Consider the following 144,179-nt stretch of genomic DNA (forward strand, 5'->3'; position numbering starts at 1 on the left):
AAATTTGCCACTTGTGATTAAAACATCAGACACGACACGAGCGGAAGCATCACACGCCCGTGTTGTATCAAATTTCCTCCTTCTGATGCAAGGTATGGGTGTAAGAAGGAAAGGCCAGTTGAGAAGTAATAGGAACCGGTAGATGACAGCGATATAACAATTGGGGAAGTTACAGAAATGAAAAGCCCGCGCTAAAATACTAAAGACAAAAATACAAGTTTGTAACTTCCAGAAAAAGGGCCAAAGCACGAAATTTCTTTAGGCTGAAAAGCGGACAAAAACGTCGATTGCAAAAAAACATACAAGGAAGAATAAAGAAAAAAGAAAAACTTCGGACGAGCTAAAGTTTAGGCTACGTCATAACATTGCTTCATAGCGGTTCACCTGTAAACAGTCGTTTGCTTGAGCTCCACGAGTGAACATAGTAGTCTCTGTCTTTACGTTTTGTGTGGATTATTACCTTAGCGCTAGGTAAAGCAGTCTTGAAAACGTACGGCGCGCTGCATGGATATAGCACAGAGCAAACAAAACAGCCCAGCACACAAAACATGGCACACAGTGCGCGCACTGAATGTGGATATAAAACAATATGTGACATATGTCAAGTTACAATTACTTTAAGAATTTAAGAAGATTCGTAATTTCGTAGAAGATTCGTAAGATAATAATATTCGTAACAGTCGTAATAAGAATACCCGTAGATTTCGTAATTGTTCCCCGCCGTGGTCGGCGCGTGCTCCGTAGCGCTCGCGATGATGTAGTGGGCTCGGCGGTTTCTGACTGTGTCAGCCGCGGTTAAGCGGGGAAAGCGTATTTACCACACCTCAAGACCTAGGCTTTGCCGTCTAGGCACTTCTGCCACGCCAACCAGCACGCAGTTGTAGGCATGAGTGAGGCATCACCCTGTTCTACCTTGAGCAGAACAGAGTGATCAATTTCTAAAATTCAGTGGGCGCATTCAGTGTACAATTATTTATTGTTACTCTTGGCGTACCACTCCGCAAATTTCATTCCGCTTGCATCTCCTCTTGCAAAGACGCGTCATGTGCATTGGTTCTCGCAATAGGTCGATTTTATGCAACATTTCTTTTTATCTGAGGTTTATATTAAGTAGACCGGATAAGCCCTACGCTTCGCATGCAATATAGGGCGGGATTCGGCGCATCTGCTGCCTCATGCCGAGAGTTTTGCCGCTCGTAACCGCTTTGCAAATGTATTATGCGAGTTCAGTGGGAAAGTGGGAGCAGAATATCTTGACACACTGGCTTGCTACGAGGATTTCCCAAAATGAAGTGGTTGAGAGCGGCAGTTACATCTTAGCTCCTGGTATAAACATATACGTGAACTGCAGTCATCACAATGATTATTAATTGATTTCATTGAATTAGGATATTGGCGACGACGATTATCCTGTGACTTCATGACTACCTCAGTGCATAGTCTATGCTCAAAAGCGGCTTTCATGTACTTATGTTGTATGTTTCATGTACTGTGTATGTTGGTGAGAACTCCTGAAACTTTAATTTTTAATAACCTATACATAAGGCCGCGCGCCTCCTCTGTTTTTCCGCAGAGCTATCTCCAAAGATTTTGATCAACTATAGGCTATTTCAAGAGCGAAATGCCCAACAGAGTCTGAGGACTGAACAAATCAAACCAGAGTAACATGTAGATACTCAGAAAAAAGCCAGATATGCAGCTTGAAAATGGCTTTGTTTCCTTGCCTGCACTTCTCTTTGTGTCTTTCGCAGTGTTTCTTTATTTGATCAAGGGAATTAGAGACGTTTGCGAGATTAATTGGGCTAGATTGTACTCGCTACCAAAATTCATGATTGCCGCTGCACTGAAACTAACAGAATATGATAAAAAAAACGTTAACACTTGTCCTCTCTCCTTTGACAACATTCGCATCTCTTCAATGAACAGGTAGAAATGCGTTTGCCAGAACACACGCTGTTTAGATTTTCTCGTTGCAGCACCTGTTTTAGAAAAAGCAGCACACACTGACTTGGTATTTTACAGGACACAATTTTTTTCATCAACATCACCGCGGAAACTGCAGTCGTCTGTTTCGAAAAATGCCGTTACAAGCGGCAGCAGCAAGCGCACATGAGGAGAAAATCTCCATACAGGACTACAACGAGGAGAGATGAAGTTCATAGTTCAGGGAGCGTCATCAAAAGTTAATGGCCTCTTGCAGCGCCTCTCCCCCCTCCCCCCCCATATTTTTTTTCTTGAGCTGTACGCAGAGTTCACAAAAATGCCAAAAGCGTGTGCGTCTCTGCCTACTTCCGTGCAATGGAGGCACCACGGTCCACCTTTCACATCGGATTCGATCTTTTCACTCCCGGCTACTCTGCGCTTCCCGTCACCTCATCGAATAAAAGCATTAAAGCCCTTCACACTGCACCAAGCAGTGGCAGCACATTCTGACGCACACACAAAAAAATGGATGCGACACACAAGGTCCTCCTTAACTGTATGATGCGATAGCGACCATGCATGCTGCTGAAGCATGTGTGAGTATGTGTGCGTGCATGTGTGTGTGTGTGAGTGTGTGCTTGTGAGTGTGTGCGTGCGCTCGCGCGTGTGTGGTATGTGTGTGCGTGCGCGCGTGTGATCGTGTGTGCGTGCGTGCGTGCGTGCGTGCGTGCGTGCGTGTGCGCGCTCGCGCGCGCGCGTGCGTGTGTTCTCTGCGCAGTTCGAAAATCAACCTTATATTAACACCTGGTGTTCTCAGGTGGCGCTGAAGTGTCTTCGAAGACGTTGAAGTGTCTCGCGCTGGCTGGCTGGCTGGCTGGCTGGCTGCTACATTCTGCTGGTTAGCGACCTGTCGCCCTGTTTTCCGTTACATATTTTGGTGGAGGCGCTGGGTAAGATCCCTGTATATGTCTAATACTCCTCCGCATACCCTGGGCTCCAGTCCTTTGCTGGTGGACACCGTTGTGCACCGTGCTAGCCGGAGAAACCAAGGCCTACCTCACGAACACGGGCTTTTGGAGTCTGCAAGAGCACCCACCCATCGACCTGTTATGCCAGCTGCAGCCTACTATACCTTGCAGAATCCGCGACTGCCCAAACCATTCCATGGCAGTCAGCTCGAAGACGTCGAAGACTGGCTGGTCGAGTTTGAACGCGTGGCCTCGTTCAACCAGTGGGACGACGCAGCCAAGCTTCGAAACGTCTTCTTTAGCCTGGAGAATGGTGCACGTACGTGGTACGAGAACCGAGAAGATGCGCTAACATCATGGCACGAGTTCCGCCGACGCCTGCTGGAGACCTACACCAGCACGGATCGCCCAGAACGGCCTGAACGGGCTTTGCAGTCTCGCATTCAAATGCCGAATGAGACTGTAGCCATGTACGTGGAGGATATGACTCGGCTCTTCCGGCGAGCTGACCCGGCCATGCCCGAAGAGAAAAAGGTGCGCCAACTCATGCGCGGCGTTAAGGAGCAACTTTTCGCTGGCCTCGTTCGCAGTCCACCTGGGACTGTTGCTGAGTTTCTCACGGAAGCGGTAACGATGGAGAAGATGCTCCTGCGGCGGTCTACCACCTACAACCGGCCGGTACTCGCCGCTTCACTTACAGAGCCGCTTCCTGCCTTCGGGGCTAACCCTGGTCTTCTCCGCGACCTGATCCGCTCCGTTGTGCGCGAAGAGCTCCAGGCGCTTTTCGGTGCTCCCCTGCCGACGGCCGGCTCTCTCGCTAGCCTCGTCCGCGAAGAGGTTCAAGCCTTGCGACCTTCGTTCCCGTCCGTTGACCCGCCGGCTTTGCCCACGGAGTGCCGTCGTACAACGTATGCTGAAGCCTTGCAACGTCCTGCGCCCTCTTCGGCGCAGTTTCCTCCGTCCAGTCAAGGCTCGCTGTTTTCCGCACACCCCGACATGTACTACATCGACAATCGATGATCACCCCAGCGGAAGACGGACCTGTGGCGTGCTCCAGATCGGCGGCGTCTCTGCTTTCACTGCGGGGAACCCGGTCATCTGTATCGCCAGTGCCCGTATCGGCAGCTTGGGCTGCGGGGGTCCCCTATCGACATGCCACGTCCGCCAAGAGGTCAACGACCCCGGGAGATCGAGGACTACGTAGCCCAGCAGCGCATGGCGACAATTCCCCAGCGGCAGTCTCGGTCTCCATCACCACGCCTACCTTCGCCACAGCCCCAAAGCTCCTCCTGGATGGCGCAGAGACGGTCGCCAAGTCCCCGCCGGGAAAACTAAAGAGAGCGACCTCAGGGGGCGAGGCCGCTGGCAATCGATGCGAACAAGACCCCCCGACAACGCGAACAGCGACCGACCGCGATTTAAAGGCAACGACTGCAGTACCTGAACTCGGAGATCGATTCTCGTTGGATATACCCGTGCTTCTCGATGGCTATCAGGTTAGTGCTTTGGTGGACACTGGCGCTGATTTCTCGATTTTAAGCGGAAAGCTAGCGGCGCTTCTTAAAAAAGTAATGACGCCATGGCCCGGCACGCAGATTCGCACGGCTGGCGGACATGTCGTAACTCCGCTTGGCCTATGCACAGCAAGAGTCCAAATTCGCAGCTCCGCATTTGTTGTCAGCTGCCTAGTTCTACCTGACTGCTCCCGTGACTGCATCCTTGGCGTTGATTTTCTCCGGGAGTATGGAGCTATTATTGACCTCCGAAAGCGCACTGCCACATTTTCTACCGAGAAAGCTGATGTTTACTCCGAGGACTGTCAACGCCGCGCCGCCCTTCGAATATCCGCCGAGAGCGTTTGGATCGCCTCGTTCTCCTTCGGTGAGATACGGTACGGCTGCTGATGGATAGGGCGGGTATCGTCGGGCGTAATGATGCCGTGCTTGAGAAGAGCCGTTTGCCGGACTTTCGACGAAGAAGCGAAACAGGTAGCGTATTCGAGTAGGAGGGCACGTAGTTCTCGCTGTTGAGTCGCCGTAAGGTCCGGGTTGATGTCAAGGGATGGGCGCACAGGTCTAACAGCTTCGAACGCGAAACATTCAGAAACCTCCGCTAAGGGGTCGGCGAATGCGATGGCAGTAGCATGAAAAAGGTGCCGGGGCTCGTTAGAGAAGTTAGTCACCAGGAGCTCAGAGCAGCCGTCGCGGAGATGGATGAGACTTCGCGCTGAGCAGATGCCGTGGGTGAGCAGAAGGGTCAGGTTGCCTTCTGCGACCGCTGTCCCTTCACGTAGTCCGTCGCAGTGAACACTCACAAAAACACTGGCGCGTGGCGGAATATGTAGAAACCCGTTGTGTACTTTACATTCACAGATTCCTTCGGAGTACTCATACCTCTCCTGGCGCAGTGGTGCACAGCGTTACGCGATGCGCCACTGCACTGCGATAACAGGCGCTTCCAGCGGCGGGCCTTGTGTGGCCAAGGGTTGCTCTTCCCGAGCGGTCAGTCATTAATCTAAGTGCCACCTGCCACGGTGGGCATGTTGCGATGACGCTACAAGGTCATGTGACGTGGCGCACCTGCCGGAGCCATGCCCGTGATTTTGTAGCGAGTGCTACACTGGCCGTGTTCTCCCTCATTTATCAAGAATCGACAACAGCGAACGACAGTTTAGTGCATTGTGCGTAGGCGGATGTGCTCTTATTGCTGTTTTCAGGAAGAGATTGATTTGGTTTCGTTTATTCCGGTTTAACGTCCCAAAGTGACTCAGGCTATGAGCGACGCCGTAGTGAAGGGCTCCGGAAATCTCGACCACCCGGGGTTCTTTAACGTGCACTGACATCGCACAGCACACGGGCCTCTAGAATTTCGCCTTCACCGAAATTCGGACGCCGCGGCCGCGATCGAACCCGCGTCTTTCGGGTCAGCAGCCGAGCGTCGTAACCACTGAGCCACCGCGGCGGGGCTTTCAGCGAGAGACATCGCACAGTGAGCGAAAGAAGCGATTTTATTTTTTAACTTACTTTCACATCGAGCCCAGGCAGTTCAGCGTTCGTAGGCGTCAGTGGTAGTTAAACTCACTAACAGCTGGGGAAAACCGCCTTGTGCACAACTTGCATCTCTAGTGCGGTTACAAGAACTTTGAGTGGTAGGCAGGTAATAATCATGAAATAATAGAAGATGGCAGGAAAACAACTGAGACTTGTGACCATCCGTTCGTTACCGTCCGGCTGCGTCTCAGCAATTCTCCATGAGTAATGTGCAGTGTTGTAGGCGTTACCGAAAAAAAGTAACTAAATACGTTACTCGTTACGCTAAGAAAAAAAGAACGCGTTGCCGCCCTACGTTACCTACAAAAAAAGGTAACGCGTTACCGTTACCGTTACCGTTACCGAAAAAAAGTATCGCACGTTACTTTGCCGTTACTCCATGGCCATAAATTTTAATCGGTGCGTCTTCGCTGTAACTGTAACCTATAACTCGTCTTCTCTGCAAGGCTTGTTTTCCAACCAAAAAATCTAAAACCCTGACGACGCGCTCCTATTCTTCAAGCGAATGGAAACTCCGGATGGTCGCACTGTGCTTGCAACAGAGTCTAGGCAGGAAAAGGAGGGAGGCCGTCCTCAGTCACAGTGCTGTGGGGAGTGCGTTGTTCCTTGTTCTCGCTAGGGGAGAACGGGGGGTATGGCTGTGACGGTTGAAAGTTGGAGCGACAGTGTTGTTGAGCAGAAAATTTTTAGAAAGTTTAGTGTGAGGTAGCTCACTACCGCCGGCACAGGAATTAACAAAAGCCCATTTCCTTTTTTCCTCTACTTCGGTGCTAAAGCCAGTTGACTGCAATCCCCTTTTCTGTGCTGTACCATCGTACTCTTTCGACGGCTCTCTTGGGGCTATCTTGAAGTAAAGTGGCGACATTCCTGAGTTTACCCAGAAGAGAGAACTGCTTCCACAAAGAATGCGAGAGTGTCGCCTGGGAACGAGACCTTTTGGTTGGAAAACAAGCTTACGCAGAAATTGACTTACAGATTTCTGCAAATGGCCCATTGGTGGCTCGGCATGCATCCGCTCTTTAGAGAGTTGTGTGTGTGAGTGGTTTGCGGGTGAAGACAAGTGTGTGAATGCGTGTTCGTGATTTTTTTTTAGTTTAGTGCGTCGTCAAGGGCAGGTGTTATTTGGCATGCGTGCGAGCCGCAACAAGGGTCGTCGAGAACACCGATAGATTTGTAGATTTTGTTCATTTGCGACATCATTTACGGCGTTTTTTTTTTCGGAAATAGAGGCAGACGGGGACAATTGAAATAAAAAGTAACTAGTAACGTGGCACCTCACGATACCGAAAAATGTTAACGCAAGTACGTTACCCGTTACAGTTCTGAAATGGTAACGAGTACGTTACTAAGTTACCGGAAAAAGTGACGCGTTACCGGTAACGCCGTTACTTGTAACGCGTTACCGACAACACTGGTAATCTGCGAAAGCAAATTTTACATACCCAAAAGTTGTGACGGGTGATCCGTATGTAACCCTCCCGAGTGCATTTTGCGGCGACCTAGTCGTTTCGAGAGCAACCTGAAGTAATTTGTAGTGATCTAGCGAGACACAAGCGGAAGCGGCAAGAATATTTCGTACTCCTGGATTTGCAAACGGGAATAGATTTGGCCGCTGCTTGCACTGCGGCTGACGTATTTTCGTTTGTGGTTACTTCTTGGTGTCCTGGTCAATTCGACAGGGGCTTATCACTGCTTTCTCTTTTTTTGTGTCCGTGCTGATCTCGTTCCTTGCGCTGTGCAAGCAGGGACTAGACAATGCCTAAAGCGTTGTTCCTTGTTATGCATTGGCGATTAAATGTAGCCGTTTCTGAGGGAGTGCTTTAATGGACATAGCTTATGGTGACCAATTACCTTGAGCTCGCTTCTTAAAGCTATGGGTCCTTTTCGAAAAAAAAAATGGCTGAGGCTTAACTTGGTTAAGCCTGGAGAATGCGAAGCATCATCGTGTCGCGTAATTTGGAGGCGCACAACCACAGCGACGGCGCGAGGTGGGCCCCCGTTTCTCCACTGTCGTGACGTCATCGTGTCACTTGGTGTGACGTCATGTATCACGTGATTTGGAGGCGCATAACCACTGTGAAGGGCTGAAGTGGTAGCTAAAGTAGTATGCTTCGCATAAAAGAAAACAAACAAACAAACCCATCAGTGGGCTGTAATTTACAGAGGCGGAATGCGACCACCGTGGGACTCAGAACGCACGTTTATTCTCCGATAGGCAGCACCTTGTGACACGCTTCCTCCAGAGCATACCAGCGTTTTGCACCATGCGTTTAAACAAAGATTTATCAAGCGCAATGCCACTGAGACGTGATCGGTTTTCGAACGGTACTTTCCCACTGGCGTCGGAATAGCGCTGTACGAGAAACCCATGAACCAACCGTGGCCAGACGCAGTTGCAAGGCGCCCTTGTACTGTGCGATGTCCGTGCACGTTAAAGATACCAAGGTGGTCGAAATTATTCCGGAGACCTCCACTACGGCAGCTCTTTCTCCCTTCACTCATACCTTCCTCCCTTCCCTTACGGCGCGGTTCAGGTGTCCACCGAGATATGTGAGAGAGATACTGCTCCGTTTCCTTTTCAAAAAAAAAAAACATTTCCTAAAGTGGTGACGCCACGTGTACCCGCTTTTGAAGTGCTTTTACGCAAAGTTCTGGCTTTCTCCGTGGTCTGTTTACGATAAAAATTGAACAGTTGCTGCCAAGCGACCTTAGCGTATCAATGTACTTTGTTTCCCATTCAAGCATCCCTTTAGGCTTGAAACATAATCGGACAAGTTGTGCACTGTGCACAACAGTGGCCAGAAAAGATTGTGTGCTTTTCCTCCAACTCTTCCCTAAATCGAGAATGCGAATCTTCCGTTGTATTGCAGATTATGCGTAGGCCCATGCCACTGCGTTATTTTTCTCCCGACGAAAGTGCGCTTATATTAAATTTTTCTCGCAAACAATGGTGCTAAAGAAAAATGACATGTGGCGTGTTCTTCTTGTGGAGCTAGGCGTAATGCGAAGAAAATTAAATTAATTCGTTTTTTTTAAAAGGCACTTGTGATGAAAGGTAAAGCACTCAAACATTCGGAGTGCTTCTTGTTTTTACTAGATTTTGCTATATAATTAAAGAGGGAATCTTGCCGGAGCTTTATTTCATAGATGAATCTGGCCGCCTTACGCGCAACAAATTCGTGATTGATGGTAATTTTTTTTTTAGTGTAAAGGTCGCATATTATAGTGGGGTATTCTAATTTCGACCCGATGCAATTGCTGTAAGCCTAGTTAGGTGCTTAGGCCCTGATGCTAGTTTTCCTTATAAGAATATTAACTTCCCTAAGGGGGCATGCAAGCATAAGAAATGTGATCAGACAACGACAGGTTACTGCTAAGGGTTCCATAAATACTGTTACATCTCTGAACATCTCAAAATAGTTGTTTTTTGTGGTAGATAGGAAAAAGTCTATAAATCCTTTTTCTTCTTCCTATGAATATGCAGCTTTTTTCTTAAGCCGTGTCATACCCACGACACAAACAAAATGATAACTGACAGAAGAGATTTGTGCAAAAATTGGTTGCCTTTCGCTTAACCTGAAGGATTTTGTTGCATTTATTATTCTGATTTTACAGTACAATTTATGCTGGCATCTGTTTTTAAGAAAACAATTGGGTTTACATAACTTGATTTGTTATTGCAAATGGTTTTTCGCTTTATCTAGAGAAGAGGCACGATGTGTTTAGCGCCATCAGAATTTATTATTGCGTATCCAAGTTTGGCGAATGAACCTCGAAACATAGCCAGCAATGAATTTAATCAGAATGAGCTGGTCCACTTAGCGCGCAACTTGAATAAAGCACGCCAGACACGTAGAATCTGGAGCATTAGCAGTAGTCCGAGAGCAGTTAAAAATTAAAAAAATAAAACCATCGTCTAAAGCTGAAAACGAGCCCCTGTAAAGAGCAGAAGAAAAGGCCCCTTAAGCTTCAGAACGGCGTGAATGCGTACCTGAACTACTACAAACTGTGAGCGCACAAAAGATGTCACACTGACCGATCTTTGACATGAGCATTTTTTAAAAGGGGAACGAGCCCATTCTTTCGCCTCCAGGCCACGTCGTTGACACTCAGCCACAAACAGATTCGAGGAACGCAGCTGTCTGCAATACGTTCGCGGCGTCTGGCGGTTGGCTCTCATTGTGTTGCTCTCAGTGCAGCTACGACGCGGCATCGGTTGGAGTTCTGCATCGGTTTTCTCATTGTTTTTTTCAAGACCGAGGTCGAGTCTAGGATCCGTCTGCGGCTGCCGTTAGCGACGCTACCACGCGGGGTTTTCACTATACGCAACAGCGACTTCTCCGCGTCTGTCGCTGCCCACGGCAATTGCAGCGACCTTGACCTTTGCTGCCTGAAGACACCGCGGCTTGCGAGCGAGAGCAACACTTTAATCTCTCGTCGTTTTCTTTTTGTAATCTCGAGATGACGTTTCTCCATGTGGTGTTTCCCACACCCTGACGTCTCCGCTGAAGAGAATTGAGCAGTGGCAAGAACTGACGCCACTCTCGGAGGCCTGACGCACCACCGGCCCTTACAGTGCTCGTTATCGTGTTCTGAGGCAACCGAAGCCTTATAAGGGAGGCAGCAGACAGGAGCGTTCCCGCGCGTCAAAACGTGCGCTGCAAGGCTCTGGAGGACGTCCGGCTGAGGCCCCGGCTGCGCAGCGAAATGATGAATTTGGAAACGAAGCCCGTGTTCATCATCTTCCTTCTGGCTTGTACGTGTGGCACCGGCGGCTCAGGTGAGAGATGGGCTTCAGCTTGCTTATTCACCGGCGGCACCATTTCTGCAGGAAAACTAATATGTACAGCCTTTGTCAAAAGTTTGGAGCCTCGGGGGTTTTGTTTTGAGCCACACTGTGTCGTTCTTAATGGATCTCTAGCGCTCCAAATTTCCTGCACATGAGAATATTTCTGTTACTGCCTCCTGCAATAGGTAGGACTTCCATGAATGCTCCTGGAGTCCCAGTATAAAGCTTAGAAGTGAACCCCCTGGGCTCTAAACTTTTGACAAAGACTGTACGTATACTAAGGAGCACAGTGGAGACCCTCCCCGAGTCAAAATTCATATATGATGCATGGGGCTAACGCATATAATAGCTAACCCGCTTATAACGCTGCGTTACATTTTTCTCTATAATTTAAGCCGAGTTGTGCCGATTGTTTTCTTCAAAACATGATGAGATGGCAACGGATGGTAGCTGATGAGCACATAGAACCTGCAGAAACTGAGATGTCAAAAGATATGAGATCAGAATTGAATTATTACGACGTCTAAGACTGGTTCTGAGCGTTGTGAGCTGTTGGCGCGGCACCTGAAAAGTTGTCCTGTTCGCCTAGTAAACATTTTTTAAACCCAAAATAATACGAAACACCTAGGATTTTGCAAACCGTTAGGTCATGCTATAAAGAGAACAAGATTAGGCTACCCCTAGAAAACTGCCAAGTCTAGAGACAGCAGCGTCTACCTTTAAAGCGTGTTAAATCGTCTGCAGCATCTGTTGGCCTCCCAAAAGGTTGATGCAAATATAACGCTGCAAGGTGCGAAAAGGAGCATGAGTTTATTTAGAAGAAATACGTAAATGTCACGAAAATTATTTTGCAAGCATTTCGACCCCCTCCTTCTTTGATTTTCTCGACGAGGGAGCGTTATTATTTCGTTAATTTTTGATTGAGAGCGGATGTAGCAGTGATTGATGTTATTTTAAATAGAGTTTAGAGTGTGATCATATTTTTCTGCACTCCGTGAAGACGTATGGTTTAGAACGTCAGTCTGGGCTAGACGGTGCATTATTTGAGACTGAAATGGCAATAGCGCTACAGGAAACCGTACATCTTGTGTACGTCTTGCTGTAGCGCTATTGCCATTTCAGTCCGTGAATACCATCTCGCCACGGGATTTATGTTCGGAAGCCAATAAAGAACTATCGGTATTTGCTGACAGTTCTCAGGCTCTTTGGGTACATTACATGAACAGTGGGCTAGGCTAACACATCATTTAATTAATTCTCTGATGAATGACTTGAAGGACTGAGGAGCAGAATGGATAACGACTTCGGTAGGCAGGTTGTTCCCGTCTCTTCAAGTCTGCGTGAAGAATACTTCGGGATGCACAGGAGTGGTGGCTGATGGGGTGGTAACGGAATGACTTAGAGAATAATGATAAAACTTGTGAAAAAGGAAAAGTCTGTTTATTCTCTGACAGGACTCCCTGCTGCTGAGGTTATGTTTTCTTTTCGATGCTGTAACTCTTCCAGTACAACACGTTCTGGGGAAAGTTGGTGCATAGCTCAAGTAGACGAAGCGCACAAAAGACAGCACACAAAGAATAACACGAGACCGGGCTTTATTCTTTGTCTTTGTGCTCTCTTTTGTGCGCTTCATCTACTCAAGCTGTAGCGCTTATATGACACGAGTAATTATATATACATATATCACCGGCCAAATTTTTAGAGTTTAAGGTGGTCTAGAGTTAGGTAGGGGGACAGGTTTAGAATAAGCAGCCAGTCAAAGCTTCCGTTTCAAACAGCCTAGAAAACAGTTAGCTCCATTGGTTAATTTCATAACATGGATGGTCCAAGAGAGATCATCTGTTAGGCTGATTGCAAGATATCGATACCGGGTGATTTTTTTAATGTTGAGGGCCTGGCCTTCAAGGGAACGGGGACCGCGAGCCATGGTCTTGCCAGACGAGTGACACACTCTTAGTCAGCATAAAAGACACCGCTTTATTCCGGACTAAACCATCTGTTTCAAAGGGCGCAAGACGGAACGTTGCGTCGGAGCAGAGCATGCGGTCTGGGCTCTCGAGAGCGCAATGAGCGGACTACAACAAAACGGGCGCAAATAACTGGGCGCAGCAAAACAAACTCACTGGGACGAAGCAGCACAGATAGAAGGGGGCTCGAAGCGGTACAAGAAACCCGCCTGTTCGCGTAGCGGCCACGCACATCAAACAGTTATTCCCTCCTCGTGGACGCCGCTTCTATCTTCTCTCTTCCTCCTGTGCTGCCCCGTCGTCCGTGTAGCACATCCCGACGCCGCTGATAGCAGCACCGCCCCCGAGCACTGCTTCCGCCGGATTCCCCGCGCGCCGGTTTCGCCGCCCTGATCAAGCCCTAATCACCCCAGCCGCATCTTGCGAGCAGCTGGTCGGTGATGCGCAGTTGCGCTGAACCCATGGAACTGACAGGAACACTGCGCGCGCAGTTTAAATGGATAAAAGGTTCCTAGAGCCGCACAATGTTTACAGAATGCTTACAGATAATTATTCTCCAAGATATTTATTCTTTCTTAATCTAGTTCCTCGTCTTTTGTGCTGTGGTCACCATGAATATTTACCAACTAGCCCCGTTGAACGTCTTGCTAAACTATACTCTGCAAGAGATACTTCGTTGCAGTCTGTGCCGGTGGACTGTAAAGCTAGGCGAGCATTATCTGCTTAAGTGAACTCGATATTTAGACAACGACTTAATAGAAATTAACTAATCAAAATTTTATTTTATACTTTAGGGGGCGAGGGTATACTGTGAACTTGAAGACCGTAAGCATCGAAGGGAAGCGCATGTTTTTAAATTATCTTAATCTGCAATGAGATTCAAAATATCGAACGTCAAAACATGCATTTGAATGCCCGTTAGGTATGCTCTTCCGGACTGCATACTTCATAATAGCACCGGAGAGCATGGTATTGTCACCGTAATCATGGCAACTTTTTCTAGATTATTAAGTACACGAAGGAAGTCCGTATTCGATGCATAATAAATGCTAGCGAAGCCTATTTATGAATAAGCAAAGCGGGAAAGTCAACTGAACCAGCATTGAAATGCGTAGTTTTGAATGTTCGATATTTCGAACTCCATTCCGCATAAACAAATTTTAAAAACAGGGCACACCTTCGATGTAAATGGCCCACAGTTTTGCAATATAGCCTTGCCCTCTAAAACATGAAAACAAACTTCATCACTTTAATTAATAATTAATTATTCACATCATTGCTAAGCCCCATCACGTACATAATGTCAGTAAGCATGTTGACGGGGGTTTTGCATCTGTCCGCAACAAATGCACGATAGCCTAAGAAATCAGACTGGACGCCTTTTGGCTGTTGGCTTCCACTCGGTAGTGTTGACTGCTGTCGCTGAAACCCTCCTCCAAAAAACAAAACGCTGCATCAGTCCAAAGAATCTTGAAGAAAGGGGCCCTGCGGCAAAACATGAAGTCACGCCTTATGTGCACAAAGTGTCACATAATTTGAAGAAGGTGGCTAACAGGCACAAGGTACCGCTCGTTTTTTCAGCCCCGAACAAGTTGTGCAAACTTATACCCCGGATTTGTGGCCCTGAGCGCCCTGGGTGCAGCATAAAACATCAGCGCACCTTCATACGCTGCATGGAAGGAGTGGTGTATGAGATACCCCTGACCTGTGGAATGTCCTACATTGGGCAAACAGGGAGGTAGGTACATTAACAGCCGCCGCGGTGGCTCAGCGGTTATGGTGCTCGGCTGCTGACCCAAAAGACGCGGGTTCCATCCCGGCCGCGGCGGCTAGAATTTCTTTGGAGGAGAAATTCTAGAGGCCCGTGTACTGTGCGATGTCAGTGCACGTTAAAGAACCCCAGGTGGTCGAAATTTCCGGAGCCCTCCACTACGGCGTCTCTCATAGCCTTAGTCGCTTTGGGACGTTAAACCCCATAAACCAACCAATTAGGTACATTAACAAACGCCTTGGGGAGCATGGCAAAAAGATAGAGAATAAATTGATCAAGCAGGCGAGGCTTTTATTGGAAGCATTTCACATAAAGAAAAAGGCAGCCTTGTGCGTGAGTGACACGTCAGTTAAGCTGTATGCGGCGGAGTACAATTTTTCTGTGCAATAATGTTTGTGCTAGGCGATAAGTCACGGGTGCGATAAGGCACGTGGTGCGAAAGTGTGGGCGTTGCCTGAGGCTATAAAGGTATGGGTTTTTCTAGCAATAAACAGTTGCAAGTTGGCGCCTGTCCGTTGTCTCCTCGTGTTTTTGTCCTTGTGAAATTATTTGTGCCTAAGTGGTTTTTTTCCGAGTTTCAAGGTATATAATGTCAGCTTTGTCGTGTAATGTTCCTGCACAGAACGCACCATCGTATCTCTGAGTTTCGAATTGAAAAGAAAAATTTGTAAACGCTAAAAAAATGTTACCTTGTGTATAGATGCGTCTGATAGTACTTATATGCTGTGGTTTGGCCCCGCCGCGGTGGCTCAGTGGTTACGACTCCCGGCTGCTGACCAGAAAGACGCGGGATCAATCCCAGCCACGGCTGCCGAATTTCGATGGAGGCGAAATTATACAGGCCCGTGTGCTGTGCGATGTCAGTGCACGTTAAAGAACCCCAGGTTGTAGAATTTTCCGGAGCCCTCCACTACGGCCTCCACTACGGCGTCCCTCATAGCCTTAGTCGCTTTGAGACGTTAAACTGCAATAACCCAATAAAGCAAACTATATGCTGTAGTTTAGTGTAGGATGTGGCTCGCTCACGGTAATGAAATTAGGTTAGAGTAGTTTTATTAACCTTTAAAGGTATTAGCCAGTTGGGGCTTCAGTTTTTTAGAAGTTTTATGTCACACTGCAGATATTAAGAGACACCAAAGGTTGATGACCTTCCAGTGTTTTCCTATTGCATTTGTCAAATACCGCACATCCCAACAGCATTACTGAAGGAAGTGATAAAATGTGGAGCAAATTAAACAAAAACAACAAACGCTGCAGAAAAACAAAATGCATGTTGTTGGAACCTGATTGTATGTCAAGGGAGAAAGCCAGCCAAAAAAGACGAAAAACACAATGTGTGCTGGATGTACTCACCAAGAACAAAAAAAGGGCTCCTACCCTTTGACTCTAACCACCCTAAACTAGTCAAGCGAGGTATTGCCAAGGCTTGCTTCCATAACGCCGTGAAAAAAAGTTGTTGCCACACCGTGTCAACCAGTGTCACAACGCAAGCCCAATGTCTGTCTGATGCAGGCTTCCCAGTAGAAATGTTGAGAGCGGTCGCTGAATCCGTTTTAAAGGCGATGAACGGCATGGCCAAGAAGGGAAACAATGATGCAACTGACAAAAGGAAAAAAGTCCAAGTCATGCCTTATTTGCACAAAGTGGCGCACAATGTTAAGAAAGTCGCCGAGCGCCAAGGGGTCAATTTGGTTTTTTCTGCGCCAGTTAAGCTTTCAGGTCTTTGTGCACGAATTATGCCTGGCGGAAATAAGAAGCGTTGCATGACCAAACCTAGAACTGTGTACACAAAGTGCCGGACCGAAGTGATCTACAAGATGCCGCTGACCTGTGGAAGTTTTTACATAGGTCAGACGGGGGACTGTGTGAATGAAAGGTTGCGCAAGCACAGAACAAAAGGCGGCGCTGGTGAAGATGGTAATCTTGCTCTGCATTACAGTAGATGTCCCGGCAAATGTTGTTACCCGCGTTTCGCCGATGTCACCATTCGGGGCTGTGGAAAAACAGCGAAGGCTCGTGAAATGTTTACGGCCTTCCAGATTGCCAAACATAGTGATGCTTGGTCAAATGTTTAGGAGAATCCCCCAAGGTGGAGTAAATTTGTAATAAGGGAGTAATTACTCATTGGCATCCTCCCAAGCGCAGCCATACGGCAACAAAGGAAAGCTATAGAGCTTTCTCAGAAACTTCGTAGTTAAAGAAAAATTCGTCCTTGTCCGGGGTTCGAACCCGGGACCACCGCTTCATCGGAGCAGTCGCTCTACCAACTGAGCTAACAGGGACGGCAAGCTTATGGCAGGGCGAGAGCGAATTGATCAATAACTCGAAGTGGGAATAGTGTTGGTCAAATGTTTAGGAGAATCCCCCAAGGTGGAGTAAATTTGTAATAAGGGAGTGATTACTCATTGGCATCCACCCAAGCGCAGCCATACGGCAACAAAGGAAAGCTATACAGCTTGATCATGCCTGAGTGTTTGCCTTGGCGCATGCGTGGTGATTACCTGGCGGTCTGTACTCAATGAAAAATTCAGTTGTTAGTCCAGCCGTTGTCCTGTGTCGTTCTCTTCTTGTGTTTTTCGTCTTTTTTGGCTGGTTTTCTCCCTTGACATGCCATACCAACAGGCCCACCATTCTGCCTTGCTCCTGATTGCATGATGTTAGGAGGCACATTTTTTAAAACTTTATTGTCTTCAACGGCAGATATCGTCTGGGAAGGTTGTTCCAATCCACGAGATGTGTGGAATAAAACTTTGGAAACTGCAATCAGAAAGACAAGCAATAGTTCAGACTTCGTGGGAGTGGTCAATGCGGGCAGAACGATAGGACGGATTAGAGATTAATTCACTGCACAGGCAGCTCTTACGGAAGTATACCTTGTGAAATAGGCAGAGGCGAGAGAAATAATGGTGAAAAGAAAGGAACGGTAGACAGAGGGTTTGTTTCACTAGAGATACTAGCAGCCCGGTGAAGATTGATCGCAGCGGTGGCCCAGTGGTATGAGCATTCTCCTCGTGCGCGGGAGAGGTTGAGGTTCGATCTCCGGAGCTGCGGGGTATCCACTGGTGATACAATGGGTACATGCTTTCCTCTGATCTTGCGCTGGGCCAATCAAGGATGAAATTCTGAAAAATGGGCCTATGGAGCCAGGCGACACGAAAGAACTGCACTCGTCAAAAGGCATAAGTCAAAACTGCGCACAAAAATAGCAGTGCGAAAAAACAGCACCGCGGAAAAGCAGCACGCCGGACAAACAGAAGAAAGAAAAATCGCAGGCGTGAAAAAACGCCGGAAAAAACAGCAAGGCGACAAAACAGCAGAGGGAAAATACAGCACGTGTCAAAACAACACGCCGGAAAAAATAGCACAGCGAAAAAAACGGTACAGCAGCAATACAGCCCAGCTACAAAAGAGCACAGGGAAAAGAAAGCATGCATCAAAACAACGCGCTTGCCAAAACAGCACAGCGACTAAGCAGCATGGAAAAACAGCTCGCGTCAAAACAACACGCTGTAGAGAATAGCACAGCGACAAAACAGCGAAGGGAAAAAACAGCATGCGTCAAAACAACGAGCCGGAAAACACAGCACAGCGCCAAACAGCACAGGGAAAAAAACAATATAAGCCAAAGCAACACGCCGAAAAAAAACAGCACAGGGAAAAAACAGCATAAGCCAAAGCAACACGCCGGACAAAACAACACAACAATAAAGCAGAACAGGGAAAAAACAGCACGAGTCCAAACAACACGCCGGACAAAATAGCACAGCGACAAAGCAGCACAGCGGCAAAATGAGACAGCGACCAAACAGCACAGAGAAAAAAAACAGCATGCCTCAAAACAGGACAGCTAAACCCAAAACGCGTCTAAGCAACACGCCGGTCAAAACAGCGGAAGGAAAAAACACGAACACAACAAAACAGCGCCGCACAATACTGTGCAGCGCTGATAAAGGGATGAACTATCAGAGCCATAACAGCAGAATGGAGTTCATGATGGCTCATTTCGCTGATTCATTTAGAAGCAGGACAGTCTGATTCACTGAGGAGCAGTATTGCTTTAAAGGTGCATATGGCATAAATAGTGGTTATGTAATCCTTGCTTGCTTGACCTCAATGACCCAGTTTTTTTTCTTTCTGAATTATGTCGGCAGAATCTGGGAAACTGGGTGATGAAATGGTCCGGGCATGCACACTGCGGTCCAATGCCCCGGGTTGTTTTGTGTTGTGTTATTTGCTAGCTATGTTCGGTTTCCTCGGCTACTTCTGATGCATTACGTGCCGCCGCACGCAGCCGCATCCTTTCTCAAGTGCTAGGCAGCATGCATGGCGTCTCTCGCTTGATTTCGCTTTTTGACGTGCCATGCCCCGATATATATAAACGCCGATATAAGAGTAAACAGGGATAAGCCGTCATATAGCGCACTAACTTTTATAAAAGAGAGCATTCACCCCTCCCGCAGCGCTATTTTCTCGTCATGCTCTATTTCGCTTTGCTCTTCTGTCGTCGTGCTGTTTTTTCGCTGTGCTGTTTTTTGCTTGTACTCCTTTGTCATTGTGACGTTTTCTCCTTTGAGCCTACCATGTGAAGGACGAAAATTGTACCGCGGCGCTTTTTGGCCAAGGTTCCTCGAGCCATAAACATCAAGCACCAGCTGTTATGGATGAATCAAGTGGAATTGTTCTGGACATGTTCGAGTTAGAATGGCAGACATTGGGTCCCATACACAGGAGGCCTACTCAAGTTTAGTGCGGACGAATCTTTTGGAAATCAATTTTAATGATGCGGGCGCAGAAGAAAAATTGCATCGTAGGTATCCGAGCAGTCGATTGACGTTGTTTATTAGTTGGTTAACATGAAGGGACCATGTGAGCTCGACGTGATGCGTTAAGAAGTTACTGACTCAAGGTTAGCGTTATTAGGTTGGTAGATTGTTGGACGTGACTCATCACGGGATGCAGGTAAAAGTTTGCATTTCTTTGTTGTTGTCATAGGCCAGTCCATTCAATAGAGAATAGCGTTAAGGTGAGGCTGTCATGAGTTAACATCCTGATCGTTGATAGAGTGATTTGCGGTAATTTTGCGGTAATCCACCGCCATAGTTCAAGAAAATTCATATATGGCTTTCGTAAAGGCAACAGACATTTTTGCCTTAGTTGCTTTGGGACGTTAAACCCCACAAACCAAACCAAACAGACATTTTCAAGAGATTTTTTAAATCTACTAGTCAGTGGCCTAATATGAAAATGTATGTAATATGTCACAGAATAAAGCTTTAAATTATTATTAATAATAATTTAAAACAAATTAAGTGTTTATTTCATTATTCTCAGGGCACAAAGGTATTACGAAGGTTGTGGGGTTAATAATAAATAGAATTTAAGCAGTAAATAAACGACTATGAATGCAAAGTGAGAGGCAAGCACTCACAAAAAAAATCATTACTACTGCCTCTGTGAAATGCACTTTGTCCGGGATTTCCACGATGCCAGGTTGATGGTGATTCCAACTGACACACGTTCATGGTAGGAACGAATCGTGCAAACGTTTTGCGTAACAAGACTGGATTCTGACTTTGTGACGGGTATTAAATTGTGCTCAATATTCGATGGTCTTGTTGGAAGTTTTTCCATTCAGATTGGGCTAGTGATCAGTTTTGTGAAATACGCGCTACGAAGGCACTGGCCTGTGAAGAGAAAGAAGCGGTAGGAATAAGCTTATTTTAATTAAAATATTTTATTTTCTATTATCGCTTTCTGTCTGTGCCCGATTTGTGGTAGAATCCACCGGTGTTGCTCTCCCGCGTGCTTTTCTTTTACCTTTATTCTGTACAGGTTCTGCCTCGCAATTCTTGGCCGATCCTTCAGTGCGAGTATGCGCCTTCTTTTGAAAGGCTTACAACAACAACAGCAACAACGACAGTCACGCTCCTGATACGATGACAGTTTGTTCATTGTTCGAAACTATGAAACGCCATGCAAGGTTCTCAGCCGCTTCCAAATTGGGAAGAAATGATTTGATACTGGGGTTTTTGACCGCGGGGCATAACACCAGCACAGATGGGCTTCTTCGATGAATAGTCGTAGATCAAGGAACTGAAGCTGATTCCCCATTGGTAATTCTTTTGTCAGTTCAAGGACAGGAAGACTTTTACAGAAGATCTTGAAGGTCAGAGGTAGCAGGTCAAAAAAAAAGGCCTGCTACCATATTGTCACGTTTTAGTGACGGCAGTCCAGCGGTCAGGAAGACACCAGAAATACTTGCAAACGAAGCTCTTTATTAGGGCTGACTTGCGCCCGCAAAAGAACTAAATCACTCGGTGGCGGCGTAAGCAACAAGCGTGCTCGTCAATCGTCGATCTACGAATGTCCGCTGCTCGCGGCATCGCTCAATTTAAAGCCGGCAAGGAAACTTCCAGATAGCAGGACAAGATCATCTACAGTAATCTGGAAAACCTAGATGCAGCCTTTCATGGCTGCGATCAATCGAGATTAGACTGGTCGCTTCTCGCGTCAAGAACAAAAATGATAACAGCCCTTTCCTGCAGCCTTGAGCGTGAGCGAACAAACACTACAATGATACGTGGCAATATTCATCGGCGCACTCGAAACTGGTAAAAAGAACTGTGGCCAGAGGCGCATTGAGGAGTGCCGTGAATAGATCCTGCATTCACCGTCAGCAGCAAAGCGTCCAGACACAGCTGACACGGTTACGAAGCTGGTTTCCCGGACGACCTCATCTGCAGCCTTGGCTTCAAGTTACTGAAAGACTTCCGGCGACCGAACACCAAGAAGCCCCAAAAAGTAGAGCGGAAGTTAGCCGTCATGCCATATGTCCACGGTGTCAGCCACGCACTAAAGAAAGTGGTGGGGCGAGCTGGTGTGGACTTAGTGTTCAATGCGCCCAGCAAATTATCCAAGTTGTGCAAAATGGTCAACCAAGGCGCTGAAAAAACAGCACGTTGTAAAACAAAGCACAAAGACAAATTCACCGAATGCGACAGTGATATAGTTTATCACTGTCGGAAAGAAAAGGTAATGTTAACTTATGATAAAGTTCGCATAGCTGGCCGCCTTTTTGCATGGGACGCAGAAAGCGACGACATGGTTGAGGTAAAGCCAAAAAACGACAAAGTATCCAGCCCGGATCGCAGAATCACGCGATCTCAGCTAAAGTAACCGTTCTGAACTTAAACGCGCGAAGTCTTATCAACAAAGTGGAATGCCTGGAAGCTTTGTTGATGGCACTGAGCCCGGACGTGGTCACTATATTCGAAACGTGGCTTCACTCAAACGTCTCAGATAATGAAGTTTTTCCACCAGGCTATGCTATTCTGCGCAAAGATAGAGCATCGAGAGGCGGGGGTGTGGCCATTATCTTGAGGGATGATATATCTTTCATGCCTATGCCTGATGTACCGAACGTAGAAAGTATTTGGTGCAAACTAAACATAGAAGGATACGTCCTGCACGTTGGCGCTGTCTATAGGCCACCAAACGCTGATCCCGAGTACCTGGTTCCTTTACTTGACTATATGCACCGGCACATATCAGGTGACAAAATTATTTTGGCTGGGGACTTTAATATTTCAGAACCGGACTGGAGCTCTCAAATACCGAAATCACTTTATAGTAATGCTCTCTCGGACATTATATTCGCATTTAACTTGATCCAACTTGTCCACACACCTACTCGCATTCAAGGGTCGTCCAGCTCGATACTCGATCTGGTTTTCGTTAGCGATTATTTTCCATCAACTGAAATAGACACCGAAATACTAGAAGGCTTGTCAGACCATAAGCTTGTGTTTTGCACTCTGCCTTTCCCTGTTCCTCTGGCTGTCAAAAAAGATAGATCGCCGATTTTAGCATTTGGAAAGGCAAATGACGCAGCCATTATGACATATCTCGTTCATGAATATGCCAATTTCCTTGAACTGTGTATGGATGGTTCGTCAACCATTGATCAGGTCTGGGCATGTTTTAAGGTTCACGTCAGGCATTGCATTGACAATTTCATTCCCACTGTAACTAAATGCACAAAGAAAAAGAATCCATGGATGACACGCGATGCTATCCACCTCAAGCGTAAAATCAAACGACTGAGAAAATCAAACAAAATACGCCCGATTCCAAACTACCTTACTCGCCTTCACTCTCTAACTAACTTATTAAACAGCAAAATAAAGTCTGCTAAACTGACTTATTGTAAAACCACACTTAATGGATTCATTAAAACAGCACCCAGCAAATTCTGGAGATATCTAAGTTCCCAACGCACAAGCAGCAAGGCAAAATCTACCGAAGGACTTGACGCTGACACCTTTAACATTCACTTTCAGTCAGTGTTCACACATGATAACAACTCCTCTGACCTTACCCCTGCATTCGAATGTAAGACCACGCTGTCAGGCACTCCTTCAATATCCGAGGCGGGAGTGGTTATGATGTTGTTAAACATGGATGATAAGAAATGTGATGGACCAGATGGAATCCCGAACAAATTTCTCAAGCGATATGCCGAGCCTATAAGTAAATACCTCTGCCTGATATATCAAAAATCAATTGGCGAGTGTAGCCTTCCTGCAGAGTGGAAAGTAGCGAAAGTAATTCCGGTACATAAATCTGGCAATATTTCATCTGCTGCTAATTACCGATCCATATAACTGACATGTACATGCTGTAAATTAGTGGAGCACATTATTTTGAAATTTCTGACAAATTTTGTTGAAGTCAATAACATACTCCACAGAAACCAACATGGATTTCGTAGTGGCTTGTCAACGACTACGCAACTAGTAGAAATTATGCATGATTTTGCGCAGTGCCTCAACAATCAGTCACAAATCGATGCCCTTTTCCTGGATCTGTCGAAGGCTTTTCACCGAGTCTCTCATGCTAAACTCCATTTTAAACTTAGAATTACATTTGGTGATGGACCACTCGTGCGATGGATTTATAGTTACCTCTCTGACCGTTATCAATTTGTACAACACGACCATCATGCCTCCAAGTTAGTACCTATTCTTTCAGGAGTACCTCAGGGTACAGTTTTAGCCCCGCTGTTGTTTCTACTTTTTATTAACGACATATCAAATGAAACCAAAGTAAAAATGCGACTATTCGCGGATGACTGCGTGCTGTACCAAGAAATAAAAGACTCTAATGACCAGGAAAAACTTAACAATGCTCTAGGAAAAATTGCAGAGTGGTGTAATAAATGGCAGATGATAATTAATTTCGAAAAAACGGTCTGTATGTCTATTACAAAGAAAAAGTGTAAATTAGATTATGTGTATTCTTGGAATAACATGAATATCCGTAGTGTGACCGAATATCGATGCTTGGGTGTAGTCATCACTTCTGACTTAAACTGGACTACGCATGTTCAAACCATAGCCAGCAAAGCATTGAACAAGTTATTTTTCCTTAAAAGGGCCCTTCGTCATTCTACATCCGATACAAAACTTCTTGCTTACGTCACTTTTATCCGTCCGGTCTTAGAATACGCCAACATAGCTTGGTTCCCCCACACTAAAAACAACATTAATACTCTCGAGATGGTGCAAAGGAAAGCCGTGCGCTTTATCTTCAACTGCTATGGCCGCATGCATTCAGCCACAGATCTTTTACGCACGGCAGGCCTTCACACGCTGACCAGCCGTGCCAAATTACACCGTTTAAAGTTTTTGTATCTACTTCTTAATAATGCATTAAAGATGTCTCCCACAGACTTTGTTCGTATAAACACTACACGAGGAACACGTCACAAGCATGCACTCACCCTTGAAGAATATTTCTGTCGCAATAATACTTTCCAACATTCTTTTTTTCCACAAGCTGTTCGAGATTGGAATCAATTGCATCCATCAGTCACAGCCCAGCGCACCATAGACAAATTTATTATCCTCGCTGAGAGTTCTGTACTTTCATTCCTCTCATCATAACCTTGCTCGTATTCTTGTATTTCAGCACTCTTCTTAGTGTATTTATTGTAATCAAGTGACATTATCAGTTTGATGACACGATTGCTTTATTTATTATTGCCATTTGTATTGCATGTTTTGCCTTTATTTTCTACCCTTAAAAAAATAGCACTGAACCTGTATTTGTATGTTTTGCCCTCTCCTGTAAAAATCCCAAGATGGGATTGACAGTATTCCGAAATAAATAAATAAATAAGATCCCCTTGTCATGCGGGGCGTCATATGTTGGGCAGTCAGGACGCTCCGTCAACATAGGTACGTCTCATGGAACACGTCGGCAACATCGAAAAAGGATATGGCAGCAAGCTAGCGGGACACGTGTCGGACTGTGAATGCATTCCACACTTTCGACGCTGCAAGATTGTGAGAAGATACCCCCGAAAGCTCATGCGAGAGATATACGAAGCGTTCATCATTCAGAAGAATCGTTCCACCTGCGTGAGCACACCATCACTACCGTTGACGAAAAAAAGAAATGAGTTATCTGGACAAGCAATGACGACAGAAGTGACAAAATGACTATTCCATGGCTTTCTTTGTATTTTTAGACGATACTTTATGTATTTATTGCAAGCAAAGCAGTAAATTCCTCAGTTGTCAGTCAGTGCTGTGTCTGTGTATTTCTCGACTTTGTCCTGTCCTTGCCCACTGTCTAAGTAGAAAAATGAACCAACTGGCCCCGCTACTTCCCACGACTCTTTCCGTTTTACTATATTTTTACTCTTTATGACTAGGGTTCAAGGCTATCGCGGGGCACTCCCTCCTCAGTTTTTTTTCCTCCGTGCGGGCTAGTATGCGTGTGCGAAAACGGAAGGCGCTGCGGTAAGCGCGCGCGCAACTAGCAGACGACGCGAGGAACTGGCTACCCCCACCCTTCGCCCGTCAGTCAGAACGACGCACCAATGGAGTGCCTTTAGTGAAAGTTTTAACCCGAAGGCTCGGGATCCAGAGCACAGGATGAGGACGTTTGCTTCTGGAAGGAACGAACGAACGGGCCTTGATTTCAATTTTTACAGCTTTTCGGGGTGCGCATGGCTTTCGCATTTTTAGTAACACTTGTTGTTGGGCTAGTTGGTAGGACATGCTTCTGAACGAACCAGCGCAAAAAACACAACGGACAAGAAAAAGGAGGAACACGACGGACAGGAGCGCTGATTGCAGAGGTTATCTTTTGCAGAGGTTATCTTCGATGACTCATCTATGCGGTGCCCTTGTTTTTGAAAAATGTCAAGGCCCTGGTCAGTTGCCGTTTAAGTTCTTCGCGAAGTTTTTAAAGATATTTCTCTTTTTTCAAGTGTGTTTTGCACATTGTTCTCTGGCATTCAAAACAGAGCTTTGGGTCGTGTACTGAAGCTGACACCCGTTTTCCGGTAGAACTATGTCAAATGGTATCGTTTCAATGGTCACGGTCTTCAGATTTAATGAAACGGAATTTACTGGGAGAACAATCTAGGAAGTCGTTTGGTGCACAGTTGTGCCGGACAATTAGCGCAGAACGTTAGGGACAACAGAAAGGACGATTACGTCGTCCGCCTATTGAATTAAGCTGCCTGAATCAGGTCCTTGTGGTGCCTTAGGCAACTGATTTCTTTTTCTTCAACCGTGTTGAAGTCTGTTTGACACAGACGCTATCATATTGATTAATTTCCATGGCTTCACTTAACTACCTTGCAAGTTGCACGCTACGTATACTGAAAAATATGCTTTCAAGCGCAGGACTGCTGTTACGGCATTCCAGGATGTGTTCAGTCGTATTGCTGCCCGCCATCCTCTCCACGTGCTTGATGTGCTTACTTAGTCTCCTTCCTGTATGGCCTGCGTACCGTTAACTGGAAGCCAGCGATGTAGAATAAATACCTCTCTTGGGTTCATCCCACGAAGCACTGGTGGTGACGCTTTGAGCAAGCCATGATCGTAGTATCAATGTTCACACTACAGCAAATTCTGGACCTTTCGACAGGCCCAGAAAAAAACCCTTCAATACCAGTCTTTTTTCTCGCCTCCGTCAAGTTGTGCGAGGTATCATGAGAATGCGGAACAACCGCTTCTTTAGGCCTCTTTTTCTTTGTGCATTTCACTTGGCTTACTCGCTGGTCAATCTATCCCTTTTATCAGGCTTTCGACATTTGACGTCAACACTGAGGGCTGGGATCCTGTGCTTGAAAGGCATTACACCTGACTGGCAAAGCTTGTAGGTGATGACGGGGACGAGGCGACATAGATTTAAAATGTTGATAAATGAGCTCGTAAGATATATATTTGCATTCGCGCGCGTTCCTTTATTCTACACATTAAACTCTTGTAGCCATCTCCCCGTCGTCACCTTGACGTCCTGCAAGTCTACGGATCTGGGATTTCGTATCCGGAAGAAGGTGCTCCCTGCCGCAGTCTCACCTCGGTTTATTTAACGCAGAGCATCGCCCTGAGTGTAAACTTCAGTGGTCAGAATTCCGACGACAGTGCCTGTTGTACAAGAATCTGCTTTGGCTCCGGATACTCGTAGAACCGTCCAGTGCGTTGGCGCAGTAGTGCCAATTGTGCGCGATCAACCCTTCACCCCCCGAGTTTCTACGTTAGCGCGTGCTTTCAGTTCTCCAGCAATATGTACCGGATAAATCCGATGCCCTAGCAACAAGCGCCCACACGTTGGGGGCCCTAACGATTGTGAAGGATCTTCAAAGGGTGATCAACTTCGGTGCAATGCTTGTCGTCACAAAACCACAAAAATCGCCTGCTGAATTCTTCAACTCATCATCATCATCAACCTGACTACGCACACTGCAGGGCAAAGGCCTCTCCCATGTCCCTCCAATTAACTCTGTCCTTTGCCAGTTGCGGCTACCGTATGTATCCCCGCAAACTTCTTAATCTCATCCGCCCACCTAACACTCTGCCGCCCCCTGCTACGCTTGCCTTCTCTTGGAATCCACTCCGTTACCCGTAATTAGGACCAGCCGTTATCCTGCCTTCGCATTACATGCCCTTCCCAAGCCCACTTCTTCCTCTTGATTTCGACTAGGATGTCATAAACCCGTGTTTGTTCTCTCACCCACTCCGGCCGCTACCGGTCTCTTAACGTTACACCCATCATTTTTCTTTCCATAGCTCGCTGCGTTGTCCTTAACTTAAGCTGAACCCTCTCTGTTAGCCTGCACGTTTCTGCCCCACAGGTGAGTACCGGTAAGATACCGCTGTTGTATACTTTTCTCCTGAGGGATATTTGTAAGACTGCCATTCATGATCTGAGAGAACCTGCCATATGCGCTCAACTATGACCAGGCAAGTTTCACGACGTTCGGCGACTGATGCTGAAAGGTGCACCTCCGAAGCTGCTGGCGTCCTCTCACGGCACAGCTCAACACGTTGCTCGATACCTGCGGAAAGACTGTTGGTTACTCGAAAGAAAACAGTGAGGCCGTTGCACCGGCCGATAAAGATCGATATTAAAGCGGAAGCCTTTAATGCCTCATCGTTGTAAGCAGGAGCTGTCGACAAGAAATGTCACGCTTTTCAGTTGGTCGAAACGGTCGTAACGTCACAGTGCGCGAATTTCAAACGGGGCGAATTGTACTTTGGTTACTAACCACGCAACCAATTAAAGGGATCGTATAGTGATGCTCCAAGTAAGTTTGAGTTTAGTTAATTGCTTACTTCACCAATTAGTCCAATTAACCTTTCTAGTCAGACCAGATAAATAAATAAAACCGAGTAAGAAATTGGCCGAGCTTGGGAATCGAACCCCGGTCTCCGGAGTGCGAGTCGAGTACGCTACCACACCGCCATGCCAGCTCGATGGTTTGGAATGAACAAAGGCGCGTCTAGTGAATACGGTGTCTTCGTTCACTCCCATCTTCCTCCCTTCCCTTTACGGCGAGGTTGAGGTGTGCACCGAGATATGCGAGACAGATACATTTCCTTTCCTCAAAAACCAATTTACTGACGAGCAAGGCGTATTTGTCCGCGTTTCAGATTGGTCCAAATTGTCGTGATGTCACCACGCGCGAATTTTGACGGGTGTCCACCGAAATATGTGAGACAGTTACTGCGCAACTTTCTTTCGTCAAATACTATCTTCGACTAGTGTCTACTGAGATATGCGAGACAGTTAATGCGTAATTTCCTTTCCTCAAATACAATTTTCATTTTCTTCATTACGGCCCCTCTTTCTTCTTTCACTCACACTTCCTCCGTTCCTGTATCGTGCAGCTCAGGTGTCACCGAGACGACAGAGAATTACTGCGCCATTTACTTTCCTTAAAAAGCGTTGCGTTCAAAGGGCAAGGCGTCGCGCCGAACGGGTGGTGGCGTTCAATGGACTCAGTGGCAGCGCTACAACACGCTGTCGCGTTCCACTCTTAAAGGCGAAGCTTAAGCGTCATTAATTGGCAGTTAATTAATGCACCAACAAAATGTGAAGTGAACAATCGCGTAGCAGAATGCAGCACTCAGGCTTTCGCCTTTCAGCACTTTAGCCGCTAAAGTTCCTCGTAATTTTTTCCTTCGGCATGGCCAGAGAATGCCTCGTCAGAAAGCATCATCTAAAGGCCTCGGAAGCGGTGCACGTAGATTTTGAAGAGCGTAGCGAATTGTCTTTGCAGAAAGTGAGCACCAAAGCCAAAAAAGTTGAACGAGATGCTTTACCTGGAGGTGCTATTTCTCTCTGGTGACAAAAAGGCAAAGCTTCTTCTGGAAATATTTTTAAGCGCGAAACATTCATGAATATTCTTTCGGAACGGGGGTTTTGGGGTCATGCAGTAGCGATGTTTCTACAGTAAAGTTGAAGGTGCCAGAGATCGAAGGCCCATAGGGTGAAAAATTCGAATGACGCTACTGGTTTTCAGAATGCAGTAGCGCTCGAATATGCTAGCTCTGTCAGTTGGTATAAAGGAATTACACTATCCTAGACCCTAAGAAAGTCGACTTATGATCGTCCAGGATTGCGTTGACAGGCATGGTGCAGCAGCGTTTCAAAACAGCTTTTTGATATCTAAGGATACGTTCTTTGAGTTACTTTCCATGTATCTGATGTCTGCACATGCACAGGCGGATTAACAAGGCCATCATTTAAAAAGAAAGAATCTGCATGGGTTTTCGTATAGCACTATTTCACAGTGATATTTCAATATCAGCACGTACCAAAACACTTTTCCACTGTTTTCAAGGTACTGGCGCTCTAAAAGATTTTTTTGCTGATTTTATTGCTTTGTATGACTATGGCAACCAATGCTTCTCTGTAAGTGTAAGCAAGCATCTTGTGACGTTTTCGAAGTGCCTTAAGCCTTCAGAACTGACGCTTGAAGTAACGAAAAATTGATTTCAAGAGGATTTTACATCAAGGGTGAAATTTTTTAACACAACACGAATATTAGGCCTTCGAGCCCAGATCCAGAAAACCATTGCTCTCTTTCCACTCTGTGCACTCCGAGCTCATCATGAGAGGAATTATAAAGTGGTGCGTTACCAACGCTCTCAATAAATTCTGCCCACACATGGTAGGATTCAACTTTGTTAATTAGGCGGAGCGACATTCTAGCGCAGGGTAACAGTCTTCCCAGTCGGCGTCAGTTGCTGAAAGCTGCTAAAAGGAATTAACCGACCAGTGAATAAGCCAAGTGAATTGACATAGACCGAAAGTGCAGGATGTACTGTATTTTGATCGCATCTCGCACAACTTGAACAAAGTGGCTAACAGGGTGCGTATGGCAATACTTTTTTCTGCACGTGGAAAACTTTCCAAATTCTTCGGAGGAGTAATCCATCGATGGCTCAAAGAGACACCAACAGCGCTCCGTGGATTCCACCCAAGATGAGATTGTACATCGCCGGCTTGTCAACACAAGATGCCTTCTTACTCATCGGAGAAAAAGTACACACCAACATTCCAAGAGCCGGGGAACATGTAATCATGGCTATCGACTTGAAGGGAGCCGTAACCAACGTGTCCCACGAAGCCATCCTCAAAGAGGTAGCCAACATAAATTGTGGCAGCCGCATTTTCCAACAAGTGAATCGCTTCTTGTCCAATCGCACGGCAACAACTGGAATGGACGAGGCGAGACGGGATCGTATAGACAAGCCAAACAAAGGCATGCCCCAAGGATTGATCCTCTCCCCACTCCTATTCAACATCGCCGTGATAAGAGTCACTCGAGCTCTACAGGAAATCCCTGACATCGGATTCACACTTTATACCGATGATATAGTTGTTTGGAGAAGCAAATGTTCTCTGACGGAGACAGAACTGCGAATGGCGGCAACCTGCGTCTAGGAAGCAGCCAGGAGGTACGGGCTCAAGTGCGCTCCGGAGAAATCGGACATCATCCATATAAAGGATTACAACTACAGGACTACTGACCCCATTAACATTATACTTAAAGGAGAGCAAGTACAGGAAGTACGGCTCTTCATAATTCTAGATCTGTGGTTGCAAAGCGACAGGAAAGCCACGCACGCATCATACTACTTGGTAGCGGCGGCGGCGACAGAGGCTGTTGGCTCATACGCATCTTCTGCTATTCACAGGAATCGTCGATCACTGCTGTGCACGTTATCACCTGTCCCACCGACCGACCGACTGCTTTGGCATCGCTGAAGAAACTGCCATGCGCAATACCGACGCTTCCAAGCTTCACCGCCAGGCCCCAGAAAAGATATAAAAGCCCCGGAACAAGCCCCAGCCAGCACTTGGTAGCGGCGGCGGCGACAGAGGCTGTTGGCTCATACGCATCTTCTGCTATTCACAGGTCTGATTTATTGCTGTTTATTAGCCCCAATAATCTTGCTTGTTGCTGTTGCCGCTGCCAAGTGCGTTTGAGTCAAGTGTGTTTGAAAATATGCCGCGGGAACTTGAAAAGTTGCGGGATGAACTGAGAGATGAATTTCAGAAGGGCATTGCTGCATTGCGAAGCGCAATCGAAAGAGATTTCCGCAAAGACCATCGAGAACTGACTACAAGCGTCGAATATTGTAGCTCCCAGTTTGATGATCTGAAGGCTGAATACTCTGCTCTAAAAGAGGAGAACAAGGCGCTGAAAGCTGAAAATGCAGCACTGTCCACTGAGCAGGTTTCTTTGAAAAAACTGCTAACTAGCTATGAACAGCGCCTAACTGAGCTTGAACAATATTCAAGGCAAAAAAATGTGGAAATCAAGGGTCTTCCTTTTGATCAGAACGAACATCTGCCTGAGATACTTCTGAAAGTTGGCGAAGCTATCAAGGAACCGATAACAATGCAGGATATAGAAGTTTGTCATCGTGTCCCGACAAAGAATAACCCATGCCCAAACATTATCGTACAATTCCGAAATCGGTCAAAGCGTGATGCTGTACTTGATAAAGCCCGACAATCAAAGATTACCACTGACAGTCTTCACCTTGAAACAGTTGCACAGGCAAGCGTTGCCGATGGCAATTCTAACTCCGAAGGTGATTCAAACGGCAGCCTGTCTCGGACTCGTGCAGCAATTTATGTTAACGAGCACCTTTGCCCCACATTGAAAAAACTGCTGGGAATGACTGTCACTCGAAAAAAGGAGAAAAAATGGAAATTCGTCTGGACGAGAAATGGACGCATTTTCGCGAGAAAGGATGAATCGTCCGATGCGATCCGCATTGCCTGTGTAGGTGACCTAGATAAAATAGTTTAAGGAAAGTACGTTTCCCTTTGATTTTGTTTCACTTCATCATGGCCACGCAGCTCTTCTTGCCCGCTGATGTTTCTAATTTACATTCGAAAAACAAAAATGTCACTTCTTTCTTTCATTTGAATGCTCAGTCATTACGCAACAAAGAAGATGAGGTCTTTACTTTTCTCAAGTCGCTAAAATTCTCATTTGACGTAATTATGATAACAGAAACTTGGTATCGAGATGATGAAGAAGTTCTAACCCTCGACGATCACAATACATTTTCCCAGCATCGAGTTAATAAGAAAGGAGGTGGTGTGATGTTAATGTTAAACAAATCTTTTAATGACAGTGTTATTTCTCGCTTCTCCATGGTAGTGGACGACTATGAAATACTTTCTTATAGCTGTGGCTCAAATGTGTTTTCAGTGGTTTATCGTCCTCCCGGTGGAAATGTGTCTTCTTTTCTTTTGTTTCTTGACGATTTTTTGTCCTGGATAACTGACAATGGGCTGAACCTGATATTAGGTGGCGACATCAATATAGATTCTTTAACTTTATCTCATGAACAGCGTGAATTAAATATGGTTTTGGATTGTAACGGTTTTCGAAACGTCATCTTGGAGCCAACAAGAATGCATGCAGGCTCATCTATCGATGTTTTTATCACCAATGTTCAGTGTACATTCACACAATCTGGTGTAATCTGTGCTCAACTGAGTGATCACTTACCAATTTTTCTCTTTGCTGATCGTGTGAACAAGCGTCAACGAAAGAAGCAAATAGTTCAAACATACCAAACGATAAACCCAGATACCTTAGAACTATTCAGAGCCAAACTTAAGGAAGTGTCCTGGAAGTGCGTGTACGAAATTAATGATCCAGATCTAGCGTACGATAGTTTCGTAAAGATAATTACAAGCATATATTTAGAGTGTTTTCCTGAAAGAACTTGCAAAAAGCCAAGGAAAGCTCGTAAACCGTGGATCAACAGAGACTGCCTCGAAATGATAACAAAGAAAAACAAACTCTACAGCCGTTTCCTTTCTTCAAGAGCTCCCGATGACCTTAAAGCTTTTAAAAATTTTAGAAACCAGGTAACATCATTTCTTCGCCAAGCAAAGAAAGACTACATGAATAAGCTATTCAACTCCAATACAGTAAGACGAAGCGATCTTGTTTGGAAGGAAATTAACAATATCTTAAACCCTCAAAGAGACCCCCAAACTTGTACATCGATCACAATAGGCGACTGTGCGTTATCCGGAAGGCAGCTGGCCAATCGCTTCAACGATCACTTTGTTTCACTTGTCAGGAGTGCTCATGATCAACGCTCTGCAGAATATCTAAAATTCCGTACCCCTGAAACTGCCTTTCTGTCCCCGACAGATAAGCATGAGATTCAAAGTCACTTCGCAACCCTTCGTAATAGCAGGTCTCGTGATATAGATGGCTTCCAGGTGCAACCCTTTAAATATGTCATTGATATTATCAGCCAAGTATTAGAGTACATATTCAATATCTGCCTAGAAAAAGGAGTATTTCCAAAGCGGATGCAAATGGCTAGGGTTTCTGTTATCTATAAAAGCGGTGACAGAAACGACCTCTCTAACTATCGTCCAATATCGATACTTCCCGTCTTCTCAAAATGTCTAGAAAAGGTGATGTTTAAACGTATTGCTAGCTTTAGTAAAAAACACAACCTAATAACTACATGTCAGCATGGTTTCAGAGAAGGCAGGTCGACAGAGAGCGCCCTTCTTGTGCAGAAAGAATTAATACTGGAATCATTTGAAAAGAGGGAGCTTGTTCTGGGCATTTTCGTTGATTTTTCAAAAGCGTTCGACCGGATCAACTATGAGACTTTAATAGCCAAGCTAGACATATACGGTTTTCGGGGCGTCTTTCTTCAGTTAATCCGATCTTACTTAACCTTCCGTTGTCAGCAGGTCAAGATTGACAATCAGCTTTCCGATATACAGCCTCTACGAGCTGGTGTTCCTCAAGGCAGCATATTGGGTCCACTGCTATTTAATCTTTACATAAATGATGTTACTAGTCTAGATAACCAATGCACATTTATAATGTATGCTGATGACACCAGCCTATTTTTTAAATCAACTAATGTATATGATCTCTTTGGGCAGGCGAATCAGTGTTTGCTTTCCCTCCATGAATGGACAGCCATTAACTCCTTGGAAATGAATACCAAAAAAACAAAAGCAATGCTTTTCCGTCCCAGAAATAGGATCATTGATTTCCTGGGATATTCGCTGTGGCTAGGTTCGGTAAAAATTGAGCTTGTCTCGGAATTTAAAAGTCTTGGAGTGTATTTCAATGAACATTTATCATGGAATAAACATATAGATACTACGATTAACAAAATAGCTAAGGTAGTGGGTATTCTTTCCAGGCTTCGGTATTGTTTACCGCAATGTGTAAAAAAAATTATCTTTCAGTCCCTATTTTCTTCTGTTATAGGATACTGCTTTTTGGTTTGGGGGACCACCACCTTTTCGAATGTTAGCAAGCTTCACAGATTACAAAAACGAGCCCTTAGAATCATCGTCAACGTTTCTCGAGACGCACCAACAGAAGCGATTTTTCGTAAAATGAATATAATTCCTATCCCGCAGCAATATAAACAAACCTTATTAAGGCGCTACAGGACTACAGCCAAAAACACAGCTATCTTCTTCAAGGAACTCTACAGACTTGAACGCAAGTCTCACAATTACAGCACTCGTACAAAAAATCATTTCGTCATTCCACAAACCCGAACAAATTACGGACGGCAGAGCATTAGTTACACCTTGCCTCTTCTTCTAAACACAATCCAATAGTTATAGTGTGCAGATAACACTATTATTATTTTTATTACCTCACTGAAAGTGTGCATTTCTGTAATTATGTTTTCCACACTGCGTGTATGTTTTTTCTTCTTTGCCGCAATCCTATGTCACCTTTTCTACAGTCTTTAGTTAAACATTATGTGAAAGTGCCATTTCGCCCTGTTGTTTGTGTTAAAAATATTTTTCATTGCATAGTCCACTCTTACGCCGAAGTTACCAAGTTTTTGTACGGGGCGCAGCCCCTCGTCAAGCCTTTAATAGGCTTTTTGGCTGCGCCCCTAGCATCCTTGTGATGTTGAAAATAAAGATGACTTGACTACTGAACACGTCGAGCACTCAAGTCACAAGAATGTCTAAGAGCACTTGCTGCTTGGCTAGTTGGTTTTGGTTTATAATTAAATAGTTTTAAGGCGCAAAAAACAGACAAGGCACATACGTAGGTGACAGGACAAAGCGCCAACTTCCAACTGATTTTACTGCATGTACGAAACGTACTTGTATAGCTTGTCGTCACATGCGCAGGTGGGTCACCTAAAGCTCAGGAACGACATGATAAGGCGTGCCCCAGGAATTTCTTTTCACTCTTATACAATACAACTGATGTGTCGCTCACGCACAAGTTGCCTTTCTTTTTGATAAAAAACGCTTCTATCACCTTCCTAGCATTAGTATCATTGCTTTTGCACAGAATGCGCACATAAGTGAAGCATACCTCACAATTGCGGGACGGGCACTTATTAATGTGCTTAGTTAGATGTGTGCCTTCCTTTTTCTGCTCTACGTTTCTCTCATGTTCCCTCGTTCGCTTATTCAGGCACCTGCCCGTCTTACTTATGTAGGAGCGCCCGCAAGACAGGGGATTTCGTAGACAACCACAAGAATGATACGCAGAGTGGCAAGGACACGAAAAAGAATGAGAGAGGAAGAAAAGATCAGACTAGTGCAGGCACTGGTCATAAGCAGAGTGTCATACGGCCTACTGTTCGTCCCTCACCTCAAGGAAGAACTAAGCAAACTCACCGCAATGATCAGTACAGCATACAAGAACGCCCTGGGTCTATCACCCTACACAGAAAACGACAGACATTAGGCATTCGCAACATCTTGGAATAGGTACACGAAGCCGTCCTGCTATCTTAGAGAGCGCCTTCTCAGAGCAGAGACAGGCAGGCACATATTCACTGAAGTAGGTTATCCTGCAGACCTGCAGCTTACTCAGTGCACAATGAATCTATCACCAGAATACAGGGAGTGGGTGCACGTAACTCCAATACCGAAGAATATGTGAGCCTACACAAGCGAAGCTAGAAGAAAATCCCGGATAGACTACATTCACCAAACAGTGGGACGGTGCGCTACGGCAGTATACGTAGACGCAGCTATGTACCCATACAAGTCAAGACTTACAGCAGTGGCGGCCGTAGTGAATGCTAATCACCAAGAAATCACGAGTATTACAGTCATAGAACTTGCAGACACGGAGGCAGAAACCGCAGCGATTGCACGAGCCATTCATCATGGGGATGCCACGAACCGAGAACAACACAGAATCACAGACTCGCAGGCGTCATTCAGGCTCCTCTTAGAAGGACGAGTGCATAAGAGGCTGCACAAATAAGTGAACTGGAGTAGCTCCTCTGACCCATCGCACAAACCAAATCACCTGAATACCAGCGCACTGGGGACTCGAGGGCAACGAAGTCGTGGATAGCATAGCTCGAGGACATACAAACCAAGCTCGCTACACACCGAATCACGCCTCCCAACTGGACATCACACCAATACCTTACAGCGTACAACACAAGCTTAGAATAATTTCGGTCAATTCGTCAACTCCTCCCACCACCATACAAGAGGCCGAAAGCAAAGGAGGCTGGGAACTGGACGCAACTCCAAACCAACAATTTCTAAGTTTAGATAAATATCGCATAATATTCCCTGAACACTAAACATGCCCGTGGTGAGACGAGGGACCCACAGCACACCACATCACGTGGGGCTGCATGGGCGAAAAACCAGACAATCTGCAAACGCACTACACGAAGGAACAGTGGGAGGCCCCTCTATCCAGCTCTGATCTGACGATCCAGCGTGACCTGTTATGGAAGGCAAGAGAGGCAGCCAAGACCACTGCAGCCCTTTAATACGGCCGCCATCTGCAGCAGACCTCGTCATTATTTAATTATCAATAAATGCTTTCTACTTCTACTATGGTAAACGGCACATAGGCCAGAGAGGGATGTGCCTAATGAGAGGTTAACGGACCATGCCAAAGATATGTAAAGGATGGGAGGTAGCAATGTGATTGAGCGCGTTTGGAAATACCGTAGCAGGCATCCAGCGCTTTAAAAACGTGCTGGTTTGAGCAATGTATTATCAACTTTGAAGGGAAATAATCGATGGCATTGAAACTGAAAATGCTGGTAGCAGTTATGTGAGGAAGGGGTAAATATCGCTCACAAAAAAGGAAGCAATTATCTTAGACACCACTAGGACCAGATTTTTGAAACTCCCTGTGGACAGAGGATTTATAATGCTCTTTGTAATGCTTTAATAATGTATTTCCTTTATATTTCAAATAACGATTTCTGTATGCATGCAGGTGGTCTATCAATAATATCTGAAGGTTTATTAGAGCTGTGTTCTGTCACCTTCAGTTCTGCTGCTCCCTTCATTCTCCGCTAAAAGTCAGACATTTCTTGTCAACGCTTTATGCTTTGCTTTGCTTTGGACATTTCGAGAGTGTGTTTGCTCAAATGATATTGTTAGGTGTACGCTACGTAAGTTTGATCGGGCGCACTAGTTTATGTGCTTTGTATGGCCAGCTTTCTTTTAGGCATGCCATGACTAGTCAGACACTGCTATGCGATTTCGACAGCACCCTAGAGATGTGTAAAATTGGTCGCCAAATAAGGATTTTAATTTCAACTTTATCAACTGAGCCGTGTCTAATTTTTCTGCCCCTGCTGTGGTAAAGATACTAACCTAGCAGATAGGTGGGCCTCAAACATGAAAGCCAATATCCTGCAATGATACTCGCTATATCACATGCACTTTCCTCCTTTTCGCAGGAAGTGCCACAAACGGGCCAAAGGGCGACACATTCACAAAACTGCTCCGGTACGGCGCTGCTTCATTCGAACTAGACCCCCTGGCCCTACCTGACCAGATGGTGGATTTCTCGTTTTTCGGCCGAGTGGTGCTGGTCGAGGGATCCCTGAGAGGTTTGCGATCACTGAGGCGGACAGGAGCGAACTTCGTCTGGGCAGACGAAGGCACGCTGGGCGTCAACGTGGACATCGGAGCCGAACGACTTGGCGTGAACTACACGGCACTGGTGACGCCTGTCGGAATAGGCCACATGGTGGTCTACCTGTACGCCGCGGTGAACGCCGCAAGGGTATCACTGCAGATCAACGAGTGAGTATCAGGGGAAAGCTTTTCCACTACGTCACACAATTCAAAAACTGTTCAAGGTGGAGGTAAGCCACATAATTCCAGTGCTTGAAGTTCTCCTTTGATTTAAGATTGCAACCAGTTGACGCAGATCTGTATGTATGTATGTATGTATGTATGTATGTATGTATGTATGTATGTATGTATGTATGTATGTATGTATGTATGTATGTATGTATGTATGTATGTATGTATGTATGTGTGTGTGTGTGTGTGTGTGTATGTATGTATGTATGTATGTATGTATGTATGTATGTATGTATGTATGTATGTATGTATGTATGTATGTATGTATGTATGTATGTATGTATGTACGTGTGTACGTATGTATGTATGTATGCATGTATGCATGTATGCATGTATGTATGTATGTATGTATGTATGTATGGATCATCATCATCAGCCTGACTACACCCACTGCAGGGCAAAGGCCTCTACCATGTCTCTCCAATTAACCCTGTCCTTTGTCAGTTGCCGCCACTGTATCCCCGCAAACTTCTTAATCTCATCCGCCCACCTAACTTTCTGCCGTCCCCTGATACGTTTGCTTTCTCTTGGAATCCATTCCGTTACCCTTAAGGACCAGCGGTTATCTTGCCTTCGCATTACATGCCCTGCCCAAGCCCATTTCTTCCTCTTCATTTCAACTAAGATGTCATTAACCCGCGTTTGTTCCCTCACCCACAACGCCCGCTTCCGATCTCTTAACGTTACACCTATCATTCTTTCCATAGCTCGCTGCATTGTCCTTAACTTAAGGTGAACCCTCTTTGTTAGCCTCCACGTTTCTGCCCAGAGTCTAAGAACTGATACTCTCTATTATAGAGTATACCGGCTACTGAACTCTCTTTAGCAGCAGTTTACTCAGCGCAAATTTCCGAAGGAGTGAAACGCCTCCTTCGGTAAAGAGTAAAACTGCGAGTGCACTCAATCTAGGGCCTGAGGGAGTTGGAGGTTGTTTATTTTCTTAGCTTTTGTACTGCAGCGGAGCGATATATATAGTGACCTGTGACTCGCATCTCATGCAAACTTGTGATAAGCAAGAACAACCAAACAAGAAAGTGCGCTGTGCTCCGCCTACAGAGCCAGACCTTGCACATAACCGATACGTGCAGTGTACACTTTGGAGATTATTGCGTTGCATTCATACAGGATATTTGATTTGATTTCAATGAATTTTGGTCAAATGTTTAGGGGAATCCTCCAAGGTGGAGTAGATTTGTAATAAGGGAGTAATTACTCATTGGCATCCACCCAAGCGCAGCCATACGGCTACAAAGGAAAGCTATACAGCTTGAATTTTATGTCCCAAAGCGATTGCACTGACATCGCGACATCCCAAAGCGAAGTACACTAACATCGCGCAGTGAATGAGGCTTTGGCGTTTCGCTTTCATCGAAATGCGACCGCCACGGGGTTCTGAATAGTGTATACCATTCAGCGAAGTCATGCACTCCCGTAGAATGCGTATAAGGAGAGACTGTCATGGTAACAGTCGCAATTGATCCTAAACATTAGTTTATTGCTGTGTGAATATATGTTATGCCCTTCGAAACCGCCATTCACATTTTGCAACATCTATTTCAACACAGCGACCTCCAAGGAAAAGCGGTTCGCAGAAACGAGCGATGCTTCTGTTAAAAGAAAACACTTCTGTCAGATCCCGTAAACCTTCGCGGTCGACAGCGAAACATTAGTCCAACCACTTTATATTGCATTGTTACTACGGTATGAATACTCGACGAGTGCTCCAGGGAAGCTACACATCATTTTAATACGAATAATAGTGCATCAGGACACCAGTTCACTCGTCCGCGAAGGCGAGTTAACGTACCGTGCACCATGAAATTGCTCTCGAGTAAAGATTTTTCGTGGCTTTCAGATGTTGCCTTTAGTGTTTCATCATTTACTGAGCTGTATCAACTCTAACCAGCCAGTGACCTACGAATTTGGAGAACACAACTCGCGACATATACGCACGAAACTTCCGCTGAACACAAAATGTAAGCATATATAACTATTCAAAAGCTGTACCACTCGTCGAAAACTTAGCGCTTGATTGTTAATGGCTGTCTCTCGCAACCAGTCCCAATTCAGTCTTCGGTGAAACGAGGGTGCCCACTGTCTCCGCTCCTGTTCGCATTATACTTGGAGCCACTTGGAGTAGAGCTGTCAATGGTTTCCGAATAATGGGCCACGAACTGAAGGTATTGGCTTATGCAGATGACCTTGCGTTTTTGTGTACTGATAAGCCAAGCATCGATGAGGTTATTCGTTTAACGGAGGACTTTGGTTCGGTGTCAGGAAGTCGGATTAATCGCTCTAAGAGTTGCGGTATTTGGTTTGGTAGCTGGGGTACGACACCTGCTGAATATGCTGGTATAACATGGACATGCAGGCCACCAAAGTACCTTGGCGTCCCTTATAGTGCCTATAAGCATAGCGCAGATTATTGGAAAGACCGCGTGTCAACTCTTCAGCGCTATGCTCAAACGTTTGTCCCCCATGGCCTCTCAATTTTTGGCACGGCGACCGCCTGTAATCTGTTTCTCGCCACTAAAATATATTATGTACTGCAAATTATTCATTGCGCAAGACTTCCTATCCAGCGTTTTCACAGGGTTTTCGCTACTTTTGTGTGGGATTCGTCTTTTGAATCCATGAGGAGTGATGACCTTTTTCGGCCTGTAAGCGCTGGCGGCCTTGGTCTAATTCACCTGTATGTACGACAGATAGAGTCACGTTTCATGTTTTTCCGTGACACTACACACCCAATAGTACGTTCATTCCTGCAAACAAATTTAGTTCATGTTTTACCCAAACTCATTGTGTCTTCCAATGTTTGTGACCGACCGTGTTTGTGGGGCATAATCAAGAGGTGTATTTGGCTGTCCGTTTCCTACTTGTTCGTTTTTCTCCTGAGTTCCTTTTTTTAGTGTCGAGGAAAAAGTTGTATAAGGATTTGATTAGTATACTCTTCCCTCCGCCCATGTACCGCTCTCTGTATTTTGGTTTACCGGGGCATGACGTACTCAAAAGAGTAGGTAAGATGCCAGTCTCGCCGTGTACAAAGACCTTTTTCTTTAAGTTACACACCGGTACGTTGCCCGTTAGAACATGGTAAGAGAAAAAGGGCATTTTTGTGTCTACCGTTAATTGCCGCCTTTGTGATGAACCAGAAACAATTGAGCATTGTTTCATCAGTTGCAAAGATGCAGTACTCTTCTGGGATATCTTGCAACGCACATTTAAAAAAAGAATTCATCTGACTCCACATTCTGTTCGCTATCTCACTGCGCTGGCATTTGTTGATGAACCCCTGGACATGTTCTTTCTGATTGGACTGCACAGCCTTTGGAAAACTCGCATGATGGACAGACACTGTGCCTGTTGTGTCTACAAAGGATCACTTCAGTGGAATGGTTGTTCATCTAAGAGACGTGTATGCCCCGACTGAGTACGAACCGGAGTGGCACTCACTATTAGTGATGTGCTCTGCATTGCCCCTTTTCTAGTGCATGGTCTTTTCAACATGTATTGTTTAACAGTTTTCATAATGGCTTGTATATAGTTCAGGTACAGAGAACATTACATCACTGTAATAAATACCATGTTGAAAAAAAAAGCAAACTTAGGCGAGAGGTCGCGCACTCGGCTCGCAATGCAGATCTGCGGTTCGAATCCTCGCTCCGGCGCAGCTTATTTTTTTCCCCAGCCATTCGTAATAAAGGAGTGTCTCTACTCCTGCAGAGGGAGTGCGCCTTGCAGGAGTGCGGCGACTCTGGAAAAAGGAGTGAAATATGGGACAAGCGCATACTCCATCGAAAGCAGTTCCCCGCACTCCTTTAGTTCTTAGAGTGCATAGGGGAGTACCGGTAAGATACAGCTGTTGTAAACTTTCCTGTTGAGGGATATTGGTAAACTGCCATTCATGATCTGAGAGAACCTGGCATATGCGCTCCACCCCACTCTAATATTTTCAGTTATTTCCCTCTCATGATTCGGATCAGCGGTCACTAGCTGCCCTAAGTAGACATATTCTCTTACTACTTCTAGCACCTCGCTACCAATTGTCAACTGCTGCTCCCTTTCAAAGCTCCCAGCGCAACTCACGCTGAGGAGGTAGCCATCGCCCTGGCGGCCTCTCACCCTCAGACGCAATATATCCTCTCAGACTCGCAAGGAGCTTGTCGAAATTACGAGCTGGGTTGGGTCTCCCTCACAGCTTATCGAATACTTCGGAACGCGGCACGGGACCGAGATCCTACGCTCCGCTACTTAGTCTGGACTCCGGGCCACCAAGGCCTACCAGGTAACGAGGCTGCAGACGCAGCCGCCCGCGCACTCACTTCCCGGGCCCCTGGCGATGACCTTACCGATTCGGATCTGGACAGCGAACCCCTTTTAAAATTTCAAAATATAGTCAATCACTATCAAGACTCTCACCGCAAGTACCCGACCACCCTCACGGGGCTGGGAAAAGCAGGTGAGCGTCTTTTTATAAGACTTTTTACAAATACATTGCTGTGCCCGGCAGTCATGAAACACTTCGACCCCTCCTTTTCCGGCCTCTGCCCATACTGTACGGAGGTGGCTGACAGCTACCATATGGTGTGGGCATGCCAGAAAAATCCTTCCCTCACCCCCCACCCCAGCCCAACCCGAGAGGACTGGGAGGCGGCCCTGCTCGGCTGCCACGACCTTCCGGCCCAACAGGCCATGGTCCGGCGTACCCGAGCGGCGGTAGAGTCAAATGGGGTCCCGGAATAGGGACCGCACCTAGTATTTTGAGGGGGGTGGCGCACTAGAGGCCACCTTCCAAACTACCTCTCTGTGTAACCTGTAATAAATGCTTTTCACCACCCCCACCCTTGCTAATTTCGTTTAATTGCGTACAAATTGCACTCGATGGCAAGTTTCTTAACGCAACGCTGAAAACTAATCTGTGATTTGCCGAGGGTGTGCATACAGCAGGAAAAAAAATCGCCAAAGGTTAACAGTCAAGCGCCCGGCGACGATATAAAGCGCAGGCGCTGGGATCGGCGTTACCAGCCCGCGATAGAGGAAAATAAAGATGGACAGCGCGTGCACGGAGCACACGCACGGTACGGGCTGTTCGGACCCCCCGGTGTTCCTCTCCCGTGTGCTTTCCTTTTGCCTTTACTACCTACAGGTGAATACCAACCTTTACCTCCCGATTCTTGGCCGATCCCCCAGTGTGGGTATGTGCCATTCTGTCAAAGGCTACAACAACAACAACAACAACTAGAAGCCTGCCACGCTGGTCATCTTGCTCTGGTGCTCCGCTGCGACCCCGCAAATCTTCAACAGTGGTGACTCGGGCCTAAGACATGACTGACACCAGCAACCTACCGCCCTCAGGCGACCTTCCGCCCGACGCTACCTTGCGCCGCAGTCCACCCGCCTCGTCTTGGCTGCTGCGAGCAACTTGGCCCTTGACAGCCTCGCCCAGCTCGCTGATCGAGTCCACGACGCGACTTCTCCTTCCGTCGCCGCCCTCTCTTCTCCACCGGAGACCTCCGTCATTTCACGGTTAGAGGCCCGGATCGATCAGCTGGCCGCTTCTATCGATGCCCTTCGGACGTCCTCTCATGCCCCGCACGGTTTATCCTCAACACCTCGCCGCCGTTCGTCTTCACCGAGTGGTCCGCACTCGTCCAGTCCTCGCAGTCCGCGTCTATGCTGGTATCACCGAACTTTCCAGCACCGCGTTCGCCACTGCACTCCATCATGCAACTGGTCGGGAAACGTGCCGCGAGATCACTGACGGCGGCGTGTGACCTCGCTCTTCAACCTAGCTGCCTTTTCGTCGTCACAAATCGCATTTCTGGCCTGCGTTTCCTCGTCGACACTGGGGCCGAAGTCAGCGTACTGCCGTCCTCCAAGGCAGACCGTGCTTCCAAGTCACATGTACCTATTCTCCGTGCGGCCAACTCAACCTCCATCGCCACATACGGTCTCTGGTCCCTCACTCTGGACGTTGGCCTGCGGCGCACGTTTCAATGGGTCTTCATCGTCGCCGATGTACATCAACCCATCCTCGGTTCCGACTTCCTGATGCACTTTGATCTGGACGTCAGCATGCGTCACCATCGTCTCCTCGACAGCAAGACGCGCCTTTCCATCACTGGCGTTATATCGGCTGTCGCTTCCACTGGCATCCAAACTCTGCTTCCGTCATGCCCGTGCGCCCAAGTCGTCGCAGACTTTCCCGAGGTCACGAGGACTTGTAATCTCCATCAGCCACCCAAGCACGGTATAACCCAGCACATTGTCACGCCTAGTCCACCTGTCGTAGCTCGACCGCGCCGCCCTTCGGTGAGCGTCTGGCTATTGCAAAACGGGAATTCGACCACATGCTCCAGTTGGGTATTATTCGCCCTTCATCCAGCACTTGGGCCTCACCACTCCATCTGGTGCCCAAGAAAGAACCGGGTGACTGGCGTCCGTGCGGGGACTACCGGGCTCTCAACGCTCACACGGTCCACGACAGCTATCCCCTTCCACGCATCCAAGACTTCACTGGACATCTGGACGGCTGCAAGATCTTTAGTAAAGTGGACCTTGTCAAGGCGTGCCACCAAATCCCTGTTGAGCCGGCCGATATTCCGAAGACGGCCATCACTACACCCTTCGGACTGTTTGAGTACGTGCGCATGCCTTTTGGGCTACGCAACGCAGCTCAAACTTTCCAAAGATTCCTTGCTTAAGTGACGCGGGGACTCCCGGCGGTATTTGCCTACATCGACGACATCCTCGTCGCGAGTCGTACTCCACAGGACCACGAGCGTCACCTCCGGGAACTCTTTCAACACCTCCAAGAGTTTGGGTTGGTCGTCAATGCCCAGAAATGTGTTTTCGGCTCTTCTGAGCTTGAGTTCTTGGGCCACCACATCTCGGCGCTGGGAATTCGTCCATTGCCTTCTCACGTCCAGGCCGTTAAGGACTTCCCAGCACCAACTACCCTACGCAAGCTCCGTGAGTTCCTGGGCCTAGTGAATTTCCACGGCGCTTTATCCATCACTGCGCCGGGCTTCTTCACCCCCCGACTGACCTTCTCCGCACCACCAAGTCCTCATCCTTTGCGATTTCGTGGTCTCCCGAAGCTCAGGCCGCTTTCACGGCTGCAAAACAAGCCCTCGCCGATTCAGTCGTCCTCATCCACCCTAGGACTTCCGCGCCCACTCGCATCATGGTGGCTGCTTCCAGCGTGGCCATTGGTGCGGTGGAGAGAATTGGTGGTGGAGAGAATAAACCCACTGGGTTTATTCTCTCGGAAGCTCCAGCCTGCTGAGACTTGCTACAGCGTATTTGGCCGTGAGCTTCTTGCCATCTACTCCACCATCCAGCACTATCGCCACTTCTTGGAGGGCCAGCCTTTTTACGTTCTCACGGACCATACGCCTCTGGTGTATGTGTTCCGTACGAACTCTTCGAAGTACGTCACCCGTGAACTTCGTCAGCTGGCCTAAATATCGGAGTTCACAACCGATATTCGACATATCAAAGGCACCGACAACTAGGCAGCTGACGCACTTTCACGCATTACCACCATCGGCGTGTCTTCACCTGCTGTGGACTGGCCGTCCTTGGCCCGGGCACAGTTTGAAGACCCTGAGCTGCACGCCCTGCGTGAGCACCCCCGAGCCCTCCGTCTGCAGCTCGTGCCTCATCCGTTTGTGCCCGGATCGCTCTGGTGTGACGTATCATCGGCTCTACCGCGACCGTTCATCCCGGAGGCCTTTCGTCGTGCCATTTTTCATTCCCTTCACGACATCTGCCATCCTAGCATTCCAGCCACACAGCGCCTCGTTACCCAGCGGTACGTCTGGCGGAACATTAACACCGACGTTCGCCAGTGGGCCCGCTCGTGCCTTGCTTGCCAGTCCGCCAAAGTGACACGCCATACCAAGACTCCCCCTCGGTCTTTCCTGCCGCCTGGATCGCGCTTTGACCATATTCATCTTGACCTGGTTGGACCGCTTCCCCCATCTCAGCGCTACAAGTATATTCTGACGATGGTCGACCGCTTCACCCGTTGGCCCGAAGCCGTGCCAATTCCGGAAATTACTGCGGAAACAGTTGCCAGAGCCTTCGTTTCGACGTGGGTTTCCCGCTTCGGCTGCCCCGGCATTGTTACCACGGATCGCGGCCGCCAGTTCGAATGCGCCCTTTTCCCTTCGCTCACCCGGCTACTCGGCACTAAACACTGCCGCACCACATCCAACCATCCCTGTGCCAACGGCATGGTCGAGCGGCTCCATTGCTAGCTCAAGGCTGCCCTCACTGCGCGCCTGGATCGCGAGCACTGGGTAGACCACCTCCCTGTAGTGCTCCTAGGCCTACGTGCCGTCCTGCGTCGTGACCTTGGCTGTTGGGCGGCCGAACTCGTCTTCGGTACCTCCCTGCTGCTTTCCGGAGATTTGTTCGTACCTTCGGCTCCCTCATCCCAACCCCTGGAATACCTTCAACGCCTACATGACTGTCTTCATCATCTGCGCGCAGTGCCGCCTCGCTCATCAGCCCATCAAGTCTTTGTGCACCCAGACCTTGCTTCCTCGACGCATGTTTTTGGCCGACGAAACGCTGTAAAGGCGCCTCTTACCCCCTCATACGACGGCCCGTACCGCGTCCTCAACAGGACGACAAAGTCAGCGACAATCCTGCTCGTTGGTCGTGAAGAGGTCGTCTCCCTCGATCGACTCAAACCCGCGTACCTCGAGACACGTCCCCAGGAGCTCCCCCCAGATGTTGCCGGCCCACCTGCAGACCTGCTTGCCGCCGTGGCTACCCCATCTCTGCTCCGTCGGCGCGTACATTTCGCCGTTCCGTCTAGGCGAGGGGCCCTATAGCGCCCGGCGACGCTATAAAGCGCAGGCGCTGAGATCGGCGTTACCAGCCCGCGATAGTGGAAAATAAAGATGGAAAGCGTGTGTTCGGAGCGCACGCACGGCACGGGCTGTTTCGTAACTAGAAGCCTTCCCCGCTGGTCAACTGGAAACTTCCTGCGAGTCTTTTTTTTCTTTCTGGAACAAGTAATTTTAGATGAACGAGCAGTTGTCCGTTTCCTCATTTTCTCTGCTTTCTTCATTGGCATTGGGCCTTGCGCTGTTTAAATTATACTATGTATAATCAACTCGCTCATCAGTTTGTGCTTTCAAGCAGTCCCGTTCCAGATGAGATAGCGTCTGTCCCGTCCTGTCTTCCTGCGTGCTCATCTTAAGAACAAAAAGAGTATAGCGATGAATTGGTTTGGTTTGGTTCATGGGGTTCAACGTCCCAAAGCAACTCAGCCTATGACGGACGCCGTAATGGAGGGCCCCGGAAATTTCGACCACCTGGGGTTCTTCAACGTGCACTGACATCGCACAGCACACGGGCCTCTAGAATTTCGCCTTCATCGAAATTCGGCCACCGCGGCCGGAATCGAACCCGCGTCTTCCGGGTCAGCAGCCGAGCGCCGTAACCACTGAGCCACCGCGGCGGGTATATATAGCGATAAACTACTTTTTTCGCACCTAGCACCGCCGCGTGTTCTGTACGAGTTATGCGCGAAAAATACGAAAACGCATCTCTCTAGAACCATATCAAAATAATTCTGCAGCTTGTTGCAGGAGAGCAGACTAAAGTAACGCCATTGCATTGAACACGGGTGTGACGACCCCACATAATGCGCAGGTCCACACGGGACGGAGAGGTAAGAAGACACCGTATGGCTCAGTTTAAACAAAATGATGTAATCAATAATTATACATTGTACATCAGAGGCAGGGGTGTCCGAGCTTACGTGGCGACGCCGTCATGGGGGTGATGGAGGGGCTCCGGAGTTGCGATCCGTCGGTGGCTGGCAGAAACCGCGCGCCGTCCGGCTTCGGCGCTGAAGGACCCTTTTTCGTGTCCGATCTCGTCCTCAGCGTGCGTTTCGTCCGCACTCGCCAGCTATATCTGCTCCGCCGGCCACTCCCAATCTCCTGTCTCCCCGGCTGGATTGTTTCTTTCTTCCTCCTTTCCACGGCGGCGCCGCGGCACCCCCGACCTCCCTCGTTGGAATGTCGTTTGTCTCCCGCCGGCAGCTTTTGTACCATTGTACCCCTTCAGTGGCTTGCCGCCGCTGGGGGCTCCGTCTAGGCGGCGCCGCCGAACGCGGACCGTTTAAGGGGAGACAAGGGAGTAGGACGGTTGAGCACAGAGGAGATTCCGCCGAAGATATGGGCCCTTGTAGCTCACGCACGGAACGTCACACTCGCTCACCCTCCAGAAGAATGTTCTCCGAACATTTGAGTCCAGGCAGCTCCCCTTCTTTTTCTGAATCGCCTCGCACATTCCGTCCGACAAAACACTTTTCGCTGCAAACAACACCACTGCACTGCACCATATGCCGCAGCTGTCATAACTGGCGTCTCCAGGGGCAGCACTGATCTTCTTTCACAGACAAACATGAAACTCAGCACCCAAGCCTCTCCTTGCTAGTCCAAACTGGACGAAATAAATTTACCACAGTTACAAAGGAGCTCCCACTTCCAGCACAATCACTGCACAGACAAAAAAATATATAGATAACGAAAGGAAGTCGGGCATGTCCTGCATCCTGTGTAAAAGTGTTACTTAATGACAGAAAGGCTTAACTAGCAACTCCGATATTTTAACACATAAGCACATAGCAATGTTATGAGCTGCAGCATTACACAGTCTTAACCAGTCCCCAACTCCGCTCTGTTTACGCCATTAGTCCGACTTAGCTTTCCGATTTCGAAGCGGATATCGGCGTTCATGAGTCGTACCAAGTAATTCTGTGACCCCTTGTCTGCTTTGAGACTCGCGAGGGCTCGTGGCAGGAGCCTCTCTTGGCGTTATCTGCGCGGCAACCTCGCGCGCTCCTTCCTCCAGCAATGCATGAAGTAAATCCGGTGGCATTCCTGCCGTAACCTCTGGCGCTTGCCGAACAAATGCAGGAGAGGGCGTTTCTTGCGAACAATCTGCGCGCTCCGCTTCACTTCGGTCCCCATCAAAATCTGCGCTTTCCCCCTCCTCATTTCGTGAATACTGAACCGGTGCCGACTTGAGGCGATTTGCGTGTATCCTTATCAAGCGGCGGTTCACGTCTCGGACCCTGAAGTTTACCGGAGAAAGCTTCTCGACAACCTCGCACGGTCCTCTCCACCTCGTCTGGAACTTACGAGCCAACCCAATCTGTCTTTGGCAGTTTTCGATGTACACGCTGTCCCCCACATCAAACGGCGCGCTTCTAGCACCGCGATCGTGCACCTCCTTCCTGCGCTTCGCCGCTTTCTTTAAGGCCTCCTTTGCGATGTCCCTCGCCACTTGCAAGCGCGATTCTAGCTCAACCTTATAGTCGTCCAGTGAAGCGTATGGGACACGACGGGGGCCCTCTGGCACTTCACTAGGCTGGTCCGGGTCTCGGCCGTAGAGAAGAAAGAATGGCGATTCGCCCGTGCTCTCGTGTGCTGCAGAATTGTAGGCAAACATTGCATACGGGAGCCACAAGTCCCAGTCCCGCTGGTCGCGCGAAACAAAATGCGACAGGAACCCGGCCACGGTTTGGTTCAGTCGCTCCACCGCGCCGTTGCAAGCCGGATGGTACGGTGTTGTCTGCTTCTTAGTGATCTTAAGCAGCTCGCAAACTCTCCTCATTAGCTGCGACACGAAGTTCGTTCCCCGATCTGTCAAGAGTTGCCTCGGAGATCCATGTCGGAGCACGATCTGTTCGACAAATGCTCTTGCAACCGTGTCTGCTTTCTGATCTGGGAGTGCTACCGCTTCCGCGTATTTTGAAAGGTGATCGACAAATACTAAAATGTACCTGTTTTCAGAAGTGGTCGTGGGCAATGGGCCCATTATATCCATACCTGTCCGCTCGAAAGGAGCCGAAACCTCAGGGAACGGCTGAATTGGTGCTGGCCTGCGTCCCTTGGGTGTTTTTCTTTCGCGACAGGAATGACACTTCGCACAGTAGTCTCTAACATCCTGTCGCATGCCACTCCAAAAGTACAAACGCTCGACGCGCCTGCGTGTCTTCGCTACGCCAAAATGACCGGCGCACGGCGCATCGTGGAACGCGCGAAGAACCCTTTCTGTCCACGACCGAGGTATGACGACTCTCTCCCAAGCGGTTTTCTCTGGTCTCCCTTTCCTGGTTGGCCTCGTGCGCCGACACAGGGTGCCGTCTTTGCCAATGAAATAACCTAGCTGTTCGGGGTGAGATGGCGCGCCCTCTAAGCTTTCGATTATTCGCTTCAGGTCAGGATCTTTGCACTGCTCTGTGCGTAATTCGGCGGGGTCGACTACGGGGACAAACTCATCTATAGCTGACACGGCAGCTGTACGGCTGAGCGCATCAGCATTCAGATGTGTCTTTCCTGACTTGTGCTCCACCTCAAAGCAGTATTCCTGCAGCTGTAGATTCCATCTAGCGAGTCGCGAGCTAGGGTCCCTGACACTCATCACCCATTTCAGAGGATGGCAGTCTGTGACTAGCTTGAATTGGCGGCCGTAAAGGTAGCATCTGAAGTGCTTTACTGCCCAGACAACGGCGAGGCACTCCCTTTCTGTAGCTCCGTACTTCTGCTCTGTGGGGCTCAGCTGTCGGCTAGCAAAAGCCACGGGATGTTCTTTGCCCTCGATAACCTGAGATAACACAGCACCAACTGCGAACTTTGACGCATCTGTGGCCAAAACGAAGGGCAAATTAAAATCCGGGTGGCGCAACAGCGGTGCACTCATTAGCTTCCTCTTCAGGGCCCCAAAAGCATCCTCCTCGTTTTTGCACCAGCGAAAGGCGACATTTTTGGCTGTTAAGGCAGTGAGCGGCTTAGCGAGCTTCGCGAACTCCTCTATGTGCCTTCGGTAGTAACCGATCAGGCCGAGAAACTGCCGGACCTGGCGGACACTAGTCGGGGATGGAAAGTCCGAGACACACCTTAGTTTCTCAGGGTCCGGTCGCACTCCGTCAGCTGAAACAACGTGCCCGAGGTATTTCACCTCGTTTTTGAGGAATTGACACTTAGAAGGCTTCAGCTTGAGACCAGCTCCTCTTAGTCGCACCAAAACCTGCTCAATATCGCGCAAGTGGTTCTCAAAACTGTCACTGTATATGATTATGTCATCCATATACACGAAGCACAGCTTCCCCAGAAGACCCGCCAGGATAACATCAGCGGTTCTCTGCCAGACAGCAGGGCTGTTGACCAGACCCATCGGCATTCTTTTCCATTCATAGTGCCCTGAGGGCGTGTTGAATGCCGTTTTCTCAGCATCTGCCGGATCCATTGCTATCTGCCAGAATCCCGCCACCATGTCCACTACCGTGAAGTACCTGGCAGAGCCCAGCTGAGAAAGCGTCTCCTGTATATTGGGAATGGGGTATGGATCGATGCGAGTTACGGCATTTAGTTTGCGGTAGTCCACCACCAATCGATACGAGCCATCTGGCTTTTCCACCAATAGTGCCGGTGCTCCCCATGGTGACTTTGAGTGTTCGACAATGCCGCGATCAATAAGGTCCTGCACCTGCCGCTCCATCTCCTCACGTTGGGAGTAAGGAATCCTGTACGCACGTTGGTAAACGGGCGATGAAGTGCCGGTTTCTATCCTGTGCTTTATAACGCCACAGCAGCCCAAATCCAGGTTGGACGCGGCGAATACCTCTGAGTAGTCGTTCAGCAAACCAGCCAGAGCCTCCTTCTCCCTGGATTTTACGTGGGAAAGATCGAACAACGCATTTGGAGGAGCCGAAGGACTAGTATGCTCTACAGTTGCGAGTACCGTATCGGTGGGCTCACGTTTCTCTATCGCAGAGGTGAAGAAAGCCAATGTTTTGTTCTTGGGAAGGCTCAGTGGCTGCTGGCTACAGTTAACCACCCGTAGGGGCACTCTGTGGGCGTCATTAACAGTCACGAGGCACGCGGCCGCCTTCAGGCCATTACTAAGAGAGTCGACCGGTTCAAGCACTCCCACGGCGCCGCTCTCTACATCTGCAGGCACATAAGCGTACAAAATGTGCTCCGACCACGGAAGGACGACCGCCTGATCCACCAGCTTTACGGCAACCCGCGAATATACCTTCTCTAATGATCCCAATGCTTGACGGGTGTCAATATCGGTACTGCGAATCTCAGCCCTGCTCCTGTTCAAAAACGGAACTTTTGAGCCCCCCGCATTAACTTCTTCCTCAGAGAATGAGACTACTACCTTCCCTTTTCTCAAAATATCCTGCCCTAATATACCTGACACTCCGTTTGGCAGAGACACCGTGTCCGGGCATACGTAGCAGGGGTGCTCCAACGCAATTCCGCCGAGAGTGAAGTGTAACCGGTAGAGCCCACTTATGCCAAGAGGATCCCCCGTTATGCCAACAAATTTGGTTGCCATACTACCAGACGCTTCCAACACCTCGCGGTTCCCTTTCCTTCGAAGCGTGTTAAAGCTGCTTTCCTTAAGCAAGGTCACCTTTGACCCCGTGTCTATCAACAATTCCATGCAACAACCATTTAACTTGCAACGCACAACAGGGCATGCCTCATCGGCCACACAAACCACCACCACCTCATTACCCACTGCTCCCTCCCCACACTCATCAGGATGGGGAGGACAACCTAGTTTTTTGTCCCTGTATCTGGAGCTTCGCTGTAGGCTTGCTTAGGGCGTGTCTCGCCTGCTTCTCTTTGTGGCTCCCCACGGCGCACGTTTGGGCAGAACCTTGCGATGTGTCCGCGACCCTGGCACGCGAAGCACGCGATTTCTTCAAAATCTCGCATACCGCGCCTGTAGCTTTGTGGCGGTCTCCGGTTTCCAGCGAATGGGCGCCGTTGAGCGCCCGCTTCAACCTGGCGTTCCACCTGCTGAGATAGCAGCTGCTCTAAGCTATCTAACTGCTCTGTCAAGAGAGCAACCTCAGGGTTGGGCACCGCTCTCTCTATGACGCGTACTCTCGCTGCGGCCGCCGTTAGCGCCTCATTTCGTTCCTCATCCAATGCGGCCGCCACGGCTTGGTCGAAATTGCTCGGCTTGCGCGAGAGCACGAACCGGCGCACGGGGTCTTGCAGACCAGCCCCAAACAAAGCGGTCATTTCCTCTTTAAGTAGATCCTCCGCGTATTTCTTCTTTAGCTGGTCTCCTTCCTCCTCCCTACTCAGCGTATCGCGCGCTAGGCGCTGAAGCCGCGACGCAAACGTTCGCACGTCCTCCCCTACCATCTGTCCGGCGTCACGGAACCTCTGTACCCGCACATGACGTGGTTCAGTGTCGAAATGCTCGAACGCGAGCTTCTTAAATTCCGCAAATGATTTTGTGGATTTTACTTTTTCGTCTCGCCAAGCAAAATCATGAGCAGCTCCTGCCATCTTACACCTCGCCATTCCCAGCATTTGAGCATCGGACCATCCCCCCATTTTCCCAATCTCTTCTAGCATGGAAAAGAAATCGCAGACTGGAACCCCTGTCTTATCTCCCGTAAACGTCGGAATGACGCTTCCTAATGCCAGCATGCTTGCTCCGAGCGACGGCTGTGGAGTGGGAGCTCCGTCAGTTACAGACATTTTTTTTTTCGCTCCAGCCTTCCGGTGCCTCAAGCCTCTCAAATGGGGGTCAAAGTCCCACAATCAGTCCCGTGATTCCCCTTTGATTACAATTTTGAAGTCATGAATGTCGCAGCATTCAGAGGACATTTGCTTTTGAGATCCCACTTCTGACACCAGTGTGACGACCCCACATAATGCGCAGGTCCGCACGGGACGGAGAGGCAAGAAGACACCGTATGGCTCAGTTTAAACAAAATGATGTAATCAATAATTATACATTGTACATCAGAGGCTGGGGTGTCCGAGCTTACGTGGCGACGCCGTCATGGGGGCGATGGAGGGCTCCGGAGTTGCGATCCGTCGGTGGCTGGCAGAAACCGCGCGCCGTCCGGCTTCGGCGCTGAAGGACCCTTTTTCGTGTCCGATCTCGTCCTCAGCGTGCGTTTCGTCCGCACTCGCCAGCTATATCTGCTCCGCCGGCCACGCCCGATCTCCTGTCTCCCCGGCTGGATTGTTTCTTTCTTCCTCCTTTCCACGGCGGCGCCGCGGCACCCCCGACCTCCCTCGTTGGAATGTCGTTTGTCTCCCTCCGGCAGCTTTTGTACCATTGTACCCCTTCAGTGGCTTGCCGCCGCTGGGGGCTCCGTCTAGGCGGCGCCGCCGAACGCGGACCGTTTAAGGGGAGACAAGGGAGTAGGACGGTTGAGCACAGAGGAGATTCCGCCGAAGATATGGGCCCTGGTAGCTCACGCACGGAACGTCACACGGGAGTCGGACATAGCGTAAAAGTTTAAAACTCAATGGCTTGCCCAACAACATTTCAGAAATGTACCCCGTTGCTAAATACAGTGAAATCACGAATTTTTAAACGTCCTTGAAAGTACTCTGACCGGTTGGTATTATTTATTAACCTTCCTCATTTTTATTAAAACGCATTTTGTTTTCACTTTAGTTATTAATTTGTAATAGTTGCTGATTACAGTGGTAGGTTCTCCTGCCTGCTTGATCCTTATTGTTTGGAAAACATTTAACGTTCCGCAATGGATTCTTTACTCTTTCTTGCTACATTCGGCTTAGGTCGCAGTATCGAAATATCGAGGCATTTCGCGACTTCTGGATTTTTTTTGAAGCAGAGGCTGTAGGCTGATTTGCTGTCTTCTAGCTGAAATTATTCGCGGCATCAAGATTTGCGAAACTTGTTAACATGCGATTTTTGCCTGTCCTATCCTTACATCTCTCACGTAATCCTTGTAAAATGGTTTGGTTTATGGGGTTTTACGTCCCAAAGCGACTAAGGCTATGAGGGACGCAGTAGTGAAGGGCTCCGGAAATTTCTACCACCTGGGGTTTCTGAACGATAACTGGCAGCGCACAGCACACGGGCCTTTAGAATTTCGCTTCCATCGTAATTCGAACGCCGCTGCCGGTATCGAATCCGCGTCTTTCGGGTCAGCAGCCGAGAGCTATAACCACTGAGTTCGTTTCGGGGCGCGCTTATTGCGGCCCATTTTCGGAAGCCATTTCAGTCGCCGACGCCGACCTTCCACCGCCGACCTTCCACATGGCACAGCGTAAAACGCTTTGCCGTTTCCGGTGCGGTTGCTGCAGTTTGGCGCACTGCACTCAGTCATAGCTGACGGATGCGTCCGTCACAACCACAGCAGAACACCAAACCAGACGTCACAGGTGTGCACGGAAAATGTATGAAATGTAGCCTGCAGCGCGGGCTCACATGAGGCGTCGAACTTACAAGGGTTCGCTCTGCACTGTGCCTGTGAAGTCAGCTTCTCCGCGGAGTGTTGATCACATAACGTCACGAAAATCATGTGATCGCCTCTCGGCGAATCACGTTCGGAGCGGCGAGGGAAAACAGGCGCGGAACTCTGCTCCCTGCGGGAGGATGTAGCATGTACAGGAACACTAGTTCTCCCTAGTTCTACGACTGTTCCTGTCCTCCGTATTATTCGGGCCACGCCTGTACTTACTTGGAAAGGAACATTCATTGTGAGCCATTGGCGAGTTCTGTTTCCGGCTCCTGACAAGCTTTCCATGCTTTGCCATAAAGTGAACGCCCCTTCATTGCGAAAGCCAGCCTGGTCAGACAGTACCGGTCACCTTTTGTCGCATGCAAAGCTGGTGCAGTTTACAAAATTCTCTTCGGCTGTGACAGGGTCTACGTAGGGCAAACCGGCCGGTGCCTTAGAGGTTGTGGGGTTACTGGCACGGTTCAGACCCTGAACTCAGGACCAACGCCACTCCGCTAGCTCGACCACACCTGTGGCCGCGAAGAACACACCTCCGAGGAATAAGCCCGCAGGCAAAACCTTTAATTGGGATCTCCCAATGTCTTTCCTCGGTCGCGCTCAGGCAGCAGCGGCAGGCAACAGGCACAGGACACAGGCACAGGAGACAGGCACAGAGCAGTTCAGGTCACCTGGGCCGCCGCTGGTGTCGCGTCCGCTCTCTCTCAAGGCTCGCTGTCAACTCTCCATCAGACTGTCCCGTGCGCGCGGCCCGTGCGGCCGCCGAAACCGAGAGAGGGGTGGGTAAGGAGGGCTGCCCACGTGACGACGCGTAGTCGCGGGCTCCTCCCCACCGCTCCCTCCGCCGCTGCGCCTATTCGGGGGCCGCCAGAGGAAGAGCCGCGGTAGGCCATGAGAGAGAGAAGGGTGCACCGGCGGGCGAGGGGCAACATGGAACCCCACAAGGTACAGAGCGCTGAATTTGAAGGACGAATTTTTTTTCGGCCCAACGGAAACCTTGCTGCCTAAAGCGGTGTATTCCGCAATGGTTTTATTGGAAACACTATAGGAAGTTTTTACTGAGAATTTTTAAATCAGTGCACACGATCATTTTTATGTATGCCGATGCTAAAAACCATGAACAACAAGCGCGATGATGATTGCACGTCGGGAAAATTACTGTAACAAAAACTAAAAGGGAAGAATCATCGAAAAAGAGAATCTGACAGCATCAGGGCTTCATCTCGAATCTTTGGTGATGCAGACAACGTCACAAACACTTAACCGCAATGAGTGTAACCTTAATCCGATTCACGTGCGAACCTTGCGGCGATTACTGTAGCTTTTAAAGACAAACATTTTTTGTAGTAATTCCAGTGTGAACAAGGCCCCGTTTTATGTGCCGAAGCGTCAACATGAAATTTCTTTTCCTGGTCGGCGTTTCTTTTTTTTTAGGTATAAATCTCATCCGACAGACAGTAATGAGATATACAGGGTGTTTCACCTAAGACTTTCTGCAATTTTTAAAAATAAGCTATTTGAATTAGATGCGCGCTTTTTCTGGCATAGCATTGTCAGTGGTGTAGTACATCATAATGCAGCTAAGACGTGCTAGCTAGCAGGCTTGTTAACCAATATTCAATACGTAACTTTTAAACTATTACCGTTGGGCTCCTTAATTATTGAGAGGCATGCAGCCCACCGTAAGTAATGTTCATATCCGTTTTTAGAATTTCGAGAACGCGATTATCCTCGGCGCTGTGGCCCAACAAATTTTGGCTATTTCGACGAGTTAGGTACACTGGAGAGGTTGCTTTGCCTGCAAGCTTCTCAAACCGCATATATTTTGGCGCGATGTAGGCGAAATTTGTTGGGCCACAGCGCCGAGGATAATCGCGTTCTCGAAATTCTAAAAACGGATATGGACATTACTTACGGTGGGCTGCATGCCTCTCAATAATTAAGGAACACAACGGTAATAGTTTAAAAGTTAACTATTAAATATTGGTTAACAAGCCTGCTAGTTAGCTCGTCTTAGTTGAATTATGTTGGACTACACCACTGACAATGTTATGCCAGAAAAAGCGTTCATCTAATTCAAATAGCTTATTTTGAAAAATTGCAGAAAGTCTTAGGTGAAACACCCTGTATTTAGTGTATGGAGTAGCGTTAATTTCGGTTTCGTTACCCAAACCTTGTATGGCACAGGGATTTACGCCTCATGGATGAGAGTTTTAGTTGACGGTGATTGTCGCTCCATCCAAGAAATTCAAAACACTGGATTTGAAATTTTACTTGAAAAGTAAAATTTTAAAGTAAAGTTTCCTTAGAAAGCATTCATCTTTTTAGCGTAAACAGGACAAAGAAAGAAAGAAAGAAGGAAAGGAAGAAACAAAGTAAGAAAGGAAGAGGGAAAGAAAGAAAGAAAGAAGGAAAGAAAGGAAGAAAGAAAGGAAGAGAAAAAGAAAGAAAGAATGAAAGAAAGAAAGAAAGGCAGAAAGAAGGAAAGAAAGAAAGAAAGAAGGAAAGAAAGGAAGAAAGAAAAAAGAAGGAAAGAAAGAAAGAAAGAAAGAGAGAAAGAAAGAAAGAAAGAAAGAAAGGAAGAAAGAAGGAAAGAAAGAGAAAGAAAGAAAGAAAGAAAGAAAGAAAGAAAGAAAGAAAGAAAGAAAGAAAGAAAGAAAGAAAGAAAGAAAGAAAGAAAGAAAGAAAGAAGGACAAACACGGGCGCTACTTGCAACTGATTTATTGAAGGTGGCACCGCGGCATATACATCCATATGCTTGCACAGGCGCGGCCTAAACAGAAACCGGGAAACTAGCCAGCAGAAGTTATCACAATAGACGCGAAAGAAAATTCCCATCAGCATTGTACAGGGCGACTGAGGTGTCACTAACACATTCCGATCCCGCTTTTCTGACAAGAACAAATGCCCGCAAGGTTTTACGGGTTGACCTTTAATGTCTCATCGTTGTAAGCAGGAGTTGTCGACAGAAATGTCACGCTTTTCAGTTGGTCCAAGCGGTCGTGACGTCACAGTGCGCAAATTTCAAACGGGGCCAATTGTACTTTGGCTAGTAACCAGGCAACCAATTGAAGGGATCGTATATTGATGCTCCATGTAAGTGGGACTGAGTTTAGTTAATTGCTTAATTACTCAATCAGCCTAATTAACTTATCTAGTCAGGCCATACAAATAAATAAAACCGAGTAATGAATTGGTCGAGCTCGGGAATCGAACCCCGCTCTTCCGAGTGTGAGACGAGCATGCAATCCACTCCGCCATGCCAGCTCGATGGTTTGGGAAGAACAAAGGTGCGTCTAGTGAATACGGTGTCTTCGCTCACTCCCATCCTCCTCCCTTCCCTTCCGGCGAGGTTTAGGTGTCCACCGAGATATGAGAGACAGATACATTTCCTTTCCTCAAAAACCAATTTACCGATGAGCGAGGCATAGAACCGAATGGGCGATGGCGTTCTATGGACTCCTGGAAGCGTTGCAAGACGTTGTCACGTTCCACTCTTAAAGGCGAAGCTTAACATCTTAACCACACATCAGTGACCGCACTTTAGGTAAAAAAAGTGCCCCCCCCCCCCCCCTGAATTTTGACGGGTGTCCACCGAGATATAGGAGACAGTTACTGCGTAATTTCCTTTCCTCAAATACAATTTTCATTTTCTTCATTACGGGCCATCTTTCTCTTTCTTCTTTCACTCCCACTTCCTCCCTTCCTCTACGGTGCGGTTCAGGTGTCCACCGAGATGACAGAGAATTACTGCGCCCTTTCCTTTCCTCAAAAAGCGTTCAAAGGGCAGGGCATCGCGCCGAACGGGTGGTGGCGTTCCGTGGACTCCCTGGCAGCGCTACAACACGCTGTCGCGTTCCACTCCAAAAGGCGAAGCTTAAGCGTAATTAATTAGCAGTTAATTAGTATTCAGGCACAAATCAGTAATTAACCATTAATTCGTCATTTGTCGTCACTTAATAATTAGTACTCAATTACATGTGACGCCACCAGTACCACAGAAGCAGTCAAAGTGGTGCGGAAAACGCTTTCGCCTCTACGCACTTTAGACAGTCAAAGTGCCCCCTGAATTTTTTTATTACTTCTGTCTAGGTTTGGCACGCAACGGAAATGCTGTTTACAAGCTGTGCAAGCAATGGAGTGGTCAATAAGATTCGTGCGCTCCCTATTAGCCGTGACTGCGTGGACACTGACCGCCCGCCGAGGCAGAGAACGCGCACAGATCATGTTCGCCCTTTATAATCCAACACCAGGAACGAACTCCAATAAGAAACAAGACTGTAGCTCGTTTCTAGTATTGGATTTGTTGTTAGTCTTGTCTCTGTCTTTTGTTTTTATTGCTCTTGCCTTTTTTTGTGTGTACGGAGTGCTCGTGTAAGGATTGATTAGAAACTCGGGACTTTTGCGGATGTCCTATTCTCTATCCTATTGTGCTGCCACAACCCTTCTATCTGTGGGTTTTTGCACAGTCTTCTGCAATATCGTTTCTTCTTTTTTTCTGAGGTGCTTCGTTGGCATTCCTGCTGACCCCATCCTTACCAGTTTCTCTTGAAATGTTGCCTCCTCGTTGTTGCTTCCCGCTTGTCACCGAAATGCTGTAATGAGCGACACCTCGAGGATCACTCCCCTGTCTTTCTGTGAAAGCGATGAGGTGGTGGGGAAAGGAAGTCCCCCCCCCCTCTTTTATTTTCTGTCGTTCCCTCCTTCCGAACACCTACATCCACGTTAGGGGATCGCCCTTTCAAATTCTCACTGACTTCCTTTTTCCTTTCTCGTCTTTGTTCATCCTCCCCCCCCCCCCCCCCCCCGTCCCCATTTTTCACATTTGTGCTTTGCGCTAATCTTGCAGATCGCGCGTGCTTTAAAAGCTACGTATTTCGAACTCTGTAATACACTCGAAAAGGCTGGTCCTGGAGCCGAAACGTCGTGAATTAAAACCTGTTATGTTTTCCAATTTCTGGTGAATTTATCTTTTATATATATATATATATATATATATATATATACCGTATTGTGCGCTTTTATCGTACAGATTTTCAAAATTTTTCTTACCTCAACCGCTGGCTCGTTTGCGCTGAAACTGCACACAGAGCTTGCGTATTATGGTAACTTTTGTATCGTAGCAAGTTTTACAACGGTACTTACTTAGTTGAGCCGTGCATGATGCAAAAGCATAATCGTCTGCGTCGAGATCGGCGAACCGAAGCCCAAAACACCGAGTTTTTGCTGAAGGGCGGCAGTAGCGCCATCTGTCTTCCACAATGAAATTAAACAAGAAAAACACAGCTCAGGACATCGCGACGTCGTCCTCCGACGCTTTAGGAGACCCACGAAAGCAGACGATATAAGCTGAATTGGATAGTCATTGGACGAAAAAAAGACGTAAAACAATATACTTTTAATGGCACAGCCGCGTTAAAATAGTTGTTTCTGGCATTTTTTCCGCTCAGTTGGCCGAAGCGCTTAACCCCGCGCTCCTTGCAACGCTCGCCTTGGCGGCTTGTGACGCTTTCCACTGCAGAAGACAGATGGCGCTACTGCCGCCATTCAGCAAAAACTCGGTGTTTTGAGCTTCGGCTCGCCGATCTCGACGCAGACGATTACGCTTTTTTATCATGCACGGCTCAACTAAGTAAGTACCGTTGTAAAACTTGCTGCGATACAAAAGTTACCATAATACGCAAGCTATGTGTGCAGTTTCACCGCAAACGAGCCAGCGGTTGAGGTAAGAAAAATTTTGAAAGTCTTTACGATAAAAACGCACAATACGGTATATATATAACGCTCTTTCTGCAATAAAAAACTGGTTGAAGTCAGCGCTATAGTGTCCGCCTTTTCTTCGTCCCTGTCTCAAAGTTGCCGCTGTGTTTTTACAGCTGTCTGTTCTGCCACTCGTTTAACAGGCCCCGTTAGCGGCATATTGATGTGTCTATTCGTCATTTCGGTAGGTCGGTTGTTTAAAGAAAATAATACATTTTCACTTCATTCTTTTTCCGATGGGGAAGGTATTTGTCAGGTGGGGAAGTCACTTTTTGCTTTAGGCCCGTGGTTTTTTTACAAATGACCGAATGGAAAGAATCGTATTGGAGTCTAATAACGCTTTCTTGTACTTGCTTTTACAGGACAGACACCGGGAAACTTGAGCTGACGAACTTCTCGATAAACGAGCTTAGTGGAGTGGAAGTGAATGTTCGAGCTGCTAAATACGGCGACATCATCATCAACAGACTAATCAATCGACTCGCCAAGCTGTTCAAGAGTATCCTGAAGAAGAAGGCCGAAGCGATGATCCTGGAACAAGTTAAAACCGCTCTCAAGAAGTTGAACTTAATTTTGTCACAGCAGGTATAAGCCACTGTCTTTCTCTGGCGGTTACCCCAAAACCGAATTCCAGCATTCTGACAACGCTTTAGGAGAAGGAAATTGTATTCTGACGGTTGTGTTCCCGATTTGTAAAAATCGGGAGTCAGTAAACTCTTTAAACAAGTTTATTGCTGGTCTGTTTCACTTAGTGTAAAAGTTTCAGTGCCTCAAATAAAAGTTGCTTTAATTTAGGGATAAATTTTAGCCCTTCCATTACAGGACAGCCAATTTCAACGCATCATTTCTAATGCCGTAGGCTGCAAGGACCTGTCCATGTCCGCCTTTTGGAAAAGTAAAGAGCAATGCCGGTTTGGAGCACTCTGAGCTCGGTGGCTGTGAAGAGGCTTAGAGGGCGGCAGAACTCATCACTTCTGCGCATTACGTGACCCAAGTCGTGCTTTTGGTTGATAAACCGTTAAAATGTCGCTTCGTGCAGCAATGGCGTGCCTAGGTTTTAACTTGAATGCGCTTAGTGCAGAAAACAAGAACAAAATGGCACAATGTGGCACATTGGCACAATGGGACGCAGCCCGACTGCTGATTCAAATTTTATTTAACAAAATGACATTTAAATGGACAGTCGGATGAGGCGCCACCTGTCCGAGCATGCATGGATGTAAAATGTCGGGTCAATTCATCTTTCGCTAGCTAATTTCGTATAATTCTGAACTCATCAACAGTAAACGCTAGCGAATACGTCCTAAGGTGAGTTCCCCATGTACTGCGGATAAATTTTGCAACCTACACTTCTCGAATTATTTCTGGACGCCTAACGCGAAAGATTTATCTTTCAGGCACACGGGTCAATCAGTCGCGCATTCTGGTTCCATCTTTGCCTGGAGCAAGTTTTTTTTTCTTTCGAATATCGGGTCGCACTTTTAGCCCCTTTTGGAGTGGTCTGCAAGGGTTAGTAGCACGCTGAGTTATTGCAAGGTGTGGAAGTGTTCGCGCCATCTTTCACTTAGTTACGTGGGGGACACCAGAGGTCCCACTCTCAACTTTCTGCCAGGCAGCTTACCGGCACAACAGCCTTTGCAGGGGTTTCGTAAAGGAATATAGGTACGCCATAACCACCTCGCGCAGGGCTCTGGCCTTACCTGTTGAACGTTTCTACAAGCTCTAAAGGAAATAAAAGCCGACTACAGCTTTATGCAGGTTCTCATAAATGTGCTACCACCGCCGTGAATCAGTGGCAACCGCGTTCGGCTGCTGAGCCTAAGGACGCGGGATCGAATCCTAGCCGCTGCGAACGAATTTCTCTAAAGGCTAAATTTGGAAACACCCGTGTGCTTTGCCTTGTCAGTGCAATCCTAGATAGTATAAGTTCATTATGGAACGCTGCTCTGCAGTCCTTGTGCTACACATTACACTGCAAAAAAATTCCGTGAATTTTACGTACAAACTCTCCATAACAGAACAAACGCTTGCTCTGTTGCATCTGAAATGGAGGGTCCATCCGTAACACATTCGTGAAGGTGGCTGGCCGTATTATGCATTTTCTGAAACGTATTACTCGCCGTAACTGTTGGCCCCCGGACTAGGCACCACATGACGTCCCATTTCCAATCTGTGTGGTTTACTCTCGTTCAACAATGTCCACAAACTAGCATGGCGAAAATGAGATTAACCCCATGTGCAAAGGTGAAGATCCGAGGAGGGGTGATAATCAAATTAGACCCAAGTGACGCATAATGTTGCTTCAACGTTGAGGGATTGCTACAAATTGTGAGCAACATTAAATAGCAAAGGACTTACTTTGCTATAACTTTAAAAGAAGAACGTTGACTTCATAAAAAAATATTTTCACGATGTTGCTAACCACATGACAGGGTAACAATTAATAAATGCATTTAATAAATAATTTAGAAATGCAGCTTAATGAGGTCAAGAGATAAAAAAAAATTTAGACAAAGACAATGGTTAGACAACTTCTCTAAATTGAAACTGAACACCAGCTGAAAATACATTACAAACATTACAAACAAGGTGAAAGCCGAATTTCCGTCTGCCGTTTGACAAGGAAACGAACCACTGAGAAAGCCAAAAGCATGGGCAAACAAATTTGTGAATGAAGTGCAATGTAGCAGTCACATCTTTGCTACACAACCATCAATCAAAAACGCTAACTCCTTCGCGGATAACAAAAGCACAGTCACAACAAAATATTGCTAATTGCAATGTTCAATTTATTAGGTACCTATAGCCGGCCATTCATGCCTGGTCTTCCTGCGGATAAATGAAACGCTGCCAAAAAGCAGTGAGCAGCCATAATTGCTGTAGTGACAAGGAGGATGTGCACCGTCGGTGCTGCTCCCTCATCCTGAGTAGGAAATAATAGCTGTTTTTTCTGGAATGTACTCTGGAAGCATGAATTTCTTATCCACCTTTATTTAGCTTGCACTGACACGACCCATCATGAACTCTGCAGCTTTGACAAACATGCGGGCCAGTCGACAGCCACAGAAGACTGTAGAACCCTGCTAACTTGCAAAAAACCAGTGCCCAGAAAGAAAAATTATAAAAAAAAATGACGAGTTCCTTATACGCACTATGTTTTATATGGTACTAAGAATGCTGCTAAGACATGGCATGAATATTGTTTTTTTCTGCTCAGTTACAAACTTTCTCGCCTGTGCTAACATATTACTGCAATGTAAATAATGAAACATGCCAGCATTGCACAACATGCTGTAAGACTTACAAAATACACCCCCTGCAAGGCTACCACATGCCTCTTAGATGTGGTAATGTTTATATCTACCAAACTATCTAGACTAAAATGAGACACCAAGCCTCTGACATCTGGAGATGTGTACCTCCCATGCAATTAGAGTGATTGGAGATGCTCCTCATTGATGGCATTTCAGTTGCTAGGTGTGGAAAGACCGGATATGAAGGTGAACAACTAGACACCCACTTTTTAAGCAACGTCACAATGAGCAATGTGCCTTGGCTTTTCTTCCATCCAAAAAGTTTTATGTTCCATGTTTACGTAACTGCTTGAATGTGCTCATTTTGGCTTGCTGAGAGGTTCTTTTCTTTGTTAAACTAGCTTTAACTCAGACCTCAGTCCTCTGCACCTTCTTAATTTTTTGCTAGTGTTCACCTTAAGTCATGTGTAAGCTCACGCAGATCTCTACTTTTCTACGTTTCCAACTGTCACATCTTCTCTGCCTTCGTCATGTCCATCACTGCATCCGACGCCTTTAAGTATAGTATGCTGTGTATAATCACCTTAACTAATCTGCCTATTACACATGTATTTTTGTTAGCCACCCACTCCTCTATCTGGCGCTGATAGGCCCTGAGAGTAAATAAATGAATTGTAGTCTAAGCTAAGTCTCAGCAAGCATGCATTATGTTCAGTTTATTTTACCATGTTGACCAGTAAAGAGTGGACAGAAAAAAGCTGCAAAGTAGAGCTTGACATGCCTCTCGCCCCTACACTGGAAAGCAGCAGGCAAGGCATACGTAACCACTAACGACAACGGAACATGCCAAGTATGAAGTAAATCAGTAATGTTCCTCGCATTTATCACAAGGTATACTCTCTGCTCAGTAATTTTTTACCCCCTTAGACATTCTGCAAGGAGTGCATACAATGATGTGTCACCACAATACAATGAGAATCATTAACCCTGTGCCAATACAACAGCAAAGAAATTTATGCCCAATAAATGCACTGCTTACATGCAACCAAGAGGCAAGAATGGGCCAACCTGGCACATATATGGAAAATAAGCTCAAAATTATAAAGAATGACATTTGAGCAGCCGCTCATTCCCCCACCCCCTCCCACAAAAAAAATATGAAAAAGGGTCCTCTTCACACGGCACGTTTGAAAGATGCGGCTGTAATATTTGCGAAAGTTCAACTACGTGTGAAATTCAGATATAAATAACGCCAACGCATGCGGTTGGAAGCGAGGCGCCAGGGCGCGGGCAAACAGTAATCGTCTTCAGGTATCGACTGGTTCCACCTCCTGAGGGCCGCTGCTCGACGAATACCACTCAAGGCCACGTTCACATCCAACAAGCTTGTAATAAACTTTACACAGGTGTTTATCATGATGCAGCAGCAGCTCATCAGTGCTATTGGCCAGTGCTGAATTTTTTAGCTTGATAAACGCAATCATCCACCGAAACGTGTGTCGACTGTTCCTCGCCAGATTCTTGCAGTCCCACGAGGGTGAGCAGCTTTTCCGCCGGCTTCAAGTCTCCTCTTTCGTGCAGGGCCACTGGCATTGTAACGCACATTCTGCACGGTCGTTTTACTATGCATCGATGCCGCATGGGACAGCAAGCGGTTGTACACTCAAATGCGGCGTACAGGCCACACACATACACACACCGTAACGACAATACAGCGCGCAGGACGCACGCAGCGAACACGGAAGAACAAAAACCGTTCTAAAGCACCTGTTCACTCAACACCACACACAATCCGCACATTGTTCCGACTGCGGGCTTGGCTAGCGCTTCGACTCGTCACGGCCAAGCTGCATGCACTGCGCTCTTGTGGTAACAACGCTCATGAAACGAAAAGAAAATTTTAATATGTAAAACCATTCAAATTGTCAGCTAAAAAAGCTACGGTAAAATTAAATACATCTGATATGTTTTCAAGGTGGTGCGCTTTTGCGGCGTCAGCAACATAAGTATGGACGCGAATACGCGAATGACGCTATGAATTTCCCGTGCATCTCTACTAGCCACCATAGCTACCATAGCTCTGCAAATGGCATCGTGCTCGGCGTTTTGCGCGGCTGACTTGCCCGCATAAATTTTACTTCCTCCGTGCACACATGCTTGGTGAGGTGAACGGTGGTCGGTGCGAACAGTTTGAAGTTTAATCGACTGAAAATTGCTCAAGGAAAGTCAGGGGCGTTGCATTTTTATTGTTTCTGTGCATCGCGAGTGACTGGCGGCAGCCACACGGCGTCGTCTCCGGTTTGGTGAACTTGTGAGGTGAGCAATTTGTTTTCAGATTTAAAAGCGGTTTTTTGTTTCTATTGTAACCCTGTGTCTCGTCGCATGTTATGTTCACGGTAACATCAGCGCAACGTGCATGCGCTTTCTGTCTCTATTTGAAGTAACATTGGTCGATCAGCGTAAACTTCTGGATTCAATTAAGCACAGGCTGTCCATGTTGGTAGTGCGTTTCGAATGTGCTTTGAGATCATTCTGCGCTCGAGATGGTCTTGTGATAATTTATTTATTACCAGGTATAGTCTAGAGATTAGGAACCGTTCATCCCACTGCAACAGTGCTGAAAAGCTGTTTTGTGTTCATGCATCTGCTGTCCTTAAACTTTTCGGTAATCATTCGCGTGGTTCCTTTGGATCTGGACAACCGGCTACTGTTGCTAGGGACGCCTCGCAGCAGAGCCCTTGGGGACGCCCAGTGGGTCAGCTGTTTGTCCAGGTGCAAAGTTACCTAAGGTACCATTCCAGACTTTTTTTTTCCTGTCCATCAATCTCATATTCCTTGCAAAAATTACAGTATGTAATTAGGCACTAAAAAAATTGGTAACTTATACACATTTCAGTACAGTTGAGAGAAATGAAATTAAAATTGGTTTTTGAGGAAAGGAAATGGGGCAGTAACTGTGTCTCGGTGGGCTCCTGAACCTAAGGGAAGGAATAAACGAGGGAGTCTAGAGAAAAATGCACATGCAGCATCAGTATTCTCTCTGTAGACTTTTCGAGACCTGGATTCATTCCTTCCAGGACAGTGCCAAGCAGTAGGTGAACTGCACACAAATTTATTTTCCTCTGGTGCAAAGTAAAGAGTGAAAATGTTCTAAGACAAGTTTCATTCTCACTGCATTTGCTCAAAGCATAATATGAAATGCTGTATTTCTTATACCCTGGTTTCCTTTACTTTGAGCAGTAGGTGTTGACAATGAACATCAAGGCAACTCCACTCTCATTGCTTATTGCTGCTTTTAGGTTTCCTCCATGATTTTCTGTTTGCTCAGTCCTGGCCTGAACATATTTTCTTCTGCTGCTTAGCTTCGAACTATTGGCTAGGTTACATGGTTCTACTACTTCTATGTTCACTGTGAGGTTTGAGAGCTTGTTGCTTTGTTCTTTTTTTATAAGCATATTTGTCTTCTCGAGGCTGATAGGCAGTCCGGAACAGAGACCACATGCATTGTTTATGTTAAGATGATGACATGATAGCCTAACACATCGTATCGTTGCCATTCGAGCCCCCTGTGTTGCACTGGGAGCAAAAAAGTTTAGTGGAAGTCGCAATGAGGCGCACTTTTGTTTAGACTAGTGCAAAGGTTTACTGTTGCTTCGCAGTATAGTGCTCCCACCTGTTGCGCACGAGCATTTATATGGCTGTTAAATACTACTATCAAGGATTTAGCCATTGTAATGTCGCAGGTCTGTTGTGTAGGATTTCAGATCATTGTCTTGCACTGTCCCCGAAGCCTGTTGTGTGTCAGTTACGCCACTATGCTGTTGTATTTCTGTCCAGTGTAAAAAATATTTTCTGTGATTATGCTACACGCACAGGTTCATGGGGAAGTAAATATTTTGTGTCGCTTCAACCGGGTAATGCTTCAGAATGAACACATGCACAAACCCATGCTGTTAAAAGCCTTGGCTTGTGTAACCCATGTGTGAGGAGAATACTATTATGGCAGGGATTCTTGCATTGCAACCTTTTAAATTCCTTTTTTGTAAAAAGAATGACGTGAGGTTTCATGAGTTACAGCTCTCTTTCATTGCTTGCTCAGAGAAAGCGTTTATTGTAAGTAAGCAGTAGTCGCTTTTTTCTATTGTTCAAGGAGCAGCATCAGCATGCCTCATCATTTTTGTCTTGAATGACTGAAGGGGCTTCCAGAGCATTGCCTTCTTTTTTTCTTGTTGTTTATTCAGCATGCAATATTGTGTCTATAGATTGCTTTTTAGCATTATTTTGCGTTCTCCCAAGCAAATTTTAGCCGACCAAATTCAGAATCACCTTGTATTGGCCTTACATGCTCGCTATTAATGCAGAAGTAATTATATGCCACACTAAACACCAAATCTACATCCTTCAGAGTGGGTCTAGAAGCTTGTCTCCAGACTCTTGCCTTCAAGGAGTTCTTACAGGTTTCACATATCTGCTTGGTGTTGGAAGTGACAGCCTTTTTTACTTTGCAGCGAGGTATACATTTAGAAAGGGTTCATATATGTGTATTAGGTAGATCTCTTAACCAGAAACAGGAATCAGGCTAGCTGCATACTCAAGCTGAAATCACACAGGTGAAATATTTTGTCTTGTTCATAGGCGCTGTTTGCATTTCATTCCAGCCTGATTGTGCACTACTGCCATAGCAGGTACCCTATCTAAACGGGACACTATCTTGTGGCAAATCATGCGCATATGTTTTAGACACGTGTGTGAAGAAATGTGCAGCTACAAACATTGCATACTTGGTTATTCATAATGCTTTTTTTTTTCTCATGTGCATAGAACAATGTCCAGCTACATTGCTTGCTTTGTTGTTACTACTTCTATTTTTCCGGTGATATTAAACTACATATTAATCTCAGAGACCCGATGTTCAACTGAATGATCCTTCTGTGTCCCACTAGGAAGGCAAAAGCATCACGCCTAGGGCTCATTCACCGCCCTTCAACCCTCTTTTGGTTTCAGTCGGTCAGTTATGCTATTAATGAATATAATCACTATATAGCACAAGTATCAAGTATATATGAAAATATATTTTTGGCTAAATGAGGTTAACAACTTTTCCACTCTGCACAATGGTATGGTTGGTCTTGTACATCTTTACTTCGGTGTTAATGTTTCTTTTGTGGTTGCTGTCTAAATAACTTTGCCTGCCTATTGTATCCTAAGTCCTTTTATGCCTGTCTTCCTACTGGCTCTCTCCCTTTTCAGTCACTCCTTTTTCCTTTAAACTGGCAATTGGTCACAAGCCTGCTGTGGGAATGGCAGCTAGCACTAGGCCCCTTTTTTCATCGAACCTGCACTGCTAATATTAACACTAATAGTGTTGTATCAGTATTTATGTGATACTGCATTTTTTGTTATACATAAACAGTTGGCTAAGCCAATGGTAGCGGTGTTGAATATCACAATATTTCATGCATATACCTTGCATGCAATATCAGTATCACTTTATTCCCAGGCGTCAGCATAAGAAAAAAAAAGTGTACATTTTATATGAACAGAAGATGTTACATAAAACTATATCAGTATATTCACTATTACACTACCCTCTGTTTCTTTCAGCTCGGCCGTTTGGCTGTAGATATTTTGTGCTTCTTTCCTAGTTTAGTCCACTCAAACTAAAACTGCGTTCTGTGTTGCAGGTAGAATCTACAATGAATGCCGCACTGTGTCTTGTAAGCAGGAGGCGGTGTTAATGGAGCCATGAACTTTTCTTGCGGATGACTGGTGTTGGCTTTATTATGCACTGAACCTCAAGTGGGAAGAGGAAAATGTCGTGTTGGATTTCTGCAGAGGTGAGACATCATGGTGAATCTACCAGTGCGAAAGACGAGACAAGAGACAAGACAGTCGCTGAGTCGCGGCCATAGTTTATTGAAGTGAATAGGGAATACATGAAGAAGCCAAGCAACACCACAAACCACACAATTACAGACAAGCATACATGACAACATGAGTCAATGGCCCTGAACATTCCCCTGATCGAGATAGTCCAGCTCATTGCGTGTTAGTGCGATAGACAACACACTTGCACATTAGTCACCGAGTCGTAAGGTGTGTCTAGCCTCAATAATCTACCATTTAATCTTCTCTGAATTTACTGCCAAAATGTGTGCTGCCAAAAGAAAAGGGTAGCAGCCTTCAAATCCCTTGCAATATACAGAAAAGTTAGAACCCCTACCCTCTTGTGCTCCTGTAATCTTACATTGATACACCTTCCAGTTTGACCTATATAGACCCGACCACAAGATAGAGTGTCTGATACCATGTTCATTTTACAAGGTACATATACATTTCACACCACATGTGTAGTTTTCTCTAGCCACATTAACAGAATTATTCTTAACAATTTTACATATTTTAAACAACTTATTAGGGGCCAAGAAAATCGCTTTTCCATCATACCTTCTGGCCGCATTTTTCAATTTGTACGACAATCTATGTGCGCACGGTAACACAACCGGTCTTTTGGCATCTCGCTGGCTGGCCCCGGCCTGATTGCGCCGGTCGCCGTGAAAAGCTTTCGGCTTCTTTAACAATTTATTGTATGCTCTTGCAATAACATGGTTAGGAAATCCTGCGTTCATTAACCTAAAATGTGCTCTTGGAAACTAGTCGTCATGCTAAGAAAGCATGACTTCATCAATTCTGAGCCCAGGCTTGACAGTCCAATGCTATCTTTCACTAGCTTGTAATAGTCAACCTGTGTCCAAGTAGCAGCTTAACACTCCTGGGTGAATATCACCAGCACACATGGTGTGTGCAGATCAAGGTAAGGTCCAGAAACCGCAGCTCTTTTTGTGGCGACATTTGCTCCAAGGTAAACCTAAGAATATGTTCATATGCCAAATTATCAGAACCTTTGTAAAAGACCAGAAAATCATCAACATAGCAAAAGATTTTCTCCCCCAGTCCATGCAAGTCCTTGACAATCATTCTATACACCCTACTTAAAATATCTCTTAGCACAAGGCCCATCTTCGAACCACTACATATACCAGATTTTTGATCACATACTACACTGCAGTACTCTACAGCCATTCTCTTAAAATAAATGCTATTCACTAGCATGCTCTTCAGATAAATTTCAGAAAAGGGTTCTTGCAAAATTTTGTCTGGTTATTTGCAAAAGCATTTGTCTACTTCGCATCTTGAAGATCCGTTTCTTGTACTCAATTCGCAGCGTGGTTGAGTATCTGAAGAATGGCAATCCAGCAGATTGTCTGGTGGTTAGTGTCGATGTAGAACTATTTTATTCCATCCCGTATGAGGACCTTATGAAAAGCTTGTGAATGTGTATATCGGAGCACAATGATGAGCTTGTGTTTAGGAACAGGTGCGTAATAGTCTTTTTTTTGGACTTACCTCCTTTTATTTGAAGAGCATGTTTCTGGAGTATGGCTGTGCGGCATATGTTCAAAAGTCTAGTATATGTATCGATTGAATGCCTCTGTGCTAAGTAATATTCTCTTAAGCAGGCTGGATGGAGTGATTGCCAAGAACTTGCATGGGCTGGGGGAAAATCTTTCACTGCGTCTGATTTTCTGGTCTTTTACAAAAGGTTGCGATAGTGTGGGACCTGTGCATATTGCCAAGTTGTTTAAGGAGCAAGGCCTTTCTTTAACTTAGCATTTCCTTAGAGGAAATGTCCCATCAAAAAGAGCTGCGGTTTCTGGGCTTCACCTTGATGTTCTGCACATGCCATGTATGCTGCCGATATTCACCCAGGAGGGTCAAGCAGCTACTTGACTATTGGCCGAATCATTCTAAGCTAGCGAAAGATAGCATTGCGTCATCTAGGCTAGGCTCGGTATTGATGAAGTGATGCTTTCACAGCATGACAAGTGGTCTCCATGAGCAGATTTTAAGGCTTATGAAAGCATTATTCCCCAACCATGCAGGAGTGTGTGATAAATTGTTAAAGCTGAGCATATAAGATTGATCAAGTTGGTCAGACATGCTAAAGGTAAGAATGGCATAGCATCATGTAACGAGGACAGCAGGAGAGCACACACGCATTAGTGCCAACCTTGGAGCAGATACAGAATCCAAGAGCGTGTGCTTGACATTCAGCGTTGGCAGTCAAGGATCGGGCTCATTCAATCTTGAATGTTCAAATCAGTGTTTTCTCATTTCCTTGACTGTCGGTGCTGATTGTCAAGCTCGTGCTCTTGGATTCTGTACACACTCCAAGGTTGGCACTTGTGCGTGTGCTTGTTGTCCTGCTGTCCTTATTACTTGGTGCTGCGCCATTCTTCCCTTTAGCATGTTAAAGCTAAAACCCCTTCACAGGGATTGGCAGGATACGGCCGGGGCCAGCCATCGAGATACCAAAAGATCGACTGTGTTACTGTACATACGTAGATTGTCGCACAATTTGAAAAATGTGGTCAGAAGGTATGACGCAGAAATGGTGCTCTTGGCCCCTAATAAGTTCTCTACAAACTGTAAAATTGTTAAGAATAATTTTGTGAATTCGGTCCTGGAAAAGCATATGTGCCTTGTAAAATGTATGTGGCGCATCGGATACTGTTATCTTGGGGTTGGGTTTATGTTGGTCAAACTCGAAAGTGTGTGAATGTAAGACTACGGGAGCACAAGAGATATTTGGATATTGGTAGGGGTTCTAACTTATCTGTACATCGCAAGGAATGTGAAGGCTGCTAGCCATTCCTTTTGGCAACACTCATTTTGGCGATACATTCGGAGCAGATTAACCGGAAAATTATCGAGGCTAGACACATCTTATGACTCGGTGACAAATCTGTGAGTGTGCTGTCCATCGTGTTAATATGCAACGAGTTGGACTATCTAGATGAGAGGAAAGTTAAGAGCGATCTTTTACTCATGTTGTGGTATAGCATATCTGTGACTGTGTGGTTTGTGGTGTTATTTGGCTTTTCTATGTACTCCCTGTTTACTTCAATAAACTTCAGTTGCGAGTCAGCGCCTGCTTTGTCTCCTTTCTTGTCATTGTCTCGTGCTGGTATGTTCACGTACTTGCAGAGTAGATTCACTGAATTGTATACTTGCAGAGGCTTGTGAAGAAAAACCAGAGGAATTTTCTTTCCTTTGTCTGGAATGGAAGTTAAAAATTTTTTTTCGCGTAGCTAGATGGTTGCAGCATGAAATTCCATTCTGGAAGGGTAAACCCACTAAATTGTACATTTTGTCTGCAAGGGTACTGATGCTTGCATGATACTGAAAACATTCGCCCAGGCTATCTGGCTAGTTTCCTTCTTCCTTGTGCCCAGATTTTTTTAAACAATACTTTGTCAGATTTATTTTGACCAGAATTTCTAACATGTTAATTACACCACATTTTGTGATCATATACAACAAAATTAAAACATGATGATCACTGGTGTATGGTTTAGTCTGGGGTAGAATGATGAGAAGTACCTAGTATATAGTAAAATTTAATATTACTAGTCTAACATAAACAAAATTGCTCTTTTTTTTAGTGGAAAATTTTGCTACCAGTGAGTCGGAGCGGCATGGCATGATGAAGACTTGGACAGTGTGCATTCCAAAGTACCTGTATTCATGTCGGCACGAGAACTTGCGCACAGTGCTTCAAACAGTTGGTGAGTACCTTGGTGCTGTGCTTCTGCTTAGATAGGTAAATATTTGATTTTAAATGTGCCTGAAGAAGCCAATTGGCCTAAACGAGTGCACACTAAGTCAATACAAACACCATGACGTGAACAGACATAATACAGAAAAATGGTCACAAATACGATGATAATAATAGTAAAGAAAAACTAGCATAATGAGTAAACAATGAAAACAGCAAATTAGGCAAATATTTCTGTGTCATAAAAAGTTGAATTGTGTTATTTGCAAATGAGTCATTGGTGAAATGGCATGCTTGTCAGGATAAAATCTATCATAGCATTTGGTGGTTTTTCCCTGAGGCACACGAAATCGCAGTGACATCAATAACGGCTCACAGTCAATAGAGCCGAGCACTACTTTATGTAGAAAATCCATGTCATAAAGGGTAGACATACCAAGGTCTGCTAGAAGAAAGTCGTAGTCTTAGAAACGACAGCGCTCAATATATCTATCACAAAGGATGCATACAATCTTCTGCTGAACATTTTCGATTTCATCGCCAGAGGTAACAGAGGCACTATTCTAAGCTACTGATGCAAACTCAAGACGTGGCATCACGAGAGCACAGTAGCCAAATTATGTTTTTAATCTGAATAAGAGTGTGTATCTGAAAATTTGAGCAAAAATTGAGTAGCATTTAGATATTCTTGCACGAAATACCACTGTTAAAATTGGTTATAAATGATATGTCTCACATGTACGCTTGTCTGCTGAATATAGTAAGCATGGTTTGCGACCTGAGTGCCTCCGATGTATGAAAAAAAATGGCCAGGTTACTGCATGACGCGTGGAGCAACCCAGTGTAGCACATTCAGGCTTCATGGAGTGGAGAATGAAGGCAGTAATAACTTTAATAGAAAACACAGGACCAGGAAGCTGACAGAACGCACTGACACTCGGTGGATGAAGGGCATTATGGAGTTGCCTGTCGTGTTGTGCAAGATGGAGGTCGCACAGACAGATGTTAAACATGAGTCGATGCAGATACCTTCTGTCATTACGTAGTACTCACTGCAGAACTCAACAAAAAAGAAGCAAAGGTAACAGCTGAGCATGGCCAGACTCTTGTGCTTTCCTCCGCAAGCAATCTGGAAGCGCAACTCTTCAAAGTTTTATGCTTTCGCTCGACATATACATCATCACTGCATGTGTCGAGGAAAAGTACATACCCTTAATGTCAAATGACATAGCACTTACAGGACTCAGTAACAGCTTACTTAGGTGTTCTGATGCATCTACAGGGCACCTTATGAGAGATTCTTAGGCTTCAGAGCACTCAATCTACAGGGCGCCTCATGAGAAATTCTTAGGCTTCAGAACACTCAGCCCTTGCAGAAATTGTTTCAAAGTTTGTTGCCACATGGACCTCTTCGTAATAATGACCCTAAAAGCGAGCCTTCCTTTAGTGACACAAAAAAAGGCCTAGGACATGGGTCTTTTTTGCTCCTTCATTAGAACCAAAATGTTTGCGAGCGAGATCTTTCACAGATATGGAATGATTTCACGAAATGTCAAAGAGAAGACTGAAGCTGTGCGAAGCAATACCAGCAACAGCCCTGCCGTGGTGGCTCAGTGGTTATGGCGCTCGGCTGCTGACCCGAAAGGCGAAGGTTCGATCCCGGCCACGGCGGCCAAGTTTCGATGGAGGAGAAATTCTAGGGGCCCGTGTGCTGTGCGATGTCAGTGCACGTTAAAAAACCCCAGGTGGTCGAAATTTCCGGAGCCCTTCAACACGGCGTCCCTCATAGGCTGAGTTGCTTTGGGACGTTAAACCCTAATAACCAAACCAAGCGATACCAGTTACAAACACATCAGAGCTGTTGAAGAAGCTGAAAGATTCATGCCTTCATCTTTTTTCTACATCAGACACATGACTACACTATGTCTTTCTCGGCCATCATTTTGAAAAGGTTAACATGGCAGCGGCCTTCGGTTAAATTTCTGCAAGGAGCCCTTTGTGGAAACTTAAGCATCTGTTCCTCGTGAGGCGCACTGAAGAGATATTTGAATACCTTAGTGAGCTGCAACCAGCACCTGTGGCTGCATTTTCACTGACATCATAGATTAGTACATTTTCTTGCAGATGCTGAGATAATGGAAACTATGACTGAAAGCATAACGTTTCGGGGAAGTATGCTTCCTGATTGCTTGTGGGCAAGTGCTGTGTAACCACCAATCCAATGGGTACAAGCTTTCTCCTCACCTGGTGCTCGTCTTCTTTAGGGTGAAATGCCTGCCAAATGGTTCATTGCCCCACCTTGAGATGAAGAAAATACCTTGTGCCATGGTGCTCTTTGTCCTCAGATTCCCTCGCGCCATCAAAAATCACAATCATCATCATGCTTGTGGACAAGTGTCTGGCCTTTTTCAGATGTTACCAATGTTCCTTGCTCACTAAGTTGTGCATTGAGTACTATGTAATGAAAGGCATCTGCATTGAATTGTATTTGGCACCCATCCTTAGCTACTTTCTATTTGCACAAAATTGTAGACAACCGTAAAGACTTTCATGCACACAGTGGTGTCCGAGTAAGCACATTTTGTCTGCTTCTTCCTGGCCCTGTGGTTTTTGCTGTTTACTGTTATGAGAAATGAATTTTAGGCAATGAATAATATTGGTTTGGTTCTCAGTAAATGGCTTTTACAAGCTTCTACGAAAGCCGATTGTTCAATAGCGGATGGTTCAAATGTATTTGTGAAATTTATAATAGGTGTTGTGTGGCTACTAAATGAGGATTTTTTTATCCTTTCAGATGGATCCGACAGCAATGTTTAGAGGTACAATGTGTGCAATTTTTCATGAAAATAAAACGTATGTACTTGTACTCAACCAAACACTTGCCACTCTTTCATTCTAAGTTGCATTCTTTGTACGTGTGCAATACATAAAATGCATGAAAGTCTTGTACATAATACTTATTTCCTCGGCCTCTGGACTGCTATATCTGCAGTGAACGTTCTGGGCAGAAGCTATACACAGATGCATGTGCATGTACTACTGAAAGTATTATCGAGAGCAAAAATAACAGACCCCTGACAGCGCGTGCCGATCTGTGCCAAACTGCATGCAAGCGCCGCTTGACGAAGCACTCCAGATGCTGAGACGAGCGCAGTGGCACGCAATGCGTAGCGCCCCTCGAGATGGGCGCACGCCACTGCGCTGGTCTCGGCACTAGGAGCGCTTCGTCAGGCGGTGCTCGCATGCAGTTTGGCGCGGATCGGCACGCGCTGTCAGGGGTCTATTATTTTTGCTCTCGATAGTACATAATTACAATACTAGGCCGTAATGCCTGTATTTCATTTTACAATGAGAGCTGTTAAAGGCATATCTTGCGGTTCTGGGGCATCGTTGGCATGACATGGAGGAGAAACAAGAAGCAAAGGAGAGTGGTGCATAATGGCGTGAACTAGCTCTTGCACCATTCGTGTCTCTATGCACAGAGTGTGCCGTTCTAGATCAGATGACTGCCAAGTGAACGGAGGAAGTATGCATACACATTACGGGACCTTTAATAAGAACACAACAGAAGCATTCGTTGCAAAGAAACGATTTCATTCTCGTTCATAGCATAGCGTAACTTTCCGTTACCAAGAATGTGACAACCGTCGGACGGAGTCGCTGTATTCATGTTGCGGAAAACCCTCCGGCAACGCATTACCAGCGGGTTTCTCTGTACTGAGGAGCATTTTTTTTTACAGTGTACCTATGCACACTTTCGGAGCGTTAGACCCGCGTGCCATGTTCACATGCGCACAAAAAAGAAGGAAAAGATGTTTGCTAGCCGCGGCAGCTGCCATCTTATCTAGAAGCACATCAGCAGCGGCCAACGGAGATAAAAGAGGCAGGTAGAGAAGGGGCGGGGAATAAAGAGTGGAGCCACAGGAAGAAAGGACAGGGTAGGGTGAGACACCGTACTACACAGTGTACAAAAACTACATAGGGTTGAAGTGAAGTAAAGTGCGGAGCTCGCGCGCATGTGTAGAAAGTTCTCTGCGCGAGGGCGCAGGGACGCACCTGCATATCGAGCAGAGCAGCCACGTGGTGTCCCGCCCGGGCGCAGGTGCATTGCCTCGAGCGTGCTTAAACACCACCACTCGTTTCACGCTCCTCGCGCTGCGAACGCACAGTGACAAAACATGTTTTCGGGACAGTGCGTCCGCATTTTTATTTCTAGAGGCAGAACGCACGAACGTGCACATGCAAACATGGAGACGAGGCAAGCATGACGAGCGCAAATAATACAAAACGAAATCTGTTTTAAAAACAACCAGCAGGATTTTCCTGCCCGAGCCACATCCTGCGTGGGTGCTGCGACGAGGTGTTTTCCTCCTGCGCGAACGCAGCAACAGTCCTCTGCGAAGGTCGTAAGCAGCATTGTCTGCAGCATTAGAGGCTGTTGTCGGAACTTTACACGCTTTATACTGAAAGTTGTTGGTGCCCCATGAATTAAGCGGTACCGAAAGCGGCGGTGATTCCGATCTTTAACGACTGCCGAGCACACTCGGTGTTTTCGCTGCTGGCTTGTTGTTTCTGGTTTGGTTTATTGGGGTTTAACGTCCCGAAGCAACTTAGGCTATGAGGGACGCCGTAGTGAAGGGCTCCGGGAATTTCGACCACCTGGGGTTCTTTAACGTGCACTGACATCACACAGCACACGGGCCTCTAGAATTTCTCCTCCAAAGAAATTCCAGCCGCCGCGGCCGGGATCGAACCCGCGTCTTTCGGGCCAGCAGCCTAGCACCATAGCCACTGAGCCACCGCGGCGGGGTCTTGTTGTTTCTATTTGCTTCTATTTGCTGCACAGGTACGCGTCCGCGTGCTGTCATGTCAGCCACGTGATCTTATTCTTATCGACTCACACAATCATTACCACGTGCTGGCAAGATTAGTTAACGAGGAGAACGATTACTTCTTTCTCAAGCTGAGCCACTGAAGTTTGACTACAAATTTATCGGCACGTTCTTGTTATGTGATACGCTTTCGAAAAGCGAGTAGCATCGCTGTAAGCATAACGGCTTAGAATTAAGCGTGAGGCGACAAGGACATATGGAAAGAAAAAGCACGCGCACGAGTGAATTCAGCGTCCGCTTGTCTGAGAAGTAAAATTATAGAGCAACAAACGCACCGCATTCTTTCTTTATTTAAAGTCCAGCTCCCTCTTGAAAGGGGATGCAAAATTATCATGATCATCATGATCAGGGAGGCTACGCCCGCTGAAAGTAAAAAGGTCTGTCCAATATTTACCCTCTTCTGTGCCAGCTGCGGCCTCCTTACTCCTCCAAACTTCTTTATCTTATCCCCCTCCTGAACGTCAGCCGCCCCCTGTTAGCCGTGCAATCTTTGCAATCTACTTCGTTACTTTTAATGACCAGCTACTGTTTAACCTCCCCGCCTTTCCTCCTCTATTCTTCCTCCTCCTCCTTTAATGACGTTGGCCTTTTCCGATTCCTCTTCTTGAGTTCAACTACAGGATATTTTTATTTCGCCTTACCTGACCTGTTGCGTGACCTACCAAATACTTTTAAGGCGAAAGCCTTTAATGCCTCATCGTTGTCGACAGATGGTTGTCACCCGCTCAGTGTCACGCTTTTCGATTGGTCCAAATGGTTACGTCAGAGTGCGCGGATTAGAAGTAACGTGGTCACCCACAGACGCCTGGCGCCCCCTTTTGGAACAGACGACAACTAATATAAAATAGTTGTCCGCTCTGGAAGGGGGCGTAAGGCGTCCGTGGTTGACCACATTGCATACCTGATTACTGCGAACAGTGCCATGGATAACAACCGAACTCATCGAAGCAGAGAGAGAGTCGTGCTAAAGAAGCAGTCAAAGTCGGCAGTCAAACTGTGTGTTGTAAAATAAAGCACTAGTACAGCACAAACAGTATCGCAGTCAATGCCAAACAGTGCGCCAGGAAAGGCTTTCTCTCCTTGCAGCACTTTAGAGAGCCAAAGTGCCCCCTGAGTATTTTTATTTGCTTTGGGAACATAAAAGACACTGTGGCCCACGGGACGCTCCTGAAATGCGTGTTCAGGAAGCAGTAGCTCAGCTCGGACACGCACACAGAGAGTGAAGGCAGAAGGACGAAGCGCTTCGTCCTTCTGCCTTCACTTTCTGTGCGCGTGTCCGAGCAGAGCTACTGCTTCCGGAGGATGAAGAGACAGCAAGCCGCTCGACTTCCTGGCTTGAAGAGGGCCTGCAATAGCGATGGGTGGATAGGCGTCCTTGCTGGCCCGCGCTAGGACGCAGTTTGTAATCTCGGCGAGGTGTTCTCACGGTGGCGTCAGGAAGCGAATGACTGGTCGTCGCCTGTTACCGCGGCCCCTGGAGCTTCTCCTCGCGGTTCCAGTGGCCTCGACGAGAGCCACCAGCGCTGCGGCGGCTAGACCTGCGCCGGCGAGCAGGAAGATGCCGTGCAGGTGCCCCACCTCCAGCGGGTGCAGCCGGGGCTCCTCGCGGTGGCTCCGGTGGCGAGCCTTGAACACCGTGTGCCGCAGCCAGAGGGCGACCAACCCGGCCGCCTGCAGCTGCGCAATTCTGGAAGCGAACAATCCGAAATATCATCACGAGCGACTGCTTAAAAGGCGCAGCTAATTAAACTGCCATCAATGATACAAGTTCGTGCGCCCTTATCGAGGCGAAGCTTATTTAGCAGAAGCTTGTCAGCAGACGTGCCACGCTTTTGACGGGTGTCCACCGAGATATGTGAGACAGTTACTGCGTAATTTCCTTTCCTCAAATATAATTTTCATTTTCTCTCATTACGGCTCCTCTTCTTTCACTCCCACTTCCTCCCTTCCTGTGCGGTGTGGTTCAGGTGTCCACCGAGATGACAGAGAATTACTGCGCCATTTCTTGTCCTCAAAAAGCGTTGCGCTCAAACGGCAAGGCATCGCGCCGAACTACTGAATTACTGAGCATCGCGTCGAATTACTGAGCACGCTGAGGAGCTGTGCCGATCAAACTGGGGTCAGATTTGCGATAGTTTGGCTGGCAATGTGTCCTCCAAACGTAGTTGGTAACTCCTCCGTCACTTAATTGACCCCACGCAACCCAAAACAGCCACACAACACCACGTCACACGCCTTATACACAAGACCAACCTTTCTCCCGGCGCACTCATCGATATAGAAACACGCATACAACTCCCGGCGCCTCAAACCCCCTGCCCCGCTATACAGGTGCCCCGAATGCTAACCTCGACGCAGAGATCACGGAAGCAGAAGTCAGAGCGGCCCTCCTGACTCTCCGCTCTAACTCAGCCCCAGGGGTTGACCGGATCTCCAATACCATGCTCCGCAATTTGGACGATAAATCGATCGCCCAGCTCACGGGGTACTTCAACAAATGCTCGCAGGATTGCAGTGTTCCCCAGTCCTGGCGACACGCTAAAATCTTATTCATACCAAAGCCCCACAAGCCTCTAACACCCTCAAATCTTCGTCCCATTTCACTAACCTCATGCCTAGGCAAGCTTTTTGAGCACGTCGCACTTGCCCGACTCATCCAACACATGGCGGAGCAAGATCTCTACCCGCACAGCATGGTGGGCTTCCGTCCCCATCTGTCGGCACAGGACGCCATGCTCCAACTCACGCAGGTCATTTTCGACCCCCTCATTGCGGGTCGCACCAAAGCTGTCCTAGCCTTGGATCTCTCCAAGGCATTTGATCGCCTAGACCATAAAGCGATCATGGCGGCCCTCTCCCCCTTGAACATAGGTGGACGTATGTACACGTATATTCAAGCATTCCTTACTAACCGCGTGGCCGAAATTCACTTCGGTCCCCACATATCCCACCCATACACCCTCAGTGGGGTTGGCACCCCCCTGGGGTCTGTCCTCTCCCCTTTTCTCTTCAATTTCACACTCATTCCCCTTGTCCGCAATCTACAAACTAACCCTCACCTTCGACATACACTCTATGCCGATGATATCACGCTGTGGACCACCCATGGCAGTGATGGCGACATAGAGAATATTCTACAGTCAGCAGCTACCCACCCCCAAACACATGCACGGAGTATCGGACTCTCCTGCTCTCCGAGAAGTCGGAGCTCCTCATAATCCGCCCAACAGCCCCCATCACCGTGACACTGGAAAACCGGCACATCCCGGAGGTAAACACTCTCCGGGTATGAGGCCTCCACATCCAGAACAACGGGAAAAACACACTCACCATACGGAAACTCAAGCAGACGACGGTGTCGATATCCCACCTAATCCGCCACGTTTCTGCACACCACCGGGGCATGAAGGAGCATGACCTATGTCGTCTCATTCATGCCTTCGTCCTCAGCCGCTTTATCTTCACGCTTCCCTACCTGAAACTCACGGCCGGGGAAATCTCCACCCTGGATGCCATGATCCGAACAGCTTTAAGACAGCACTACACCTACCCCTAAATACCTCAACCGAAAAACTACTATACTACAGGCCTGCACAATATGATAGGGGAGCTTATCGACGCCCACCGACAGACACAATACACACGTCTCGCGAGAACCACCACTGGCAGACACATCCTACACACTCTCGGTATCCGAATACCAGCCGCGGATCCTACACAGCTCCAGGTCTCCCGCCATATCCACCGCGAACTACTTATCAAACCTCTCCCCAAAAACATGCAACCCACCTACCACGAACCCCGACGCAGAGCTCGCGCTCGGGCGCTCCCTCAAACACTATGGCACGAAACCGTATGCTGTTTGGGTGGATGCAGCATGCACAGGCGAGGACGCGGTTGTAGCCATCACAAACCCCTCCCTCCAACCGATTGCCACCCTTCACATATCCCCCACTGCCACTTCGGAAGAGGCCGAAGAGGCCGCCATTGCCCTGGTCATCACACGCACGGAAGCCCGATTTATACTATCTGATTCTAAAACTGCCAGACTAAATTTTGCTCGCGCGAGAGTTCACGTCCCTGCATTTCGCATACTGAACTCCCTCGCCGCACACCCGCCCCGCCACGTGGAGCTGATATGGGTGCCTGCCCTCTCCGGGAATCCCGGAAACGAGGCCGCCAACGCTTTAGCCTGAGGTTCTCTCAACCGGGCACCGGCGGCCACCGATCTGGGGTTTTCGCGGGACCGCATGCACTCATTCAATGAAATGACGCAGGCCTGCAAAGCCGAGCGTCGACTCTACCACCCCGCCCCCCCCCCCCCTCCCTCCCTCGACAATTACCATCAGAAACTTTGGAGGCGACTCCAAATACGCACTTTACCCTCCCCTTATATACGCTCGCGCTATCACCAAGTCCACACAGACCCTTCCTGTACATTCTGCCACCACCCTAAAGCCACTCTCGACCATATCCTTTTCGTCTGCCCGGCGGACCCTCCCCCGCGGGGCCTGGAGCCCTTACCACTTCGGAGGCATGGGAGACCCTACTGCGCTCCGTGGACCTGGCCAAGCAAGCCATCGCCGTAGGCCGGGCTGCCAGCGTCATAAGCCTACGGGACATGAACGTTTCAGTGCAGTGGGGCCGTGTGGGGGCCCAAGGACCTACGTGTCCCAAACTCCCCAGTTTCAAATAAAGTTTTCACCACCACCGCCGAACGGCTGGTGGCGTTCCGTGTACTCCCTACCAGCGCTACAACACGCTGTCGCGTTGCACTCCTAAAGGGGACGTTTAAGCGTCATTAATTAAAAAATTTCATTTCATTTCATTTCATTTCATTTATTTCATCCTTAAAGGCCCAAGGGCATTACATAAGGAGGGGGCTACAATTCATATAAAAGAAGTATAAAAAACACACGCACAATGAACACACACAACAAACTTCAAAGCTAAAGAGAAAAAAAAATAAAGATAAAAGATAAAGGGTTTACATGTTCAGTGAAAGCATACAAAAGAAAAAAAAATCGCTTGCGGTAGCGAGCACAGATAAAAGTCAGTGATCAGCACGTGTTAAAAATGACAAGGAATTCACTTATTCTGAAGATGACGGGCCAGTTCTGTACGAAAAGATTTTGAATCGTTGCATAAAACTATGTCGTTAGGTAGGGCATTCCAGAGTGTTATTGCATTGGGAAAAAATGAACTATTCATTGCTAATGTACGGGTCTTGATACCGGCTATGGGGTGGCTATGGCTGAGGCGACTTGAAGTTCTTATCGGGGATTTTAGAAGTGGGTGTCTTGAAGCTGGATGATGGAAGAAGTTATGAAGCAGGCAAAGACGTGAAATTATGCGGCGTGATTCAAGTGATGGGAGGGAAAGAGAGCGTTTGAGTGCAGTGATACTAACTTCTTTGGAATATTCAGAGGTGATAAACCTGACGGCGCGATTTTGGATGGCCTCGATTTCGGCGGAAAGGTATGCTTGGGATGGATGCCAGATAGATGATGCGAATTCAAGTTTGGGACGGACGAATGTTTGATAAGCCAGTTTTTTAACGTCTGGAGATGCTGATTTCAGGTTTCGCCGGAGATAACCTAGGACACGAGAGGCATCGGAACATATCGTTTGGACGTGAGTTACCCAAGATAGATAATTAGTATTCAGTCATTATTCAGTAATTAGCCATTAATTAGTAAGGTGTCATTACTCAGTAATTAGTACTTCATTGCGTGCGACGCCAATCCAATGGTGACGTCACCAGTGCCACAGAGGCAGTCGAAGTGGTGCAGAAAACGCTTTCGCCTCTACGCATTTTAGACAGTTAGAAAGTGCCCCCTGAATTTTTTTCTTGAAGAACAGAGAAGCAAGCGTGACCAGGGCGGAGAAACTAAAAGCAAAGCCGCGCCTTGTACGGCCAAGTACTTTTAATCGTATACCCAAGCCGTGGCTACATCGCACGCTACAGAAGCGCACTGGGAACAGCTGGCGCAGCGGCCGATGTGGTAGGCCTGTGTTTACATGGTAACGCACTGAAGCTTTCGTGATGGTGGTGCCCCCTATGTGTCGCAGCTGGAATTTAGGGCAGTGTGTCCAGATGCGGCTTCGCCCGTCCGCTTCGAACCACAGGGATTTCTGGTCGCTCCCCGGCTACTACAGCTCATACTTCAGCAAACTCCTCCGGCGAATCGCCTAGTCCGGCGAGAATGCAATTTTTTACGGCGTGATCCTTTATACGGAGCGCACCTCTAGTCGTCGCGTGGATGAAGTCCGTCTGAGATCACCAAGCAAAGTGGCCAGGAAAGTAAGAGGAGCGAAGTGGAAGTTCGGGCTAGTTGATAAGACCATGATCTGGAGGGGAGCTTAGGGCGAACGAAAGAAGCACATGAGAGGTGCACAGGATGAGCGCTGGTCTAAGCTCCCTCCAAAAATAACATGAGATAACGAATGGAGGGAGGTGGAAGAAAAAAAAGTGGGGGGAAAAATGCCGGGACGCTGTTCTTGACATATATTGAAAGAAGATGTACACGCAGCGATGCCAGTCGCTGTCGGAGCCGCAAACGCCATCGGTTAGCTAGGCGAGCCCGTGTAATCGGTTCGGTGTTTCTGCCTCCTCTCGTGCGGCTGCAGCTCGGAGCGAAGTGCTCGGCGAGAGGGAGCTCAGGTCATATTCCCTCTTCGGGCGGCAGAAGAGAGAAACTAACGGACCGAAAAACTAAGGTGTGTGGATGGCGCAGCAGCCGTCCTTGTATTGTCCTTTTATTAGTCCTCTCAACAGATATATTCAAGAGAGACAGAGGGAGTCCGGGCAGCACAGCTAGGTTAGCCGGGCTTATAGGGAATGTAAAACAAATGAAATGAACACTCGTCGCGCTCGTTCTCGCGAGGCTCGCCGTCACATCAAAATATTCGCAATATACACACATGTACACACACACAAATATACACGCAATCTATACACACAAGAAATTTTGTGCTGTTCGTTTCCAGCACCTCTTATCTGATAAAAACGCTTCCATTAGTTCCAGTGCTACAGTGTCACGACTTCTGCGATATATATATATATATTAAGCAAACAAGGGAAGGGGAATGAGGGGCTGATTATAAATATGAGAGAAGCCAACAGCCACAGAAACCAAAGAACACAGGGGATTTTTTAATTTATTTATTTATTTTTTTTGTGGTGTTGATCAAGTAAGAATATTACTCAATATGTTGTTGCTTAAACCATTAGAAAAGCAGAAGAAAAAACAACCACGTGCCGCCGGTGGGATCCGAACCCACGACCTCCGAATTAAGCGTCCGGTGCTCTACCTCTGAGCTACGGCGACGGCTGTCAAGCCTTCTGCTTTCGGGGGGTATTTATGTTTTTACAAATAACCTAACCTTGAGAGTGTTCATCAGCGCCACCCACGTTCGTAAGCGGCGGACGTGGAACGTCCTGAGTTACCGCTGGTGTGACGTAGAACGCCATCACACGGCAAGGGTGGAAGCTGTGTGAGAACCCTCTTTGCTTCCTATGGCATCAAGGCTGCCAGAACCGAGACCCTCGCTAAGCAATTAAGCAAACAAGGGAAGGGGAATGAGGGGCTCGTTATAAATATGAGAGAAGCCAACAGCCACAGAAACCAAGGAGCACAGGGGATTTTTTAATTAATTTATTTTTTTCTGGCGTTGATAAAGTAAGAATATTACTCAATATGTTGTCGCTTAAACCATTAGAAAACAGAAGAAAAAACAACCACGTGCCGCCGGTGGAATCCGAACCCACGACCTCCGAATTACGCGTCCGGTGCTCTACCTCTGAGCTACGGCGACGGCTGTCAAGCCTTCTGCTTTCGGGGGGTATTTATGTTTTTACAAATAACCTAACCTTGAGAGTGTTCATCAGCGCCACCCACGTTCGTAAGCGGCGGACGTGGAACGTCCTGAGTTACCGCTGGTGTGACGTAGAACGCCATCACACGGCAAGGGTGGAAGCTGTGTGAGAACCCTCTTTGCTTCCTATGGCATCAAGGCTGCCAGAACCGAGACCCTCGCTAAGCAATTAAGCAAACAAGGGAAGGGGAATGAGGGGCTCGTTATAAATATGAGAGAAGCCAACAGCCACAGAAACCAAGGAGCACAGGGGATTTTTTAATTAATTTATTTTTTTCTGGTGTTGATAAAGTAAGAATATTACTCAATATGTTGTCGCTTAAACCATTAGAAAACAGAAGAAAAAACAACCACGTGCCGCCGGTGGAATCCGAACCCACGACCTCCGAATTACGCGTCCGGTGCTCTACCTCTGAGCTACGGCGACGGCTGTCAAGCCTTCTGCTTTCGGGGGGTATTTATGTTTTTACAAATAACCTAACCTTGAGAGTGTTCATCAGCGCCACCCACGTTCGTAAGCGGCGGACGTGGAACGTCCTGAGTTACCGCTGGTGTGACGTAGAACGCCATCACACGGCGAGGGTGGAAGCTGTGTGAGAACCCTCTTATGCTTCCTATGGCATCAAGGCTGCCAGAGAAGCCAACAGCCACAGAAATCAAGGAGCACAGGGGATTTTTTAATTAATTTATTTTTTTGTGGTGTTGATCAAGTAAGAATATTACTCAATATGTTGTCGCTTAAACCATTAGAAAACAGAAGAAAAAACAACCACGTGCCGCCGGTGGAATCCGAACCCACGACCTCCGAATTACGCGTCCGGTGCTCTACCTCTGATCTACGGCGACGGCTGTCAAGCCTTCTGCTTTCGGGGGGTATTTATGTTTTTACAAATAACCTAACCTTGAGAGTGTTCATCAGCGCCACCCACGTTCGTAAGCGGCGGACGTGGAACGTCCTGAGTTACCGCTGGTGTGACGTAGAACGCCATCACACGGCGAGGGTGGAAGCTGTGTGAGAACCCTCTTTGCTTCCTATGGCATCAAGGCTGCCAGAACCGAGACCCTCGCTAAGCAATTAAGCAAACAAGGGAAGGGGAATGAGGGGCTCGTTATAAATATGAGAGAAGCCAACAGCCACAGAAACCAAGGAGCACAGGTGATTTTTTAATTAATTTATTTTTTTCTGGTGTTGATAAAGTAAGAATATTACTTAATATGTTGTCGCTTAAACCATTAGAAAACAGAAGAAAAAACAACGACGTGCCGCCGGTGGAATCCGAACCCACGACCTCCGAATTACGCGTCCGGTGCTCTACCTCTGAGCTACGGCGACGGCTGTCAAGCCTTCTGCTTTCGGGGGGTATTTATGTTTTTACAAATAACCTAACCTTGAGAGTGTTCATCAGCGCCACCCACGTTCGTAAGCGGCGGACGTGGAACGTCCTGAATTACGGCTGGTGTGACGTAGAACGCCATCACACGGCGAGGGTGGAAGCTGTGTGAGAACCCTCTTATGCTTCCTATGGCATCAAGGCTGCCAGAGAAGCCAACAGCCACAGAAACCAAGGAGCACAGGGGATTTTTTAATTAATTTATTTTTTTGTGGTGTTCATCAAGTAAGAATATTACTCAATATGTTGTCGCTTAAACCATTAGAAAACAGAAGAAAAAACAACCACGTGCCGCCGGTGGAATCCGAACCCACGACCTCCGAATTACGCGTCCGGTGCTCTACCTCTGAGCTACGGCGACGGCTGTCAAGCCTTCTGCTTTCGGGGGGTATTTATGTTTTTACAAATAACCTAACCTTGAGAGTGTTCATCAGCGCCACCCACGTTCGTAAGCGGCGGACGTGGAACGTCCTGAGTTACCGCTGGTGTGACGTAGAACGCCATCACACGGCGAGGGTGGAAGCTGTGTGAGAACCCTCTTTGCTTCCTATGGCATCAAGGCTGCCAGAACCGAGACCCTCGCTAAGCAATTAAGCAAACAAGGGAAGGGGAAGGAGGGGCTCGTTATAAATATGAGAGAAGCCAACAGCCACAGAAACCAAGGAGCACAGGGGATTTTTTAATTAATTTATTTTTTTCTTGTGTTGATAAAGTAAGAATATTACTCAATATGTTGTCGCTTAAACCATTAGAAAACAGAAGAAAAAACAACCACGTGCCGCCGGTGGAATCCGAACCCACGACCTCCGAATTACGCGTCCGGTGCTCTACCTCTGAGCTACGGCGACGGCTGTCAAGCCTTCTGCTTTCGGGGGGTATTTATGTTTTTACAAATAACCTAACCTTGAGAGTGTTCATCAGCGCCACCCACGTTCGTAAGCGGCGGACGTGGAACGTCCTGAGTTACCGCTGGTGTGACGTAGAACGCCATCACACGGCGAGGGTGGAAGCTGTGTGAGAACCCTCTTATGCTTCCTATGGCATCAAGGCTGCATCAAGGCTTCTCTCATATATATATATATATATATATATATATATATATATATATTGGTCACCTAAGGTTTGCATATAAATTATTGTAATGTTTTGCCAGATGTAGGACCTAGCAAATACATTATTAATGTATTTGCTAGTTTGTCCAATGCATACCATATCGCATGAAAAAGGCAGCTCATGCACAACGCCGCTAGTACACTTCACATATGCCTTGGCATGCGCTTCTGGCAGCCATTATTTTTCTCTTCGGCGTCCATTATCCAGCGGCACAACTTTGCAAATTTTAGGGGTGCTGAAAAATCAACCGCCACTTTGGCTTGTTCGCCATTTTCTTTCAGATTATAGGACACTCGATGAACGTATGGCACTACTTCTTCTTCCCCTTAAAACAAGGCACCTACCCACAGGGGGGTACAGTCGGTTTCACTTCACATTTCTTTTCTGATGTCTTCTTTCGCCCTGACTCTTTCTGGAGCGATCAGCGATCAGAAGAAATGCTGATTTGTGTAACAGCGACGCTTCAGTTTGCTTGAAACAAAAAAAATGCATTTCTGGCGACATGCATGAAAAGAAATCCGCCTTGAAAACATCAACCAAATAGCCCCCAAGAAAACGCTGAAATTTCTGTTTTGCTCGTGGCATCTGGTTGTGGTATCTGCGGTTTAACGTTCTGAAGAAATGCTGTATTGGAGGGCTCCTGGTTAAATTAGACCACCTGTGGTTCTTCAGCATGCGCTGACATCACACACCACGCACGGGAGTTTTCGCATTTCACATCCTCCGATATGCGGCCACCGGCGCAGGGATTCGAACCTGCATTCTTGAAGTGAACAGCCGATCGCCAAAGCCCCTGAGATACCGCGATGAGTATTTTGACTTCTTGATTTATGCAACACAAAAACTGGACAAATCTGAGTGGCCTTCCCTTGCGTGGTTGCCCTAAGGAAAACACTAAATTATTTATTTTTATTTATTTCAAGAGTACCCACAAAGGCCCTCTTCACGAAGATATTACATAGGGGGTGGTAAACTTCGAACAAGAATATATAGAAGGAACATCTAACATGAGTAACAGAGGAAAAAAAAACAAGAAAAGAGCAATAACTGGTAGTCAGTAACTATCCAAATGTGGCCGAACAACAAACCGCAAAATGAACAAAATGAAAAAAAAAACAGATAAAACAACGTTACAAACAGAAAGAGAAAACAAAACTCAAACACACTACGGTGAGAAGAAGAGAACTAGAAGAAAACTACACATCGCTTTGATTTTTTAAAAGTTCATGAAATGATGTCACATTCGTCTCAGTTGCGATTGTTGCGAAGGCAGCCGGTTCCAATCAAAAATGGTTTTGGGTATGAATGATTTGGCAAAACTTGAAGTGTGACATGTGATGGGTTTGATCTTGAAAGGATGCTCACGGCGTGAAAACACTGCTGAGGGTAAGCGAAAGAAAAGAGATAAGCGGGACAGTTTACGACGATGGGAAAGTCTGTCAAGTCCAGCACGAGCTTTTACGCCGTGACGCTCGTCAAACGTGAGTAGTCGTAATAAATGGAATGGCTTTGTGGACGGTTCAACCGACACCCCTCACACCGGAAGAATGCAGAGACGGTGCTCACTTCCGGTTGAGGGGCTCGAGGCAGCGGAAGTCCCTGGGAAAGGCCAGCGCGTAGCTCTCCACGCGGAAGCTGTCGCGGGCGAAGAGGAACCACTGGGGCTCCTTGATGTCCGCGTCCACCGTGATCTCGGCCGCGATGTAGGCGTAGTCGCGGCGCAGGCACTCGCCCAGACCCTCCAGGTCGCCGTGCACGAAGTTGCGCCGCCGGTCGGACTCCATCGAGCGCAGCAGCAGACGGGCCAGGCTCGAGTTGTCGCTCTGCAGTCATTTCTCAGTCATTGAATGTAACCTTAAACGCCCTGCATCCAGGCAATAAACTTGGGAAGGAGCGCTTGAACCGAATTGCAAACGAGAAAGAACCAGACACTCAGTTTTAAGCAATGCTCCAAAAGAGAATATTCTACGATACATAGTAAAAGTAAAACAAACAAAGCAAGAAATGTTGTGGGTTACTAGAATTACAAAATTAAATGTCCTTGAAAATCTTAAAAGTACAAGGGGGCCGAAAAATATTTGTAGCCGGTCAAATGTTTAGGGGAATCTTCCAAGGTGGAGTAGATTTGTAATAAAGGAGTATTTACTCATTGACATCCACCCGAGCGCAGCCATATACGGGCACAAAGGAAAGCTATACAACTTTCTCAGAAACTTTGCAGTTAAAGAAAAATTCGTCCTATGGTCCTAGCGGTGGTCCCGGGTTCGAACCCCGGACCAGGATGAATTTTTCTGCGAAGTTCCTGAGAAAGCTGTACAGCTTACCTTTGTAGGCGTATGGCTACGCTTCGGTAGATGTGAATGAGTGATTACTCCCTTATTACAAATATTTGTAGTGCACGGGAAACTAAGCAAAAGCGGTGGCCTGCTTTTCGCAGGCGAGGTTAAATCTGCTGAAAGTGAACGATTCATTTTTGGTAAAGAATTTAAAACTTTTTATTTAGCTTTAACAACCACGCTGGTATAGGATTTAAAGTTTTCCTTCTCTTGAGAGAAAGGTATTGTGCTGTGAGTTCACGAGTGCATTCTTTCGTCTGGTGATGTGCTGTTTCAGAACCCAGGTAGTGTGAGCGTATAAGCGGCTTTCTATAATTAGTTTGTATGCATCGCCAGCCTGCTGTTGTGACATAGTGCAATGGCATTTTCTTAGAGAAAGAAAGTAAATGCATGGGGTCAAGCATCGCCGCCATCCTCAGCGACCTCTGCTTAGCGCACCTTGACAGGTCCTTGTCCAGATTTCTAGTAAAGTCAAAAGTCGAAATGACCTTTCGGCATGTGGATGAATCTGGTCAACTTAAACGTGGATGATAGAGTATCTGAACAAGGAGCGTAACGCTTTGAGCACATTAGAGGCAGGTCGGAAGCCGCGTGTGGTAATCTAAGAGGTTCAGGATGGGTCGTCCCTTAGGTTCTAGGACTTGAGGGTTATGCCTTCAAAACTTAATTGCTCGAGATTAGGGAACATTATCGTGTGTTCAAGTTAACATTTCTGATGGGTGTACATGCCACGAGGCAGAAAAGCGCTGCTAACTTCTGCTTTGGCGCAAACCAAGCTCGTAAAGAGGGGCACCGTGCGAACCTGCCTTTAGAGTGCCAGGAGAGAGTTACGCTCGCACTTGATCGACCGTAGTTTCTTGAGACAGGATGATCGGCTACCATCTAGCTTCTATCCGCCTAGTTGCTTTGTGTTGTGACCGAGGGCGTGGTCAAAAAGAACTGGAGCTAAGGCCAAGCCCTTTACGCTTCGCCTCTGTCATGATATTGGGGGGGCGTCATGGTTGGTTGGCGCCGAAATTATAATTGATTGGGCCAACCTTCCCACCAGTGCACTCTCCGTAAGTTGGAGGGGAAGGAGAGACAAACTTCTCCCCCCCCCCTCCCCTCCCGCGTGCGAAAGATGAGATTCGACTACTGACCGGCGGTAGGGGCCACGCCTGATTAGCTGTTGACCGGAGGCATGAGGCGAAGACAAGCTCTGTAACAAACACCTTTACTTGGGCAAAGAACAGTAACGAAATGTTACAAAACAAAGCCCATCAAAGTAGCGTGCGAACAATGACGCGACGCAAATAACAAGCACAAAATGAGGACGCAAACAACTATTAACCGGAAGAGGAAAACATCGGGGCGAGAACTATACAGCGCCGTTACAAGATTAGAGTAATACTGTACAAAAGAATAGGCCAAGAAACAGCAACCTGACAAATAACAGAGTCAAGGGAATGAGGAGAAACGATGGCTTAGCTGCTGGGTAGCAAGGTCCGGTCGCAGGGAGCACCGGGCTGCGGATGCTCGTCGCGGGGCTGATGGGGTGTTGCGGATACGGGTGACTTGTGCTACGCGTCTTCGGGGCCGCCGTCGCCGCGCTCTACGCGTCTGACCACCCGCCTAGGCTCGCTTGCCGACCGCTTCCCTGGTTGACCTCACTCAGGTCAGGACGCACCGAAATCTCCAGGCCACCTGCCCGGCTCGAGGTTTTCCCGACGCCGCGTTCTCATGGCAAACAAACAAAAAATTCAAAGCACAACGATTCGCAGATGTAAGAAAGGGGGAAAAAGCACGAACAAACAGAGAAGGAAACCGCGAGAAAGCCACGGTGCTGACGAGGAGCGATGCTAACTTGCGAACGTCGGGAAGGGTGCCGGGGAATTCAACCGATAGCTCCCCTTTCCCACAACGTGCAAGCGCTCGCTACCCGGCGATAATACTAGGAGGGGGTGGAGTAGCCTTGACTGACCCTCCAGTGTCGCGAGGGGCCACCCGTTCACGTCGGGGCAAGATCATCGCCGCCGCGCCGCGATATGCTTGCGAACAACAGGCGCTGTGGCCACCTCTGCCGCCTTCGCCCCAATAAAATTCATAGTTATCTGCAAAAACGAAAGGAAGAATTAGTCAAGGGTTGGACAGAATCGTGTCTGGCGAGGGGGCAGCATAGTTGTTAAATAAAACATACACTCCCCAAAAGATGGTTTTTGAAACACGACATTTCGGGACCCTACGGGTTCCTTGTTCGTAATGAAAGATGGACGGAATGGGCCGCTTCTTATATGCGCACTTGACAGCGCAGTGAGTGGGCGTAGTTATCCGAAAGATTACCGTTCGGCCTGTTAATGACATGATCCGTGGTCTGTATACAAAAAGATACTAAAAATAGTCGTGACGATAAGGGTTTCATTGTATCATTGCTTCGGAGAACGTTATTAACAGGACGAAGGGCAATCTCCCGGATAACTACGCCCACTCACCGCACTGTCAAGCACACTTATAAGAAGCAGACCATTCCGTCCATCATTCATTGTGAACACGGGACCCGTAGGGGTCCCGAAACGCCATAGTTTAAAAACTATCTTGCACGTGTATGTTTTCTTTAACCGCAAAGGAAGAATTACTCCGAGAAAGAACTCTAAAAGTGAAGCGCAGTAGCCGTGCCATACATCCGGGCATTGTGTCACAGTCTAAAGAAGATTTCTCGGAGGCTGAACATAAATATCGTTCTTTGAGCAGCCTACAAAGTGTGGAGGGTGTATTATAGGCTAAAGAACCCTTCGGGATATCGAAATGTAGGCGGTCAGACGCGACGTACCAAAAGGTGTGTGGATTGTACTGCTCAGGGCACAGATATTGTAGCGAGGCAGAATGGCCGCACCTGATGCCGCTCCTGATGAAGATGAGAACGAGAAAAACAAAGCGCCGCTGCGCTGCTCGAGGTCGCTTCGGTGGTTTTGATGATGATGATGATGATAGTGCATTTTCATGGCGCAGTGGCATCTGCGGCCAAAGAGCGCCAAGCCGCAAGGTATTTTCGTTTGCTCAAGGTGGGGTCAAAGACCCGTTACCCGAGCATTTTACCCTGATCAAGCCGAGCACTAGGCCAGGGGAAGCTTGTACCCACCCAAGCAGCACTTGTAATCTGCCCAATATCGGAAATGAATGGTATCAACTTGGGCCTCAGTTGGACCGGAATTTGCAAATACGTTTCAAATACTGCGCTGATTGATCGTGCTGCTTGGGCATTGTATTACCGGTGGGTACCCGGCGGCATCGGGGAACGAACCCCGCACCTCTCGCATGCGAGTCTGATGTTCAACCAAACTTCGGCGGTTAAACTGGCTGTGCTTTGCGTTGCCTGCCGTTCAGTTTTCGGAGAATTCTATCCCCGTTTTCTTTGTGGATAAACCCGCAAAACCAAATGCCGTATCCTCACTCGTTTACCGCTCTCGCGCCTGAAGCCCCTTACGGCCTCGACGTTTAAATCCCAATAGTCGCCACTGCTTCCACAGATCAAGCAGTTCGTTCAAGAAGAAGTTGCCCGTCAACTCCCCCTTTCTTGGGATGGCGTTGCGTACACGAATAAACATACACAGGTGCTGCTGATAGCAGAAGCGATAAGCCACCAACTGAACCCGTGCCGACACCGATCTTTCACTCGTTTCTCTCTTTCCCTCGCCCCTCTTTCCCTCGCCCCTCTGGCTATATAATATCCCTTGATCCGAGAATAAAGCGTCATTCTCCGGCCTGGCTACGCTGTCTGATGCATCGACCGGGAGCGGCTTGGCCACCGACAACGCCGTCTCAACAGTGGCGACGAGGCTGAACCAGGACATCGGGCCCAGGACAGCGGCACACATGGGTCACAGGCTACCGGACTTCACAGTATTCACATATTGAACGGGAAGCGTTAGCTCTTGTCTACGGTGTTTCACGTTTCCGTGACTACCTACTTGGCAGGGAGTTCACCCTGGTCACGGATCACCGTCCTCTGCTTGGCCTTCTGCGAATGGATCGCCAGACCCCAGTCATGGCCGCCGCCAGAATACAAAGATGGGCGCTCTTACTGGGAGCGTACAAATACAAGCTGCTTTGCAAGCCCGGTAAAATGATGGTCAACGCGGACGTCCTAAGCCGTTTACCTTAAACCTTGCTGGAAACCGAGACTGCACCGGAAGGCGACGCAGAGTTTGTTCTCGCCATCGACCAGTGGGACCAGTCAGCCATCACCATAAATGAATTGCGGTCACTTACAGCAACGGACGAGGTGCTACCCCTTGTATGCAGGTACGTCCGTGAGGGTTGGCCCAACGCGTGTTCAACCGGTAACTCTGAGATGATGGCTTTCTACAAAAAGCGGCAGGAGTTATCTGTTCAGGATGGTTTCCTACTGTGGGGACATCGTGTAGTAATACCCAAACAGGCACGCGCTAGATTGCTGATGATGCTTTATGAAGCCCATCAGGGCGTCTGCACCATGAAGAAGGTAGCGCGGTCTAAATTTTGGTGGCCGGAGATTGACCTGGATATTTGCCGAATTGCCGCTCAATGCAGAAACTGTGTCCAGGCTTTACCAATGCCACCAGCTCGTGAGCCAGTGAACTGGCCAGCAACCGAAGAAAAGTGGTCCCGTCTGCACCTGGATTTTGCCGGACCTATCAGAGATAAAATGTTGCTAATCGTGGTAGATTCCCACAGTAAGTGGATCGAGGCAATTCCACTAGCGCGTGCAACGTCAAGTAGCACGGTAAACGCGCTGCGTACGCTCTTCAGCCAGTTCGGACTACCCCGCACTGTAGTAACTGATAACGGCACTCCCTTTACGGGGTCGGATTTCGCCACATTCATGGAAAGAAACGGCATTGCCCACATTCGGACACCGCCCTACCATCCTCAGAGCAATGGACTCGCAGAACGTGCAGTCAGGACGGTGAAGGATGGACTAAAGAAGATGCCGGGCGTGGATCTCTCAACCGCACTCGCGCGAGTTTTGTGTCGTTACAGGAATGCCCCACGGCAGTCCGGCCTTTCACCTTCAGAAACACTGTTAGGTTATCGACTACGCACTCGACTTGACATGTTTTCCTCCCAGGAACAAAGCTGCGCAGCTGTGCAGAGAAGCTTAGAGAACTTCGGACGACGCCAGCTGGAGTTTCGCTCCGGGGGACCCAGTACTAGTCCGTAACTATGGAGTGGGTGACAAGTCGACACCCGGAAAGGTGAAGTCGACAACAGGCGCTCGACTAGTTACTGTCAAGACGGAAGATGAGGTGGTGGTTCGTCGTCATGCTGATCAAGTCCGCAAACGCTACGACGAGGGCTCCACACACACAGGGACAAATAGTCAAGCAGCAGCACCATCGGGACATCCGCTGGCTGAAAACAACGCACCCACGTCAGCACCCGTTGACCCTGCACCCCAGGAGACGACGCTGCGCCGGTCAGCCCGGGTGAAGAAACCAGTGGATCGCTATGGCTATTAGGAGGAAGGGATGCTGCTGATAGCAGAAGCGATAAGCCACCAACTGAACCCGTGCCGACACCGATCTTTCATTCGTTTCTCTCTCTCCCTCGCCCCTCTTTCCCTCGCCCCTCTGGCTATATAATATCCCTTGATCCGAGAATAAATCGTCATTCTCCGGCCTGGCTACGCTGTCTGATGCATCGACCGGGAGCGGCTTGTCCACCGACAACGCCGTCTCAACAACAGGAAAGAGCAGAAGACAGATAGAGCACTCTATCTGTCTTCTGCTCTTCCCTGTGTATGTTTGTTCGTGTGCGCAACGCCATCCCAAGAAAGCTATGCACCAACTCGCCCAGCAAGATGTTTTTCTACTTAACTCCCCCTTGTCCACCTGACTCGAGTTGCCTCCATTTTGTAACCGACATTGCAGCGGGTCATCCGCGACCAAGTCGCAGAAGCCCTTCCACACCCTCGTAAAGTCCCTTCTGTTGTTCCTTTGACGTACGTCGGAGCACCGGCACGATATAGCCAACCTATTCCTGTTTTGCCATCTGTGACCTACGCCGCAGTGACTGCGCGGCCTCGGCCTGCGGCTACCCACCCAGCCAAACTGTCTTACGTCAGGCACCGTCTCCTAGAGCACCTCTGTTTCATCCTCCCTCACCGCAACATTACAACCCTTGGCGTACAGTCGGGGACAAAAGTCTCCGGTCCACGTGTTCCTCAAACGAAGCTTAAAGCTTTACTATTAGACAGCGGCTGGAGACCGCACTGGTGCAGATGAAAGAACAAAAATTTATCTTTTAGCTCCAGAAGTGTGGTCTCCAGCCGCCGAATAATAGCAGAGCTATCGGCTTCGTTAGAGGAACACGTGGTCCGGAGACTTTTGTCCCTGACTGTGCACCGGAAAATCGACCTATATACTACTACTGTGGTTTCCCCGAGCATGTGGCCCTCTTCTGTAGATGTCGCATGGTCTCCACTCCCGAGGCTGCGTTTTCTGCCTGTTCACCTCAGCTGCTTCGCCCTGCTCCCTCTACGAATGCGTATGCCAACGACCAGCACCCGCATACGGCCCATCCGCATACGACCCGCATACGACCCGCATACGGCCCATAGCATACGGCCAATCCGCTGACGAGGGAAACTAAGTTTTGCGTTTCCCCAGACAAGAACTGCGTTCTCTGCGAAAAGCTCAAGGCCTCGTCTTTCCCCCACGAACATCATAGCGTGGTCAATCTGTTTACGCGCTCGTCGACAAGGGCGCTGCTGTGTCAGTGATTCACGAGAGAGACTGCCGTCGTTTACGCAAACTGACGACGTCATTTCATGGCTTGTCACTCCGCACCGCTGTAGAAGAGAGGATCGCACCTTTGGCGGCATGCACAGCACCGGTCACCATTGCAAATATTTTGCACAGCGTAGAGTTCTTGGTTTTGTCTTCTTCCCGCGACGTAATTCTCGGGTGGGATTTCTTGTCGAAAAATAACGCCGTGATCGATTGCGTCTGCGATGAGGTGGTATTTTCGGCACTGTGCAAAGAAATGGATGACGACTCCCATCCCGTGTGTCTTCAGGTGCTCACCGTCGCTGAATACGTCGACGCTGCACCGGAGGTCTCTGCTCTTGTGTCTCTCTCCTGTCCTCCTACGTGTGCCGTCACCGTTTTATTTACGCCGTACCGTTCATTTGTCCACCGCAAAAGCCTGCCGCCACCACCTGCTGTTCTCGCTGTTCACGGAGGTCTCACGAAAATGCTCATCTGCAATCCGTCTCCGTGCCCGCTTACCCTGCTACTTGGTGAGTCACCTCGTTTCATTGAATATGCCCACCTTCTCTCTGTCCTGGATGCTCCCAAGTCCTCCCGCAGTTCCTCTATCAACGCTCTGCATTCAGAATCTGGATCTGATCCGTTACCCCACACCTTCTTCCGGGCCGCTATCGACGACGCTCTCCTTCCACCCACCGGACGCAGCTCTCGGCCCTTCTGCAAACCTTTCGGTCCGCTTTCGACGCCGCCCACACTCCTCTAGGCCGGACGTCCACCGTCGCTCATCGCATTGAGACTGGTTCTCACCTGCCTCTTCTGCTGCGGCCAAATCGTGTGCAGGCGCCATAGCTTCACGTCATCAGCGAACAAGTTGAGGACATGCTGCAACGTTAGCTCATCTGTCCGTCTCATAGCCCTTGGACTTTGCCGGTAGAACTCGTACAGAAGATAGACGCTTCTATCCGGTTTTGTATCGATTATTACCACCGCCTGAACAAAATTACTCACAAAGACACCCGCTTCCCCGCATTTACGACGCTGTAGATTCCCTCTAAAGCGCCGAGTACTTTTCGTCCCTTGATTTACGTTTCCGCTACTGGCAAGTGCCGATGGCGGCCTCTGACAGAGAGAAGACAGCATTTATCACGCCTGACGGCCTCTACGAATTCAACGTGATGCTATTCGGTCTGTGCAACGCGCCCGCAGCATTCGAAAGGATCATGGACAACATCATGCGGAATTTCAAGTGGCAGACCTTTCTCTGCTGCTTGGACAATAATGTTGTCTTTTTTGCCGATTTCGCCACACACCTCGAACGCTTACAGCAAGTTTGGCTTATCTAAGTGAACACTGCCTACGGTTGAATCTCGAGAAGCGCCACTGGGGGGCCCGGAAGTTGACATTTTAAGGCACATCGTCGCTCGCCCTGGCCCTGCCAAGCTCCGTGCTGTGGCGCAGCTTTCTAAACCGGTCTTGCTCAAGCAACTTCGCTCAAGCAACTTCGCTCAAGCTTTATAGGTCTGTGTTCTTATTTTAGGCGCTTCGTACGCAATTTCTTGTCGATAATTGCACCCCTGACGAAGGTACTTGGAGATAAACTTGACATGTCTGGCTGGTCGGCCGAATGCGACAAAGCGTTCAGCATCCGGCGCCATCTTTTGACTTCGCCACCAATTCTTCGTCACTACGACACAATAGCACTTACCGAGGTCGATGCGGATGTCAGTGGAACTGTCTTGACACAGCGAAAAGATGGCTTCAAAGTATAAGTCGTTGCGTATGCGATTCTCGTGCTCACCAAAGCTGAAAGCAACTACTCCGTTACGGAGAAGGAGGGCTTAGCCGTTCTATGGGCACTAACGAAATTCCGGCCCTATCGTATGGTCGCCAGTTGAATGTCGTCGCGGACCATAACGCGCTGTGCAGGCTGTCCTCTCTTAAAGACCCGCCCGGCCGCCTGGCTCGATGGGCTCTCCACCTTCAGGAGTTTGACATCCGCAGTTTATTTATTTATTTATTTATTTATTTCAAAATACTGCAGGCCAATAGATTGGCCCATGCAGGAGGGGCTATACAAGGCATTGAAAATGACATACTAAGAAAATAAATGGGGGTACAAACAATGAGCAGAATAACAAAATACAACGCTCATTCACTCGAGAAAATGCTTCTGAAGAGCTTTACTAAAATTTGAGGACTGGAAAATGGCCTCGGGAAGAGAGTTCCAGTCGGAAACAGTCCGTGGAAAAAAACAGTGCTTGAATGATTCAGTCTTTGCAAAAATGGGTTCCAGCAAATGAATTTTTGAACGGTGTGTTCGGCGTGACAATTGTTTGAGAATTACAGGGCGGGGTATGTTTAGTTTATGTGTTAAACGGTTATGCATAAACAACAGGCGGGAAATTTTTCTGCGTACTTCAAGTAATGGAACATGGTTGGTTTTCATTAGTGTTGTAGGTGAGTCTAACCTCCTGTATTTGTTACAAATAAACCTAACCGCTTTCCTTTACACCATCTCCATCTTGTATATGTCTTTCTTTATGAATGGATCCCATAATACCGAAGCGTACTCTAATTTGGACCTAATGAATGTTGAGTATGCAAGGAGTTTAACTTTACTTGGGGCATCTTTAAGCTTCCGCCTTAAGTAGCAAAGCTTAGAAGAAGACGAGGAGCAAATGTCTGCAATGTGTGAAGTCCATGTTAAGTCATGAGTTAACGTTACCCTAAATATTTATATTGTGTAACCTCGTGGATTACATGATTTTGCAGGATGTAAGAGAAAGAACTAAAATGTTTTTTGCGCGAAATGCGTAAGACAACAGTTTTATCAAGGTTTAGTTGCATATCCCATTTTACGCCCCACTGATGAACAGCTAGAAGCGCATTTTGCAAGATGTAGTGATCGTTCTGGTTATTTATGGTCTTAAAAAGTATGCAATCATCTGAAAAAAGCTTTAAAGAGACATTTCCGGGGATGGAAGCAGACAGATAGTTTAAATAGATTGGGAAAAGTAGTGGCCCTAAGACGCTGCCTTGAGGTACACCTGAAGTAATTGGAAGATCGCTAGATCTGCAGCCATTAACGTCTACGTATTGTTTCCAATGTTTAAGATAAGCATGAATCCAGTTGACAAGATAAGTAGGGACGCCAATACCATCTAATTTAGAAATGAGTTTGCCATGAGAAACAGTGTCAAAAGCTTTGCGGAAGTCTAAAAAAAGAACATCAACCTGCCCGGATTTATCAAGAACAACTTGGAATTCATTAACTGTTGAAACCAACTGCGTCACGGTGGACATACCCTTTCTGAAGCCGTGTTGCAAAGGGGATAAAACGTTATTTTCAGCTAGAAACGAATTAAGGTACCCAGAGACTATGTGTTCTATTAACTTACAAGAAGAATCTGGCCAACAAGAAAGTTATCTACTGATCTGGTCGCAAGCACATGGACGCGGATGCTTTGTATTGTCCTCCCTTTTCCAGCGACGCTGCTGGCTCCAAGGTGGCAGATCCCGTCCCCCGAACTCTTGCCATCGCTGGTATGCCGGCGGAGTAGCGGAAAGCCCCGTGGCTTGCGTCCCTCATAGACGCCGTGTCTTCATCGCAAAACGTTGCGCCTTCTCGAACTTTACGGCGTCAAGCTCCGCACTTTGCCCTCCGGGACGGCCTTCTATGCCGCCGCAACTATATGCCTGGTGGTCGGCGGTGGCTTCTCGCGATTCCCCGCCATTTACGATCTGAAATTTGCGCCTCTGTGGTAAGAGGCGCTCACCCTCAGTGTGCGCACACTGGTGCGCTGAAAACCTTTAAAGAAATTTTTCAACGTTACTAGTGGCGCGGCCCACATACATAAATACGTCCGCTCCTGTATCGACGGTCAGCGGCGCAAGTCATCCGCTCTTCGTGCGACAGACTCCTTGAAACCACTCCCTTGCCCAGCACGTCCTTTCGGTCGTGTTGGTGTTGACCTCTACGGGCCGCTTCCCTACACGGTCTCTGGGAACCGTTGAATTATCGCAGGCGCCGACCACCTCACCCGGTATCCCGAGACAGCGCCGTGCCCGCCGCTACTGCCCGCGAAGTTGCCGGGCTCCTGCTGCAACATTTTTGAGCGCTCTTAGAGGGCTCTTAGGCGCCCGTTTCTGCGTTCCGCGGCGTCGCCGTCGCCGTCGTCCTCACGCCGGCGCGAGCCAGTCTGCAAGCGTGACGGTGCAACCACCGTTGACATTTTGGCCTGCCGGAGAAATGTGGTCTTTGCACCACACCAGCAGCTGATTTCGTTCACTCAAGCCAGAATTGAGATCAGCGCAGTCATGGCGCGCGAATGTGTTAGTCACGTGATTTTTATCTGTATTTCGGGCGCTTTCTCTGGAGTTTGGAAAAAAAAAGATACACGTGAGGCTTTCTTTATCGCAAATAAATGAAATGGTGGTTTCTGAAGGTGCTCTCCATCTTTACAATTAACATTTGCTGTCTAAAGTCAGGACTTAAGCATTTAGGAGAATTATCTTAATTGCTAATTAATTAATTGCAAAACAAAAAATTGGCTATGATGCGCGAGCCTGTTTGTAGTTATATGTAAGTGATTTCCCTGGCCTACATCAAATATTTTATCTTTTAAATCCAGGCTAAAGTTAGTCTGGACACTCTGTATATGCCAGAAAGTACGTCTGTTTGCGGCCCCTTCTACGTTGGCCAGAGCCGATGATTTCTGAAAGAAAGGCTGCAAACGTGTGTGTGCAAACAATGTATGCAGAATAACTTGCTATTCATTGTGATGACTGTGGCTGCGAATGCGGCGTCCCCTGTGCTCTAGATTTTTATAGAGGTACTCACAGCCACCGTACGCAGGTAACATGGTACATAGCAAAAGTTTAGGAGATAGGACAGGCAGCAACCGTGCAAGTGCGCCATAAGTCGCTGTTTCGCAGAAGGAAATGTGGTATGTCTGCCCTTACTATGTCACAGAATGACTTTGGTTCTGTGTTGTGTCATTTCTGGTTTCCTTTCATGACTTTCCGCTTATCGTTCCTGTTATCTGTACCGACCTTTCGAATTGAATTCTGCTTGAAGTAGCGCTTCTTTGTCCCGTACAGTCGTCCATGTCTTTTCAGCTGCGCGCTTTGCGTCAAACCGAGAAGGCGCGTCCGTATAATCTGATCTTTATTCTCTTCTATTGAGAGCATGGCGCCGCAGAGGACCATTGTTGTACTGGCGTGACACTTAAATGATGTGCGGATATCGCCACTACCGCCCGCTTTGGCCAGCAAACTGCTGTTACGTCAAATTATTACCCCAGGACTAAGCCTCGGCCTCACTGCTCTTCACCTAACAACGATGATGCCGGATTCGGTCATGACGTCGAAAGGTTGAACGTTTTCCCTGCAAAGAAGGCGTCTTTTCCTGCCGGATAACCGTCAATATAGCGAGGAAAGGCCGTGATTCGTTATGTGGGCAAATCCTTGAGGTCTTTACAAGGGTTCATAAACGATGACGATGATGCTTGTGACCCTAACCTTGAGCAGGGCGTGCTCAGCAGCGTCTCGGATGGTGCCGCAGGCAAAGCGGCCCCGGCGCACCTCGGCGGAGAGCTTGGCGACGGTGTCGACGGCCGGCTCGCGTCCCGGTTCGGTCATGTACGAGATGAGGTTGCCGCTGTAGCCCACCGACAGCACTTGGCCGAACAGCATCCACACGCCCAGCAAGAGCCGGCGCCGCCAAGAGCTTGGAACACGCACACCTGCGAGAACAGCGCATACTGGGCGTGAGCAGAAGCGGCCGAGTCTTATGGCCATAACACCGAACAGAGAGCAGGGCGCCAGGGAACTAGAACAAGTTGCGCTGAACGGCCAAAGTGCCTGAACTGTGTGTGCATGAGAGAGAGAAGGGCTCTTTAGTGTGGAAACAGAGAATTCATCATCATCATCATAACCATTTATTTACCTTTAAGGGCCCCAGGAGGCATTACATAAGAGGGGGGGGACGAACAATAATCACAAAGAACAAAGTTGGGAGCATAAATTTAGACACATGTAGATACAGCTGTGAACACTACAAAAGAAAAACAAGCGAGTAAGTAGGTAAACAAAAGAACCTTCAAAAGGAATTATTAGGGGAATAAATCAATTAACATGTTTAAATTTTAGATGCTGTTTAAGTTCTCTGACTTGCTACTCTGCGTAGGGAAGGGACTCGAGGAGAGAAAAAGATCAAATGAGAAAGATGTAGAAAATGGGATGACTGATTTCAGTGCATAGGGAAGGCGCAGTGAGAGTGCTGAAAGGAAGAATTAAAGTTTATCGAGGAGACCAATTCCGTTTAAATAATCAAATAGAAAGTTCATAGCGCGTCTCTGTTGCCTATAGCAGGCTAGATGTCCTAATAGACACGTCAGTGTTAGAGGCACTTCAGTGAGTGATTCCATTAGATGTTCATTATGCGCACGCTCTTCAGAATACGCTGGGCATTCTAAAAAACTATGTTCCGCTGTTTGTATTAGGCCACAGTTGTCGCAACAGAAACTGTTCACGTGCTATGAACGACACGTAAACAGTCGGTCATTAACGCGGTCGCAAATGCACTGTTTAGACGAAGTCGATGACGACGAGCTTCCAGATAACGAGGAAGTCTGGTTGACAGTGTAAATCTGACTTGTGGATCGATGGGCTGCAGAAATTGGTGATGATATGTCAGCAATATAAACAGCCGTTTTTTCTGTTTTTTCTTGAGGGCTTTCTTTAGATAGTTGGGACGTCTCACACCTCTTGAAATAAGTCAACTCATAATTCCTGTGTTGTTGACCTCTGCGGCTATTTCATCCGCTTTTTCATTAGTTGCGATTCCACGGTGAGCTGGAATTCAGTGAAATGTGACCGAGTAACTGTGGCAGTAGCCTGGTGATCTCGGTAGCTAAGGTCGAAAGAAGCTGGCTGGGGATAATTCTTCTTCAGTAGGTTGGACGGAGATTGTTGCACTGTTTTGGAGTCTGTGAAGATAAACCAACGGCCAAGGTTTCGGCGCGAGATATAGGACACAGCCTCTTTAAACCCGTGGAGCTCTGCTGCCGTGGACGGTGTCTTCCGCTGCAAACGTTTGGCCTGCCATCATCATCATCAGCCTGACCACGCTCAGTGTAGGGCAAAGGCCTGTCCATATCTCTCCAGTTAACCGTGTCCTTTGCCAGCTGCGGCTCCCGTATCACCGCAAACTTCTTAATCTCATCCGCCATTTAACTTTCTCCTGCTCCTGCTACTCTTGCCTTTAGCGCCTTCGAGCCTAATTTTTGCACTTTGCAGACAAAAAAAAGTTCCTTTCATTCTTGCTGATAGCACGTTTTTTAGTTACTAATATCAACGTCACCGCGCGGTACGTTCATTGCACTGGATAACGATCAGAGTTAACGACCACTGATCTGGACACTAAGGAACAAAAAAAAGTCGAATTTTCTGTGTAATGTTTCAATAGCTGTCGACAAGCATAATGTTTGTTTTTTTTCAAGAAAACCTTCACTGCTCAGTACAACTTAGGTTCGACTCAGTGTCCTTCGTTCGGACGCCGAGGTCAAATACGGCGCGCAGACAATGGTGTGAACGCTGTTACAAATATCGGTGCTCATAAAACAATCTGGGTGGTGTGAATAGAAATGCGCCCCTGCCCTCATTCCTTTGCTCGCAAGCGGCGGCGCCCGTCTGGAACGAAATCAATAAGCTCATTGAAGAACTTTTCTCCTCTCTGGACATTTCTAACTCGCGCCTTTGCGGGAGGATAAGAGAGCATTAGAGTCACTGGATCCAGTCACTCCATACGTAGTTGAGGTTGGTGTCTGTGCGTGTATGCATTGGAAGGAATAGACGCGGCGCGAATGTGAGAAGGTATAATACAGAAAACTTTGCGGAAACCACAACGGGATACGAGGCAGAAACACGCACACATACACAAGCGAAAACTTCCAGAAACAACGAGAAGGCTGTTAGCTCATGTCGTGGTTCGGTTGCTTGAAGAAAGACCTACTGCACGACTTCTGAAGTTCAACGCCGCTGATATCCAGCCCACAGAGCAGCGATGGAGCCCGTCCCAGTCTGCGGGATGGCCACCTCCGGGATCCTCTAGTCCTCTCTGATTGCCGCAGCACCAGGTGAACACTGTATTCAAGTTGCTAGTCAGCGCTGGTGTGTGTTTGTTCTCTTCTGTCTCGCTCCTCTAGCGCTGTGTTCCTTCATAATGTATTTCGTCTGTTCGCCTCTCTTGAGTACTAGTGCGCTGTTGTGAGATTTATTGTAGTCATAAATTGGGCTCTCTGTATGTGCTCGTATGCGTAAAGCTGCAATACAGAGAGAAATCTTACAACACTAGTGTCCCAACGCACGAGAGAGGTGAACCAAGCAAACGCAAACTCCTTACCGGGCACTGCGACAGTCCCACGACCGGACGTTCAAGTCATTCTCAAGACTGGCACGCGCTCTTGCAGGTGGCGGGGTTGTAGCATAGGGGTATAAATACATTTTCCCCACTTAACAGTAGCTGACACAGTTCAAAGCCGCCGACCACACCACGTTGTCGCACGCGCTACTGTGCGCACGGTGACCACGGCGGGCCTTGCTCTCTGGGAGAACAAAGGAGCGACCGTCCGGCTGACACAAACAAATCATTTATTGTTACAACAACAATAACGCCAGCTAGCAGCAAAATACGCTAAGAAATCGAGGTTGCCCGACTCACCAGCACGGTTACGAGCGAACGTTCGCCCACGCTAGAGCAAGGGGGAAACTCCGAGGCCGGACGGGACGAGCTGTAGGGGAACTGTTCCCACCGCGATGCATATCCCCTGTCGCAAAGCAAAGCGGAGTTGCGCACCGACATGTCAGCGCACGTCGAAATCCCAGCCGAAGAGAGACTTGCCTCCCGCGCGCAGCAATCACGCTGTTCGTGGCGCTCGTGTCGCTGCGAGGCTGGCGGCCAGCCTTGTTATTTAAGGTAACAATTATGGAATAAGCATCGCGAGGAAGCAAACTGCAGGAGACCCCGTCCCCATAAGGCGTGTGGCGGGCTTACCAGCAGTCTTCCACCGGGAATCATTCTGGAGCGCTTCTTTCGAAGCGAACAACAGCGGGGCCTTCTCGCCATAGCGTGCTTTGTTTGTCTACAGGGCACGCAGCATCTGTAAATACCTTTTTGCCAAAACAGGCGCGTAAATACAAGCAATGTCGACAGAACAACCGCAATCCCACCCGGCCGCCGGGGCACGTATCGCCACCTGTCAGGTCAGGTCAATAACCTACGTGTTTCAGTGCGAAAACACTACTAGACTTATGCCTCGCCAAATATAAAGCTGGACGTCAAGCCTGTGAGATACGGTCAGGAAAAAAATGTTGCCGCGACTGGGTTTAGAACCCGCGCGCGAACAGATCAGCTTCGCTGGTCACTGCACGAGATCACTGTGCTATAGCGCTGATTTTTTTTCTAATTAGGGTATTCATTACAATGACGCAGTATTTTATTACATGAGCTATCTACAAACAGTAATAAAACAGTGCCAGGTCAACACACATAAGGAACCAAGCACGAGAAAGGCAGCAACCGATAACGGCACGTGCTTAACTGCCACACTCTCGCGCTGTGCATTGCACGGCGTCGTCGTCTTCAACAGCTTCCATCCGTGCGCAACAAGCACTGTTGTCTTCCTACCCCGCAGGAGGAGGTTCCGCTCCGGCCGCCTTTCGGTACTGTCACCGCTTCTCGGCTTCTTTTCATGCGCAACAAGCGCCCAAGAGCTCACCTCTTATGTACAACGTTTCCTAAAGGTGAGCGCTTTCCAACAGCTACAACCATTACTAGATCCAGTCCTCTCTTCTGACCGCACCGACGTCGTAAAGTTCGCTCCTCGCCAGCCGCCGCGCTGGGCCTCGCCTCGCTGGAGGCTAGGCCTATCACCGGCAGCGCACCTACCCCAACAGCCATGGAGGTGCAAGCGCTGGGCGACAACCTCGACCCTGAAACGTCCAGACCTAGTGAGTGGACCGCAGTACTCCGCGCATACCAGGTTCGAGAACCAAGCCCGAATACCATGGTTGGACTTCCACAAACAGCCGTGTCCGCCGTCGGTGCTCAGGCCGAGGCTGCCCCTGCGCCCTTTAAGCCGACGTACCGTGCTCAACAGCAACAGCTGCGCGTGTCGCACGCAGTCTCGCAGCGAAGTAAACACCTTGCTTCACTCCCGCCCGGCACTATACGGGTAGTTTTTCGACCGAGAGGCGGGCTCGCTTTGAACGGAGCCATGGCGCAGCCCCTTATGCAAGCCCTGCAAGTCACCGCCGATGGCCGGGACCTAGGGGACATTCACCTCCGGATCCATCCTACGAATAACACTTTCACCGTCGCTACCCACCAGGAGACAACCGCCCTGCACCTCGTCCAACTCAAGGAAGTGGTGCTCCAAGGGACCAGTTACCCTATCGCCGCCTACATCGCACCGCCGCCAGCAGCGGTACGTGGAGTCATCTCGCAGGCCTACTGGGAGGAAACCCCGGAGCAGATGCTACGAGACCTCCAGACCCGCAACCCGGACGCTGATGTTATCGCAGCACGCAGAATGGGGAGGACGCTCTCCATATTAATCACTTTTGCGCATGGACCAGTCCCTCATACCATACGCTACATGAGTGTGGTTTATAGATGCACGGCGTACAAGGGCAGTCCAGATACCTGCACCAACTGTCGCCGACCGGGCCACAGATATGACGTCTGCCCCCACCCCAAGACTAGTCTCTGCACGCGGTGCGGGGACAAGCATGACCCGCAAGCTGTTCCTTCCTGCATCCCGATCTGCATTCTGTGTGGGGGCGAGCACCTCACGGGTACCGGCTCATGCAAGGCAAGACATACAACTCCGAAACAACGCAGCCCGCCGCCACAGAAACCAAAGCCCTTTAGCAAGAAGGACTTTCCCCCGCTGCAAACGACCCTTCCCACTACCTCTACGTGGGCTTCCAAGGCCGCCAGGACTCATTCGCCGACCTCCCAGGACCACGAAGTGACTGCTCTGCGGGAAGAGGTAAGGCAGCTCAAGGCAGCCATCTCTACCTCCACCCGCGCTGTACCCCCAACTCCTCCACCCTCATCCTCTCCACCCACCTCGCCACCTGTCGAACCTCCTTCGAAAAAGAGGAGGCCTGATGAGACGCCAGCACAACCCATAGACTTGGAAGCAAAATTTCAGGACTTCGCCAAAAACTTAGAAGCTAGGCTCGCAGAGCGCATTACTGCACAGGTCACTGCACAGTGCCAAATTCTGATTGAAACTACCATTACCCGTTTAATGGATACTGTCATAACTAGCATCATGGCCAAGGTAGAGGAGCGTTTACCTCTCCTTGTTCATAGCCTCTCACCGGCCTCTCCTCCCACAGTGCCACCCTCCACACCCCTCCTTCGCCCCTCCACCCTACAGCATGGCCCCTCCGACGGACCATAATTCTTTACATATTATTCAATGGAACTGCAGGGGCTTTCGGCGTAAGCGCGATCCTCTGCTGCAGATTATCGCTACCTCCTCATCCCCACCAGACATCATCGCAATTCAGGACGCAAACGTTTGCAAACACCTTCCAGGATACGCTCTTATCCCCTCGGACTCTACTGATCTTCATCGGGTGGTCACATACGTCTGCAACTCTTTGCATTACATGGAACACACAATTACCACACCTATCGCTCACACCTTCATCGAAATTTTACCTCCAACCCCTGCTCAATCTCCCTTGTTCGTTCTTAACTGCTATCTTCTACCACGACAGCCAGTTAATCTACTCCCTCCACTCCTCAAATCCGTGACGCAATTGGCTGGATCAAATCCCCTACTCATTGCCGGTGACTTCAACTGCGCACACGTGGACTGGGGCTATCGGCGCACAAACCACAGAGGCACAGTTCTCTGCAATGAAATGATGGTGCTCCACTTGTCCATCTTTAATGATTTCAGCCTGCCTACGCGGGTTGGTAACAGTGTTACTACAGATACCAGCCCAGATCTCACGCTTGGAAGAAATGTGGCCCACCTTCAGTGGGAAAGAACCCAAACCACACTAGGCAGCGACCACCACCTAATTCGCATAACACTAAGCTATCGCCGCCCTCAGCGCGAATTTACCGTTAGACAAACTAATTGGGACCAGCTACGAAAATTTCGCCAGGAACATGTACAGTCAACACAGGTACCCTTCGACCTACACACCTGGACTACCCAGTTACAGGAGGACATTCGCCAACATACCCAAACGCTAGACACTACCCCAGACACCCCCGTAATTGACAGTAAGCTCGCGCACCTCCTTCAAGCTCAAGAACGCATAACACACAGATGGAAAACTCAAAAACACAATAGGAAACTAAAACTCAAACTGGCACAGCTTCAGACCCAAATAGAACACCACAGTACCACTCTTTGCAAAGCTAACTGGAATCAGATTTGTGACAATCTCCGCGGCAATCTCTCCACAACCCGTGCCTGGCACCTCTTACGCCACATGCTAGACCCCACGAAATCTAAAACCCATACACGCCTTAGCATTCGCCGCCTTACTCATAACCACAGGCAGGACACAAACGCCTTCCTCGCGCAGGTGAAATCAACATATACCACCCCAGGTGACCCTTGCAAGCACCCCGAGTACACGGGTCCACCTCAACCCCAGCTTGACGCCCCTATTACAGAGGCGGAATTTCGGACAGCCCTTTTGAAATTACGCAATACTGCACCCGGGGAAGATCAAATTACCAATGCTGCCATTCGAAACCTTGACGATGCCTCCATATCTCATCTAGTCACCCACTTTAACGAGTGCTGGAAGTCAGGTACACTCCCTGCCACCTGGAAGCATGGAAAAATCATATTTATTCCTAAACCCCACAAACCCATCAACATAGAGAATATCCGACCAATTTCTCTGACATCTTGTCTCGGCAAGGCATTCGAACACATAATTCTTGCCCGACTAACCACGTACATGGAAGACAACCACCTTTTTCCGCACAGCATGGTGGGCTTTCGTGCGCATCTATCAGCACAGGATGCCCTACTACAAATTACACATGACGTGCTTGATGACACGATCCCCCACCTCACTAAAGCTATTCTGGCGGTTGACCTCACAAAGGCATTTGACAGGATTCGACACGATGCCATTTTGCGAGAACTACAGGCACTACAGGTAGGCTCAAATACCTACAACTACATTCGCGCCTTTCTCTCGGGCCGCACTGCCTCCCTGCACATAGCTGAGCTGAGCACACCACCTTATACACTCGGCGAGCTTGGAACACCCCAAGGCGCGGTCCTCTCCCCCCTTCTATTTAATATTGCTCTCATCCCCCTAGCTCATAAACTCGCTCTCATCCCACACCTAAGGCATACCTTGTACGCTGATGATATTACGGCATGGACCACTCACGGATCTGATGGAGAAATTGAGGAAACTCTTCAATTAGCAGCTGACACCATCTCCGCTCATGCGTCATCTATTGGGCTCCAATGCTCCCCCTCTAAATCCGCGCTTCTCCTCATAAGACCGAAATCTGCAGCTAATTCGCCCATTCAAATCACTTTACAAGGAACCCCTATCCCCGTCACCCCCACCCTCCGTATCCTTGGCCTTTACTTGCAGGATTCAGGACGCAACGATCATACCCTTAAAACACTCAAGGCCTCCACGCAATCCGTGTTGCAACTTCTACGTCGCGTATCCTCCCTGCACAAAGGCTTAGACGAAGCGGATAGCATGAAAGTAGTGCATGCTTTTACACTTAGCCGCATTTTATACGCCACCCCATATCTTAAGCTGAACCGCATAGAAACAGAGCGAGTGAACGCCATGATTCGTCTAGCAACCAAGGCAGCCTTAAACCTACCCCGCAGCACTAGCACAGCCAAGCTCCTTGAATTAGGCATGCATAACACCATTCAGGAACTAGTAGACGCGCACCTTCAGACACAGTATCTAAGACTTGCCGCGAGCGCAACTGGCAGGCATATCCTCGCTTCCCTTCGCATCAACATTCCCGCTAATCAGACATCCCTTATAGCCATTCCTCGACACATTCATACCCCCCTCGTTGTGAAACCTTTTCCCCGGAACATTCATCCCCAGTACCACATCCCTCGCCGCATGGCTCGCGCTAAGGCCCTACACAAGTATTACGGACAAGCCCAGGACGCCATTTGGGTGGACGCCGCGTGCACAACTCATGAAGCTGTAGCTGTTGGTTACAATCCAGCCCTAGCACAGCCCCTCACACACCGCCTTCCCTCGGGCTGTACGTCTGAGGAGGCAGAGGAAACCGCCATCGCCCTAGCCCTTGTACATTCCAATGCAAACTACATCTTTAGCGACTCCAAAACGGCTCTGTTCAACTTCGCGAGAGGCAGGATTCACGCCCCTGCTTGGAAGTTGTTGAACACCCCCTCCAAAAATTTACCACGCAGGGTAGAGCTCCAGTGGGTGCCGGCTCACTCTGGGAATCCAGGAAACGAGGCTGCCGATAAATTGGCCCGAGGTTTGATTTGCCGGGCTCAGGACGGCCTCGGTCCAGGTTTCTCGAGAGAGCGGGCGCACACCTTTGCAGAGCTCACGCAAATGCCCCGCTTGGACCGTCGGACTTACCCTCCTCCACACCCCTCCCTTACCCATTCCCAACAGATCCTCTGGAGACGCCTCCAGACCCGCTCTCTCTCATCCCCTCAGCTGCTATCTCTCTACTGTGGCACCTCCCCTGCATGCACCCTGTGCGGCGACCCTCACGCCACACTCTCCCACATCTTTTTCGGCTGCCCTGCTGATCCTCCCCCGCAGGGACAGCCCGCGTTATCAAGTTGGGAGGACTGGGAGGTCGTGCTCTCGTCTCCGGACCCGCCATCGCAGCTTGCTGCGGTGCTTCGGGGTGCCGACGTCATGGACAAACACCGCATGAACGTTACGACGTAGAGTGGGACCGTGCGGTGGTCCAGGGACCCAAGGGGGGTCTAAACACACTTGCCATGATAAAGTTTTTCTCTCTCTCTCTCTCTCCTACCCCGCATGATGCCCAGCATGACGTGGGGCCTCTGAGATGCTCACGAAAGGAAAGGAAAGACGGCTAACTGGCGCCCTGGGTCGGTGGAGACAAGCTTATGGCAAAAAAGCGGCACTGGAGCAATAAACCACGGGCGTTCATTCCTCATGTTCACCTTATTCTCTCATGTTTCAACAACTAAAAAGGCATTTTTTTCAGCGTTCTTTCTTCCGCCTTGTCTTCTTTTTATTTTGTATTTTTGTTTTGTACTTCAGCGCACTTTTTCCAGTGTCGTCTTTTTCTTTTTCTAGCGTGCTGTTATTTGACTCAAATTTTGTTGCGACCCTTTCTGTGGATGCTTATTTATGATTAATATTTTGTGATTTCCATTTTATTTTTTTATTTTAGTGAAATATTTTTAACCGTATAACAATGCTTTGTACTTACTCCCCCCCCCCATGTAATACCCTAAAATGAGGGCCTTTGGGGGTATTTTGAATAAAAACATTTGGTTCACCATGGTTTTGGCATTGACAGCGTTGTGGACCGTTAAAGTAGTATAGACACCTAACTTTTGGGTGCGCGTTATTGTAGCGAGAGCTAAATTACCCGCAGCTTCACCATTTCGCTGTGGGTTTTCGGCGCCACTTGTGCGCATGCGCGAGGAGCCGAGTGACGTCACAGCCGCGCAGCTGGTGCGCCGCTCGCCGCGCCGCTCCTGCGACCGAGAGGAGCCGCCGAGTAAAAGCTGCCGGCGCCGTGCGCCGACGCCGCTCGCCTCCGACCGAGAGAGAGACTGCGCATGCGCGACACGCAGCTGGCGCGCCGTGCTCTAATGCGCATACACTGTAAGAGGAGGAGGGGGGTCGTGGTGTATATAAATGATGGTGATGCGGTGGTGAAAAAACACACTGTCATGGCGGCCAAGAAGAGCGAGGCCGACGCTGGAGGGCGTAGGAGAGGGGAGGAACTCGTGTCGTCGGACCATGACGATAAACAAAACAAGTAGACGTAACCAGGGGTATACCGTACCTCTCGCTACATATATCCTGGCGTAGCTGAGATAAGCCACTGCCAATTTTTCTCTTTGTAATGATGTGTAAGGCATTAGTATACGTTGATTGTCACGTGGTATTCTCATAGGACCTCTAAAAAATTTGTAATCGAGTTTCTTGCTTGTGCACGTTTCGGTTTCAACAGCCGAACGATGAGTGTGACTTCAAAGAGCGGTTATAGGTCACGTGAGGCATGAACAAATGGCAATACAATCGCTGCTTCCACATTCGTTGTCATTCGGGCTCTTGATGATGGCTGGCTTCAGCACTGTATAATTCATTAAAACGGTGAAGCAGCGATTATATCGCTGTTTTTCATGCCTCACGTTATATATAACCACACTGACGTTACAGCCATCGTTCGGCTGCTGAAACCGAAACAGCATAACTAAGAAATTCAATTATGAATTATTTAGCAGTCACAGGCCAATACCATATGGTGATTCACGTATATTAGTACCTTCCGTATCATTGTAGAGGAGAAAATATGCCACGAAAATTAGGTGTCTACACTCCTTTAATATTGAGGAAAGCCGCATAACTTGCTCCGTGGGGACATCTCAATCGCGCTCTCAGGCACATGGCTGTGTTAATATAATAGAACAGCTCTTTCCCTCAATATTTCGTGGTTAGTAGGGCTAAACCGCCAGCCTTTTTTTTTTTGAGCGACCAGGTGACGCCGCTTCCAGATGAACTTGAGAGGGCAACAGAGAACGCAAACACTGTCACGTACCCTCCACCATGATCAAAGGTCTTTGCTTCATGGAACTCGATCCATCGCCGCTGTATGGGGGTGATATAACTTTCGCCCCGCATCGCATTCTTGAATGTGAGCTAAATTTTGTGACAAACAGCCTGGCCGCCAATCACAGCGATTGCAAGATTATTTGCGCAGACGTGTACAGCCGCACACGAGGCAGGGGCTGGCGTGTCACATCGTAGTTTTGAGCCAACACGAAGGAAAAAACGATATATTTCGCACTTTCTTTCGCGCAAGCAGAGAAACGAACTCCTGAGATGTTTTGAAAAAGGAGCAATAATACAGGGATAACCTCAAGGAGTGTTTTGTGACATGGATGAATCTCCCCAATCAGAATGCTAAAAATTACAGGGTGTATGTATACATTGGCCGAAAATGCAGGCATTGTCAAAGCATGTGAAAGCAAACGGTTCGATATTTGGTTTGCTTTGGTTTGGTTTATTGGGGTTTAACGTCCCAAAGCGACTCAGGCTATGATAGACGCCGTAGTGGAGGGCTCCGGAAATTTCGACCACCTGGGGTTTTTCAACGTGCACTGACATCGCACAGCACACGGGCCTTTAGAATTTCTCCTCCAAAGAAATTCAGCCGCCGCGGCTGGGATCGAACCCGCGTCTTTCGGGTCAGCAGCCGAGCACCGTAACCACTGAGCCGCCATGGCGGGGCGGATCGATATTTGTAGAAGTGGCGTGTGTCAATGTGCACAAGAGCGTTCCGAGCGAAAATACTGAGATTATGAGGGAGAAGCACGTATTCATCGCAGCCTCCAAATTTAAATAGGGAACCTCAAGCGGCAGGCGCACGCCGCCGCTTTACAACCCTCACTGAAGCCGCGCCCCTCAAACCGATTTCACGTCCATTTGCGTTCCATGAAAGTGGGCACTATAAGTGAGAATGAAAAGAGGTTTCGTGTACCCTGTCCCAGCAGGACTCTGAAGATGCTTCCCAAGGTGACGGGGAAGCTGGCTGGTGGACAGTCACGACGGCGCCGGCCCCTCTTTTTCTCCACGACGTTGCGCAGCACCGGCAGCAGCGAGGCAACGGCCAGGGTCGACAGCAGAACCGCCCACACCTGCACCAGACATGGCCGGACATGCGAAATATTTCACAGGCATATTTTAGCGCAAAAGACGGGACGACAGAAAGACAATACGAACACGGGCTTGCTCCAATTATGAGCCGCGTTTCCTTAGCATTTCAATCCTTGGCAGAAGTGCTCAAAAAACAGCCCGTGAAACCTTGGAAGCTTTTTTTATCAGGAAAGGGGGACAGGGCTGCGTTAGTGACACGTCTATCGCTCTGTATAATGCCGAGATAAATTTCCTGTCGCGTCTTATATGATTTCCTATGTAGATTCCAAGTTCCTCGGTAGGTAGCACTGGCGCTGGCAAGAAGCGTATTTACATGCCTCGTTCTTGCTTCAATAAAGCAGTTGTCAGTAGCGCCCGTGTTCGTCCTGTCTTTCGGTCGTCCTGTCTTTTGCGCCAAAATATGCCTTTGAAGTCTCAACACCAACTAGCCCAACATTTAACCCTTTTGATGCGAAAGATGCTTGCGCAAATGTTGCTGATCGTCTGCTGCCGCATCGAACGAGAAATATTTTACAATAATACGAGTGCACACTACCACTGTTGTTGTGCCCGTTTGTGCGTACTCGTTAGCCCAACGTTTGGGGCAAATTATTTCCCCTCAGCGGATACGCAGTTGCATCAGCAGGCGTACAAGAGGGCTGAGAAAGATCGGATAAGGTGGTGCAACTAGGAGCCAATTGTTAAACGAACCTGTAACAACAAAACGAACAAACACCAAAAAAGCCCGTAGGAAAACATGAAGTGCTGAGAGACAGGTGAAGTGTCTGGTTAGTTGGACATGACCAGAACATGCAGAAGGCAGAGGACGACGTGTGCCCTATGTTGTCAGCTGTCATGTCGTCATGAACTTTAACCAACCTGCCCAAATTTCGGTACTGATTCAATCTAAAAATGCTGCACACACGTTTGTCAAATAGAATACCTTGGAAAGTGCTGTCAAAGTTCACTAAAAATATCTGGAACAACACTGGTGCTACGCTTGCCATGATACAGATTCCTTTTTTTTCTGAACGTACAGAACATCTTTAAAATGAACAACAGCGGAAGAAAGATAAATTGTAATCAGCTCAAGGAACGCACCCACAGAAACGCCACATGCATTTTGAAAGGCTACTTAGCTCTGCTGTTCACTGTTCTCACGCACCGCAACAAGTAGATCGCCATAGGGGATGCTGTAAAACAAGTCCTTATTGTGAATGGAAAACGGACTGTTGGCTCCAGGGATGCCTTTGCCGAGAACTTCAACCACTGCAGCCGTGCTCGCAGCACAGTAAGGGCCCTGAAGAGTAATGGACTGTAGATGTCGCTGCAAATACTGGCCCACTAACTTCTGCCAAGTGCCTGCGTCTGTCACAATAGCTCTCAAAGGGCAGTCTACCTTGTGCGTTTTTGCAGAGAAAAACACCTGGAGGCGATTCCCTTTACAATTATTCATCCCATAAGACAAGTTATCTAGGTTGTTGGCTAATAGTAGTCTCACAGCAGCGGACTTCAATTTAGGGGGGTCGCACTTCGCAGGCGCTAAGTTCTTGTCAATGGCTGCCAAGGCCTTCTCACCAAATGTGCTCGTGGAAAGAACCTGAAACCCGCCGTCCTTATCCGCCTGAAGAAGTGTCAATTCGTTTTCTGTGAAGGAGTCCACAACCCGATGAAGAACGTGGTTTCTGTACCGTTGCTGCCTGTCATCTGTATTGCGAACGGCGTCTATACCTTCAGAAATGCACCTCTGTTTCTCATCTTTGTCGGCTTTCTCTCCTGCACCCATGGCGAGCACGTGCAGTAATTCAATTTCATATACAGCATAGGCACTGCTTAGTATTTTGTGCTTCATTTAAGTTATGATTACAGCACATCCTCAATGTTTAGTGTTCTTTTTAGGTGCGAAATCGTCGCACTCGAGTTAAGCAGTCATCTCCTACTGTACTTTAAACATCAGTAAGCGTATATGGAAGTAAAAAATGGAGAAACTCTTCTTTAGCCAACTCCTTTAGGGTATGCTGCCGAAGTTCCGGAGTAGATCTCGATAACTAAATATACAGAATGCTTACACATGACAAAGCACGGTATCTAGTTGCCGTTCCCAATGGGAGGAGGTTTTTTTAACGCGGCACCGGAGGTCTTCAAGTTAGTCAATAGAAGAGGTTTAAACCTCGGTTAAAATCATGACAACCGATAGAGCTTCACATTTTTTGAAAGAGGGAATACATTTCAGTTGCCGACCATAAATATTCCGTGATATTAGTGATTGCAGTCTACGCTATGTCTTAGCCAGAACTGCAGCTTGGGCTTGTTGGTGATGCATCTCGAAGTGACAGCGCAAAAACATAGACAGGACACATAGAATAAGAAGACACCACGAGCGCTGACTTACAACAAGTTTATTTCGAGGTAAACATTGCCTGATATACTGCCTACACACGGCACGTGACACAGATTCGTGACTTCTGCCGCCCGTGTCATCACTTCCCCCCAGAGTCATCGCGCGTCCAACAGGAGCTTTTGGACGCGCGATGACTCTGGGGGGAAGTGATGACACGGGCGGCAGAAGTCACGTATCTGTGTCACGTGCTGTGTGCAGGCAGTATATCAGGCAATGTTTACCTCGAAATAAACTTGATGTAAGTCAGCGCTCGTGGTGTCTTCTTATTCTATGTGTTCTGCCTATGTTTTTGCGCTGTCACTTCGAGCTATGTCTTAGGCAGCACCGAAGGGAGTGCGCCAGACGACGGCTATCGCAAATGCATGCCGAGAGTGGAAAAAGGGCCATACTCACTCTCCACGAGAAGGGCCTGAGGATGACGGCGCTGCGGGCCACCTTCCTCGGGGCGCGCACCACGAAGGTGGTCCTGTCCAGCAGGTAGGGGCTGGAGAAGAGCACCGCGGCGTGCCGGTCCGCCAGCACGCTCATGCCTCCCGCCGCCATGTCCGCCTCCTGCGAACACCCAGCGGGGTTGTAAAGAGGGGGCATTCGAACATTTTCCGCTCTAAACCACGTATTCCAAGTGAAAGCAACCAAGGCTTTAACGGAGACAGATAGCCGAGTGAAACCAGCTCAATGCTGTCGCCTAGTATGCAGTATTAAGGCGAAAGCCTTTAATGCCTCATACTGTCGTTAGCAGCCGTGTCGGCAGATGTGTCCGCGTTTCGGCGTCACAACTTAAAAAAAAAACTGCGACGATGGCTGGGAATCGAACCAGAGCCTTCGGCATTTGAAGCGGAGACACTACCACTCCGCCACGAAGGCTGAAGGTTTGTAGCCTAAGAGAACTTCTTGCTGGGCTAGTTGGTAATTCATTGTAGAAGTAAAGGCGCCAAAAACCACACACACACACACAAGACAAGAGAACGGGACAGAGTTGTGAGTGGCGCTCTGTCCCGTTCTCTTATCTTGTGTGTGTGTGTGTGTGTGTGTGTGTGTGGTTTTTGGCGCCTTTACTTTTACGCTGAAGGTTGGACATGAATAAAGGCGCATCTTGTGAATACATAGGTTTCATAAATAAAATGACAGGAGTAAACAAATAAATACATGTAAAGAGAACTAAAAAACAATAAAAATAGGAACAGCAACAAAAATAAAAATGAAACGACAGAAAATTCAGTCTAAAAAACAAAAAAGCAATAAAAATAAGAAAATAAACAAAAATAAAAATGACATAAAAATATCAAAATAAAAATCAATGAAAAATAAAATGAAAAATAATAATATAAAAGCCATAAAATATGAAAAATAAATATAAAATCTCTGCCTCTCCCGTAAACGAGAGTAGAGTAAGCATGAAATGTTTACAGGCCTAATGTCATCTCGGTGGACACCCGAACCGCACCGTACAGGAAGGGAGGAACGCCACCACCCGTTCAGCGCGATGCCTTGCCATTTGACCGCAAGGTTTTTTGAGGAAAGGAATTGGCGCAGTAATTCTCTGCCATCTCGGTGGACACCCGAATCGCACCGTAAAGGAAAGGAGGAACGCCACCACCCGTTCGGCGCGATGCCTTGCCCTTTGAACGCAGCGCTTCTCCCCCGGGCCCCTGTGCGCCTGCGCGGCTTTGCTTCGATGCGCGAAGCCCCTAAGAGATCACGTATGACAACGAAGTGTAACGTGGCATTTATGTGCTTTTTGCACGCGTTATTAGAAATCGGAAATTATAATTCCGTGCATTATCAAACCCACAGCTCCACTGATATCTTGATAAACATTGAGAAGGCACTGGCAGCAGTTATTTTTTGTCTCGTTTGGAGACCAACCGGCGCTTGCATGCCGGTCGCGTAGGAGGGCTTAGAGAGTCTCGTTAAGTCTCGTACGGTGCCCGGATGTTCTCGTTTCAGAGCCCGGATGACTGGAATTCAGTGCCCGGATGAGTGGATTTCAGTGCCCGGATGACTGGAATTCAGTGCCCGGATGACTGGATTTCAGTGCCCGGATGACTGGATTTCAGTGCCCGGATGACTGGATTTCAGTGCCCGGATGAGTGGATTTCAGTGCCCGGATGATGGCTCTCGGTCTCGGCGTGACGTCACCACACTGCCGACAACGGGGGCTAAAAGCATTTCATGCTTAAAAACAGTGCGCCAGGAAAAGCTTTCGCTTTGCAGCACTTTAGAGAACGAAAGTGCCCCCTGAATTTTTTTTATTCGTTCTACAAGGTAAATCCAACTGTTCAGGATTAAAGTGCCATCAAAACATATGGCATCATATGGCATCAAAACGTATAGCAACCTGGCCACATTGGCAGAGGGCAGTGGAATTAACTATTGGTCGAGGGAGGTCACGTGACCATGTGACGTCATCACAGCCTGCCCAGCGGGTTGTGATGAACCTAGTTTCTAGACAGCAACCTGGATAGGGAGTCGAAATCAGAAAGGAGAAAAATAATATCCTGTAAAATAATTTTGATGGCAGTCAGGAATACAACACAATGGCTTGGAAAAGAAACTTTATTGGGCTGACTTGCACCCAGAAAGAACTGAATGACTTGGCGGCGCCGCAGCAAACAAGTGTGCTCGGCGGTCGTCGAACAGAATACACAGCGCTGTCGGCCGCGCTCAATTTAATCATCGAGATAAAGAGCCAAAGTAACCAGAAAAATTTGGGACACAGTGGAAGCAGCTGTGCACTACTGGGATCATTCCAGATAAGCCTGGTCCCATAGCGCACCGTAAGCAAGTGATAACATCAAGTGCCTGCTGCTTTGAGCACGAAGAAACAGCACAAAGGTTCGCGGCACTATAGAAATGTCGGCACCACCTCAGCACAGCGGATAACTGCTACTGCAGCCAGCAGTCCGAATATGGTGTCGGATGGAGCGACAATGGCAAATAAACTGACGCAAATGGACACCGGGGTTGGAACAGAGAAGCTGCGTGAGATGTGAAATAAAATACTATCGCCTTTCACTCTTAAGGTGACTTATATCCGTGCCACACGGGCACGTTTAATGCGAGTGCTTACTGCGTTAGGATTTAATGATGTTCGCGCTGTGCCACACGCGAATGTTTAACGGCATTAGCTTTATTGGCATTCGCGACCGTTCGCCACAACTCATTCGCCCGAGCAATGCTTATATCGTCCTCATTCTACACTGCCGCCGCGGTGGCTCAGTGTTTATGGCGCTCGGCAGCTGACCGGAAAGACGTGGGGTCGATCGCGGCCGCGGCGGCCGAAATTCGATGGAGGCGAACTTCTAGAGGCCCGTGTGTTGTGCGATGTCAGTGCACGCTAAAGAACCACAGGTGACTGAAATTTCCAGAGCCCTTCACTACGGCGTCCCTCATAGCCTGAGACGCTTTCGGATGTTAAACCCCCATAAATCAAACCATAAACCAATCCCATTTCACACTGTGCAACTTTGTTGGCAGAAATTTCTTAACCAGTAGCAAATCGTTTCATAACCTTCAGCCAGATGAGGCGTCTCTACTGCATGTTCGATGCGAAGGGCGCCTTTTTCACCAGCATTTGCGACTGATACTCTCGGCTTGTGTGCTAACATGCAATATTACGGCTACTTTAGCGACCTGCAAAGCGAGAACAGTGGTGTTTTCTGCGCCGCTCTTTTCTGCACCGCTGTAATATTGTTACGTGGCGGCCAGCCGAAGAATGAGACGTGGTGAACGATGGCTATGAGATGGTTTAATGGCCGCTGGCCTAGCGCGGGCGCTCCGTCCCGCGCCACTGCCAGCTTCGTCTTCGTCACAATATAACTGTTTTTATATTACAATTCAGCAACATTCCCGAAATACTGTGGTCCTAGCACTCTTTATACACGTCTGAAGTTTCTTGATTGCCTCGGAAACGTTACCGTCATCGTGACTTTCATATAATGACTTAAAATGTGGACGTGTAGCACCAACTATAAAAATAGTGGAATTAAGAAACTTAAGGCCTTAAGCATTTACTTTTCTCAAAAACAGCGCAAGGGACACGCACGCATACAGAAGGGAAACACGCAGAGCGCTGACTTACAAATACGTTTATTTAAGAATAAACGTATTTTGCGCTGCTTTAGAAGAATGGACCACCAACGAGCCCGCACGTCTACCCTTGTCAGCATTCACTGCCATCTCTTGTGTGGCACAGGTACTAAGCGTCTCTATATAGCTTTCTTCTAGGGCGAAAGCGCTACTTAAAGCGATAGCAACCAAGACTCTGGGACCGGGTTACAATAACCGAATGGAACGCCCTTACCATCAGACATTGCCACAGAATCTGACATAAATAAGTTCCAACACCTTATTCACCCATGTTTCAACAACTAAAAAGGTTTTTTTTCCGCGTTCTTTCTTCCGCCTTGTCTTCTTTTTATTTTATATTTTTTCGTTTGTACTTCAGCGAACTTTTTCCAGTGTCGTCTTTTTCTTGCGGTGCTGTTATTTATTCCTCAAATTTTGCTGCTATGGGCATTGTTGCGACTCTTTTTGTGCATGGCTATTTTTAATTAATATTTTGTGATTTCTATTTTATTTTAGTGCACCTTGCATCAATGCTTTGTAATTACTCCCCCCCCCCCGCTCCCTCCCATGTAATACCCTCAAAGGAGGGCCTTTGGGGGCATTTTGAATAAATAAATAAAATAAATCCTGTGCGAAAGCCCGGAGTAACTCAGGTAAGCTCGAGTTAGTTCGGAGCAGCGTCGAGCAAGCTGCAGCCAATGCGAGGAAGCTCGGGTTAGTTCGGAGGAGCGTCTCGCCGGCTGTAGCTGCATCCAGTGCGAGGGTGAGCTTGATGGTGACCTCGGCCAAACATAGCATCACAACAGCATGTGCAAAAAAAAAAAAAACTTTAGAGGGCACAGCGGAAACCGCATTGCAGAAATGCGAAAGCATTGACGCTTCCTCGCAGCCTCTAATTGGTCCTCTTTGCCTCTATTTCGATTGTGACGAATCGTCTGATAATCAAATCTTATAGTTCACCTTAAACCACAGTTAATGCACATTACTATACAATTAATCCACATTTAATTCAGATATTTCAAACAATTAACACTTAATTCACTCAAGTCACAATTTTGACACAATTAATACATTTAATTCACACCTGATTTATTTATTTAAGAATTAATTCATTTTGTCCACACTTAATTCACAATTTATTTAATCTAATTCACCTTTCATTCATTTGGTTTTGGTTTATTGGGGTTTAATGTCCCAAAGCGACAAAGGCTATGAGGGACGCCGTAGTGAAGGGCTCCGGAAATTTCGACCACCAGGGGTTCTTTAACGTGCACTGACATCGCACAGTACACGGGCCTCTAGAATTTCGCCTTCATCGAAATTCGGCCGCCGCGGCCGTGATCGAACCCGCGTCTTTCGGGTCAGCAGCCGAGCGCCGTAACCACTGAGCCACCGCGGCGGCTTTCATTCATTTCAGTGTATCATTATGTCACATTATACCCTCATCAATACACCCTAATTTATTATTAGTTCACCTTATTTCACTCTAATGCACCTTCATTTATCTTCATTTACTACTGCCGTTTATTTAATTTGCTACTATTGATTCGATTTCGAGTAATTCCAAAGCTCCCATCGTTTCACCGCGGTAGTTATTCCGGACATTAAAATTTCTCGCCGCACGTTAAGCACATGATGTGTCGTGTGGAACCGCACTTCCGGTGACTGAAATTTCGCGGCACTCCCGGCCCCACCACGCCCACTTTTTGGTCATTTTTTATGGCTCTAATTAATTAACTACTGATCCCATCGACATCACAATATTTGCGCCGCATCCTTACATCATCCTCCTTCGAATATAACACTTTTGAGACGATATCTGTTTATAGTTTCTTACAATCGGACATGGTTTTGATGACAGAAAGCCGCCGACATAGCCTAGTAATGATTTCACATTAATAAGGTAAATATTTTAGCGACTGTTACGAACCCGCTGCGGCGCGAATATATCAGCTTCGCTGCAAGACACCCCTATGTCACACCCTCACTCTTGCCTCGTATTAAACGGCAACACACACTTGCGCTGTGTGCTGCAAATCGTCCTCTTCATCAATTTCCATCTGCGGCGCAAACAGATCAGGTCAGCTTATTAACCTCGATGAGAGCTTAATCTGAATTCTGATACTGAGACAAAGCTTTTTCAATGTTTGTTCATTCCTCAAAGCTGCCGCCACGCTGCTTTATCGCTTTGTGTGTGATGCAAGACGCCACCACATTTATCTCGATGGATCGCACCCAGGTGGAGCGAATTCTATGTAGTTCCACACTGTTGTAGTTAATTTGCTTGCCGCAACTCGAAAGTTCGCTACCAGCTTTAAACTGATTCCGGCCGAGAGCGATGGGCATTCTGTTCGACGACCGCCCAGCACGCTTGTTGTTACGCCACCCTCAGTCATTGAGGTCTTTGTGGACTCAGGTCTGCCCAATAAACATTTCCTTTTAGAAGCCCTTTCCTCTGTCTTTCTGCCTGCCGGACCAAAACGTTGTTCGTGTCTCCTTGTGTCCTTTCCTACTCTCCGCTATATTATCTCGCTATTATCATGCGCCAACAAGCCCAAAAACTACGCTTTTCAACAAGTGAAAGTTACGTCTCCAGACGTTGCGACGAGCTAGCGAAGCAAAACCACCAGCCAACCAGGCTAAACACATGCTTTCGCGCATCTATTCGGTTAATTACGTTACAACCCTACCTCCCTTTATCACCCCAATGAATTCTAGTAATGACACGGACCTAGCTGCTAAGAAAAATCCTGCCCGAGATCTACAGCTACAATTTTGGGAGGTTCAACAAAGTGCGATGGGCCATGAATGTTGAGTCGGTACTTCGACTACTGATTCCTCGGCAAATGCCGCAATCCATAAGTTGCATTTAACCGTGTTTTGAGGTAGTTCCAGCATAAGGTACCCAAGAAATCCGGTCATCCTGAGAGTAAGTTTACCCTCTTTATAAACACTCCTCTCGTGGGCCTAGAAACTGTCTAAAACCGGGGAGGTAGGAGATAAGGGAGCCATTATATCTCAACTGAATTCAAAATTCTTCTTCACCTCAGTGAAACGTTATTCTAGGGCCTATGTATAGTGCAAACCCTTAGATCGTCACCATAATTTATCGTGGTTACCGACAAAACTTTTATCGGCCAAGAAAAACGTCTTAATTATGGAGCTATTTTATATCCGAGGACAGACCTTTCGTACCAGCATCCCAAGCATGCCGTTCCAGGTTCCGTTTTGGAGGCTTCCCCACTTGGCGTCAGGTGGCCGGACGAGACGCAACCTGGGGCAGAATGAAATGAGCTCGGGTCATCATCATCATCAGTCTGGCTACGCCCACTGCAGGGCAAAGACCTCTCCCACGTCTCTCTATTTAACCCTGTCCTTCGCCAGTGGCGGCCGCCGTATCCCCGCAAACTTCTTGCTCATCCGCCCACCTAACTTTCTGCCGCCCCCTGCTACTCTTGCCTTACCTTGGAATCCACTCCCTTACCCCTACAGAGCCGCGGTTATCTTGCCTTCGCATTACATGCCCTTCCCAAGCCCACTTCTTCCTCATGGTTTCGACCAGGATGTCATTAACCCGCGTTTGTTCTCTCATCCACTCCACACACTTCCGTTCACTTAACATTACGCCTGTCATTTTTCTTTCCATGGCTCGCTGCGTTGTCGTTAAGGGTAACGGAGAAGTCAAGCGTAGCGGGGGGCGGCAGAAAGTTAGGCTGGCGGATGAGATAGAGAAGTTTGCGGGGATAGGGTGGGCGCAGCTGGCTCAGGGCAGGGTTAGTTCCAGAGATTTGGAAAGATCTTTTTCTCTGCCTCTGCAGTGGGAGTAGTCAGGCTGCTGCTGATGATGGTGATGCGCTCTCAGCAAGGTCTTCACGGCTCGAAACATACCGCGGAAATTAGTAAAGCGAACAGGACGCTGCCTTATCCATAGACTGCTGCGTGCTGCTTGAGAGAAGCCTCACTGTGCGACGTCACAGGGATGCGGCGCTGGTGTCAGTCGTCACTTTCGTTGTGTTTGTGTGCGTGTAGGCGGTTCGTCCCCATTCGGCTTATTTTGAATATTATTTAGTTATATCCCGGCAAGTTACCTTGTGGCTGATCGCGCCGAAAGGTACAAGAAAAGGAGTGGCATGAGTTCTCCCAGGCTTCTTAAGGCTAACGTGGGTTAGAGGAACGGACGAGAGAAAGACTAATATTGATGAGGACAGTCCACGGATCGTCTTCGCGGACAGCAGCTGACACCTGCAAAACGGATTAGTTTGTTCGCAGTTATTAACTGATATGTTTGGTCCGCTGTCACGCAGCGACCACCGAAAGCATCAACTCCTGCCACTCTTGCAGCTCGTGCACGTTCCGTCGGGCTCCGTACGGGCGAAGTTTAGACAGCATAATTCGTGCATGGAAGGCAAGATCCTAAGTTTATGGTGAATGATTAGCACAAACTCTTCGTCTTCGTCTGTTCGTCTTCGTCGCTTCATCTGTCCCTGTTCAGTGTACGTGGTGGCTGTAAGTTAGCGCGATATTTCCACTTTGAAGCACCGACTAGATCCCAAGTTTGCTTTATGAACACTAGACAATTCCCCAAGAAGAGACAGGCGCAAGGAGAGGCGCGTGTCTCATCGTTCACCACAAGAATATCATGTACCAGCTAGCACCAACCAGAGTTTTAATTAAGATATTAAATTTTTGGGCGCAGTGAGGCTGTTTGTCACATCCCGATCACGCAGAATACATGCCCACAATTGTTTTTAACGCAAGAGAAAAATAAAAGAGCCCTCTGCATGCCGCCATAAGCGTGCAGCAAAGCAAGCCGCTGAATTGCTATTCCGGAATTTTGGTGGCGGGTGTCAAGTAAAGCCCCTCATGATGTGGTCGAGGTTGGCTCTCGTCGGACAGTGATTACAAGCAGAGTGGGGAAAGAAAGCTGGCTGAATAAGGCGGCGGAAGGTAGGTGCACGAAAAGTGCGAGTCTGAAGCCGACGCCGCAGGATCTCGCATTACCGAGATGTTTTGCGTTGTGGAGCGGGGTATACAAGGCGACCGAGACGGTAATGGTCACATGGTTACATTGACAAATGTCACTTGGCAGTGGCGACAACGCTTCATCGACGTCGGTCAAACGGTTTCCCTACTGCTTGTTAGTTCTTGTCAGCCTGCTTTATCTCAAACATTTATGTACGGTCGTCACTGCTGTCAAGCTGCGGTATTTTTACAACCTCTCGAAATACTTACATAGACTTTGTCTTTGAGAAACAGACACTGGTGCAGCAAGTCGAGCATATATCCATCTATATCTTCGACCACAAAGCTTCCTTCATGACAATCAAGAACTGTTAGCGGAGTGTTTCTTGAGAAAAGAATATGTGTGAAAAATAAGAAGTTGCCTGTAGTTGTACACACATGTCTTGCTCGAATTCTTTGCCTAAATCTATCGGGAAGCTGAAACAGCGTATGTGCTGCGCTCAAATTTTGCATGTGGAAGCAACGTAATCGTCGGCAATTTCTTCTTCTTTTAAACACTTTTATTGGGTGTTGATTCAGGAGAGTGGCGATTCGGGCTAGTTGGTATGCGTTTAACATTTTTCGAAAGCGCTAAAACAACAAGGACAAAGGAGGAACAGGTAGGGACGAGCGCTACTACCAACTGTTTATTTCATGAAACAGCAGGTGCTTTATACAGTGCTCGAAGGCTCCTATGACACGGCAGAAGATTGTACGCGCGCGGTGAACAGGTGTAGCGGCCGAGACTGACAGAAACCACAAGACATGTGCAAGATTACGTTGATACACTGTGGAATGCGAGTTCTTTTCTTAACAATGAAATGGAAGGAGCGCTGACATACCGTATTTTCCGGTGTATAAGAGGCCCCCTTGTATAAGACGCACCTGCCCTATATGCAACTGTCACTGGAAAAGTTCGTATATAAGACGCACCCGTGTATAAGACGCACCCCAGTTTACCCAGTTAGGCTAGTGAGGGTTAATTAAACACGCTTGCGCGACTATCGCGAAATGCACCGTACCTGTGAGCAATTCTTAAGCAACGCTAAGTGATCGAAAAAGGCAACACTCACGCCATACCCGTCCACATTTTAGCAAAAAAAAAAAAAACGATGCAGCTCCCTATATGCCCATAACAACATTTTATTTCTACTTGGAACCTTCGAAGTCTTCATCTTCAGATGCGCTATCAAAAGGTTCACCCATTTCTGGAAGCAACTCGGCTGAAACATGCACTACGTACACGGAGCAAAAAAAGTTGCAAAGGGTGACTAAAAAAGAACACCGGCTTGTCTTGACAATGGCGAGAAGCGCGATTGTCACCATCTTTTGGCGCTTCTCATTACTTTTGCTTGGGGCCTCCGAAACAGCCGCACGTTTGTGATCCCGGAAGTCGTCATCCCCGCCGTTTCATGATAAAGATCACCTAGAATGTCGCGCACGGCGGTCCCGGTATTGAAGTATTAACCGTGTTGCAACCGCGTTATGGGTAGTGATATTTTTTAGGTGAAAAAAGCTTGAGCATGAACCGGAGTAATCGATGAACTCGCAAAAAAAAAGATGAAAAATTCGCATATAAGACGCACCCTTGTATAGGACGCACCAGCAAGATTTTCGAAAAAAAGCCGCGTCTTATACACCGGAAAATACGGTAAGTGATTCCCAGCGACGCTATATTTTGTGCTGCGATGACCTCTTGGGTAGGCTGATCACGACTACGTCCGATAACATGGCACTGATTTAATGAAGCACAGTTCCGGCCCTTACTGCAGTGAATGGCTAAGTTGCTTCCGGACAAATTTCTAACATTGTTGTTGTGCTATTGTAGCCGGTCGTTGAGACAACAGCCTGTCTAACATACTTTTTGCCACAACTTAGAGGGTTGCAGTAAACAACGCAATCAATACAGTCCACGTACGCAGTGTGGTGTTTGATGCCACATGTTTGTTTGGTAGCACATGGTAGCTCATGGGTTAGTTTTAGAAGGCTGAGGTTATTCTGGAAGGTTGCTAAAATCTTGCTAGCTTCGTGCTGAACGGAGTACTGGTCACAGTCAATAAACACTCAAAACTCATCAACAAATCTAAAAATTTGACAAGGTAAGTTGCTGGGCGAGTTGGTTCCGATATTCCATGACTACAGCGCAACGAACGGGACAAGAAGGACACAGGCAGAGACACAACACAGCGCTGACTCACAACTGAAATCTTTATTAGCTGCCAGCCGGATAAATACCTAACTGGAGGCCAAAAATGGAAAGAAATGGGCACAAGTCATGCAGAGGCCACACAAAACTAAAAAAATTCCAAAAATAATAATAATAAAAACAAAATAAAGCACACGCGTGTCAACACTCACATTCAAGGTAGCGTTTTTCTTTTCCTGACAGCAATACAGATGGTGCGCTTATGCATTCTTCCTGGAGCTTTGCTATCATATGTGATTCTATGATTTTCCTTTTCAGCGAATCGCGGTTCCTACCAATCACAACGCACTCGTTGTACAATGGTTCGCAGGCATCGTTGTCATCTTCGTCATCGCTTTTGCAGTTTCTGCAGTGTTTCGCTACGTAGCCTACGATAGGCCCACGTGCGACATTATAATCATGATCCTTTATTCTTCCATTGATACATCGGCCGGTTTGGCCGATGTATTGCTTCCCACATGATAACGGCAAAGAATAGATGACTCCCTCCTGGCAGGGGACAAATTGTTTTGCATGCCTTTTCAAGCAACCGCGTGGATCTCTGTTGGCCGAATTTACTTTCTTCACCAGGCTGGACAATCGGATGGGTGCCGAAAACACAAAGTCGACCCCCACATGCTTCCCAATTCTCTTCAGGTTGTGCGAGACCTGATGCAGATATGGCACAACGGCGACTTTTTTCTTTTTCTCCTTTTCAATTTTGCTGTTGACATCAAACCTCTACTTTTTCTGCAGTTTTTCTGCAATGCAGACCAAGACTTCTGAAGGGCAACCGGCCTGTGTGAAACGATCTACTTGGTTGTGGAAACTTTGCTGCAACCTGTGCTCGCATGTTTTCTTTACAACATTGTCAAAAACCGAATGCACAATTGCTCTTTTCACGAGCTTCGAATGGGCTGATGAATATGGCAGGATGGGTTTTTAATAGGGGTATGCGAATATAAAATTTTTCGAATACGAATCGAATACGAATACTTGATCCCGAATATCGAATCGAATATCGAATAATCAAGGACAGACGCATTTAGCCACTACAAAACATTTATTTGAGCACCCAAGAACATCATGGTTCAACTATCGATGATTAAATGAACACAAAAGGTGTGTGTGGCTGCACAAAAAGTATCAAAGTCTCGAACATTATTCTTAGAAGAGAGGAAATATCAGAGAGGATGGCTAGCACACAGCATTGATTAAGGCTAGCTTGCCATCAGCACAAAAGCACGTTGCTGGGATGAACATAAAAGGTTGTCGTGAAGGAAAACCAGCTGCTCCACATGGCCAGGCAGAAGTAGTTCCCTTCTAGCTGAAACGGCTCCTCCAGCCACAGAAAATGCCCTCTCACTTGGCACTGACCTGGCACGTATTGCGAGGTACTTCGTGCACAGCTCTGACTATAGCAGCTTCGCAGGTATAGCCACAAAAAAGCTCACCAGCGCAGTCAGCTACGGCTGGCCCTTGGAAGGAAAAATTTTCCTTCCTCGAAGGAAAAATTCGAACGAAAAATTTTCCTTCATCCATGCGCATTGCTCCGGGCGCCGCCATGCTGTTATGTCTCTGTGGATAGGGCTTGCGGACCGAAAAACGCCGGTGCTCACAATGAATATTCGGCTAGATACGAATATTCGCGTCGGGTCGAATATTCGAAAGAACACGAATACTTGGATCTCGAATCGAATACGAATACTGAAAATATAATATTCGAAATATATTTGAAAATTTCGAATATTCGCACACCCCTAGTTTTTAACCACGGGGCTCAAAAGCCCAACATACATGGGTGAAGTGAACTGACGTGAAAGATCTAAAAACCTGATGGAATCATTAAGTGGTACTTCGTGCGTTAAAATCATGGGGTTCAGGCACTCAGAGAAGACTGAAGAAACATGAAGGAACTGCTGCTCTAATTCGAGGTTCTCACACTCTAAAAACACGAAATAGTCGTGTTTTCATCAGGTTTTCATCAAGTTCCATCAGGTTCCACCTGATGAGTGGAAAAGGCCCCCCAGGCGTTCGCGGCGTGTAGTTCGCCACAGAAAAAGAAAAAAATAACGCTTTCTCTCTTCACTCATTAATGAATTTGGCCGCCGATTCTCAAGGGTCGCCTGCAGAGTGATGACGTTCAGATCTGCTCTGAAAACAGAAGCAAGGTATCGACCCAGAAGCCAAATGCCGCAGAAGTGTAGGGTCATCATCATCATCATCAGCCTGACTACGCGCACTGCAGGGCAAAGGCCTCTCCCATGTCTCTCCCATTAACCCTGTCCTTCGCCAGTTGCGGCCACCGTATTCCCGCACACTTCTTACTCTCATCCGCCCACCTAAATTTCTGCCGCCCCCTGCTACGCTTGCCTTCTCTTGGAATCCACTCCGTCACCCTAAAGGGCCACCGTTTATCTTGCCTTCGCATTACATGCCGTGCCCAAGCCCACCTCGTCCTCTTGATTTCGACTAGGATGTCATTAACCCGCGTTTGTTCCCTCACCCACTCCGCCCTCTTCCGATCTCTAAACGTTACACCTATTATTTTTATTCCCATAGCTCGCTGTGTTGTCCCTAACTTGAGCTGAACCCTCTGTGTTAGCCTCCACGTTTCTGCCCCATAGGTGAGTATCAGTAAGATACAGCTGTTGTATACTTTGCTTTTGAGGTTAAGCGCGAAGGAAGTAACCATGCCTCACCTGAAGCCAAGCGCTGATTTCAGGGCGCCAAGCAGCAGGACGTCGACACCTTGGGTTCCTTTGACGGATTCTTCAGGTGGTACGTAGAAGGGGAAGTGCTGCGGTCCGAGGAAAAAGGAGCTCAGGGCACGTCCAGAGATTTGAAGCCAGCCGTTAGCAATAGCCACCATAGTTTCTACAATTTCGAAAATGCGATTACCCTCGCCGCTGTGGCTCTACAAATTTTAGCTACATCGTGCGAAAATACGAGCGCTTTCGAAAGCGTGAAGGCAGAGCAACCGCTGCAGTACACTTACCTGCTCGAAACAGCCACACAGCTGAGGGTAGTTGAGTTTTACAAAGTCTAAATTGTGATATGGCTATTACTGACGTCCGGCTACACATCTCTAATTGCAATCAGGTGCCTATTGGTAATAGTTAAAAAGTTAATTATCAGTAATGCCACTTTACTATTAACATGGTACGCATGTTTTTGTTTTGCTTTTTTTTACGTCCTCCAACACTGGTATTACTATGCCGCCAAAAGCGCTCTTCACTTAAAAAACGCTATCTTTAATACTTAGTGAACGGCTTCCCTGGAACACCTGGCATATCACTGGATCCTGCAAGTTCTTAGGACTACATGCACCTAAATTATATGTTCCTGCATCTTCAAAATTTCACCAGCGCTCCGACTAGGAACAAGAACGGAGAAGGAAGGACAAGGACAAGCGCTTGTCCTTGTCCTTCCTTCTCCGTTCTTGTTCCTAGTCGCAGCGCTGGTGAAATTTTGAAGATGTACCAACTAGCTCAAATCACGATTTTGCTCATGTTCCTGCATATTTTTAGTTCAGTAGCACTATTACCCGCATTCCTGAAGAAACCCGATGTCTGAAGCCGTGGTTGAAGAATTCAGCGCGAACAGAGAGGGACAAACGAAAAAGTGGCTAGGACTGGCGCTTCTTCGTTTGTCCCTGTCTTTTCGCGCTGCATTCTTTAACCATGATCACTGGCCAACGAGCCGAAACAGCCACTTTAGTGTGAAGTCAATTTGTCCTTTGCAAGCGGCGATGAGGGAGACGATGAGAAGGAGTCATTCAAAGGCTCGCGCCAAACTTGACGTCACTGGCAGCGCAGCAAATCAGAAAGCGCTCGCCTCAGAAGTGACGTCACAGGCTACTCTACCGCACCTGCCACGCTGGGGGTAGCGGGAACCACGCCTTACTTGGCATTCGCAGCTAGCCCTGTTCAGTGCTGCACTAAGGCTTCCAATTTTGGATTTCGCCGAACTCTGTTCATATGTATGAGGCCTGCTTGACATGAAATAAAATAAAGTAAAATAAAGTACTTTATGGCCGCGAGTGGGTTTCGAACCCGGGGCGGTTACTGCATTAGACAATACGCAATCGTTGCAGTCTTTTTTTATTTACTGTATGGAAGTAGAATACTGACAGTCTTCTACCCTCATTTAACCAGTAGGCATCCCGCGAACCAATTATGCTTGTCATAGCAGCATCCTGCTATATGCTCAGCCAGCACATCGAAATTCCGGGCCTCGCCGCGGTGGCTCATTACGGCGCTCGGCTGCTAACCCGAAAGGCGCGGGTTCGATCCCGGCCGCGGCGGCGGAATTCTATAGACCCACGTACTGTTTGATGTCAGTGCACGTTAAAGAAGAAAGAGGTGGTCGAAATTTCCGGAGCCCCTCACTACTTCATCCCTCATAGCCTGGGTTGGTTTGGGACCCCTAATAAACCAAACCAAACCGAATTCCGTGATACACACATGCATCGAGTAAAGGCAGGCAGGTAGGAAGTCAATCCTGCGCAGCATATAATCTCCCCCCCCCCTCATCAAAGCACATTGTTCTCTGAACAGACACTTCCACGAACGCGGCGGTCCTGTGTGCCGACCTGTTATGGGGCTCTTCCATGGGCTAAATAAGCCATGGGCACAAAACATCACATGGATCCTTCCACTGTAGGCGGGAACCTTATCGTATAGGGTGTGATCTCAATGTCTTTCTTATAGTCTGTTGAAGGACGTCCCAGCAGAAGACGGCACCCAAAGCAACGATCAATACTCTCTGGCTGCTGACGCAAGCTACAGTTCACAGACCACGGCACAAAAGTCTGCTTAGCATGAAGCCACGTTTTTAGAGCTAAGGTGGACGTGTTGAGTTTAAAAAAGAAGCCGATTCAACACACTTCCATTTGCAGCCTCTTCAATACCGTTTGAGAGGCGAGGTCCGTTTGCCAATACGTCGGTACAGTAAATAAAGTGTCAATCAGAACGTGTGTAATCTGTTTTCTGGAGAGTCTGTACAAGTACGCTAAGGAAAAACATACAGTGAAGAAATGGAGTGCGTCGACAACTTCCTTAAGTGAGCCCCAGAAGACAAGTGGGCGCAAGCATGTTAGGCTGCCGAAGCCCCAGGGGTACATTTCCATCATTAAACACACGGAATATTTACGATTTGCAACAGCAACAAATTCCCTCTTCGAACATTTCTAACAGTTACGAAAATTTTATCCGAGGTTTCAACCTCCTCTAGCTCAACCTAGCTCACGACCTCTGGTGTCAGGTTTATAGCCTTCTCCCGTTTCTAACTACACGAAGCTACTACGCGTTGCAGTGGCTATTAATATCCCTTCGTTGCCTAGAGTAAGCATTCCGAATATCTAAAGATCGAAATCTGCCCCGGAACTTGGGCAGCATACCCAGCCCACGAAAGGGAGTGCGCTGAAGCACAGCTTACTCCTTTTTTTACTCTCATTTAGGCGTAGCTGAAAACAGCGCGAAAGGGAACGCACAGAAGGGGAGCACGTCCGTTTGTTCCCTTTCGTGATTTTTTAAGCTGTGCATTTCAAACAACTTCCCCAACTTTACGCCAATGTGGATATGTGGCACAATGCGGATATGTGGCACAATTATTCGAAGTCTCCTTTTATAATTAATGTAAAAGGATTGTCATACAAAGATAAGTATTGGTAGTCGGTATTCAGTGTAGAGGTAGAGTGCTCCAGGGAGTATGGGTCTTAGTTACAATGCTTTATGAAAACTAATTAGAATATGTCATGCGTATTTACTGATCAAAATTACGAAGCCGCGGCGCTATGGCTCAGCGGTTATCGTGTTCGTCTAGTGGTCTGAAAGGTGCAGGTTCGATCCCGGTCTCTATGGCTTCATTTTGATAGAGGCGAAATGCTAGAAGTCTGTATGCTATGCGATCTCAGTGCACGGTAGAAAAATTGGCAGTGGTTTAGCTATGGTTAAACCTGGAGGATTGCGAAAGCAACGAGGAGAGAGAGAGAGAGGCGATGGAGAGCGCGCGGCAGCGGCGGCTGCCCCGGCATGCTAACTATGCGCCGCTACTGCGCATGCGCAACTGGCGAGCGCGGCGGCGGCATCTCTGAGTCACCTGCGCAGCAACGGCGGTGGCGCGCCAGCAGTGCACCGTGTGACGGCACGGCTTCTCGCGCATGCGCAGTATGGCCTTTCGTCAGCTCCGCGAAAAGGCTCGGCGACTCGCTTAGTGTTGCTTTCGCAACAAAACCTCAGGTGGTCGAAATTATCAGCAGCCTTTCACTAGTGTCTCTCATAGCCTGAGTCACCTTTGGTCTCTGAACCCTATAAAACTAAACCAAACGATGAAGATCACGTTCCTAGATTGGGTTAGCCAGGATATGCCTTGCATTGTAAAGCACATGGGTAAAGATGGAGTGTTTTTTTTTTCCAATTCTCCTTATGTTATTTTTACCTCTGCGCTGTCCAGGTCAATAACACTTCTGTTGGCCCTAGTTAGTGACCGGCCAGCACTTCATCACCTCGCCACTTCTTTTCTGCAATGAACACCATCGCTGAATCACGCATCCCTTCGTCCACGTCTTCCTCAGTTTACGATCGGGACGATCGCTCGGGGGCCCCGGGGTAATGTTACGAGGAAGACGAAGCTGGCCTAGCGCGAGCGCTCCGTCCCGCGCCACTGCCAGTTTCGTCTTCCTCGTAACAATACTACAGATGATCGATGTGCGCAAAACATGAGACAATCTACGTACACGAGAGGAACACAGGGACAGGCCCAGCACAGGTCAACATGCCCGGATTATGGCCCCTTCCAGACACCATACCCGGATGATTGCACACAATAGATCGCAAGAATGCTTCTGAGGATACTATCCTGACCGTTACTTTCAACATTTATTTCTATAACGTGGTGCCCTGTTATGGTTTATGTAATGCATATTCCCAGCCTGGATATCTTGTAAATAAACTAAATTTATATGCATGTTGATCGCCATGTCATTTGTGATGACCGTGTGGTGAACTTTTCAACGGTTGTAAACGGTCTGTAGGCGCTCTATAGACAATGATCTACTGGAGGTTTAGTAGACAGAGAGAGAGAGAAAGGAATTTTAGTGAGAGGAAAAGGTGGACAGAGGTTTACAGACTGCCTATAGAGAAAGGTCTGTAGCATTGCCAGGCCATATACCCATGGAATGTCTGTAGACAGTCTATAAGCCTATCTCTACGGGGCGAGTAGACTTGTCTATAGACAGTATATATACAGAAATCCGCAGGAAATGTATGGCCATAAATCTATAGATCGTCTATAGACAGCCTATAGACCTGTCTGTTATACTTTCAGTAGAAATTTGTCTTAGAGTGTCTGTAGACAGAAATCTATATATAGGATGTGTATTGCCATAAGTTTATAGAGAGTCTACACACCTGTGTGTATTAACTTTCAGTATACATTTGTTTACAGACTGTCTATAAACAAATATACTAAAAGTCTGTGGCCATGAATCTATGAACTGTCTATAGACTTTAGTCTATGAAGGATATAGATAGTCTATAGAAAGTCTATGGTCTGCCTAAAAATTTTTAAAGGACTATATGGTTAGACGCTTTCATGCTTTGCTTTTCTTAATCACGCTTTTCGTCTCCTGAGATAGCGTGCCGTTTGAGTCCTCATTCCATTTAAGCACAAAATACCAACTAGACCTATTTCCAGCTATACCGACGTTAAGAAAACGGAGTCTAATTTGCGAACGTAGAGGGTAGCAGACTTCATGCTCCCGTGCTGACGGAGCCAAGAACTATGGAAAAAAGAGCCATTGTGGAAAAAGTCATTCTTCTGTACCACCTGTCCGCTGGTTTTACTGCATATCAGATTCCATTTGTATAATGTTTAATGCACTCCTCTCCCGACAGGTACTGGCTACAAAGCCTCTTACCTTCTCAATGGCCACAGTCAGCGTAGCGTTGTACACGGCCCGACACTCTTCGTGCATCTGTAGTCGCTGGTTGAAGGCTCCTGCACGTGCAGTATTTCTTGTATTAATGGCGCATGAACTGCACTTGAACAAAAAAAAACCGTTTACAAGACGCGTTGCTGAGAAATAAATGCAAAGAATTTTATCTTGAGGGCGTTAGAAAAATTTGTAAGCGTTCTTTTGCGTAGGGGATTTCTGCAGCGCTTATTTTAAAGATTAACACCGCAATTAACCAGATTATTTTGTTTCCGCCACCTTTATGGGCTTATTTTTCTTTATAGACCGTTTCATCTCCGTGTATCGAGCTTTGTCCATTCCATGCTGAATTATGGCCACGGATGGCCAATCCTAAAAACAGTCTCACAGCCTGGGTTCAAGACGACATGTTTTCATTCTAATTAAGCCTCAGAACGCGAGGGGTTCGATTCTGACAATAATATACTGTGTCTACGAGAGACGTCCTCAGCACGTGCAACTTCTACGAGTATTACCTCTAAGCGTCACCCGCCCACCCTCCAAGAGCGAACACCATGCAGCTCAGTGTGAAATGTTCTTACTTACGAAATGCTTCCTGCACTCAAAGTGACTAATTCTCCCGAGCACAACATCGATGGGGTGTACGAGGCATAGCAAATTCCGGCGCTAAGTTATTTTTAGCGCCACGCAGTACGTGGCAGCAGCCGCGCTAAGTGAAACCGCTTTGTCCACATTTCCTGGACAGGGCACCAGACAGTGTCTCACACCGCGCTGTCTCTGTGGAACACGGTCCTCTCTAAAAAAGGTTTTTTTTTAACTCTTCACCTTTTCCTTGTATTTAACGAAATCTCTTACGGAGCCCGCTTTTACAATTTTCAATTCTTTTGACGCGCCTTGCATAGCTCTTGAAAACGACTGTTAATTTTACACGCGGAAGTCGCATCTGCACTTGTCTTGAAGAACCAGAAACAATCATGGAGGACAAAAACTCAATGGCAACTGCAGTCGTTGAAATACGGATGCTCAGGGCAAATTGATCCCGATTTTTCTCTTGCAGTTGGTGAATGTGCCACGCATGAGTGCGTGATGTTTGCGGTTTTGTTTTGGGAGCGTTAGCGCAAGTCGCAAAGGATGGCTGTGTGCGCGGGTAGTAACGTAATCGCGTTCCGTTGGAAAGGCGCCCTGTCTGCCGGTCATACTCGGATGCTCGGACTGGTGATGGTCTCGATAACGAATGGTTTAAGTCGGAACCTGCAGCAATAAAGCTATAAGTCTAAAACAGACGCAGATGACACAAACTTCTAACTTGTAGCTAACTTGTGCTGAGAGATTTATAAGGCACGCGCAGGCGCTAAGCGGACAACGGTAGAAAGGAAGGAGCAAGCGCTTTACAAGAGGGCTCAGTTCCATCACCAATTTTTTGAAAGCAGGAAACTTGAAAAGAACGCAAACACAAAAAAATGTACCAGTAATGGTTTTGTCATTTAGCATCAACAGTGATGTTACAAAACTCGTGATGCTACGGGGTGCTAGCAAAAAGCCTGTAACGGCTTGACAAAGGCCAGCACCCCGTTCACAGAGCAATACAGCAGTGGACAAAAATAGATATTGATATAAAGAAAAGCAATATATATATGGCGACGGCTTTACATAATCATAAAAACATGTTAAGTGATCGGGCTAACATTGCGGGTTCATAATTGCGAGTGTTAATGTCTTGAGTAATTACTCATACACTGATTGATAGATCACTTGGACGTGCTATCAGAAGAGTTAAGAGCGTGTGGTAGTGTGTACATCAGCATTTGGCGGCCATAGTTAGTACGGGTGGGAGGAATCTTCCATGTCTGACTGCTTCGTGTGCTATATGCTTTCGCAAATGGAGACAGGATCGCAAGGTTTTCAAGGAAAGGGTCATTATTTAGATGAAAGCCATGATGAGTTTTAACAGAAGTGCATTGAACAGGTTCGGTAATGGTTGTAATCTAAGGTCATCAAAAAGAGGTTTTGTGTGTGCGTCATTGGGTTCGTTTGAAATATTCTTACAGCTTTTTTCTGCAGTCGATAGTTTTGGACAAGTTTGTGTACGTTGTTGCGCCCCATATCAAGTAGCAATACGATAATGTGGATGCGAAAAGGGAGTTATACAAAAGTAATTTAATGTGCTTAGGCAGAAAGTAACGAAAACGTGGTGACAACTCCTATACCACAGGCCAAATAAAACGTTCAGTGGAAGTTGGCGCTTGTGTACCGTGCTTGTCTACCTCCTTCACTGGTGTGCGTTTTTTTTTTCGAGGAATGAATGTTTACATTAATTTCCCACTAGTGAGTAACATCACGCTACTTGAAGGAGGCACACGAATATGGCAGTTACCTGCGAGGGCGGCACCGCACAAGAATGCGCAGAATAGCCACGGTCCCTGCATGCTGTGGCTTCTTGGACGGAGTAGGCACACGCTCGGGTGCCACCGGCGCAAGTAAAATGGCTGCTCGGCGCACGGCTGGCACTCATCGATCGCCCGACGCGCCCTCTGAAGGCGAGGAGTGCAGTGCTGCGCGCGTCGGCATTAATTTACGATGCCGATGCACGCCGTCTGGGCGGAGCAGTGTTCTAGCCGAGGCGGTCGTGGCCGCTTTGTTTTCCTCGTAATATGCGCACCAGGCCGACATTTGCAGTAGTGGAAAAAAAAAGGAGCCGACACGCGTTCTATACCGCTCCATGAATGAAGCAGGAGGCTGCGCGCGGGAAAGAATCTTCAACCTTCCCGCCCGACCCTTCAGTTGCTCATTCATTGCGATCATCTTTGATCAATCGAATCGCGACAAATCATTGTAAATTTCATTGAGAAAGGAATTGGTGAGCGCCACTTTAACACGGCAATCATACTGGCGCATAGTAAATCCTAAGGTATACTTGATCCTGTTCTGCTCCGGCATCGAAAACGTAGGACAGCAGTTACAAACTTCCAGGGCTTCATGAGGCGCGGTCCTTTTATGCAAGAATGTGAAAAACTGAGAGGTTTTAAGAAACAATTATTAGACTTTTATTCTGATGCGTTGTTCTTTTTATTTTTCTTCTCATTTATTGTTTACTTAAAGGTCAGAGGGCATTGCAAAGGGGGTACGTATTGGTTAAGCATGTAAACACGATAAAACTGCGGGTAAAGGCGCAGGCGCAAGCTAAAAATAAAAAAAAATAGAAAGAAACTAAACGCTGCTCCATCACCATCCAGTGTAGCATTGCAACCAGATGCATTCTAATCACAAATTGAACAAGTGTGCGATAAGCCTCAGTGTGCTGGTGAACTTTTCGACATGACTTGTCTTCTCCTGGGCAAAGCGTTCATCAATGGCGGGTATGTCTGTCAACACCCCGCCCGTGGCTGCCGTTTGTCATCTTGGTTTGGTCCACCAGGTAAAGTCGTTTGCGAGCATGTTTTCTTTACACCGATGAAGCTGTCATGAATCTCGCGAGTAGAATTTGAAAATCAGCCACTGCGATGCTTTTGTGGCTCAACGTTTGGCATATGTGGTTCTCTCCTTCTCGTTTAGTCAGCGCTAGCATGTTTACACGGCGTCCTCTGCTTCGCCTGAGGCTGGACGCTGAAGGTTGGCAACAATCGGCACCGTGAAGTGCGCAGAAAAGTCGATCTCTGTTCCGTTGTCGTTTCAATGGTCGCATTTAGGCATCGGTTCAAGCGGCGCGCATTACCATGCACGACTCGCTAGGACTGATGATTTGGCGAGTTGGTATGCCATTTTCAAGATTTGATTCGATTTATAGGGGTTTAAAGTCCCAAAGCGACTCAGGCTATGAGGGAGGCCGTATGTGGAGGGCTCCGGAAATTTCCACCACCTAGGGTTCTTTAACGTGCACTGACATCGCACAGCACATAGGCCTGTAGAATTTCGCCTCCATCGAAATTCAGCCGCCGCGGCCGGGATCGAACCCTCGTCTTTCGGGCCAGCAGACGAGCGCTGTAACCACTGAGCCACCACGGCGGGTCCGCCACTTTTCAGGAAGAGCAGCGCGAAATAGAAATAGGCAAGGAAATATGCAGTCGAAAAACAGGAAAGGAGTAGCTGAAAAGCATACCATGGCTGCTTTTTTTTTAATTAGGCAAGGATTGATACTGTAAAATCGCGCCACGAGGTTCATTCATTCTGCCTGTTCGCACTACATCAGTGTATCGTCACTTCAACGACAATAAGGATTATCAACTCGTCATCGTCGTCGCATTGCCTCTCTTAGTCTGTTCCATAAGTTTTTTTACAGTTCCCTCGGCCAAACACCCTTCATCACACTGCCAGCTCGCATATCTTATCGCACTGCCATCCACTGCAAGTTTCATGCCAACGCGCCCGCACCGTCACTTTTTCTGCATCCTTTTTTCTTTGCACTGCAAAAGACTGGAATGGCCTTCCCTACGACGTTGATGGTTTCGTTTATTGGGGTTTAACGTCCCAAAGCGACTCAGGCCATGAGGGACACCGTAGTGAAGGGCTCCGGAAATTTCCACCACCTGGGGTTCTTTAATGTGCCCTGACATCGTACAGTACACGGGCCTCTAGAATTTCGCCTTCATCGAAATTCAGCCACCGCGGCCGGGATCGAACCCGCGTCTTTCGTGTCAGCAGCCGAGCGCCGTAACCACTGAGCCACCGTGGCGGGACCCTACGATGTTGATGCCACCACCTGCTCATCAAGTTTTGTTAACAGTTTAAACATGAACTTCCTAAACATCACGTAGGCAATCATGTTCAATCAATGTTTTACTCCCACCCCTTATGTAATACCCACAGAGTGGGGTCTTTATGGTAATAAAGTGAAGTGAAGTGAAGTTATTTTGTGCTGAAGACGCACATACAATGGCTTCGACCAACATCTTTGATTCTGAAAATTTTCTTCCTCTCCCGCGTTCGCACCTGCATGCATAGCAGCGTTAACACACAGAAAGGCATCTCCTTAACTATACACGCAGGTCCGCTCTTTTCAACGTCACCGTTGCAGAGCCCGACACGATTGCAGTGTTGGTTTTCGCGCTCGCAGCTTTTAGCGCCACATTTTAAACGAGGCGTGAGACGTGTGTAGAAGATATTACACTGTCAACAGTCGATATTAACAAGAGGAAAACAGGCGCTTCTTGTTTACAATATTGCATGCAAAGCCGCAGTTTTTTTTAATTATATTTCTTAATTGCGACCGACGCAGTGGTGACGCCATGAAAAGCGCGCTTAACAAGAGAATTTTCTTTCGTTCAAATTTAAGCAGCGCTAACTTTTAGGACGAATACACAGAGGACATGACAGGACGGGCGCTGTTGTTCAGCGCCCGTCCTGTCATGTCCTCTGTGTATTCGTCCTAAAAGTTAGCGCTGCTTAAATTTTAACGAAGGAAAATGCATAACCAACTAGCCCCGCAACGTATTTTACTAAGTAACAAGAGAAATAGACTCAATTTTTAAAATAAATTTACATGGCGTGGGTATTGATTACTGGAAGCCTGAATAAAAAAAAAAAACATTCGCAAATGAGCAAGCTACAATACAAGGACGCATTACCGTGCATAACATCGAGGTGCGATCGCACGACATTAGCGGAAAACTGTGCCTGGCATCTTCGGACATCTGCGTGGTCAAGAGAGCTTTGCTAGCGCTTCTAAAAATAACTGAGCGAAGGGAAGCTCACAAATGAGCACTGCACTACGCTGCAATCGACGCACGGTCCTTTGAGTCCACTGCAGTTTATTTACGTCATGGCTCGATTATTCGAGGGTTGTAGCTCCAGCGCACTCAGTGCTTAACCGTGAATTTTAAACGGCATCAATTTTAAACCATGAATACCAGTTCAAAATTCATGGTTAACCACGTGTGCTGGAGCTATTCACCTCGCGCTAAGAAACATTTGCTCCCTTATATGAAGGCGCATTCAGAACTCGTGCAGCCAGGCATTATTAAACAACGCTTGAAAAACGCCGTGGAAAA

At 47.6% G+C, this 144,179-nt stretch overlaps 2 protein-coding genes, 1 long non-coding RNA gene, 1 other non-coding gene and 1 pseudogene across 4 annotated transcripts; 4 read left to right on the plus strand and 1 right to left on the minus strand.

Moving 5' to 3' along the window:
* Positions 1 to 2,888: 2,888 nt before the first annotated feature.
* On the plus strand, positions 2,889 to 5,618 carry LOC149326798 (uncharacterized; annotated as a pseudogene).
* Positions 5,619 to 10,448: 4,830 nt separating this feature from the next.
* On the plus strand, positions 10,449 to 62,194 carry LOC149326799 (uncharacterized). Its single transcript, XM_089562334.1, has 3 exons — positions 10,449 to 10,721; positions 38,000 to 38,348; positions 61,828 to 62,194. Exons 1-3 carry the CDS (start codon positions 10,649 to 10,651, stop codon positions 62,054 to 62,056), a joined length of 651 nt encoding a protein of 216 aa, XP_089418460.1. The 5' UTR covers positions 10,449 to 10,648; the 3' UTR covers positions 62,057 to 62,194.
* Positions 16,677 to 16,750, minus strand: TRNAI-GAU (transfer RNA isoleucine (anticodon GAU)). Its single transcript has one exon. It is a non-coding gene; the product is annotated as a tRNA-Ile (tRNA).
* Positions 62,195 to 70,432: 8,238 nt separating the features above from the next.
* LOC149326801 (uncharacterized) lies at positions 70,433 to 76,975 on the plus strand. Its single transcript, XR_016285935.1, has 3 exons — positions 70,433 to 70,556; positions 74,226 to 74,348; positions 76,603 to 76,975. It is a non-coding gene; the product is annotated as an uncharacterized LOC149326801 (long non-coding RNA).
* A 31,567-nt stretch (positions 76,976 to 108,542) lies between these two features.
* Positions 108,543 to 113,652, plus strand: LOC149326802 (uncharacterized). Its single transcript, XM_089562610.1, has 2 exons — positions 108,543 to 109,727; positions 113,521 to 113,652. Exons 1-2 carry the CDS (start codon positions 108,633 to 108,635, stop codon positions 113,650 to 113,652), a joined length of 1,227 nt encoding a protein of 408 aa, XP_089418736.1. The 5' UTR covers positions 108,543 to 108,632.
* The last annotated feature ends 30,527 nt before the right edge of the window (positions 113,653 to 144,179 follow it).

Source organism: Amblyomma mixtum, chromosome 10, assembly GCF_055824585.1.
Source record: "Amblyomma mixtum isolate Tamu chromosome 10, ASM5582458v1, whole genome shotgun sequence".
Classification (NCBI taxonomy): Eukaryota; Metazoa; Arthropoda; class Arachnida; order Ixodida; family Ixodidae; genus Amblyomma; species Amblyomma mixtum.

Excerpts from the sequence above, each read along its gene's own strand:
- LOC149326799 (XM_089562334.1), top strand. The coding sequence starts at position 10,649 with ATGATGAATTTGGAAACGAAGCCCGTGTTCATCATCTTCCTTCTGGCT. Across the intron at positions 10,722-37,999 it reads GTGTGGCACCGGCGGCTCAG|GAAGTGCCACAAACGGGCCA; the intron begins GTGAGAGATGGG and ends TCCTTTTCGCAG. Across the intron at positions 38,349-61,827 it reads GTATCACTGCAGATCAACGA|GACAGACACCGGGAAACTTG; the intron begins GTGAGTATCAGG and ends TTGCTTTTACAG.
- LOC149326802 (XM_089562610.1), top strand. The coding sequence starts at position 108,633 with ATGGAGGTGCAAGCGCTGGGCGACAACCTCGACCCTGAAACGTCCAGA. Across the intron at positions 109,728-113,520 it reads TGACTGCTCTGCGGGAAGAG|GGACAGCCCGCGTTATCAAG; the intron begins GTAAGGCAGCTC and ends CCTCCCCCGCAG.